We start from the raw sequence: 144,179 nt of genomic DNA, 5'->3' as shown, positions 1-144,179 counted from the left end.
TCTTGGATCTCCTCTTCGGTGCTGTCTTCTCGAGCTTGTCGGCATAAGGATTGTCTGGTGTTCTGGGAGAGGCGTTCCTCGCAATCTTCATAGGAAGGAGCCTTGACCGAGTAATTGAAGAAGTCTTCTGGGAAGAGGTCGCACATTGTGATGGGGATGGACGATCTTTGTGTCGAAATTTCATTATCTCCAACACTTTCACATTGTTCTGGAGGTTGACAGGAGCTGTTTTGCCCTCTTTTCGACTGATAAACTTGTGGACAAGATGGTTGCTGCTTGTCCAATTTCTTCGAAGCGATCTTCGGAATGCATTCCTCACAATTTTCATAACAAGGAGCCTTGATCGAGGAATTGAAGACGTCTTCGAGGAAGAAAAGATCCCGCATGAACGATCTTTGTGTTGTAATTTCATCATCCTCAACATTTTCATGTAGCTTTGAAGGTTGACGGTAGCTGCTTTGCCCTTTTTCCGATTGGTGAACTTGTGGACAAGACATATGTTTCTCGTGCAGTTTCTTCGGAGTGACATGAATCCATCCTTCATCTTCACTTGACTTTACTGACATGGTCCCAGCGGTTGAGGTGAAGACTTTGAGTCGAAAGAGCCAGAAGTGACATCTTTCTTAGGGATTTCATCTTCAGTGCCGTTCTCTTGGGTTTGTTGGCATGAAGATTTGCCAGTGTGGACGATGATGCGCCTCCTTACCTTTAGTGGTCCTTTTGTGTCAACCTCTAGGATTGCTTGGCGCTTCATCTTTGAAGGAATCAAGCTTCGAACGTCGTCCTTTTCTCCTAACCCATTGAGCTTTTCTTCCTTTGGTGTTGTCTTCCTCTTTCCAAAAGGCTTCCCATTATCTTCAAACCTTTCTGAAGCTGATCGTCGCAGAGGAGAGATAACTGTGTTGCTTTGTTTCTTAGGCTTTAACAACCTTTCAAAAACAGAGCTTTGGGATGTCGGCGCGTTAAGCCTCTTGAAGACAGAGGTTCGGTCTTGACCACCAATGCGATTAAGCACTGAAGTTCTGGAGCTTGACTGGCTCATCCTATCGAAGACCGACGTCCGAGGGGAGGGTTTAGGCTCTTCTTGGTCTTGTTCAATGCTCATGCTGACATATTGAGTGCTAGTGTTTTTCGCTTGGCTTGAAATCATCACAGGTGCATTTGGTGTGAAACCAAGTCCGGCTTTGTTGTTGTCAACTCCGTAACCATGCTCCTTCAACTTCTTTTGAGTTTTGGTTAGGTTACGTTCTTCGTCATTGACAATGTTTGAAACCTTCTTTCCAGCCACCGCAGAAGAAGCGAAGTCGTACCCGGCCTTTGACATGAGTTTGTAGGCGTTAGGGTCGAAACCTTCCTCGGTCCTCTTGGTTGGAAGAAAGCTTGATTCCACCTTCTTTGGTAGAGCTTTTATGAAGCCTTGTGGTAGTCTTGCGGCCTTAGCACCCCCTAGCTGTGTCAGAGGCAAAACTGCATTCGTCTTGAGCAACTTCACGTTATCCGTGTGCCACTGTGTGTCGGCTTTTCTAGTTTCGAATGGAGATTGACCATTCTTTCTTCTTGACATCGGGATATACCGGAATATGGGTGCGTTCGGTCCTTCTGACGGCATCCTACTCCCTTTGGTTGTTGCAGGTTTAGCAAACTCGTCATCATCTTTGCTTGAAGATGGCACGGCCTGCTCTTTTTGCTTTTTAGGCATGGCTTGCCACTCCTGCTTTTTAGGTGCTGCTCTGCCCGTGGATTTGATCTCTTCCGGAAGGGCTTCGGGTACCGTCTCTTCATCCATGTAGAACTTGGCATCTGCAAAGTGTGATTCGGCTTCGGTGAATGGCTTGGTATCACCTTGGATCACCTTCACTCCTTCTCGGTAAAATTTTAGGCATTGGTGAAGGGTGGACGGCACTACCCCATTTGCGTGGATCCAAGGTCTTCCTAAGAGCAAGCTGTAGGAAGTTCTTGCATCATTCACGTGGAATATCGTGCTTGATTTGAGCTCACCCATGGTCATCTCTACTCGGATCATGCCCATCGCCCTTTGTCCTCCTTGGTTAAAACCCTGGATCAGCAGACGGCTCAGGGATAGTTCATTCACCTTGATGTCGATTATGGTCATTGTTGATTTTGGCATGATGTTTATGGCCGACCCACCATCCACAAACATGCGGTTAACTTTGTATTCCCTTATGTACCCGGAGACGAAGAGAGGACGGTTGTGAGGCTTTGATCCCAACAGTAGGTCTTCGTCAGTGAAGTTAATTACGTCATGGGTGGCACAACATGTGGCACATTCATGTGGCTGAAGCTTCGAGCCTTCGTCGTTACTTTCTTGCACTTCGTGGTCGTCGGGACCTGCCAAGACTGCTGCTAGTGCTCTTCGCATCTTTTTTGGCAATGGTAACGCTTCCTCGATGCTAAAGTGTGTTGGCAGACCTTCTCCAGGTGTAAGGGTCTTTTCTACCTCAGTGGCGATAGCTTTGCCTTTTGAGGGCTTTTCTATTTCTACTTCAACCATTTGACAGGCCACAGTAGTGCACTGTTGGAAAAAGTCACTCGGGAAGTATTCATGCAAGGAAACAGGAATGCGTGGCTCCTGCTCCGTAGGTTCCCCAGCATATGTTGTCTTATCATGCTTTATGTTTCTTTTAGGCTTCGCATGGTTGCGGCCGTGGTGATTTCTTCTTTGTTCCACCTTTGGTTGTACGACTCGTGGTCTTGGTTTCCTTGTCTTTTTGTAGGTTACCAACATCCATCCTTCTTCGTCATCAGCATATGCATCTTGGTCGCTTCTCTCCAGTGATGGTTGTGTAGGAGGTGCCGTGCAACTTGAGCATTCACGGGAATGGCCAGGTGTCGTTTGGAGAGGCACAGGATTAAACGATCCAAACGCAATTGTAGTGGTATGCGTTGCGGCCGTGTCCTCAAGGTCGAGCTCAATTTGCCCTTGTTGTGCTAGCTTCATGATGAGTTCTTTGAGAACGAAGCACTTGCCAACAGGATGGCTCACAATACGATGGTACTTGCAGTACCTAGGATCGTTTGTGCGATTCATTTCTTCAGGACGCTTGCATTCGGGTAGCTCAATCACCTTTTTTTCCAGCAAGTCATCTAACATGGCAGCCATGTCAGAGTCAGGAAAAGGGTACGTTTTCTGTTCCAACTCTCTCAAGGTGCTCTTGTATCTGTCTTGGGTGCGAGAAGGCTCACTTGTCTTTATCTCCTTCGCTTTCTTCTTGGAGGAGATCTTGATGGGCACTGAGGAGGTCTTGATGGGCGCTGAGGGGGTCTTGATGGGCGCTGAGGAGGTCTTGACAGGGGTAGTGTTGACGGTGAAAGCTTCCTTAGCGGGCATCTTCCCGGTCTTGTCTACATTTGGGGCGAATACTTTTTCCTTATTGAAGTTAGTAATCGGCTCCTTTTTCCCGTGATTAGCGATACTCAGCTCCATGTCGTGGGAACGAGTTGCTAGTTCTTCAAATGTTCTTGGTTTTATGCCTTGGAGGATGTAATGTAACCCCCAGTGCATGCCTTGAACGCACATCTCAATGGCAGAGGTTTCAGAAAGCCGATCTTTGCAATCCAGACTTAAGGAGCGCCATCTATTTATGTAGTCGACGACAGGTTCATCTCTCCACTGTTTCGTACTGGTCAGCTCTAGCATGCTTACAGTACGACGAGTGCTGTAGAAACGGTTGAGGAATTCCCTTTCTAGCTGGTCCCAACTGTTGATAGACTCAGGTTCGAGGTCAGTGTACCAGTCAAAAGCGTTACTTTTCAGTGAATGCATGAACTGTTTGACGAGGTAGTCTCCTTCTGTCCCAGCATTGTTGCAAGTTTCAATGAAATGGGCGACATGTTGCTTCGGGTTGCCTTTTCCATCGAACTGCATGAATTTTGGGGGCTGATAACCCCTTGGCATCTTCAAAGCATCAATCTTCTTGGAGTAAGGCTTTGAGTACAGTGCGGAGTCATGCGAGCTTCCTTCGTACTGTGTCTTGACAGTGCTTGCGATCATCTCCTGTAGCTGCTGGATAGAGAGAGATCCCATGAATGTCGTTGCTTGGTCTAGCTTCGGCTTCTCTTCAACTTTCTCCACTGGTGGCTCCTCTTCTTCGTCGTCTTCTTTCTTTAATAGGCCAATATGTGGGTCGACTTTGACGTCGGGCAGCGCATCTAGTTGGTTGACAAGTGCGGCAATCTGCAAGTCCTTCTCTTCCACAGTCCGTGTGAGCCTTGCGATTGCTTCATTCATCTGAGCTAGCTGCTCCTCGATTGAAGTTGCTCCAGTGGTCATGACTTGCATGGTTGTACTGCCGCTCGAATCAGCGTCGGAGAGTAGGGACTCTGAGTATTTCTTCGGGCTTTCCCCCCTTGATGCCCTTAGCGAGGCTAGGGTGATCACAGGCTCGTAGCTCAGGTGCTCTTGTTCCTTTGACAGAGTCAATGCAGGGGCGGAAGCTGCGGCAAAAAGAGCTCTTGCCTTACTTCGGGTTATGATGCCTGAAATATCACCACTTGCGGCGATGATGTTCTTGTTCTTTGCTTTGATTGCAGGAACAGCTTGATCCTTTCTTGATGCCATTTGCGTTTTTCGATGATTTGAGGATAGAGATGAGAGGTAGAGAGGTCCCACTGGGCGTGCCAAATTTGTAAACACGAAAAGTTCTTGAAACAAGAAACAAGAATACCGTGTACAAAATATATTTTTCGTGTTAATGATTTTGGGGTTACAATCTCTTTGTAATTTGATCCTCTGATTCTATCTTCGTAGGGTGTGGGTTTGTGGATGAGCTGTTGATCCAAAAGGCCGTCGGGGCTTGATCTAAGGATGAACAGTTGATGAATGGATCTTCAAGGGGCGTTGGGCTTGATCTTGAAGAATAGGTGTATGAGTTTGTTGAGGTTGTTGATCCAAAGGGCAGTTGGGGCTTGATCTTAAGATGAACGATGAACACTTTCTTCAAGGGCCGTCGGGGCTTGATCTTGAATAATGGTTGTGTGGATTTCTTCAAGGGCTTTTGGGCTTGATCTTGAATGAACGGATGATGAACGATGAACACTTTCTTCAAGGGCCGTCGGGGCTTGATCTTGAATTGGTGGAAGTTCTTCAAGGGCCGTTGGGGCTTGACCTTGATGGAGGGTTTGACGAAGAACGAAGAGTGTTTTCTTGATCCTTCGGGATTTGCTTGAGAGCTTTAGAGTTTCGAGGCTTCAAGGTTTTGGTGTGATGTAAATTCCCTTCTTTCTTTCTTTCTTCCTTCTTTTTTTTTTTTTCAAATGAATGTCTTGGCTTCCTATTTATAGAATTCCAAAACTTGATTTTTGGATTTAAATAATCAGATGAAATAAATCATTTCTGCCACGTATTGACACGTGTCCTATTTGATGACTTTTCCAATTTATTTCGATTTTTCGTTGAGTCACACGCTACATGTAAAATTTATGTGACACGTGAGCGCTGAAATTTTAATTATTGGTCAACATTCATTTCACCGAAATTTTGATGTCTACATCTATACTTGTGACAATATTTTCAAGGAAGTTTTGTGCTGCGGGAATGAATAAAGAATTGCAAGCTGGTTTGATTGGTAAAGTGGTGAAGACATCAATATGGCACAAAAGGCTTCGACATCCATCTAAGGAAGTTTTGTAAGCAATGTTAAAAGCTTCTAATGTCTCTATTAGTATAGATCCATCTAAATTTATCTGTTCTTCTTATGTTCAGAGTAAAATGTGTAGACAGTCCTTTGATGTTAGACAAAGTAGTGCAAGTTGTATGTTCCAAAAAGTACACTCAGATGTATGAGGGCCTTCTCCAAAGATATCAATAGAAGGATACATATATTATATCAGTTTCATTGATGAATATTCAAGATTCTTATAGATATTTCCCTTAGTCAATAAATTTGATGCCTTTGTTGCCTTTGTGAAATTTAGTGCATTTGTTTCAACTCAGTTCAATACTTTAATTAAATGTCTCCAAACAGATGGAGGAGGTGAATACATGAGTAAATTGTTTACTAGTTTTCTGGAGTCAAAAGGCATTGTACACATGATTTCTTGTCCTTATACACCCCAACAAAATGGCCTAGCTGAGAGGAAGAATAGGCATTTAATTGAGATTGCACTTACTCTAATGTCAGAAGCATCTTTACCATCTACATTTTGGTATCACTCTTGTTCATATGCAGAATATTTAATAAATAGGATGCCTTGTAAGATTTTGGGAATGCAATCACCATATCAGAAGTTACATAATGATGTTCCAGATATTCAATACTTGAAAATCTTTGGGACAACAGTGTATCTTCTTCTCAGACCATATAATGATCACAAGTTACAACCAAGATCAGTTCCATGTGTTTTCTTGGGATATGCTATGGGATACAAGGGGGTTATCTATTACAATATTACAACTGGTAAATTCAAAATCTCCAGACACATTATCCATGATGAGTCTCAATTTCCATATAAGTTAAAGACAGTGTTGCAGAATAAAGATATTCAAGGCTCTCATATCCAGTCTCATACACCAATAGTAATTCAAGTTCCAATACCAGAACTACCAAGGCATCTGAATTCACAAGTACAAAATCCTTCTCCAGTTGAAAATGATTTGTTAGTTTCTATGTCTCATAACAGTATTATGTCAGAAAATGGATCAAGGTCACATGTATCTTCATCAACCAATGATTCCCATCACTCTTTCACTCCAATTCCTGGTGCATCACCAATGTTACCTATCCATAATGAAGCACAATTAGAGGTAGTTCTCCCTATTTCTTCTACTTCATTATCATCACAAAGTAATGATTTAGACATTATTACTTATGTCCATCCAATGGTTACAAGACTCAAAAGTGGGGCAATCACACAGAAAAGCTATAAAGCTTACATTACTTCATCGCCTAAGCTACAAAGCTTGCAGATTACAGAAGAATAACCTCTTGTTGGTGGATATTCCTTTGTTGCTTCTATTAATGATGTTGTAGAACCATCATCTTTCAGAAAAGCAACAACTATACCTCATTGGCAATTAGCAATACAAGAGGAATATGATTCTTTTAAGAGCCCAAGGTACACGGCAGTTGGTTCCACCACCTAAAAATAGGTCCATAATTGGTGGCAAATGGGTTTATAAAGTCAAGAAAAACCCCAATGGATCAATCTCCAGGTACAAGGCAAGATTAGTTGCTCAAGGGTTTTCTCAAGAATAAAGAGTTGACTTTTCTGAAACATTTAGTCCAATGGTTCGACATACAACAGTAAGGATATTATTTGCATTAGCTGCAATCAACCATTGGGAGTTAAGACAATTGGATATAAAGAATGCTTTCCTACATGGAGATTTACAAGAGGAAGTGTATACGAAACAACTTGAGGGGTTTGTCGATCCAAGTCATCCAACACATGTATGTCAATTGATTAAGTCACTATATGGCTTAAAACAAGCTCCAAGGGCTTGGAATTCGAAATTCACTAGTTACTTGCCCGTACTGGGATTCAAAGCTTCATCCTTATATTCTAGTTTGTTTGTTCAACAAGATGGTGTAGACGTTATCATTCTACTCCTTTATGTAGATGATATAATATTGACTGGTTTTAACTCACAGAAGGTACAAGCAGTGATAACTGAATTAGCTGCAGTGTTTGAATTAGAAGACATGGGCAGATTGACTTACTTTCTTGGTTTGCAAGTTCAATACAAGGCTAATGGGGATATTTTTGTCAATCAGTCCAAATATATTAAAGATTTGTTGCATAAGGCTGGGATGGACTTGTGTAAACCTGCAGACACTCCATGCAAACCTCATTTATTACTAAATTAAGGAAAATCGTTGACTGATCCAAGTTTGTATCTAAGTTTAGTGGGGTCACTACAATATCTCACTTTTAGAAGGCCTGATATAGCCTTTGCAGTGAATACAGTATGTCAATTTTTGGCATCACCTATTGAAGTACACTTTGGAGCTGTCAAACGTATATTAAGATTTCTACGAGGTACAATGAGTCGTGGCATTACATTCTCAGCGAACACAGAGTTACGCATCACAATTTTTAGTGACTCGGATTGGGCTGCAAATTTAAACACCAGAAGATCTGTGACTGGCTATGTTGTTTACATTGGGTGTAATCCAGTGTCATGGCAATCCAAGAAACAACACCTCCAGTGATTTACTGTGATAACAAATTTGCTATTGCACTAAGTGCTAATCTTGTTTTTCACTCGCGGATTAAGCATCTGGATACGGACTATCATTTTGTAAGGGAGCGTGTACAACAAGGATATCTCATAGTTCAGTACTTGCCAACTGAAGATTAAACTGCTGATATATTGACTAAAGGTATTCACAGTTCACTATTTCTTAAACACACATACAATCTTAAATTAGGAAACCTAGTTGAGATTGAGGGGGGATGTTGGCTGAAAGGAAATGAGGACTCAGCTACCAAGTCAACAAAGGACAGCTCAGCTGCCAAGTCAGCACAAATTTGAGAGATAAAAGGAAGTTAGTTAAGAGCAACTCCAGCGGGCACTCGTGCTCGAGGGACAGGCTGCGGAACAGGGCTTGATTGCCCGAGGGAGTGGCCCATGGATTCGTGCCTGCCCGAGCACCTGAAGGCAGTCTGACATGGGGCTGATGTCAAGGCGACATCAGCCGCCTTTTTCATATTTTTTTTGTCAGTCTATCCTCCCCATCTTCTCTAGCTACCTGCTCCAACAACAAAAAATTATGCAAAATCTTCAGATCCGCCCCAAAATGCAGTATTTAATCGAGCAAAAGCCAAACAGCAATCCAAATGGATTTGTGGAGGCACTGGGTTTGGAGACCTAGGTCTGGGGAATTTAGATTTGAACAAATCCCACTCCCAAATTCACCGAATCCCACCCCCAAATTTACCTCCACATCTAGGAGTTGCAGGCAGCGGGTGGGGGAAACGTCATTGAGGTTGCTGTAGTAGCACGAGAAGAGAGGCAGAGGGACACCGACTTCGGCCCTGCAACCTGAACCTGGGTTTGGGTGAATTTCGGATTTAGACGAAGATAACCCCCAAAATCACCAAATCCAACCCCCAAAATCACTAAATCCAACCCCCAATTATTTTGTATTATTTTATAAATAGAAAAATAGTAATATTTTATTGCCAATTACCAGGGCTATTCATTGTAGGGGTGGAGATGCAAAAGGCAATTACTGTTTATTAAGGGCAGTTACTGTTCACTGGGTGGATAGCATAGTGGATAACCCTAGGAGGCCTCCACCACGCTGGAAGTGCTCTAAGGTGGTTGAAAGTGCAGTGAGTAAGGTGTAGTAGCCTATAAATACAAGGCTAACAAAATACAATTGCATCGATCAATCTTACTAAATACAATTTACTTCTCTCTCTCTCTCATTTCCTTCTTGCTATTCTTCTTCAATACATGTTCTTTCTGCATTTTTGTGCTTCTCTGCATTACTGTTAATATAATCTAGTACAACAAAAAATAGACTTTCAAGAAAATTAGACAATAAGGATAATTTGTTCACCTCTTGCATGTGTTCGAATCTTACATCATCATATTAATAGATGTCAAGAGAGTTAGACAATAAAATGAACAATTCAACCAAAAAAACAATAAACAAAAAGAAAGTATTTTTACCCATTAAAGGCGGCAAAACTAATTTTTAACGGAACAAAAGTAGCGAAACCGTATTTTTGCCAATTAAAGAAAACTATATAAATTGGCAGATATAGAGATTGAGAGAAGGAGATAAAGGCAGACAATAGCACGACACCCAGGTACGACTACGGATTATCCAACTATTTTACTTTTTTTACTTTTTATGATTTATTTTTCTCTTAATTTATTATTATTGTTGATCATTCATGCGCTACTACAAAAGGGCCTTATAGTGTCAGTAGGTGGTGTCGATTTAATATTATATAATGACGGATAAGATATTTGCGACACCTACTGAACATGACGTCGGATTTACTGTCGCTTGTAAACGTCAAAAACCGTCTATGTCGTTTTTAACTGACATAAACATTTAATGTCGCTTATAACCGACATACATTTTAATAATTTTTAAATATTGGTGTTGCTTTAAATTAATTAGTGTCACTTTTAAGTGACATAACCTATGGGTGTCGCTTCTAGCCGACACTAATTATTGTTTTTAAATATTTTAAAGCCTGTGTCGGTTCTGAGTGACATAGATTTTAGTTTTTTTTTTTAATATTTTGAAACCGACACTAGTAATATTTTAAAACCCGGTGTCGTTTTGTTATCTACCAAATTCATATATTTTAAAAAGGCGGGTCACTAAACTTTTGCAAAATTTCAAACATTTTGAAATTTGAAATTTTCACACCACTCCAGTAGACTCCGGCACAAAATTCTAAATATAAAGGAAGAGAACACAGCCCCTTCAGCAAAGCAGCTCCTTCTTCGCAGCCACAACAGCAGCAGCAGCAATTGCCATTTCAAATTCAACAGAGCCCAAATTGTGCTCCTACCCATCACGACGGAGGTCATCGATCCCAAGTTTCAGAATTTGCACGAGGCCGTCGAGTTGAGGCAGATGACTGTCATTGGGAGCGCCGAGGGAGTCGTGGAAGAGACGGAAACGGCATCATCTCGTATTGAAGGCGAGGCCAGGAGGAAAATGTGGTGGAGGGTGGTTCGGCGAGTATGCAAAGAAGCGAGCCCAATGGGAACATGACCCTGAAATTGCAGACCGTCGAGTCATTGGATTAGAAACGGTTCATGGCCGAAGATCCAAATTGTGAGTCCTTTTGCTTTTCCCTCGTGCAATTTCTATTTACAAATTCTTCAAATTTTGATATTTATTTTGGCTTCTTCTCTCAGATGTATTTTCAATGGACAAGTCACTAATGCAGTACTTCATGGAAGAGATGTCGATTGGAAATTCATTGAAAATGAATTAATTGAAAACCAAAGCAAAGACAGATTTTGAAATATTTTTATTAGTATTAACAAAGGTGGTGTCGGTTAAGGCCGTCACTAGTTTGCATATTTTATTTATTTAATTGTTATCTGACGTCGCTTTAAACCGACATCAGCATCAGTGTCGCTCTTAACCGACGCTGCTTAGTGGCGGATTAAGCGAACAAATCGACACTGAAGCCCTTTAGTGGCGCTAGCAATGGTGTCGTTATTCTAATCCGACATTACATTGTTGTAGACATCGAAATTTCTGTGAAATAAATGTTAACCAATGCGTTAAAATTACAATCTTTATTCATTTCACCTACAACTTCCACTTACTTCACCAACATCATACATTCATTTCACCTACATCACACACTCATTTTACCTACAAACTCCACTCATTTCACCTACAACTTCCACTTACTTCACCAACATCACACACTTACTTCACTTACAAACTCCACTCATTTCACCTACAACATCCACTCACTTCACCAAAAAAAATGGATGGTGGTGATTCATTCTCAAAGCCTATAAATAGGCTTCTCCATCAAGGGATAAAAAGGAGGAGAAGACCAATTGACATCACACCAAAATCTTGAAGCTTTGAAACTCTAAAGTTCTCAAGAAAATCCTGAAGGATCAAGAAAGCCCTCTTAGTTCTTCGTCAAATCCTCCTTCAGGATCAAGCCCAAAAGCCCTTGAAGATCCGTTCATCCTAAGATCAAGCCCCAACGGCCCTTTGGATCAACAACATCAACAAATCCACACACCTATTCTTCAAGATCGAGCCCAAAAGCCCTTGAAGATCCGTTCATCTTAAGATCAAGCCCTGACGGCCCTTTGGACCAACAACATCAACAAATCCGCACAACTATTCATCCCTAGACCAAGCTCTGATGGCCCTTTGGATCAACAACTTATTCACAAATCTACACCTTACGAAGACAAAATCAGATGATCAAATTATAAAAGAGATTGTAACCCTAAAATCAATACAAAATATTATTTTGTACACGTGTTCTTGTTTTAGGAAAATTCATGTTACAAATTTGGCACGCCCAGTGGGACCATTTCTACCTCTCATTTCTATCCTCAAATCAGCAAAAATCGCAAATGGCATCAAGAAAGGATCAAGCTGTTCCTGCAATCAAAGCGAAGAATAAGAACATCCTCTTTGCAAGTGGTGATGTTTTGGGCATCACAACCCAAAGCAAGGCAAGAGTCCTTTCTGCTGCGACTTCCGCCCCTGCATTAACTCTGTTGAAGGAACAAAAGCACATGAGGCACGAGCATGTGATCACCCTAGCCTCGCTAAGGGCACCACGAGAGGAAAGTCCGAGGAAGTACTCAGAGTCCCTACTCTCCGATGCCGACTCAAGCGGCAACACAACCATGCAGGTTATGACCGCCAGAGCAACTTCAATCGAGGAGCAGCTAGCTCAAATGAAAGAAGCAATTGCAAAACTCACATGGACTGTGGAGGAGAAAGACTTACAAATCACCATACTCGTCAACCAACTAGATGCGCAGCTCGACGTGAAAGTCGACCCAAAGGTTGGTCCATTAAAGAAAGAAGTCGACGAAGAAGATGAGCCTCTAGCTGAGAAAGTTAAAGAAAAGCTGAAGCTAGACCAAGCAACGGCGTTCATAGGATCTCTCTCTATCCAGCAGCTACAGGAGATGATCGCAAGCACCATCAAGACACAATACGAAGGAAGCTCATATGACTCCGTATTGTACTCAAAGCCCTACTCCAAGAAGATTGATGCTTTGAAGATGCCAAGGGGCTGCTAGCCCCCAAAATTCATGTAATTCAATGGAAAATGAAACCCAAAGCAACATGTCGCCCATTTCATTGAAACTTGCAACAATGTTGGTACAGAGGGAGACTACCTCGTCAAACAGTTCATGCGTTTGCTGAAAAGTAACGCTTTTGACTAGTACCTCGACCTCGAGCCGGAGTCTATCAACAGTTGGGATCAGCTAGAAAGGGAATTCCTCAACCGTTTCTAGAGCACTCGCCACACTGTAAGCATGCTGGAGCTAACTAGTACGAAATAGTGGAAGGATGAACCTGTCGTCGACTACATCAATAGATGGCGTTCCTTAAGTCTGGATTGCAAAGATCGGCTTTCTGAAACCTCCGTCATTGAGATGTGTGTTCAAGGCATGCACTGGGGTTTACATTACATCCTCCAAGGCATAAAACTGAGAACATTTGAGGAGCTGGCAACTCAATCCCACGACATAGAGCTGAGTATCACCAATCACGGAAAGAAAAAGCCGATCACTAACTTCAAGAAGGATAAAGTGTTCGCCCCAAATGTAGACAGGACTGGGAAGAAGCCCGCCAATGAAGCTTTCATCGTCAACATAACCCCCATCAAGACCCCTTCAACGCCCATTAAGTTCTCCTCCAAGAAGAAAGCAAATGAGATAAAGAAAGGTGAGTCTTCTCACACCCAAAACAGGTACAAAAGCACCTTGAGGGAACTGGAGCAGAAGACGTACCTTTTTCATGACTCTGACATGGCTGCAATGTTAGACGACTTGTTAGAAAAAAAAGGTGATCGAGCTACCCGAATGCAAGCGTCCTGAAGACATGAATCGCATAAATGATCCTAGGTACTGTAAGTACCATCGTATTGTGAGCCATCCTGTTGGCAAGTGCTTCGTTCTCAAAGAACTCATCATGAAGCTAGCACAACAAGGGCAAATTGAGCTCGACCTTGAAGACACGGCCGCAACGCATACTACTACAATTGCGTTTGGATCATTCGATCCCATGCCTCTCCAAGCGATACCTAACCATTCTCGTGAATAATCAAGCTGCACAGCACCTTCTGCACGACCATCGCCGGGGGCAAGCGACCAAGATGTACATACCAATGATGAAGAATGATGGACACTGGTAACCTACAAAAAACAAGGAAGCCAAAACCACGAGTCATACAGCTAAAGGTGGAACAAAAAGGAAATCACCACCGCTGCAACAATAAGAAACCTAAAAGAAACATAAGGGCTGATAAGACAACATATGTTGGGGAACCTATGGAGCAGGAGCCACGCATTCCCGTTTCCTTGCATGAGTATTTCCCGAATGACTTTTTCCAACAGTGCACTACTGTTGCCTGTCACATGGTTGAAGTAGAAATGGAAGAGCCTTTAAAAGGCAAAGCTATTGCCACTGAGGTAGAAAATACCCTCACACCCGAAGAAGGTCTGCCAACACACTTTAGCATGGAGGAAGCACTACAATTGCCAAAAAGGATGCGAAGAGCACTAGCAGCAGTCTTGGCAAGTCCCGGCGACCACAAAGTGTAAGAAAGCAACGATGAAGGATTGAAGCTTCAGTCATATGAATGTGCCACATGTTGCCATGACGCAATCAACTTCACTGACGAAGAATTACTGCTGGGATCAAACCCTCACAACTATCATCTCTTCGTCTCGGGGTACGTAAACGAACACAAAGTCAACCACATGCTTGTAGATGGTGGGTCGGCCATAAACATCATGCCAAAATCAACAATGACCACAATCGGCATCAAGGTAGATGAATTATCCTTGAGTCGTCTGCTGATCCAGGGTTTTAACCAAGGGGGACAAAGGACGATAGGTATGATTCGAGTGGAGATGACCATTGGTGAGCTCAAATCAAGCACGATATTCCACGTGAGTGATGTAAGAACTTCCTACAGCTTGCTCTTAGGAAGACCTTGGATCCACGCAAATGCGGTAGTACCGTCCACCCTTCACCAATGCTTAAAATTTTACCGAGAAGGAGTAAAGGTGATCCAAGGCGACACCAAGCCATTCACCAAAGCCAAATCACACTTTGTAGACGCCAAGTTCTACATGGACGAAGACATGGTGCCCAAAGCTCTTCCAAAAGAGATCAAATCCATGGGGAAAACAACACCTAAAAAGCAGGAATGGCAAGCCATGCCTAAAAAGCAAAAAGGGCAAGTCGTACCATCTTCAAGCAAAGACGCTGACGAGCCTGCTACACCTGTAACAACTAAAAGAAGTACGACGCCTTCAAAAGGACCGAACACACCCATATTCCTATACATCCCGATGTCAAGAAGAAAGAATGGAAAATCTCAGCTGATTGGAAAATCTCAGACGACTTACCTGACGAAAAGGTGTTCTACATCGACATCTTCCCAACATGACGATGTTCTTCAACGGATCTGCACGAGCAGATGGAGCAAGAGCAAAAGTAGTATTTATGTCGCCACAAAGGCAAATACTACCTTAATCCTTCCAACTAAGTGAGTTATGCTCTAACAACGTCGCTGAGTACCAAGCACTGATCATCGGGCTCCAAATGGCGATCAACATGGAAATCACAACTCTCGAAGTATATGGCGACTCCAAGCTCATAATCAATAAACTCTTAACGAAATATAAGGTGAGGAAAGAAGATCTCGTCCCATACTTCCGACTAGCAACTCAACTGCTACGAAAGTTCGAGGCCGTGACACTAGAACATGTGCCAAGAAAGGAAAATCAAATGGCAGACGCTTTCGCCAATCTAGCCTCGAGTATGACACTAGGAAAAGATGAAAATGCAAACGTGCCAGTTTGCCAAAGATGGGTGATCCCGCTTGTTACTGAAATGCTACTAGATGACACAAATGTCATCTCAGTACTTCCAGTCGACATTGAAGAATGGAGACAACCGCTGATCGACTACTTGGAGCATGGAAAGCTTCCAAATGATCCTAGACACTGCTCCGAAATATGTCGACGAGAACCTCGCTTCCTTTACTACAAAGGAACACTCTATCGACTCTCTTTTGAAGGAGTGCTCCTGAGATGCCTATGTGAAGAAAAAGTCAATCAAGCTATGAAAGAAGCACATTCAGGTGTATGCGGGGCGCATCAGTCTAGACCAAAGCTACATTTCCAGCTCAAAAGAATGGGTTACTACTAGCCAAGCATGGTGAAGGACTGCCTGGAACACGCCAAAAGGTGCCAAGCCTACCAATTCCACACCAACTTCATACATCAACCGCCTGAACCATTACACCTTACATCTGCTTCATGGCCATTCGACACATGGGGATTGGACGTTGTAGGACCAATTACGCGAAAGTTATATGCAGGAGAAGCTTACATCCTAGCTGCAACAGATTATTTCTCCAAGTAGGCTGAAGCCATACCCTTAAGGGAAGTCAAGAAGGAAACTATCGTTCGTTTCATCAAGGAGCATATCAACTACCGATATGGTGTGCCTCGCTACATTATCATTGACAACGGAAAACAGTTCTCCAACCGACTCGTGGACGGGCTCTGCGACAAGTACAAGTTCAAGCAGCACAAGTCTTCCATGTATCATGCTCCGGCCAACGGCCTCACGAAAGCATTCAACAAGACGATGTGCAACCTCTTGAAAAAGGTAATCGGCTGAACAAAAAGAGACTGGCATGAAAGAATAAGTGAAACACTTTGGGCATATAGGACTACACATAGGACTCCCACCCAAGCTATGCCTTATTCTCTTGTATATGGCGTGGAAGCTGTTTTACCGCTTGAAAGTCAAATCCCCCTCACTAAGGATGGCTATACAAGAAGGCTTAACTGAAGAGGAAAATGCAAAGCTACGACTTCAAGAGTTGGAAGCACTCGACGAAAGAAGGCTTGAAGCTCAACAACACTTGGAATGCTACCAAGCACAGCTATCCAAGGCATTCAACAAGAAGGTCCGCCCAAGGTCTTTCCAAACTGGAGATCTTGTCCTTGCATTGTGTAGGCCTATCATCACAACTCACAAGACAAAAAGCAAGTTCACATCAAAGTGGGATGAACCTTATGTAACACAAGAAGTCTACACCAACGGCGCTTACTTAATCATGGCGAAAGACGGACTGAAGATCGGCCCCATCAATGGCAGATTCTTGAAGCGTTACTACCCCTAAAACAAACACACAAAGCTGCTCGCCTGCATGAGCCTAAACAGCACACAGTACAACGCTCCTGGCCCACAAGAGCATAAATTGTGTATGGCAAAATAAAGATAAAAATAAAAAAGAAAACCATCACTCATTTGAACTACGTTGTGACTTGATCTCTTCTTTGGAAGGGTATGTAGGCAGCTTGAACATTCAACTTTGAGTTCAGTCACATCAAAATAAAGAAATAAGGTTTTATTAAAGACGACTAATGAAAGTCAATTTCATTACAAAAAAAAAAAAAATTACAGTTTCTCAAAAAAAAAAAAAAAAAAAAAAAAAAACATATACATATATATATATATATGTAAATGTTTTACTTCTCGGCCCAAACAACTGGGATGGCCTCTTGGACCCTTTAGACCTCAATCTTCTAACTTGCGGTGCACATTTCTGGATGCCTTGGTCCACATCCTCAATCGCACCATATTCAGTCTGTAGAGCCCAACAAGAAGATTTGCAGGCCCACTATGCGGTCACCAATCTACGAGCCCAAAACCAGCCTCCTTGTCAACTCTGAAATCGATTTCAAAATGCTCTAGCACCAGCTTCGCGAATCAATTTGGATAATCGACGATTGCTCCCTCAAGGGCTCCGACGTCCACTGATGGGCAGCTGCTGGCCCCGGTTTTACTAATTTGACCATCGGCTTCGTCGTCTTCATTAGAAGCTTAACGAGACGTACAAAAGCAACAACTTTATCGTGCGCTTGAAGGACAGTGTCACTCAGGATCAGATCCAAGTCCTCGTCGTGTGGGACCTCACCACCGCCTCTATTTACTCTTTCTCTAAAGCTCGAGAATCGAAAAATTGGCGCGTTTCTCTCTGCTGGGTATGAGCTTCTGCCTTGTTGCTGGGTACGACGATGGGAGAAGAAGAGAACACCTCGCACGTGAGGGAGCTCAACCGTACACCCACCTAGGCCCATTGTTGCTTAAGGTTTGAATAATGGTTTTAACTTGGAGGACTTCCTTCTTTGCAATGTGGGAGTTGGAATGCTCTTATACAATCTGCAGTAGCATTGATGATGACATCCGCTTCTCTGTGCCTGATCGACCCCAACGATCGAGCCAGCGACGGCGACTTCGCGCTGCTCCGCTCCTGGAATATCTCCGATTTGTTTATCTTCGGCTTCGAAGGCGATGCGTTCTTGTTTACCCTCACACAGCTTTTGCCATACTTACATTCGCCATGATCCCTTCGATGGCTCCGATCAGTTTGGCACAAGCTTAAGCAACGACGCCGACTTCTTCGACCGCTCATGGAAATGCGACAAGGATTTCTGATCCATCAACGACAAATCCACCAAACCCCGTGCCGTCTTCGTCCTCCTCTGCAAGACATTTCCTTTTGCCTATCACCTTCAGCAGCACGTGCAGCTCCTCCTCCTTCGTCTTCTCTCAGACTCAGCCTGGATTTCCACCCACAAACCCAGCCTTGCAGAGCACAAAATAAAAAAAAAGGTAGAATCTTGGTGGACAGTACCATGCAAAAAAAAATAAAAAAAATAAAAAAAATGTTATAAAGGTTTCGGTGCATCAGACACCATCTAAAAGAAATAATAAAGAAAAAAAAAAAGGAAAACGATAGCCATCATTTGTTAAAGGATGGTGGCGTGCAGAAAGCAAAAGGGACAGACAGCAAAATGCAGTGCAGTAGCTGGCAGAAGCACAGCGAGGGAGCACGGCAAAGAGGGCAGCTACAAGATGGTCCTTCAAGGCACGCTACAGTTGTAAAGGAAACTAAAATGCTACGTAATTGCACTACACATCCTCGCAGCGATTATGCAAGCAGCTTCTTGCACCGCACAGCGACATCACCACCAAAGGAAAATTATGATCAAAAGGCATTACACAGCAAAATTCCGCTGCAGTCTTTTCACAGCACCACACGGTAGCGCACCACCGAGGAAAAACTATGACCAAAAGGTACTACACAATGAAACCCTGCTTCAGTCTTTTGCAAAACACCACATGGTAAAAAGTGACACACTGCAACAAGCAACAAACTCCCGGCTCCAAGCTCAACTCCAGCTCTCCGTCCATCTTGGTCCTTCTCTGAAAACTTTCATTGCATCCCCTATACATATACATATATTATGTGTATATTGAAAAAAAAAAAGAATGGGAGTGCGTCAGTGGTGCCTCAGGCACCAAGTTAATATATATATATAATGGTGGAATCTTGGTGGACGACACCATGACAAAAAAGGGTTATAAAGGTTATAGTGCATGCTACTATTAGCAAGTCAAAAGAAAAGAAAAGAAAAGAAAAAAGAAAAGGAGTTGTGGTGACAGAATAATTGAAGAGTAGAAAGTAGGGCGAGCATGGTGCATCAAGCACCCAAAAAAAAAAAAAAAAAAGAAAAAAGAAAAGAAAAAAGAAGTAACATATCTTAGTAAAATACATGCTCTATTGTATTAGCACAATACGCTGAATGAAATAAGGCCTGTTTATTGATATCGCCGAGAAATTACAAATACACATAAAAAAAAATTAAAAAAATAAAATAAAAAAAAAGGAAAAAAGGGAAAGAAAGGGAAGCCTTCACAAAGGTTGCTCACGTGCCGCCACAGTACTTGGCGGAACTCCAGGGAGAAGAGGCACCAAAGGTTAATTATTCAGAGCCTCAATACTTGGTTAAGCTCTAGATGACGAAGAAAAAAAGTGCCTCTGGAGTACAGCAACAAACGTCTGATGGTCACTTTGAATCCGACCTTCGGAGTCCTGCAGCTGATCAAGCTTCCTCTTCATGCTCGTCGAATAATTATTTGCAAGCAGGTAACAATCTCTATTCTCGCGCTTGAGCTGTTTGATCTTTTGTTTAAGATTAGCCACCTCGGCCATCAACGTTTCAACTTGGCAAGTTCGAGCAAGTAGACGTTGGCCCATATTAGACACAGAGCCCGCACAATGAACATTGAAAGCCAGGGAGTCTTGGACAACCAACTCATCGGTCCGTCTTGAAAGTAGCCTATTATCTCTAGGAGTAAGGAGTTGTTGTTGCATCCCTCATCACGGAGTCTTCAACTGTAAGAGGGGCATTCGAAGATAATAAGGATGGACGCCATATATTTCCCTAACGCGGCACGCTCGTATCACACTCGAGACTCAAATCTAAGCAGATGTTAGACGGGTAGGCCATTTTCAAAAAAAACAAAAATGGTAAAAGAAAAGGGTTAGATGGAGTAAAATCTTAGAAAGACACCGAAGACAATTTTCACAAGCGGGCAATCTTCAAAGTGTGTATGTTGGATGTGATTGATACCTCTATAAAAAGAGAGGCAATGCAACCACCAATCCAAAAAATTGAAGAGACACCACTCTTCGAACTTCAAAAGCCGGATTTTCCTGCGTAAAATCTATCGACACTTTTCAGACGCAACCTCAGCTTGTCAAATAACACGTGCAACTTTGTCAAAGATCTCTAACAAAGATGAAAACATGTGGAGTCCATTATTCCAACTACCACACGTTTACCGACAAACGTAGGTGACAAAGCCGCACCACTACCTACTATTAAAATCCCTATATATGTCAACATTCATCCTCCATGGCAAGGCACACTTCCAAAATGCTTAGCTCTTCTTTCTTGCCAGGAATGCATCTACAACCAAATGTCTCAACATACTCAGTTCTCTTCCCCCCTGAAAACACCTTTTCAACTAGATCACACCAGAGCAAAAATATCTCATATCATCAAGGTCGAAAGCAAAAGTATCTCATAGCATGCCTTCTCCATGTCTTTTCCTTTGTTCTTGTTCTTCCTTGCAAAACAAGGAGAAAAAAAGCAATCAATTGGCATTTGGAATCAAGTTTCCCGTCAAGAACCGACTGCCTGGAACCCCTTCCCTGATTGCTTGCCCAGCACTGCTCTCAAGTACTCATCTTAAACTGTTGATGTACTTCCAAAGAAAATACCAGATGCCTGGAGAACAGATGAGGCAAGTGGAAATGGTAGATCGAAACATGTAGAGACAAGTGCAACAAATACATGTGCTAATTTATTCGCTACTTCTTCAAAAGCAAAAGTATTTCATATCATCAGGGGTGAAAGCAAAGGTATCTCATATCATGTTTTTTCCCTGTCTTTTCTTTTGCCCTTGCTCTTACCTGCAAGACAAGGAGAAAAAAAGCAATCAATCGGAACCCGAAATCAAACTTCCGATCTGGAACTGATTGCTCGAAATCTTTGCCTGGTTGCTTACCTAGCATTGCTCTCGAGTGCTCGTCTTCAACTATTGGTGGGTCTCGAATTTCCTCAACAAATACTTCAAGACAGTTGATATGATGTTGGCTCTTTACACTGAAGCTACCAAGCATGGGCGAGTCGCTAAGAAGTGATGCTCTGAAGGACCATTTAAATGCAAAAGGTTGTGTACCACTTCTGCTATGCAAAAGAAACAAGCAGAGAAGAATGCAGCACAATGAGCTAGAACAAATCACTGTAGCACGACGCCCTTCCCTGCAGAACTGCATAATCCAGATGGAGGAGTTTAAGTCAAATCCAAGCTCGACATCATGTTTTAGTCAAAGAGCTCGAGAAGCCTCAACAACTTTCCGTTGGCACCATCGCCAAAAAGCAAAGCCTCATCGCAGGACGCCGTCAAATCGCCAGTACTTCTTCAAAAGCAAAAGTATCTCATATCATCAAGGTTGAAAGTAAGAGTATCTCATATCATACTTTCTCCATGTCATTTCCTTGGTCTTTGTTCTTACCTGCAGAACAAGGAGAAAGAGAGCAATCAGCCAGCACTTGGAATCAGCCTTCCGATCTGGAACCGACTGCCTGGAATCTCTTCCCTAATTGTTTACCTAGCGTTGCTCTCGAGTAGTCGTCCTCAATGGTTGATACACTTTCAGAAAAGATAGCACATTTGCCTGGAGAACAGATAAGATGAGTGACAATGAAACATCAATCTTGTGGATCGTCAACAAATGTAACAACAGCATGTGTTGATTCATCCCCTAACCCTCTTCAATATGAATTGGAAAGATTGAACAAAGAAACAGGCCATCACCTCCACCTCGTACTTGCCTGCCATGTGTCCGAATCCTAAAACCGCTTGTGGTCCTATTTTCATTCAAGATCAAGCCTCGATGGCCCTTGAAGAAATCACAAGTCCGATTCAAAATTCAGCTCCAGATAAAAAGAGTAAGTTCAGACCTTTGGAGGAGACTAGAAAACCCTCCAACCCAGTTCAAGTTTAAGCCTCTGGAAAATCAACGATTGGAGGAAACCAGAAAATCTTCCAGTCGAATTCAAGATCAAGCCCCGACGGCCCTTGAAGAAATTTCCAGCACAATTCAAGATCAAGCCTCGACGGCCCTTAGATCGACATCTACATTAAGGGAATTCAAAACGCATCTTCTACACGTGACAAGCACATGTATACAACGCGCCTTGAAGTGGGGGCATTTGTAGACATCAAAATTTCTGTGAAATAAATGTTGACCAATGCATTAAAATTACAACCTTTATTCATTTCACCTACAACTTCCACTTACTTCACCAACATCACACACTCATTTCACCTACAACTTCCACTTACTTCACCAACATCACAAACTTACTTCACCTACAAACTCCACTCATTTCACCTACAAAATCCACTCACTTCACCAAAAAAAATGGATGGTGGTGATTCATTCTCAAAGCCTATAAATAGGCTTCTCCATCAAGGGATAAAAAGGAGGAGAAGACCAATTGACATCACACCAAAATCTTGAGGCTTTGAAACTCTAAAGCTCTCAAGCAAATCCCGAAGGATCAAGAAAGCCCTCTTCGTTCTTCGTTAAATCCTCCTTCAAGATCAAGCCCAAAAACCCTTGAAGATCCGTTCATCAATCGTTCATCCTAAGATCAAGCCCCAACGGCCCTTTGGATCAACAACATCAACAAATCCATTCTTCATGATCAAGCCCAAAAGCCCTTGAAGATCCGTTCATCAACCGTTCATCCTAAGATCAAGCCCCGACGGCCCTTTAGACCAACAACATCAACAAATCCGCACAACTGTCCATCCCTAGACCAAGCCCCGATGGCCCTTTGGATGAACAGCTCATTCGTAAATCTACACCTTACGAAGACAGAATCAGATGATCAAATTGTAAAAGAGATTGTAACCCTAAAATCAATACAAAATATTATTTTGTACACATGTTCTTGTTTCAGGAAAATTCGTGTTTACAATTGTTTATGTCGGACTTTTGCCAAATTTCCAACATAAATCGGATTTCTTGTCGGTTTTTGGTCCACCAGTGACAGCCTATATTGTAGTAGTGATGGTAGGCCTTAGCTTTTATTTGGCTCGTAAGAAAAGAAAATTTGATCATTCCCATGTTCGAGACGGAGACTCAAACTTTCTTTTTTATGTAATATGTAAATATTTATTTATGGGGGTTTGTAGATCTATAATTTTTTAACAATACTATAACAATTACAGTAGTAAATAATCTGGGATATATGAAATTGGCGTCCATATCTGAGCATAATTGGTGAAAATTTTATCCTCATTCATGTGGAACTGAATTTTAATATCTCATATTGATATTAATTTAGCTTTTTCACACATGAACTTTTGATGAAATTCTTAATGGTAATTTGAAAAGAGAAATAACTTTTAGGCTGTGTTCAGCAAATGAAAATGATTTTCTTCTTTTTTGGGGTGTGATCAAACATTCTTAAAGTTGCTAAACAAAGTTAGATTTCAGGCTATATTTGGGTGAAGGATTTCCAAATCCAAAGGGATTGAGGTCAAGTTAGTAGCGAACTATGAGCATTAAACTGACAATGCAACTTAAAAGGAGCCATTTAAAAATTCCTCCTACGTGCAGTTGTATAGCTTATATTATGTAGTTCTAATCTCTCCAATCTAACGTTTTACCACAGTTGGATTTGGATAGTTAAAAGGTCCAAAATCATGATAATTGTAACAAATATTTCTCTTAAGTGTGCACCTTAACGGGTGTTGTCTGTAGTGTCATATGTAAATGGACGTTCAAACTTGATTTATGCACAGCAGCTGGATAACTTTGGAACAGCTTTTGGCTGGACATAGTGGAGCAGGTCATGGAAAAAAAGTAGCAAAAATTGGCGTTCGCCGAAGCTTATCACAACTTGATAACATTTGGGTTTTTGAAATGCAAGATTCGAAATTTTATGCATAGCAGAGTACTCTGCAAGAAGGTTTCTGATGAGCTGGCCAGGGAGTTGCTTATCGCAATATCTTACGCTGTACCAGATCAGGTTCTCGACCTGAGTTTTCGGCCTGTGGTGGACAGGGTTGTGGTGGCTAATGGGGATGGACATGAGAAGTATGTCTATGAAGTGATGTCTATTTCTAATGTGCAATACCCCTATATCAAAACATGAGCGTTTGCAATGTGAAAACCGCGAGGATTAGCAGCAACGCTAGCGTTATCAGTCATGGAATTACGCTTTCTTCAGAAATTGTAAATATATTTGTTGTGTTTCCGAACTAATACGTGTGTGAATAACTACTGTACAAGGAGTCTAAGGCTGGTTTGGTATTGTTATGCTTTGAAAAAAAACTGCTTCTGTTGTGCTATGAGAATAAGCAGCTGTAAAATAAAGCAGCAGAGTGTTTGGTAAACTTTTTTGTAAAAGTGCTTTTGAAAAAAAAAAAAAAAAAACAGTATTATAGTGTTTGATAAACTTTTATGTAAAACAGATGTGAAAAAAAACCGGTTTTTCAAAGCTGAGTTTTGCAGCCTTTTGTTTTTTGTTTTTTTTCACCCAAAACTATGAAAAAAAGTTGAAGTTGAATGTTTACCAAACACAAAAACAGCTCCCAGCTTTTTTTTATACCAATTTTTTTCAGAATCACCTCAGTACCAAACCAGGCCTAATTACAATGATAGACTCCTGGTGTCATTATTGCGATAAACCTTCATTAGTACAAGGATGATGAATGCAAATGAACGTAATGGTTCTTGGCATTTTTACATAGCAATTATTAATAAACATATCCTTGTCGTAAGAGGTGGAACTGCTTTATTCCTCATATAGTTTTTTTATTTTTGTTTTTTCATTCATGCGATTTTCTAGTCAAATCTAAACTGAGAGTTGCAATTGCTAACGGGTTTTTAGACTGATTTATGCTCTCTCATAGACCTACTGATCTTATAAGAACTCGACAGCTCGTATTCCTTTCACATACCAACTACTGATGCTGTAGTCATAACGCAGTATATGAAGATTTGATTTTTCTAATCCATTTTACTTAAATAATCAAGGGTTGTTTACAAATGGATAAATTTATCCTCTCATTCAACTAACACTAAGGGCGAACGAATATAATCTCCCTTTTAACTTTTCTAACCTCAATCACATGGTCAAGATTATGATATAGTATGCTTTTGTCTGTACCAGAAACAAAAATTCTAGGGTTATCAAGAGTATGAAATACTCTGTGTGTTTTAATTGTTAAATCTTGATTTTTGTATCTTTAACCAAAGATCTTGGTTTTCGGATATTTAACGCGTAAAACACTTGGAGTATCTCATATTGTCTAGGATACCATCGAAAATCTCTATCGTGAAAGAGAGGAATTGAACTCTAAATCGAGTGAAGGGGTTGAACGCTATTAACAAACTGAGCTACAAACCCTTACATATGTATGATCCCTTTCGTTTTATTCATCAAATTAATTATGTCATCAGTGCCAACAATTACTAGCCAGAAAGATTCTGTTGAGAGATGCTTGGTATATTGTGAAACATAAAGGGAAAATATTACTAGCCAAAATTCAAACATAAGTCCAAAATTTCTACGTAAAAAGTGGGTTTGTGTCATTACTACAATATTAGCTTTAGGGTCTGGATGATGGCGGCGGTTTAATAAGCCATTATATCGGATAAAAGATATCTGACACATCATTCAGTTAGTGTCGGATAATAATGAAATAATGTCGGTTATATCCGACATAAATTCCTGGCGGATATTTAGTGTCGGATGCAACTACCATAAAATTATTATAACCACCAGTATTTTTGAATTCTTTTTTTTTTTTTTAACATATAAAAATAAATAAATAAACACATGATTTAAATGTTTTTTTTTTCACTCATGGACCTGTGGGATACTGATCTGCAGGACCTATAGTTCTTTTCGTCATTTCCCTTCAAACGATAATCATACACAGTTTTTTCTTTTTTCTTTTTGTTCTTGATTGGCTTCTCCTCCCTGACCATTTCTCATTTACATCCCCAAACCTTCCAATTTCCTAAACTACTATATAAACTCAAGATCAATTTTGCCGATCTTGATATATTTTTCATACATCATATAAATTAAACAACATTGAGACATATCGAATTGGAGATCATACACAATTTGATATGTAAAGTATTAAATATTTTTCTTAAAGGGAAGTGTTATTGGCACTCCAAAAATCTCATTCTACACTCCTCACAAGTATATTTTTCTTTCTAAATATAGAAAGTTTGGAGTGTAAAATGAGAATTTTGGAGTGCCAATAACAATTCCCTTCTTAAATTTATCTTAAATAACCGCATTTTCACAAAATTTTTTTCTTTTCAATCTCCTTTTCAATATGTAATCCAAACTTGAAAGTATAAAAATCTTTTTCTGTGTAAATCCTTCGTATAATTTTACTTTATTACTCACTAAATCAGAGAACTTATAGTTTATAATTATGTGGTATCTAGTGTAAATATTTTAAATTGAAGATCGAATTCGTTCAATGCATTCTTATAGGGTTAAGGAGTGTAGCTGTAAAAAATCATCAAAATTGGAGCTAAAATAACTATTAAATTGTGATTTTTTTTAATAACTGTCGAAAACTTTTGTTTCATTAGGTAATCTCTGAATATTTGTTGCTTACGATTTTTTACGTATGCAATCTTGGAGTGTGTACAAATAAGTTTGACGGTTGGATTGTTGAAAAAAATTTCGTAGTGTAAATATTATACTTCCATCAAGTATAAAATAAGATTTGTGGTATCTACTAGTTTAAATATTTTAAATTGAACATCAAATTTATTCATTGCATTCTTATAGGGTCAAGGAGTGTAGCTGTAAAAAATCATTAAAATCAGAGCTAAAATAACTGTTAAATTGTGATTTTTCGTTTGTAACCGTCAAAAACTTTTGTTCCATTACGTAATCTCTGAATGTTTGTTTTTTATGATTTTTTACGTATGCAATCTCGGAGTGTGTACAAACAAGTTTGATGGTTGGATCGTTGAAAAAAGTTTCATAGAACGCATATCGCGTCAAAACGGTAGATTAAACAAACACTTAGAGTTAATATTATACTTCCATCAAGTATAAAATAAGATTTTGTGGTATCCACTAGTGTAAATATTTTAAAGTGAAGATCGAATTCATTAATTGCATTCTTATAGGGTTGAGGAGTGTAGCTCTAAAAAAAATCATCAAAACCGGACCTAAAATAACTATTAAATTGTGATTTTTCATTTATAACCATCGAAAACTTTTGTTCCGTTACCTAATCTTTGAATGTTTTTTTTTTTTTTTTTTGTGATTTTTTACATATGCGATCTTGTAGTATCTACAAACAAGTCTGACGGTTAGATCATTGAAACTAGTTTCGTAGAATGCATATCTCCATTAAATTTGCCTAAATTTTTAAGTGGGAAAAGTAATTTGTGCTAAATTTTTATTTATGTTTTTCAACTATTGATTGGACAATATTTAGTTTGTGTGATGACATTTTCATTGTACAATTATCTTTTTATTTCTTTATTGCATATTTTGCATGTTATTATCTATTAAACCAAACAATTATTTATTTAATTTTTAAAAACGTATTCTATTTAAATACGTATTATTTATTTATTTATTAAACCAAAAATTATTATTTTATTTTTTAAAATCGTAACAAAATTTAGGGAGGGAATTTTGCCATGATTTTTTTTCTACCGGTTATAACCTATAGTAATGAAAATTTTCTGTCGGTTTATATTTTAAAAAATGTTTCTGTCGGTTTTAACCGATAGTAATGAAATTTTCCAGAATAAAACCCCTCCATCTCTTCCTTGCGTCGGTGCCTTCTCTCTTCCCCCTTCCTTCCCCCTTTTCTCCTCTCCTCATTCCCTTCTCCTTCTCTTCTCTCCTCATTTACTTCCAGTTCAACACTTGCAACTGAGAGCCCTTGGGAAAGGACAAATGGCAAGACGTATACGTTCAAAGACTAAAGGAGTCAGCACGCTGGATATTTGGCCATGGAAATATTTGGTTCCATGGATGAGGGAAGACCTTTTTGCCCGGGTATGTTATTTTGGTTATGTACTGCTTGGACCTAGTTGACCTTTTTGGTTCCGCAGCTCTCATGCACTTTTGGTATATTTCTGTTAAAGTGCTGTATTTCTCCTTCGCACATTATTTGTAATTGTATTGAATTTTTCCGGACAGAGAGATGGTCAAGAGCAGAGAGGCACAGATGATATTCAAAGCAATGACCCGTACAACATGGAGGAAGTTGTGATGCCATTACACGAGTACATCAATGACCCGTACAACAAGGAGGAAGTTGAGATATCAGCCAATATTTTGACCTTGGTGGTACCAACACAGAATCTAGTGTGGAAAGGATATCCTTCCACTTTGTTGTCGAAACTTCAGCAATCTTTGGTTGAAATTTTGGGCATTAGGCAAGCTGGTGAATGCTCCGGTAGCTTAGGAAGAATCGATGCAAAAGTTATTGGCTCGGAGGATTCAAGTGCTCCGACAAGGAAATCTATTAGATTGAATTCTAGTAACCGTGACAGTTTTGGTGTGCCCATACAAATTCTTCCCGTCAAACATGTTGTCATCAGAGAGAAAGGATTTGAAACATAGGTTGAATATGGAAAATGCAGTGAATACAAGGGATATGGAAAATGCAGAAAGTGCAGTGAATATGGAAAATGCAGAAAGTGGTTTATATTTTTTATTTATTATTAATATATTTTCTGTCGGTTTTATCTGACAAGAATGCTTTTATTTATTTTTATTAATAAATTCTTTGTTAGTTATATCTGACACAAGTTCTGTCGGTTTTAGTATTTTTTGTCAGTTTTAGCCAACAAAAATTCTTTTATTTATTCATTATTAATATATTCTCTATCGGTTATATCCGACACAATTTCTGTCGATTTTAGAGTATATCCGTCACTGCATCCATTTTCTGACCATGAGCAAACCCAAGAATCACACATTGAATTGATCTTGACTCCAATTTGTTATTGTTAAATGCTCTTAGTAGTCGATATATTGTAGTACCAAAAACTTTAAGATTCCTAATATCAGGAATATCACCAAATACAACTTGATAAGGAGACTTCATGTTTAGACTTCTACATGGCATCCTATCGATCAAAAATGCAGCATAAGAACAGTCATGATACCAAAATACTGAGGACTGCAGAGCCACACCCAATTTTCTTCCCGGTCCTCAAACTCCTTCAGGGAACCTTCCTCAAGAGCAACCTACAGATCATCAAACGTCTCAAAATATTGGTACAGGTCGCTCTTTCATTACTTGTACCATTCAGCGAATAACATGTTGACGTACGCCAACATATTGTCGTTGATGTCGTCAAAATTGTAGTTCGTCTGCAATGTAACAAATTAATAAAATACATTAATTAATATAAATATATAAACTTTAAAGGAAAAACAATAAAAAGTCAAGATATTTACCGACAAATAATCGCGCACCTTCGTCCTCACCTCGTCCGGCATCGCCTTCCAAGACTTCCATTGCATAGGGCAATAGGTCCGAACTACAAGACCAATGTCGTGGGCCAATGCGCTATGCTACTCCGCTGTTGGTGCAGCCTGATGCTAGTCGTCATATCCGATCGTGATACGTTCGTTGGTTACTCGGGTGACCTTCGCCGTCTTCAACTAGCGACAAAGTTCCCAGGTATTTTTCTTTGCTGAAAAAAAAAATAAAACAAGTCAAACAAACACTACAAATTATACCAAAATTTCAGCAGAACCTCCCTAAAATTATAGCATTTCCCAAACCCTGGACATTGTAATGAATAATATATGATATTCAACAACAATCACAACAGTTGAATAAGCCATAAAAGCATCTTGAGCTCTGAGTCTTCCCAACAACGGTTGCTTCCAATTGGAATAACTTGTTTTCTTATATTATGGGATTATGCTTAGTGTTTGGTGCTTGCACTTAATGATTGTATGCTTCATTTCTTGGTGTTTGGGTTAAGGCATTGGCTTTGGTTGCCACTTTCGTTGTACTAGTAAAAATTAGTAATAAGTGGGAGTTCTTAGCTTCGGAAACTAATATAAATCAAAAGTTATTGGCTATGGCAAAACGCAACACGTTTAAACCCTTCTTTGATTTCACAATCTTTATTCAAGTAATCGAAAAGACTACTTGATACACAACTAATATCATCATATGTTTTTTTATTTCTCAGTTATATAAAAACTAGGAATATTGACTTAAGTCATAAAAAATCAGTCCACTGACCTATATGCATTTCATTAAGGGAGAAACAAAAAACCAATCCACTAACCTATATGCATTTCCCGATTCAATTAAACAAAAATAAATTAAGTTTGTTTCTCAATTAAATATATGCATTTCATTAAGAAAGACACAAACATCCATATAATCTGGCAACAGATGGAAGAAATTATAACATAAAACTCCAAACAATGATTTAAAAAGATAAATTAATCAAAATAAACATAAGCAGATCCATTAGCAAATAAACTGAATAAAGAACTAATGGGGGTGAAGTGAACTTACAAATTCCTAAAATTTTGATCACGTACGGAAACATACAAAGTAGTTACAATAGGATCAAGCAAATTACAAATTCCTAAAATTTTCTAGAACCCTAATTCCTAACTTTACTAAATCCTAAATTTACAAATTCCTATCCCTAATTTGAAATTAAGAAATAATCCTACAATTACTACTTCCTAGAACCCTAATTACAAGTATAACACTAGAATTAAGTAAATTGAAAAATTACCTCAGAGAGAGTGTGACAGACATTGAGTGAGAGAGAGGGCTGTCGGAGGAGGAAGAGAGACTGCGAGTGGGTCTGATGGTGAGAGGGCGAGAGGGTGAGAGGGTGACAGAGATTAAGTGAGAGAGAGAGTTGTCGGAGGAAGAAAGGAGACAAAGGTTGAGTGAGAGAGAGTTTCCAGTGTCGAGAAAAATAAAGAGGAAGAACTGAGGGGAAAAAGTGTTTGGCATTTTAATTAAATCCTGAGATTCTTGAGCGACGAAGAGAATGGTATTTGTCACGCAAAAAATTCAAATATTCACGAAATTATTTTGGTGCCAGCCCAAAAAGTCAAATTTTTAGCTCCTTGTGCAACAAACAGGAAGATAGTCGTCGTGCAAAGAACATTTGCGCAATGAATACCTTCATGCTCGTCACGCAATGAGCTGAAAATTTAATTTAGTCGGGTCAAATTTTTTTGAATTTAAAATTATTCAAATAAAAATAATTTATTTATAACATAAGATAAATAAATTACAAAAAATATCATTAATATGTTTTACAAAGCAAGTCATAGATAAATTGCATTATTCATCATCCGAACTATAATAACTTTCACTATCGTCGCTATCATCATTTTCAGTCTCGCATTCCTCCTCGTCAATAGGTATACCGTCGCCGTTCAGGTCCACTGCAGCATCGTATCGTGAAAGATTACCAAAGTCAATTTCAATTGACTAAATCGGTAATTCGATTAAAGCCACTCCTTGTATTTGAAACGATTCTTGGATAAGATTTGTATCTTGGAGTGTTTCTGCATCATTTTCCATTGAAGATTCTAAACGTTGGTCAGCAACGTTGTCGACGTCATCGTCAGTAGGATCTGGTTTTGGTATAGCATACACATTCCTCTAATCCATCTTCTAAACAACTTTCCAACCTATCCCGGCTTTAGGGTCATCTAGATACAAAATCTGTTTTGCCATGTTGACCAAAATGTAAGGGTCGCCATAGTACCAACTTCTGTTAGTGTTCACTGATAGTAAGCCATGGTGGATTTTAACACTTCCCTACATATTTGGGTTTGTATCAAACCATCGACACTTAAACATGAACACTTGGCATCGGTCTTTGCAAAGCAATTGCACGACACTTGTTAGTTTGCCATAGAAATCAATGTATGTACTTTCGCCTCAACCTGGGACATGGCACCGCTATTTTGCGTACACAACTTGTCATCTTGTGCAACCCCCAAAAACTTGACACGTTAACATGGCAACCCAAGAACAATTCAGCACGAATCGATTCGAAAGCCAGGTTGTATAACTCTTCACTGTAAGTGGGGGAATTCGATGCTTTCATTTGATTCACCTAACATTATACAAAAACATAAGCATGTTAGTTTGAGAAAATTAAATACTACAATATATATGTCAAATACAAAACACTTATAGCTTACGTATTTGATAAACCACTGTGGAAACAATTCACGATGTTTCTTGGCACACAAATGTGAATGATGTTCTTGCTTCATCATCTCTCCATGCTCATCTATGTATTCCATTGTCTCGTCACAATTGTTCAGTACAAACCAATGCACTACCTTCATGTCATTTTTGGAAAACGACTCACCTCGTACAGGATCTCCAAAGGGTCTTGCACTTTGGGCAAAAACAGAAAGTTTCTCCTTTCTCACAAACCCATCATTATTGCGTTGAGGATGATTGAAAATCATCTCCACATCTTTTAAATACATTCCACAAAATGTAAACGATTCATATGCCACCCAAGCCTCTATAATTGATCATTCGGGCTTCGCCTTGTTGCGTATACTTTTTTTCAACTCCCCAAGAAGCCTGCCAAAATAAAATGATACGATACAAATTAGTAAGTGTCAATTAATGATGAATAAACAAATGATGAGGATTGTATACCTTTCTATTGGATGCTTCTAGTGATAGTTGACAAGACCAGCAAGCAATGCCTTTTCCGACAAGTGAACCATCACGTGGATCATACTTGTGAGGTAAGTTAAAGAAAATATCATCTCAAACTTGCATAGGACTTGGACAATGTCATGGCGTAACTGATTAACGTCCATCTTTCGCAACGTTCTTGACGTTAGTTGGGAAAAAAATCTAGACAACAACATCATTAGCTTCACTACATCCTCTGGCAATAGGTGTCGAATACCCACAGGAAGTAGGCGTTGCATAACCACATGGCAGTCATGGCTCTTTAGTCCAACAAATTTACCCTTGTCAAAATTCACGCAACGCACCATATTAGAAGCATACCCATCAGGAAACTTTACAAATGATAAAAAATTTAAAAACTCTTTTTTGTCATTCGGTTTCATGGAAAAAAAAAAGCAAGACCTCTTCTGGCTTTATCACTATACTTATTCATCCATAAACCCCTCCGTATTCCCATTCATTCCAAATCAAGACAAGCTTTGATCGTGTCTTTTGTCTTACCCTCGATATCTAGAATGGTGCCCACTAATGTGTCAAATACATTTTTCTCAAAATGCATAACGTCGAGGTTATGTCTCAATTTTAATTTCAACCAATACGGGAGCTCAAAAAACATAGACTTGTGTGTCCAGTTCATATGTGTAGAAGGTTTGGTCCTACTCACTGTTTTCTCGAACGGAGCAAAATCCAAACGGTTTAGCTATTTCAAAATCTAATCACTGGACCATTCCCTAGGTCTGAGGCGAGGCTCTGTTTTCCCATCAAACTTTTTATCCTTTTCCTACCACTTGTGGTCCCATGGCAACCATCTCCAATGACCAAGGTAACAAACTTCTCCAGTGTGCCAACCAGATGGTACATCATCCTTGCATACAGGGCATGCCATATAACTCCTAGTGCTCCACCAACAAACCATTGCATATGTGGGAAAATTGTTCAAAGTCCACATAACTACTGCCTGCAAAGTGAACATCTTCCCAATACACTTATCGTATGTGCACACACCGTTTGTCCATAAATCATTTAGCTCAACCAATGGCATTAAGTAAACATCGATTGACCTACCAGGATCCTCAGTTATCAAAAGAGTCATCATTACTTTTTTCATGCATTTTCAAGGCACCAAATTATATGGAAATAAGAAAATCGGTCAAGTGTTGTGGTGTTGTTTTAGAACCCCGAACGAATTTAATCCATCAGTGGCAAGTCCTAATCTAACATTCCGGGGATTAGCAGCAAACTCAGGGAATGTTCGATCGAACTTTTTCCATGCCTCCCCATCTGCATGATGCCTCATCACATCATTGTCTACCCATTTTTCCTTATGCCATCTCATGTCGGTGGCAGCAAGTGTCGACATATACAATCGCTACAACCTAGGTTTCTAAGGCAGATAACGCATAACTTTTTATGAGATCTTAGTCGTTCTATTATGAGATGTCATTTTGAACCTCAACTCATTGCATATAGGACATTTATCCAATGCTTTATTCTCTTTATAGAATAAAATACAATTGTTTTTGCAAGCGCGAATTTTTTCATAACCTAATCCTTGACCATTCAGCACCTTCTGCATGTTTCTATGGTCTTTCGACAAACAATTGTCCTTTGGTAGCATTCTCTTGAAAAGCCCCAAAAAGTAATCGAAACATTGGTTCGACATATGATACTTTATTTTTCCATGCATTAGTTCCACAATGGCCATGAGAACCAAAAAGTCCTCGCACCCTAGGTATAACTCTTGGTTAACACCTTTTAATAGTTTTTCATATTGTTCGAATTCTGCACTGTCCATTGTTGTAGGCACATCATTTTTTCCTTCATGATTGGTGTTTGTTGATGCAAATGGAAAAACATCATTTAAAATATCCATGACTTGTTGATTAGGATCCACATTAGGTTCAACATTGCCCACTCTTGTGGCGTTTAAAGACGAAGCATTGTCTAATTGTTCCCCATGATGGTTCCAAGTATTATAGGTATCTACCATTCCATTCCTTACTAAATGAAATCAAACATTTTCAATTGTGTCCCTTAACGTGTTGTTACACCTTCTACAAGGACACTGGATTATGGTTGCACTATGGTTGTGTTTACGTACAAAGTCAATAAAATCCTCGATTCCATCCAAGTATCCGTCCATGCATCTATTTGGGTTCTGTATCCACGTTCTATCCATAATTCCTACAACCACAATAACAGTACAACAATCACAACAACTTCATCATGATATTGTCACCTTAAACCTCCAGTAAAGGCCCTATCCCATTCAAGAATGCAAAGTTATGTCACATAATTTATGGCTACATCAGATTAGATTTCAATGTAGAGGAATTTCGGCAACATCTCTGTACAGTTCTTCAGACGACATAGATATGAAATACCTATATGCCACCCAAAGAACGTACAAAGATGACACCGAAATCCCCACAACTGAAACCTAATCCTTGAACCATAAACTACACGCCATAACTGTGTATTCCCAAACTATCCAAATAATGGGACAATTCAAGAATCAATTGGACCGCAATCATGCTTTCGCATCCATGCGCGAAATCCAACTAATCCTTGAACGGGAAACTATGTTTTACAATAAAATAAAAAATAAAAATAAAAACAGGTACGAAGTTAATTACAATTAACTCTATCCTTACAACACATATTTGTACATCACGTACAAATTTAACAACATAATATAAATATAATTTCATAGCATAATATAAACATAACAACATAATGAATTAATTTTATATTTTTTTAAAATAAAACGAAGAAAATACCTTCCAAATCGTTCTCCGCCAATCGCTAATCACACAATATCCCTATAAACAACGAATTTCATGGCGTTAGTATGAATTGACATTAATACTTTTACCCTAAAAAAACGCTTACTAGACACACCGAGATAGCTCAATCATCCTAGAGAAGAAGATAGAGGGAGTATTAGATGATGAAATTGAGAGAAAATGGAAGTGACGAATGCTGAAGTCACATTATAAAGATTACTTTTGTACGAATCATTTTCCGAGACGAATATAGTGTTCGTCATGCAAAGTACATTTGTGCGACAAACCTATATATTCGTCGTGCAAATCTAAAATTTTTTTTTTCGCTTTCTTTATAATTAATTAATGTTAACAAGTGCTCGAAGAGTACTTTGTTGGTCGCGCAACACGCATATTTTTTAATTTTTTTTTTTTTCCTTTTTTTAAACTAATGTAAATTTTTTTTAATCTAAATAAAAAAACTCAAACCTAATTAAACATTACCAAAATAATTAATAAAACTAATTTACTAACCCAAATACATATTATAACTAATGTAAATATTAATGGTCATCCATATAACATAAATTTGTTAAATAAAGTCAAACATGACGTCCAAATATATCTTATTTCATAAAAAATAAATAAATAAATAAACTTCAATCCTCCTCATCTATCGCATCAACAGGGGCATCGAGAACTCCCCCATGCTCCGCATCTCGCTGCACATCGAACTTCCACTGCCAGAAATGCATCTTAAAAAGGTCATCCAGATACTTCTGCTGCTTCTCATCAGTTTCATCAACATCCCAATGAACTTGTATTAATGCCAATAAAAATATATTAGTAATTTAAAAAATGCTACCTTTTTAACAAAAATAATTATATATTCCTTAATACAAACTTACCGATAACTCCCCCACCATGGACTTCAACTCCTCAGGCACCATTTTCCAAGACTTCAACTCGGTAGAACATTGGTTCCCCACCAAACCCCCCAATATCAAACTGAAGTTCGGCGTACGCATCAGCCTTACTTTTGTCTTCAAATGAAGGCAAACGTTTATGACGGTACCTCTCTATTCGCAACATAGCTTTCCTCATTTCTTTTTCTACCACAAAATTTTAAAAGTAATAGACTATTGAAAAATAATAATTTCAACCATATCAAATATGAGACAACTAATTCAACAATAAATTTCTTTTTTCCCTTTCCCATCGCGAGAGCCTTTTCCCTCGCAACTTTTCATTGAATCGGGAACTGAATTGGGCATCGCCTTTGAAACAAAACCTTTGAAAACTAGGGTTCTGAAATGTGTTTATATAGAACCCGTAACACTTTGCGTGACGAACCCCTTGATCGTGCAAAATGCGTTATAAATGCACACTAAATGGGAGCGTTTAAAGGGCATCTGACCGTTTTCAGTGAAACATTGCCCGATGAATGTGTGGAAATATTAGTTGCGCAAACATTTGGCAGCAAAAAAAAATTTCCTGCTTTTTCTTGCGGACGAATATTTTCGTCGCATAAAGTTCTTTTTTTTTTTTTTTTTTGCATCCTGCCATTTTTGCACAATGAATCTATATTTTCGTCACGCAAGTGCCACTTAGGCGACAAAATTTTTTTCGTCGCAAAAGCTGTTTTTTCTACTAGTGTAATTAACATTGGTGACGTGGCAAATGATGTGACAGTATCCTATATTCAACACAATAGATATCTTAGTCCTAAGGCAATGATTGACCTTAGATTCGACTATAGGGCTAGTGGCTTTATTCGAGGCTTCCGTCTTTAATATATTATTTGGTTATAAAAAATAAAAAAAAATAGATATCTTAGTCCTACGACTATTAATTTATAGAGGTTTAGCTGCAAAAAGCTTTATCAAGAAAATTAGACAATAAAAATGTGTTCACCTCTTGCACATGTGTTCGAATCTTACAGATGTTTGTGTAGACATCGAAATTTCGGTGAAATGAATGTTAACCAATAATTAAAATTTCAACGCTCACGTGTCACATAAATTTTACATGTAGCGTGTGACTCAACAAAAAATCGAAATAAATTGGAAAGGTCATCAAATAGGACACGTGTCAATACCTGGCAAAAATGATTTATTTCATCTGATTATTTAAATCCAAAAATCAAGTTTTGGAATTCTATAAATAGGAAGCCAAGGCATTCATTTTGGAGGAAGAAAGGAAGAAAGGAAGGAAGAAAGGAAGAAAGGAAGAAAGGAAGGAAGAAAGGAAGAAGGGAGGAAAGAAAGAAGAGGAAAAAAGAAGGAAAGGAATTTACATCACACCAAAACCTTGAAGCCTCGAAACTCTAAAGCTCTCAAGCAAATCCCGAAGGATCAAGAAAACACTCTTCGTTCTTCGTCAAATCCTCCTTCAAGGTCAAGCCCCGACGGCCCTTGAAGAACTTTCACCGACTCAAGATCAAGCCCCGACGGCCCTTGAAGAAAGTGTTCATCGTTCATCATCCGTTCATTCAAGATCAAGCCCCGACGGCCCTTGAAGAACTTTCACCGATTCAAGATCAAGCCCCGACGGCCCTTGAAGAAAGTGTTCATCATCCGTTCATCCCAAGATCAAGCCCCAACGGCCCTTTGGATCAACAACCTCAACAAATTCACACATCCAATCGTTCTTCAAGATTAAGCCCAAAAGCCTTGAAGATCCGTTCATCCATCAACCTTCAAGGTCAAGCCCCGACGGCCCTTGAAGAACTTCCACCGACTCAAGATCAAGCCCCGACGGCCCTTGAAGAAAGTGTTCATCGTTCATCATCCGTTCATTCAAGATCAAGCCCAAAAGCCCTTGAAGAAATCCACACAACCATTATTCAAGATCAAGCCCCGAAGGCCCCTTGAAGAAAGTGTTCATCATCCGTTCATCCTTAGATCAAGCCCCAACGGCCCTTTGGATCAACAGCTCATCCACAAACCTACACCCTACGAAGATAGAATCAGAGGATCAAATTACAAAGAGATTGTAACCCCAAAATCATTAACACAAAAAATATACTTTGTACACGTATTCTTGTTTCTTGTTTCAGGAATTTTTCGTGTTTACAAATTTGGCACGCCCAGTGGGACAATCTCTACCTCTCATCTCTGTCTCCGTTCAAGATATTCAAGCACAGTCCATGGCTTCAAACAAAGAACAAGTCATGACTATCGGCACTACCTCCATTGAAAAACAGCTGGTTCAGATGAAGGAAACAATTGCAAGGCTGATAAAGACTGCAGAGGAGAAAAACTTGCAAACCGCCGGACTCATCAACCGTCTGGAGGCGCAACATGGTGTCATAGTGAAACCAAGCTCTCTTCCAACTAAGAGGACCGAAGAAGGCTTCAACCCAAATGCCTACGAACTCATGTCAAAGGCTGGGCATGACTTTGCTTCCTCTTCAAATCTTGGAAAGAAGGTTTCAAACACCGTCAACGACAAAGATCGCGACCTCACCGAGACTCAAAAGAAGTTGAAGGGGCATGATTATGGAGTTGACAACAACAAAGCTGGACTTGGCTTCACACCAAATGCACCCGTGAAGATTTCAAGCAAAGTGAAGAAAGCTAGCGCTCAACACATCAGCGTGAGCATTGAACGAGACCAAGAAGAGCCTAAACCCTCCCCTCGGACGTCGGTCTTCAATAGGATGAGCCATTCAAGCTCCAGAACTTCAGTGCTTAATCGCATTGGTGGTCAAGACCGAACCTCTGTCTTCAAGAGGCTTAACGCGCCGACATCCCAAAGCTCTGTTTTTGAAAGGTTGTTAAAGCCTAAGAAACAAAGCAACACAGCTATCCCTCCTCTGCGACGATCAGCTTCAGAAATATTTGAAGATAATGGTAAGCCTTTTGGAAAGAGGAGGACAACCCCAAAGGGAGAAAAGCTCGATGGGTTAGGAGAAAAAGACGACGCTCGAAGCTTGATTCCTTCAAGGATGAAGCGCCAAGCAATCCTAGAGGTTGACACAAAAGGACCACTGAAGGTAAAGAGGCGCATCATCGTCCACACTGGCAAATCTTCACGCCAACAAACTCAAGAGAACGGCACTGAAGAGGAGATCCAAGATGTTTTCTACATCACGGTTCAAGAAGGTAAAGAAGACGAAAGCCCGAGGAAATACTCAGAGTCCCTACTCTCCGACCCTGATCCAAGCGGCAGTACAACCATGCAAGTCATGACCACTGGAGCAACTTCAATCGAGGAGCAGCTAGCTCAGATGAATGAAGCAATCGCAAAGCTCACACGGACTGTGGAAGAGAAGGACTTGCAGATTGCCGCACTTGTCAACCAACTAGATGCGCTGCCCGACGTGAAAGTCGACCCAAATGTTGGCCTATTAAAGAAAGAAGACGACGAAGAAGAGGAGCCACCAGCGGAAAAAGTTGAAGAGAAGCCGAAGCTAGACCAAGCAACGGCATTCATGGGATCTCTCTCTATCCAGCAGCTACAGGAGATGATCGCAAGCACTGTCAAGACACAGTACGAAGGAAGCTCGCATGACTCCGTACTGTACTCAAAGCCTTACTCCAAGAAGATTGATGCTTTGAAGATGCCAAGGGGTTATCAGCCCCCAAAATTCATGCAGTTCGATGGAAAAGGCAACCCGAAGCAACATGTCGCCCATTTCATTGAAACTTGCAACAATGCTGGGACAGAGGGAGACTACCTCGTCAAACAGTTCGTGCGTTCGCTAAAAAGTAACGCTTTTGACTGGTACACTGACCTCGAACCTGAGTCTATCAACAGTTGGGACCAGCTAGAAAGGGAATTCCTCAACCGTTTCTACAGCACTCGTCGTACTGTAAGCATGCTAGAGCTGACCAGTACGAAACAGTGGAAAGATGAACCTGTCATCGACTACATAAATAGATGGCGTTCTTTAAGTCTGGATTGCAAAGATCGGCTTTCTGAAACCTCTGCCATTGAGATGTGCGTTCAAGGCATGCAGTGGGGACTACACTACATCCTTCAAGGCATCAAACCACGAACATTTGAGGAGTTAGCCACCCGCGCCCATGATATGGAGTTAAGCATCACCCGTCATGGGAAGAAAGAACAGATCGCCGACTACAAGAATGACAAAGTTTTGGGGCCAAAGGTGGATAAGGCTACGTGGAAACCCACCAAGGAAGCAATGACGGTCAACACAACTCCAGTCAAAACCCATACACGAGGCAAGGCGATTCAAACCGAAGCTTTTCGTGATCAAGAGATACGTAGACGCACTTTGAAGGAGCTTGAGGAGAAGACTTATCCATTCCCCGACTCTGACGTGGTTGCCATGTTAGATGACTTGCTGGAAAAAAAGGTGATCAACCTACCTGAGTGTAAACGGCCGGAAGAGATGAACCGTACTGACAGTCCAAGGTACTGTAAATTCCACCGCTTCATTGGTCATCCGACGGAAAAGTGCTTTGTGCTAAAAGATCTCATCATGAAGTTGGCTCAGAAAGGGATCATCGAGTTAGATCTTAATGATGTGGTGAAATCAAACTATACCTCCGTCACTTCTGGCTCTTTGAACTCAAAATCTTCGCCTCAACCGCTGGGGGCATGCTCCAAAACCATGTCAGTCAAGTCAAGTGAAGATGAAGGATGGACTTATGTCACTCCAAAGAAAATGCACAAGAAACATAGGTCTCCTCCACAAGTTCACCAATCGGAAAGGGGGCAAAGCAGCTACCGTCAACCTTCAAAGCTACATGAAAGTGTTGAGGATGATGAAGTTATGACACAAAGATCGTCCGTTGCCATCACGACGCGCGATTTCTTCCCCAAAGACTTCTTCAATCACTCAGTCAAGACTCCTTGCTATGAAGATTGCAAGGAATGCCTCTCTAAGATCGCTTGACAACAACAATCAAAAGCTCCTCGTTCGCATGAGCCTAAAAGGCGATAACCACAAGCTCCTCGTTCGCACGAGCCTAAAAGGCGGATAACCACAAGCTCCTCGTTCGCACGAGCCTAAAAGGCGATAATCACAAGCTCCTCGTTCACACGAGCCTAAAAGGTGACAACCAAACGCTCCTTGTCCGCACGAGCATAAAAGGCGACACCAAAAGCTCCTTGCCTGCATGAGCTGAAACTGCAAACGGCACCAAAAGCTCCTTGTCTGCATGAGCTGAAACTGCAAACGGCACCAAACGCTCCTGGCCCGCAAGAGCATAAACTGTGTACGGCAAAATCATCATCAAAACCATCACTCATTTGAACTACGTTATGACTTGATCTCTTCGTTGGAAGAGTACGTAGGCAACTTGAAACTTCAAAACTTCAAGTACAGTCACATCAAAATAAATAAATAAATGTTTCATTAAAGAAAGTCAATTTTATTACAAAAGAAAAGGAAAAAAAAATACATATGTTACTATGTAAAAAAAATATATATATATATATATATATTCTCTACTCAACAAAGCAAAAAAAAAAAAAAAAAAAAAGGAAGAGAAAGCAAAATGTCGACAAGCCCAAAATGGTGGGCTGGTTTGTTGTGTTGAGGACGAAGGCCCATATGCCCAAAAGAACCGGGCCCTACTCACTCTCAAAGCCGCATGCGATGCCCTCAATGGGCCTTGGGAACTTACTTTCACGTGACTCTGGCTTTGCAGTCCCTCTTTCGGAGATCACCAAACACACAAAATCAAATATCCCAGAGGAAGAAAAGGAACCCAGCAGCAACCCCTGCCAATTTCATTGCCCAAGAAGCAGCAAAGCTTCATCCAAGAGTCGCTGGTCAACCTAGCCAGATCGCGGGGCATCGATCTCGTTCGGATCGACACTGAGCGCTCGCTGGCAGATCAGGGGCCGTTCGACTGCGTGCTGCACAAGCTCTACGGAGACGATTAGAAGCTGGAGAAGCAAGCTGAGTTGCAGCAAGCACTTGAAATTCAAAGTCGAAGACTGATGGGCCTGCAGCTACTTGATGTCAAGAAGCATCACCACTGTGCGCTTTCTGCCAGCAGTCCGATTCACCCCCTCCCCCCGCGAAGAGAACGTTTACATGGCCAAACTCGCCGGGCAACCCGAGCGCTACGAGGAGATGGTCGAGTTCGTCGAGAAGGTCTCCACCATGATCAAAATGGGCTTCATCTTCGATCGAACTTTCTCTTTCTTGCCGTCAAGATTTCTCTCCAAGCACTCATTCCCCTGCTCGCTGATCCTCTACTTCAACAACTCCATCTTCTTCGTCTCTGCCGTTGACGTCGACAAGTTTCTCCAGTGCGGCAATTCGTTGAAAGCTAGCAACTATAGATCTGCTAGCAGCATCCACGAGCTCAATCTCATCTCATTTGCCTCTGATCGTAACTAGCACCGATGACTGCAATCTCCTCGGAAAATTGGCCGAGGACCACAAAGGCAGCCGGGAAAAACAGATGGTTCTCGGCCGGAACGTGCACACCACGTGCCTCGCCGTGATGGAGCCTGAATCCAATGGCGGTTTCACTGACGATAAGGAGATGTACATGGCCAGCGTCCTCGCCCGCTTTCGCAAAACCCTCATCGAGAGGACCGAGCACCATCTGGGTTATCTGTACAATTTGGACTTCAACTATGGTCCTCTAACACAGCTTCAGCATTTCTCCATCAACAATTTGGGCGATCCGTTTATCGAGAACAACTACGGTGCCCATTCAAGGCAGTTCGAGGTTGGTGTTCTCGATTGGTTTGCTCGGTTGTGGGAGATTGAAAAGAATGAGTATTGGGATACATCACCAATTGCGGCATCAAAAACAGAAAACCCAATTGAATTCAAGGTCCTTTCTCTCTCTCCGGCCCTTCAGTTTTTTCTTTGGGTTCTTGTTTTTTGGTGGTTTTGGTGGGATTTGGATGATTTTGTTCATGGGAGTATGTTGAGAAGGGTTGTTGGTGATCTCAGTGGAGAGATGTCTCTGATCGGAACTCGGTGCCTCCACCGATCAAGATCAGAAATTGATATTCAAAGACAAGGAAAGGGCTTCGAAGTCCATCTCCGAAATCAGCTTGGAAGTAGACAGGCTTGCTGGCCAGGTGTCGGCTCTTGAATCAATTATCAGTAAAGGTAAAAATGTTGCAGAGCAAGATGTGCTTGTTCTGATTGAGCAATTGATGAACCAGTTGCTTAAATTAGACGGGATCATGGGAGACGGAGAAGGCGATGTGCAATGGTTGTTGTTAGTGGCTGTGCTCAGTGATGGTAATGGTGGAGCTTTGGATTCCAGAGGTTCATCTTCCATGGTAGAACAAGAAGAATAGCTTCTTCCTCTGTCTCCTAGCCGCTACCAATAACCTCAAGCTCGTCACCCTCGTGATCAAAATCAACGAAGAGCTTCATTGACCGCTGTCAAACGACTAGCCGGTCTTCAAACTCGACGCCTTACACTCTGCCTCAAGATCTGGCTGCTTCTGCACCTCCGCCATGGCTGCTGCCTTTGAATGTGATCGACAAAATCAAAGTTTGTCAACTCACACCCAAAGATCTCATCCGTCTGCTTGCCTCTGCTGCTGCCTTTGAATGTGATCGACAAAATCAAAGTTTGTCAACTCACACCCAAAGATCTCCTCCGTCTTCTCTCGAACTCGGCCTGGGTTTTCACCCACGAACTCAGCCTTGCAGATGGCCATTTAAAGAAGAAAAAAAAAAAAAAAAAAAAAAAAAATAGCAATGATGATGCTGGGAAGCATCTTTCAAAAGAATAATAAAAAAAAAAATTAAAAAGAAAAAATATATATATAATAAAAAGAAAGAGAAAAACAATGATGGTGCTTCTGGCACCATCTGAAATATATATATATATATAAATCTTGGTGGATCATAACCACCGAAAGCAAAGAAAAGAAAAAAATAATAATAATAAAAAAAAAAAAGAGGATCTTGGTGCACCGGCACCATGTGGAAAAAAAAAATATATATATATATATGCGCTCTATTTAGCACATTACGTTAAATAAAATAAAGTTTATTTATTGATATCTCTGATAAATTACAGATATGTGCTTACATATGTGAAAAAAAAAAAAAAAAAAAAGATACAAGATTGGAGCTTTCACAAAGGTTGTTCACGTGAAGCCCCATTACTTGGCAAAACTCTCGGAGCGAGAGGCATCGGAGCAGGAGGCATCGGAGCGGAAGACATCGGAGCTAGAGCATTCCAGGCCTCAAATATGGGTGGAACGCTAGATGACGCAGGAAAAAGGTGCCTCTGGAAGAAAGTCGCAAGCCTGTGACGGTCACTTTGACGGTCACTTTGCATTCGACCATTGGATTCTTGCAGCTCATCAAGCTTCCTCTTCATGCCCGACGAATAGTTATTTGCAAGCACATGCAAACTTCTATTCTCGTACTTAAGCAGTTTGATCTCTTGCTTAAGACTTTCCACCTCCGCCATCAAGGATTCAACTTGGCGGGAGCGAGCAAGTAGGCGTTGGCCCATGTTGGACACAGAGCCTGCACACTGAACACTGAGAGCGAGGGACTCTTGAACGGCCAACTCATCGGACCGTCCTGAAAGCAGCCGACTATCTTCAGGAGTGAGGAGGTTCCTAGCTACTATCGTAGTTGTTGTTGCGTCCTTCATCACAGAGTCTTCACCTGTAAGAGGACCGTTAGAAGATAAAAAAGAAGGGCGCCATACATTACCTTGACGGGGCACAACCGGATCGCTGCTGAGACTCAAATCTAAGCAAAGGTTCGATGAGTTAGTCATTTTTTCAAAGGTGTTTAAAGAGAAGGGATAAAAAAAAAAAATTTCAAAGGGTCGGAGACAATTTTTCAAGAATGGGCAATCTTCAGAGTGTGAATGTTGGGGTGATCAATACCGCTATAAAAAGCCAAGGCGACACGATCACCGATTCAAAAATCCGGATTTTCCTGCGTGAAGTTTGGCGACGCGTTCGCGGCTTTTCAGAAAACGCGTTCAACTTTGTCAAAAGATATCTGACAAAGTCGAGAACACGTGGAGGCCATCATCGCAACTACACGTCTTTAGCCGACAAGCGCAAAGTTCGGCGACGCTTTCTCTGCTTTTCAGAAAACGCGTGCAACTTTATCAAAAGTGGCGCTCGTTCAGAAATCGAAGAGGCGCTCGTTCAGAAATCGAAGAGGCGTCGTTCAGAAATCGAAGGGGCGTCGTTCAGATATCGAAGAGACGTTTGTCGACGAGGGTAAAAGAACGGTACCACCACTTGCTATTAAGAAATCCCTATATGTGTCGACCTTCGTCTCTTATGGCAAGGCAGACCTGAAGAAAATGCCCAAATCTTCCTCACCTCTGAGGGCGCACTCCCAGCAAAGCCTCTCGAAATACTCAATTCTTCTTCTTCCCTTGAGAAAACCTATTCAACCTTTGAAGACACCAGATGCCTGGAGTACAGATGACCCAGGAGGAAACGATAGATTGAAGCATGTGCTGATTCATTCACCGCTTCTTCAAAAGCAAAGGTATCTCATATCATCAAGGGCGAAAGCATAGGTATCTCATATCATGCTTTTTCCCTATCTTTTCCTTTGCCCTTGTTCTCACCTGCCAAGACAAGGACAGAGGAAGCAATATGTCGGAACCTCCACTCAAACCAGTTGCCACCAAGGAGTGAAGCACCATTTAAATGCAAAGGTTGCATTCAACTCCTGCATCGGAGGACAAATACTACAAGAGAAGATGCTAAACCTGCATAAGGAAATACCACTTCTGCAAAGGGGAGCAAGTAAGGCAAGCGAAAATGATACATCGAAGCATGTGGAGACAAGCACAACAAATATATGTGCTGATTCATTCGCTGCTTCTTCGAAAGCAAAGGTATCTCATATCATGCTTTTTCCCTGTCTTTTCCTTAGTCCCTGTTATTACTCGCATGGCAAAGTGAAAGAGAGCAGTCAGCGGCACTTGGAGTCAGTCTTCCGATCTGGAACCGACTACCTGGAATCTATTCCTGATTGCTTACCTAGTATTGCTCTCGAGTAGTCATCTTCAACGGTTGATACACTGCCAGAGAAGGGACAAGGAAACTTCAATCTTTCCAACCCTCTTCAATACGAATTGGAAAGATTGAACAAAGAAACAGGTCAGCACCTCCACCTTGTACTTGCCTGCCATATCCTGAAACCGCTCGTAGACCTTCGGGGGGAGACCAAAAGAATCCTGCAATCCAGTTCAAGAGTAGCACAAAGGAAAATCAACGATTGGAGGAAACCAGAAAATCTTCCAGTCGAACTCAAGATCAAACCTCAATGGCCCTTGAAGAAATCACAAGTCCGATTCAAAATCAAGTGATTCACCACCCTTGAATCAAATTCAACTCCAGATAAAAGGAGTAAGTTCAGACCTTCGGGGGAGACCAAAAGAATCCTGCAATCCAGTTCAAGAGTAGCACAAAGGAAAATCAACGATTGGAGGAAACCAGAAAATCTTCCAGTCGAACTCAAGATCAAGCCTCAATGGCCCTTGAAGAAATCACAAGTCCGATTCAAAATCAAGTGTTCACCACCCTTGAATCAAATTCAACTCCAGATAAAAGGAGTAAGTTCAGACCTTCGGAGGAGACCAAAAGAATCTTCCAGCCCAGTTCAAGATTAAGCTTGTGGGAAATCAACGATTGGAGAAAACCAGAAAATCTTCCAGTCGAACTCAAGATCAAGCCTCAATGGCCCTTGAAGAAATTTCCAGCTCAATTCAAGATCAAGCCTCGACGGCCCTTGGGTTGACATCTACATTAAGGGACTTCAAAACGCATCTTCTACACTTGACAAGCACATGTCAACGACGCGCCTTGAAGTGGGGGCATTTGTAGACATCGAAATTTCGGTGAAATGAATGTTAACCAATAATTAAAATTTCAACGCTCACGTGTCACATAAATTTTACATGTAGCGTGTGACTCAACAAAAAATCGAAATAAATTGGAAAGGTCATCAAATAGGACACGTGTCAATACCTGGCAAAAATGATTTATTTCATCTGATTATTTAAATCCAAAAATCAAGTTTTGGAATTCTATAAATAGGAAGCCAAGGCATTCATTTTGGAGGAAGAAAGGAAGAAAGGAAGGAAGAAAGGAAGAAAGGAAGAAAGGAAGGAAGAAAGGAAGAAGGGAGGAAAGAAAGAAGAGGAAAAAAGAAGGAAAGGAATTTACATCACACCAAAACCTTGAAGCCTCGAAACTCTAAAGCTCTCAAGCAAATCCCGAAGGATCAAGAAAACACTCTTCGTTCTTCGTCAAATCCTCCTTCAAGGTCAAGCCCCGACGGCCCTTGAAGAACTTTCACCGACTCAAGATCAAGCCCCGACGGCCCTTGAAGAAAGTGTTCATCGTTCATCATCCGTTCATTCAAGATCAAGCCCCGACGGCCATTGAAGAACTTTCACCGATTCAAGATCAAGCCCCGACGGCCCTTGAAGAAAGTGTTCATCATCCGTTCATCCCAAGATCAAGCCCCAACGGCCCTTTGGATCAACAACCTCAACAAATTCACACATCCAATCGTTCTTCAAGATTAAGCCCAAAAGCCTTGAAGATCCGTTCATCCATCAACCTTCAAGGTCAAGCCCCGACGGCCCTTGAAGAACTTCCACCGACTCAAGATCAAGCCCCGACGACCCTTGAAGAAAGTGTTCATCGTTCATCATCCGTTCATTCAAGATCAAGCCCAAAAGCCCTTGAAGAAATCCACACAACCATTATTCAAGATCAAGCCCCGAATGCCCCTTGAAGAAAGTGTTCATCATCCGTTCATCCTTAGATCAAGCCCCAACGGCCCTTTGGATCAACAGCTCATCCACAAACCTACACCCTACGAAGATAGAATCAGAGGATCAAATTACAAAGAGATTGTAACCCCAAAATCATTAACACAAAAAATATACTTTGTACACGTATTCTTGTTTCTTGTTTCAGGAATTTTTCGTGTTTACAGTTTGTACTCAAAATTATTGGGTTGGGCCGAGTGTGGAATTGTTCTCGGCCTAGAAGCTATGTTCGAGGATTTCTACAAACTAGCCGGTTCATGGGCCGCCCAACTACAAGTCGGCCAAGCCCTGTTTGGAAAAAAATGTTCCAGATGAATAGGAAGTAGGTAGGCCCTATTGCGAAGCAGATGAATGAAGTGGTTAAGTCCTGATGCAGTAAGGATTCTCGGCCAGATAAGGATACCAGAAAGTGGAAGTGAATGTGGCCTAGTAAGAGGTTGAATTCAAAATCTTAATAGAAATGGGATTGGCCGAGATAAGATGGATTGGGGTAAGGAGTCCTAGTTCGAGTATGGTTAGGATTGGGTTTTCCTGCTATAAATAGAGAAATGAGGGTGCAATTCAGGGACCTCCGATTCAACACACAACTACCCTGCGCAAAACCTCTCAAACATCTTGAGATTTTTTATTTTCCTTTTTCCACCGACACATCTTTAGTTTGGATAAACAGCACTGTGAAGGCAACCGGCGAACACCTTCAGTTTGGATAAACAATATTGTTGCTATAGAATCAGCCGACCGAGGAACACCTTGAGTTTGGATAAACAGCACTGCATTGAGGCCGACTGGTTACTTATCCAAGTCTCAGTTGAGAAAGGTTTCCGAATCCTTATTGGCAGAGGTCATCTTATTAGCCTTCTCGGCGAAGTAAGGTGTTACAGGTTACGATATTCGGCGCATTGAACGTCGAGTGATTTTATGATTGGATACTCACAAGTGAGTTTCAGAGTTCGGCATTCTGACAGTCGAACCACATTCACCATCAAGACATACATCACCTTTAAATACTTGTGTCCGTACAGTCTAGTGTCGATTAAACGTGTTTATACTCTCACGAATATAATCACCGTGACTTAATCCGGCGCCGACGATTTGTGAACTTCGCAGAACTAGCAGCCTTGTCTTCAAGCTCGAGAATCCAAAGGCCGAGATTTGTTTCTTCATCGGCCGCAGTCGCAAGATAAAGAAGTCAGCAACACTTTCAATGCAACATCAACAAATTTTACTCCTCGGCCGACGAGTTGGCACGCCCCGCATTTAGCCAAAAGACGTAGTTAGCTTATTAGTTACTCGGCCTACGCGCCACGTAGACTTGATAGTTTTTAGGGTCAACATTTTGGCATGCCCGGTGGGACATTGTGCTAGACCTTCGGAGTTCATGACCATTGAGACACGGTCCGTAAAGAAGAAAACAATCATGGAAAAGTCAACAACCAACTTACCAGTGCAAGGCCCTGGACAAGATTTATCTCAAGCGCAAAATCCCCTCATTGTTATGCCACCTGAGGCTACAAGTACGACACACCGAGAGAAGAAAATTTGTCTCGACGGACAACCTCGCAACCCAGAAATTCCCAACCAAACGGCAAGCATTTTCATCGAATGAATAATGGAAGATTACGACGAAGATGGTGAGGAGGGTTCTAATACGCCAACTAGGTCATTTCTTCGAAGACGACTTGATGAACAATCTCGGCAAATCGAACAATCGATTGGCCAGAAAATGAATGATTTGCTTGACACAATACGAAGCAATAGTGATACACAGACCAGGATGCTTGAATTATTGGTCAATAAAGCCTTCGAAGATGGCCACGTCAGCCAACCTCGACAGCCTCCCTTTAAGAATGTTCCATTAGAAGCCGAGAAAGGATCCGCTCGGATACAACCAATTAACTTGGAAAAAATAGGCGAATCAAGCAGTAGATCTGATGGGCCTGACCAGGAAGTAGAAGTAGCATCCGTCAATATGACCGAGGTCCAAAGAATGATCGACTCGGCCTTAAAAAAAAGGCCGAAGTTCCCAAAGTTCATCCATCTGTACCCGGCTTATGTGGAAAAGTTCGAATACCCTAAAAGCTTCAAGATCCCCGACTTCATTCTTTTCGCCGAAGAATCGTCCTTATCTTCGTTAGAACATGTAGCTCGGTTCACTGCGCAATGTGGAGACGTTAATAGCGACTTCCATAAACTATGGCTATTCAACTTTTCACTAACAGGTTCAGTTTTTGCTTGGTACATCAATCTCCCACCGAACTTCGTCCAGAGTTGGGAGGAATTGGTCGAGAAATTCCATGAACAATTCTATCGACCAGGAATGGAATTGTCTGTTTCATCGTTAGCTAGGATAGCTCAAGCTTCAAACGAATCGCCAATGGAATACTTAAAGTTGAATTTGTCAGAATTGCCCTAAACGGCCTGGACGTGGAATACAAAAAGAAATTCCTGGGGGCAAATATTCGAGATATGTACGAACTTGCTCAGCACATTGAGCAGTATGATTATTTGCTCCGAGAGGAAAAAATATCAAAAGTCCCCATCCCGGGGAACAATATACAAGAATCCCACAGTCAGCTACACATTGGCCAAAAGCGAGGACCCCCAATACGCCAGTGTGGACGCGGCTGAAATAGTGATAGAGAAACCATACGTTTGCAAGGCATTAGCTCAAATCAGTCCCAAAGATGCCAAGACCCGCTCGGCCTCTGAAGAGATGATTAAAACATCAAAAGTTTACACTTTCGATATCACCAAGGCCAATGCAATTCTCGACCAGTTGTTGGTAGCAAAGATCATCAAACTTCGGCCAGGACACAACATCCCTAAGGCCGAAAAATTGAAAGCCAAAACATATTGCAAGTACCATAATTCAAACAAGCATGCTACCAATAATTGCGTCGTGTTCCGTGATGCAATTCAAAGTTGGATTGAGAAGGGTAAGTTAAAATTCCCTGAGAAACAGATGGCGGTTGACGTCAATCCCTTCCCCTCGATGACAATTGGTATGATGGATGCTCATCTCCCTAAAAACAAAGGAAAAGGGAAGGTCGAATCTGTCCCGATACAGCATGTCTGTAAGTAGGGTGGTCAGCCGAGACTTAAGATTGATTTATTTTCAAATACACCACCCACGGAGCCTTCAGGTCCGGCCATCCTTGAACCCATGTCAGGTTTTAGTTCTGAAAACACTAATGAATCAATGGTTTTGTGCAACCACTGTAAAACATGAATTAAACCTAAAAAGAGAGCATCTCTAGCACCAACTTCATGTTTGCCGTCCACGGCCGCAGCAAAACCGCTGAAAGAACTCGGTGCCGGCCAACGACGGCAAATGTTTAAGAGACTCGGCCCACAAGTACAAGCAAAAGACCTAACGCCAGTCAGACGACGTCTTGACTTTGACACGCCATTCTATAATGAGGATTATTACTAGCGCAACTCCGACAGCTCGAGTTCATCTGTAGGTCGAAAAACCTTCAAGTCGCCTAAGCCACGTGACCAACGTTGGTACAGTTACAATTCTCCAACTGGCCTATATACGGCATTATCTAAGTCTCAAAAACGTCATCGCCAGCAGACAGATTGCATAGCTCGATGACAAGAAGCACAAGACAATTCGACTACCCGGTGGCAGCCAAAAGAGGCAATAGGAAGCGGCGACGACCGGCCTACCCCAACCATTATGGCCGAATTACTTCAAGAGAAAAAAGATATTGATCACGACTTTGAAACCACCATTGAAGAGTTTGAGAAACGCATCAAGCTCCTTCTTCGGCCTGGAAAGATGAGAGCTCGTTTCGTGCATTTCAGATAAGAAGCTAAAAGTAAACTTCCCCCGTTACCACCGCAGGAACCATTAATAAAAGTACGGCGTAATCTGCACCCTCCATTCCTCAGTGAATCCTTTGAGTATATGCGGGAATTTCATAAGAAATATTCCGCCAATGACTTGTACGGACTGCCCAAGGCATGTTAGGAAGCCTTCGACCTCGCACTAACTTGCCCTGATGCTGAACAAATTATCCAGAAAACCACTGATCCAGCAATAAAAGCTAGGTTCTAGCATATACGTGAGGCTCGAGTCCTCGGCTTTAAGGTCTACCCATACACAGATGTAAACCCTGCCGAGTTACCTTTTTCACTCGAAGACCTTCAGCATCTGCGATATCATTTCGAGGTCTTCTCAACCGTGTTTCTTTTCGGCCTTACGGCCGATAAGGAAAATCATGTGGCGCGTTTAGATGCATACCTGGACATAAGGAACGCCCGAATCGCCTACGAAGAACAAGCTTGTAAAGCACTACAAGAACGAAATCACTCTTCGGCAATAAACAGGCTCAAGGAAGATGACCAAAATGGAATAGATTCAGTCCACGCGCCCCAGGAGCAGGTATATACCGAGGCACTAAATAATCCAATTGAATCCACTCCAAAGACTGATATTACATCTACTAATCTGGAAATTAGCATGGTCTATGTCCTACCGGCTGAATTTCAACCGAGAACCCATCAGTCAAATTTTTTGGATTGGGAAGTGGTTGCCGAAGAAGCAACACAAGTGGATTTCATCACTACTAAGGAAGATAGGGAAATCAGTAAAGGCGACAAACTTAAGGCAGCCATGGCCGAATTGTTTCCCTGCTCTTCTTCTGTTAATCTCCAACATCTAAAGTCGTTATATGTCACTGCTCATATTGAAGGATACCCCATTTCCAAGGTGTTTGTCGATTGTGGAGCCACAGTCAACATCATGCCAATTTCCATCATGAAGGCATTACGCCGTTCCAATGACAAGCTTATACTATCAGGGATAATGATGAGCAGCTTCATCGATGACAAGTCTCAAACCAAAGGAGTGCTCCCGTTAAAAGTCAACGTTGCCGGTTACAACCACATGACGGCATTCTTTATAATTGACTCAAAGACTGATTATAATGCATTGCTCGATCGCGATTGGATCCATCAAACAAGTTGCATTCCTTCATCGCTATACCAAGTTCTCATCTTTTGGAACGGCAAATCGGTCATAGTTCATCCAGCCGTTTGAAACCAACATGATCCAAGCTCGCTATTATGATGATCACGTCGACTACATCACCCTCCAGGGTTTTAACGAGGACGGACAGCCGACTCGAATTTCAGTTCAGAAAGCCATCAAGGTAGGCGCCTAGACTGTATAACATGATTCGGTGAAACTCGACTTGGCAGATCTAATTACCAACACCGATGACTGATGTCGCTAAACAAGAAAGGCGTCGGGCTGCGGTTTCATCCACCATGGAACGTCTGCTGGCTCATTGGTATGCCATTGCCAAGCAACCACACTCGGGCATAAACTTAACCAAATTTTTGGCCGAAGCAGATAACGACCCCATTTTATCGTTCGACAAAGTTCAGGCCACACCAGCTGAACTCGAAGACAATCGGCCCCAAGTCAAGGACCCATTAGAAGAAATAAATAATGGCACAGCCGATGAGCATCGACTGTTGTTCATTAGTGCATTGTTGCCACCCCCATGAAGGTCGAGCTTTGTAAACTGCTCCATGAATTTAAAGATTGTTTCACGTGGAATTATCATGAGATGTCAGGCCTTGACCGAAACCTCGTCGAACATGAGTTACGCATCAAAGTGAGGTGTAAGTCTTTTTGACAACCCCCACGCCGGTTCTCGACCGAAGTACAGCTCAGCATAAAGGACTAATTAGTTCGGCTTCTGAAAGCCTGGTTTATTGGGATCGCTCGGTACGTCGAATGGTTGGCTAATATAGTCCTAGTACTAAAGAAAAATGGGGCCCTCTGCATCTGCGTCGACTTCCGTAATTTGAATCTGGCAACTCCCAAGGATGAATACACGATGCCAATCTCAGATTTACTAATTGATGCCGCAGCCAATCATGAAATGTTGTCCTTCATGGACGGCCATGCAAGCTACAACCAGATCTTTATCGCTGAGGCCAATGTTCACAAGACCGTCTTCCGTTGCCCGGGGGCACTTGGCATATACGAATGGGTCGTCATGCTATTCGGCCTCAAGAACGCCGGAGCCACATACCAACGAGTTATAAATACGATATTCCATTATTTGATCAGAACGGTCGTGGAAGTCTATATCGATGATGTGGTTGTAAAATCGAAAAGCCGCTGAACACATCTAGATGATCTTCGGCAAGCATTCCTTCGCATGCGTTAGCATAATCTAAAAATGAACCCGGCCAAATGCGCTTTTGGTGTATCGGTCGGTAATTTCTTGGGTTTTCTTGTGCACCATCGTGGCATCGAGGTCGATGAAAATAAACTCCATCCCCGACGACCAAGAAACAACTCCAGTCGTTACTCGGGAAGATAAATTCAACTCCAGTCATTACTCGGGAAGATAAATTTTCTCCGTCATTTCATAGCTAATTTGGTATGAAAAATGAAAGCTTTCTCTACGCTCCTGAAACTTAAGGACTTCGATAAGTTTGAGTGGCGCGAAGAACATCAAGCGGCTTTCACAAAAATCAAGGTCTCCCTTACCACGCCATCAATGCTAATACCACTTCGTCGCGGTAGGCCTCTCAAACTATACATTTCGGCAACTGACGAGTCCATCGGTTGTCTCATCGCACAAGATAACGATGATGGGCGTGAACAATCTATCTTTTATCTCAGCCGAAATCTGAATTCGCTGAAGATCGATTATTCACCCGTCGAGAAACTTTGCTTAGCTTTGTTTTTTGCCGCATCAAAACTTCAGCATTACATGGTCCCATCAGTTACACAGGTCATTGCCTAAATAAATGTTATTCGTTGCATGCTTACTCGGCCTATCGTCGAAGGTCGAATTGGGAAATGGACAATGGCATTATCAGAGTTCAGTTTGTAATACGTACCCCAAAAAGCCATCAAAGAACAAGCCCTCACCGATTTTTTTGGCCTAGCACCCCTCTCCTTATGGTTTTGGGGGCAGCGAAGTTGACATCGGTTTAGTCTAAACACGCGACAATTATTGGACGATGCACTTTGATGAATCTAGCACCGCTACCTCGGCTGGTGTTGGTATCGCCATTCAATCCCCCGACCACTACCGCTGGTATTTCTCTCTCAAGTTAGATTTCGGCTATACGAATAATCAGGCCGAGTATGAAGCTCTCATCGTCGGCCTTTACGTCCTGCATGATTTAAGAGCAACCCGTGTCCTCGTCCTCGGTGATTCTGAACTGGTGATTAACCAACTCAACGACGTTTTTTGTTGCATGGGTTGTACTTTGGCGCCCTATCACATGGTTGCCACCTATTTGGCCGAGTCATTTGAAAGAATTACATTTGAGCACATTTCGCGTGTTTGAAACACTGACGCCGACAAACTCACCCAAATCGCCTCCGGAGCACAACTCACGGGGGGCAAGCTAGGCTGGGTAACACCCACAGTCCTGTGATTTTACCTAGCCTTGGTCAATCAGCAAGTTCTCCAGCGCAATCACGTGATACACACGAGAGTGATGTCGTTACCATCGTTACTAGAGTAAGGAGACCCCGTAAAAGTATGTGCTATCGAGACACTACCAGACGATTGGAGAAGGGCGATTTTACGATATCGCGAAAACCCCAATGATAAACACGAATGGAGAACGAGGGTTCACGCCACGAATTACATGTCATACCAGAATGAATTATATCGAAAGGGTAAGGATGGGTTACTATTACTGTGCCTCGGCCCATAAGAGGTTGTCCAAGGACTAGCCGAAGTACATGAAGGAATTTGTGGAGCTCACCAATCCGAACGCAAAATGCGTTGGTTGCTCCGACAACACGGTTACTTCTGGCCGAGTATATTAAAGGATTGCATCGAATACGCACGGGGATGCATACAGTGTCAGATTCACGGACCTATACAAAGAGCCCCAGCCGAATTACTCCACTCTGTTACCAAACCATAGCCATTCAGAGGATGGACAATGGACGTAATCGGCAAAATCACGCCATCTTCTGGAGCGGCAAAACACGCATGGATATTAATGGCAACCGACTATTTCACTAAGTGGGTGAGGCAAAATCATACGCCGAATTAACAACCAAAGAAGTTTTCAATTTTGTAGAAGAAAATATTGTGACCAGATTCGGCGTGCCAGAAACGATCATAACCGACAATGGCACAATCTTCACAGCTGACAGGTTTAAGGAATACACGGCGAATCTGAATATTCGACTTGAGTAGTCTACGCCGTATTACCCACAAGAAAATGGGCAGGCCGAAGCAAGCAATAAGGTATTAATCGGCATTCTTCAAAAAACGGTAAGAGAGAGGCCTAGGATGTGGCATTTAAAGCTAAATGAAGCATTATAGGCCTACCGAACTTCACCCCGATCCGCCACCGGAACAACTCCTTACACGTTAACTTACGGACATGACGCTATGTTACCAGTCGAGCTAAGTATAAACTCATTACGAGTGATCGCGCAAAGTAGTTTGTTCAGTGCTGAATACAGTCAAGCCATGAGACAAGAGTTAGAAGACTTGGAAGAAATTTGGCTCGACGCGTGTAATTTATTAATAGCATAGAAGAAAATTACCGAGCGATCTTATAATCAACGCATCAGACAAAAAACGTTTGGCGAGGGAGAGTTGGTTTGGCAAACTATGTTGCCCGCAGGGATTAAAGACCCAGGTTCGGTAAATGGTTGCCGAATTGGGAAGGACCGTTCATCATCTACAAAGTTCTCGGCAAGGGGGCATACCACCTTAAAGATCGAACTGGTTTAGTTCATAAACTACCAATCAACGGAAAATTCTTAAAGAAATACTATCCAGTCACATGGGAAATGCAAGAATGAATATCATTGTATTGAATTCATAAAAGGACGTACAGATACATTTATAAAAGGGTCCTAAAAATTCTAAGGGGTCGAAGGGAGAAAGATCTCAAGAGCGGCCTTTAACTCCAGCCACCTTACTTCGCTCAAAATGATCTCAGCCTGCCTCGTTTTCTTATTAAGTTGCAGTTGCTGGATGTGCTTTACGCCGGCAGCGAAAGTCGTCAGCCGAGCCTTATTCGCCTCAAAGTCCCTCTCAAGCTCTGAAGCAACAACTGACCTTTATTGTTGAAGCTCAGCGATTTGACGCTGAAGCTCATAAATCTGGCGATCAAACCCGATCAGCTGTGCATTCTTCATTTTATGGCCTCCACCTCTGACCGACTGGCTTCATGCGCAATCTTTACCGTCTTCAGGTCGTCATCGGCCCGTAGAGCTTGTTTAAAAATGGTGAAGTGTTACCGAGTCCGCTCCAGAAGATCAAATAAATAGGCGATATTCTCCGTGCTCAAGAAACTGCCGTTTGCAAGGTCGTTCAGGCATTCCCCTACGAAGACAAGACCATTGCATTGGAGGACCTGAGAGGCAGAAAGGGACAGAAGCTCCTACAGCCTAACAAAAGCTTAGGCCTCGACCACGGTCTCCGCTAGTTCGACGGAGGCTGCAGAAGAACCAGCCGTGCCAGTGGTGCTCTACAGAAGAGTGTCAAGCTCGACCTCCCACGAAGGCTGCACAGAAAAAGAAAATTTGTAAATAGAAGGAAAATTATATGGAATGCATAACAAAGGGAATTTGTTTCTAACCTGCCGAGAGGAGACTTCAGCCATGCCTTCTGGTTCATTACTCGAACCTAGAGAACTTAATGGCCAAGCCCAGTGTCTAAGACTGCTTCTCAATTCACGCGGCCGATGGAGTTTATCCACATTTGATGGCCACTGAGGTGGCCAGGAAATATAGATAACACCCTTCGGCGCATAGAATTGTCGGTGAAATGAACATTCGGGCACCTGACATTTAATATTTTCCTGGGTTCAGACGCGTCATAATAAAATTAATGAAGAAAAGGGGAGCGAGCCTTACAAAAGCCGAGGTAACTTCTTGTGGAGGAATGTTGAGGTTTTCATCTTATGGATGGAGCGGCATTTCTGCCGTCGCCTCAGGCTCGACCAAGGGTCTTTTCCCGCGAACGACCGCGGAATGATGCTGTTGAACAACCACCTCAACCACGGGGGGAGGATTGGCGGAAGTAGGTATGGTTGGTCGAGGGCGACTCGTCCGCGAAATCTCGTTACCCTTGTCGCTCTCATCGTCCTAAAATAAAAAGCTATTAAGATTTGTAAATTTGATAAAATCTAATTTGTAACAGAACAAAAGTGGCAAACCCGTAATTTTGCAATTTAAAAATATATATATATAAATTTGCAGAGATGGAGATTGAGAGAAGGGGAAAATAGAGATTGAGAGAAGGAAAAAAAGGCAGACAAACGCATGGCACCCAGGTACGACTACCGATTATCCATTTATTTTATTTTATTTACTTTTTATGAATTCTTTTTCTCTTAATTTATTATTATTGTTGATAATTCATGGTAGGCCTTAGCTTTTGTTTGGCTCCCAAGAAAAGAAAATTTGATCATTCCCATGTTCGAGGTGGAGGCTCAAAACTTTTTTTTTTTTTTTTGTATGTAATATATAAAATATTTATTTATGGGGGTTTATAGATCTATGGTTTTTTTTAATAAAACTAGAAGAATTAGAGTAACAATATGTGTTAAGGAAAGGGGATATTAAGTTGACGTGCAGATCTAAGTAAAAATCCGCATTCATGTGGAGCAGAATTTAAGTATCTCATCGTTTGATAATAATTTAGTTCTTTCACACCCCGAACTTTTGATGAAATTCTTAATGGTAATTTGAAAAGAGAAATAATTTTTAGGCTGTGTTGAGCAAATGAAAATGGTTGCCTTCTTTTTTGGGGTGTGATCAAACATTCTTAAAGTTGCTAAACAAAGTCAGATTTCAGGCTATATTTGGCTGAAGGATTTCAAAATCCAAACAGATTGAGGTCAAGTTGATAAACAAATTATGAGCATTAAACTGGCAATGTGAGTCAAAAGGACCCATTACAAATTCCTTCAACGTGCCGTTGTATAGCTTATATGATGCATTTCTAATCTCTCCTATCTAACGTTTTACCACAGTTGGATTTGGATAGTTAAAAGGTCCAAAATCATGATGATTGTAACAAATATTTCTCTTAAGTGTGAATCTTAACCGGTGGTGTCTGTAATGTCATATGCAAACGGACGTTCAAAGTTGGTTTATGCACAGCAGCTGGATAACTATGGAACAGCTTTTGGGTGGACACAGTAGAGCAGGTCATAGAAAAAGAATAGCAAAAATTTTGGTGTTTGCCGAAGCTTATCACAGCTTGATAACAGTTGGGTTTTTGAAATGCAGGAAGATTCGGAATTTTATGGATAATGGAGTACTCTGCAAGGAGGTTTCTGATGAGCTGGCCAGGGAGTTGCTTATCGCAATATCTTACCCTGTACCAGATCAGGTTCTCGACTTTAGGGGTGGGCACAGTGCGGTTCGGTGCGGTTCCACTCCTAAATTGGAACCGGAACCGAAATATATTAACAGTTCGATTCGGTGCGGTTCCACTTAAATTTATGACTAGAACATTACGGTTCGGTCTACACCGGTTCCGATTCGGTTATTGCCGGTTTACGGTTCCTAATAATAAATTATTTGAACACCAAATCATTATGCATTCAAATACATCTTCTAAAACTGATTACATAAAGTTGCATACAACACATCTTTTTTAATGCAAATGTCTTTGGTAGTGGCACCAAGTCAACAAAAAGAGACAACTAAAATACATATGCACTGGTCAATCAGTCAACAAACAAAAAAATGATGAAACAAATTGCAAGTTTTCAGACTTCAGAGAGCAAGCAAGAAGCAGCAGCTCCTGTACACAATTTTTCAACCTATTTTTCAACCTATTATACCATGACATGTGTGTGTGTATAATTTATTTATTTATTATTAATAAAACGGTTCGGTTCGATTCGGCCGGTTCTTGGTCATTCGAAACCGGAACCGGAACCGATTTGAACGGTTCGGTTCGGTTTTTCACTCAAAGTTGACTTTTCCGGTCAACACGGTTTTTTTCGGTTTTTTTTCTTACGGTTCGATGCGGTTTTGCGGTTTGGCGGTTTTTATGCCCACCCCTACTCGACCTGAGTTTTCTGGCTGTGGTGGACAGGGTTATGGTGGCACACGGGAATGGGCATGAGAAGAATGTCTCTGAACTGATGCCTATTTCTAATGTGCAATCCCCCGATATCAAAACTTGAGCGTTTGCGATTTGAAAACCCCAAGGATTAGCAGCAACGCTGGCGTTATCAGTCGTGGAATTACTCTTTTTTCAGAAATTGTAAATATATTTGTTGTGTTTCCGAACTAATACGCGTGTGAATAACAACTGTACAAGGAGTCTAGTTACATTGATAGACTCCTGGTGTCATTAGTGCGATAAACCTTCATATTACAAGGATGATGAATCCAAATGGACGTGATGGTTCTTGGCATTTTTATATAGAAATAATTAATAAAAAAAATGCTTGTCTTACGACCACCAGCTCACCACCACTCTCTCCCTCATCCTTGCCCCGAACCCAAAATTTTGAACGAGGAAGATCCCGCACTCGCCATCCTCGATTCAATACCGCCGTGGAGTTCTGAAGGTTAATTCTTTCATTTCCAGTCTTCGTTTTTTTTCTTTAATTTTTGGATGGTAGGAAAGCTAAGAAAAGATTGAATCTTTTGCGTTTGTTATGTGCTTGTAGTTTGTGATAAAACAAATTTGGCAATTTTTGGTAAAGAAAATGGATTTTGGTTCCATTGCAAACCTAGAAATTGGAAACTATTGATTTTGGTTAAAGTTTGAGATTTTGGTCTCTATCATTTGCTCAAGTACTGCAAGTAGAAAAATATTATAGGAAAACCAATTAAATTGCTTGAAAACTTTGAGTTTTAATCAAAAAGACAAAAATATGGTGTAAGTGAAGAGTACTGGAAGTGACTTTTTAGAGTAAAAATGATTTTTTTGTTAAAAGTGAACAGTACCGGAAGTGTTTCATTAAAACTCCCAAATACTATCTATATCCACTCTTTCATCATGTAAGCTCATTTAGTATCCCCAACTTTTGTCGAAAGTGAATCGTGGTTTTACTTAGAGCAAAGTGCGCAGTACGCACCAATACATAGAAATCTTAAGAAATTCATGAAAATTTTAAAAATCTTAAGAAATTCATTAAAGAAGTTCATACAAATTTATAGAAATCTATAATAGGAATCCATATAAATCTATCAAAATCCATATATAATTATAAGTCTATTAAATGCCGATAATATCGTTTTTTTAAGAGGGCGATATTTTCACACATATCCACTTAATTATCGTCAATATATTTTCAGCATTTTAATGCATATATTTGGGTAATATATCGATAATATCGCGAGATGAAACCCAAAAATACTTGAAAAATGCTGAAAAGTCTCAATCTTGAGCATAGAGGGATTCAAACCCCTCCCTTTGTCAACCACGCACCTGGGCCTTATCCAACTCGCTACAGATGTGTTTGTGATTACATATTCAGTCTGTAATATTTATATGGTCATTAAGATGTCTGCAAGGCTTGCAAGCTAATATTTATTATCTAGGATAAATTTCTATATTTAAAAAAACACCAAGGGACTTCGAACCCCTCCCATTTTACTTCTTCAACACCTTGACCACCATATCACTTATTTTTTGTGAAAATATGCTAAAATATTTATATATATGGCTTTGTTTTGAATTCTTTTTGCAAGAAACAAATTTGCACATGACAATGAATGTTTGACAATTTCTTTTCAAGCATCTACTTTTGAACTACTCATCATTTCACTCACCTAACTAATTAGTTGTAGTCATGTTTCTATATATATGGTTAGGTAGTTCTATTTCTATATATACAAATAAAATCAAATGGTCTCATGCCGTCCCTTATTCTCAACATCTCTCCAAAACAAAACATAATGCTCATGTTATTCTCAACATCTATCAACCTCAATTTCCCCCCAAGTTAAAAAAAACTGAACTATAGTAAGTTATTCTCATTCATTATTGTTATTTAATTTGCATGTTTGTTATTATCTATTCCAAATTTTTGGTGGTATTATATTTTAATTTGTGTCAATTAATTACTTAGTCAATGGCATGTGGTTTTTAATTTTTCTATTTTTTATTTGGTCACTTACATGTGTGTGTATTGCCTCTTAATTCATTATTAAAGACTTTATATGTTTTCATCACATTTGTGTAATTATTATTTTATTGTTGGTCCACGCAGATTCTATTTGGCCTTTACACAAAGGGTTCCATATTTAAGGTAAGTTTACAAACTTATATTTATATTATTGTAATTTATACAACAACAAAAAAATTTGTGTGGACTTGTGCATGTGATCTAAGAACCAAATAATACTTGCATGTTAATTTTTTTGAAGTAATTAAGTAATGTTGTATAATTATTCCCTACGATAATTTTAATATGTTTAATGTTATTTATTATTTTATTATCAAATTGGATTATTATTCATTAATATTAGGTTTTATTATTCCATATTATTTTTATAATTACTTAAATTCTTACAATCATTTTCTTTACTTCCTATTTAATTCTTCTGTAGAATAACTTTATTATTTAGGTTCTCTTATATAACCGTCACTACTATATTTTTTGGCCAAAAAACAATTGCCTAATTTCCATGAAAAATAAATATAGGTATGTTTAAGATGTCTAGTGGAGTTACTAAATGTGATCCAGCTTGGGAACATGGAGACCCAATAGACGGAAACAAACATGGCACAATTTGCAAATATTGTGGTCGGGTAATGAAGAGTGGCGGAGTGACACAACTTAAGTACCATCTTAGTGGATTAGATTCAGGAAATAATGTCCAACGATGCGATAATGTCCCCCCATAAGTGAAGGCATTCATCACCACATTATTAAAAAATAAAAAACACCAAAAGGAAAAGAAAACACATGGAATGGAAAATATTCGAGCTGGGCTACGAGGAGAAGTCATTGGCCAAGCAGTTGACAGTGATGATGATGACGATGAGGGCGAATGTGATGATGACATGGGACTTGAAGAACGACGCAATTTCAAACAAGCATTACGTGTCTCCAAACAGTCAGCATGGGAAAGAGAACACCTTCATAAAATTTCTAATAGAGCACAAGGTTTCGGGACAAGTGGTGGTGCACAAATGAGACGGGGAGCAAGTGTTAGAGAATCACAACCAACACCACCAATAGCCGCAAGTTTATATAAGTCATCCAAAGCACGTCAAAATAGTGTTTGGAGTTATTTCACAGGAGGTAATGTGAAGGAGGGAATGGGGCGTCTAATTAGCAAGTTCTTTATCTATGAAAATGTCCCTGCTGAGAAGGCATCAACACATTATTTCAAAAATATGGTATTGGGATGTCAACAGGCCGATGTTGGAGTACAACCTCCCACTCCCTATGAGGTAAAAAACAAATATTTGGAAATGAAGTATAAAGACATTGGCAAGTATGTTAACAAGTTGAGGTCAAAGTGGGAAACTAATGGTTGCACAATCATGTGTGACGGATGGATTGGCCTGACCAGATTGTCTATCATAAACTTCATGGTATACTCTAAGGGAAAGACAATTTTTTTGAAGTCCGTTGATACTTCAGACCATATAAAGAACTACAAGTATATTTACAAATTATTAAGGGATGTAATCATGGAGGTGGGAGAGCATAATGTTGTCCAAGTCATGACCGACAACGATTCTGCATTTGTCAAAGCTAGAAAAAAGTTAATGAAGCATCATAATGTGTTTTAGAGATCATGTGCAGCACATTGTATTTATCTCATGTTTGAGGCAATGGGGAAGAGAGAGAATATTGCTAATGTCGTAAAAAGAGCTAGAATGATCACAAATTATATTTACAATCACGATTGGTTGTTGGCAAAGATGCGTGAATTTTGCAAAGGAGAAATTATTCGTCCAGCTACCACTCGATTCGCCACCAACTATATTGCATTAAACAACCTACTTAAGAAGAAAGCAGGGTTGAAGCAACTATTCACTAGTGACGATTGGGCCAACCACGATTTCAGCCGCTCAAATGCAGGTTGTATGGTGGAAAGTATAGTGCTTGATCATGCTTTTTGAACTCAATCAGAACATGTGTGCCAAGTGTTTGAACCTCTTTACAAAGTTTTACGGATCATTGACACAGAAGTGTATCCTACTATGAGGGCAATATATGAGTTGATGCGTGTAGTGAAGGAGGACTTGGAAAGAAAACATGGTGCAAGCTGGGTCATAAAGATAATTGATGACCGATGGTATAAAATATTATACCACAATTTGCATGCAGCAGGTATAAATTATGTTATAATTTGCAATTCATTTCTTTAGTTGCATAAGTATTATTTCTCTTATTAGAGTATGTGTTTCTTTGAATAGCATATTATTTGAATCCTCGATACCAATACAGACCCAGTGTTGGAGATGATGGTACCCTTATACGTGTTGTACATAATGTATACTCTAAATTAGACCCTGCATCACCAGCAGTTGGCCAATATGGAAATGAGGTACACAATTACTTAAATTATAATAATTACATTGTTGGATTAAACTAACACGATTTATTGAATTCAGCTAACATGGTTTAAAGATGCAAGAAGAACTTTTGGAGAACCAACATCAGTTATTGCTCGAACAAAAATGTCTCCTAGTGAGTGTAAACATATTTCACTATCAGTTTATAATAGAATTTGTTGGAGTTATTAGGCTTATCAACATTGTTTTTCATTATAGTTGAATGGTGGATCATGTATGGGACTGATGCACCAACTGTGAGAAAGTTAGCAATCAAAGTATTATCACAAACAACTTCCTCATCTGCTTGTGAAAGAAATTGGAGTACATTTGCACTCATACACACAAAGCAAAGAAATAGTTTGGCTCATAGTACGTTGGAAAAATTAGTTTATTGCTACTACAACATGAAGCTTCAAATTCGAGATAAGGAAGCAGAAATAGATGATGTTGACCGTGGTGACCCACTAGATGTGTTTGATATTGTTGCTGAAGATGATGATACAGAGGGTAACCAACTTTATCAATGGATTAGACCTCTTTATTTAGATGATGATGAAGGTAACCCAGCTCTAAGAGTTGTTGAAGAAGCACGTAATGAAGGGATAAATGTAGAAAGAGTATTAAAGGAGGAGGTGGGATCTAGCAGCGCTAACTCTTTGGAAGAACTTTTGCACCCAAGACCAAGAAACACTGGAATTCCACCTTTTTCCAATCCTACACAACCACAAGATCCTGTTGATACTAATGATAGCTCTAGTACAAGATCAGGAGACTCACCTACCACCGGAGGTGGGAATGATGAATGATATAGTGGAGCTGGAGGTAGTGGTGGATATGGAAACTATGTTGGACCACTTCCCGGATTTATGAGCCCCTTCACTGGTGAGGCAAACTTCACGCATGCAACACAGAATGAGGACCATGGCAGTAGGCAGGCAGGACCAAGAATTGGTGCCATAGGGAAGGACTATACTTGTAGAGAAAGAGGCAAGGGGACTTTGTCAAGTCAAGAAGATGACTCGTTAACTATAACTTCGGACTCTATTGGAGTGGGAAGTAGTAACTATGGTTATACTTATAACCAACCATTTCCCTACCCTTCATATCTTATTCTTGTTGGGATGGAATTGAGTGACTCATGGAAAGAATCTGAGACTCAATCTTCAAATGATTTTGCTTATGGACAACGTCAACCAATCTCGGATCCATATGGGTGGCATGTTAACAATTACATGCAAAACTATTTTGGGGATTTATCATTTGATGACTACTCTTCACAATACACTTACTCTACACATAGAGATGATGAAGATAGTGAAAATTTTGAACCTCGTAGGAACTCTATGTGGTACTAAGCCACTCATGTATCTTACCATGCAATGTATAAAGCGTAAAATATTTTACTAATTCATTATATATAAATGATTATGGTGTGTTTAAACTTCTTTCATTACTTACTATATATTTTCTACACTCACAATGTTTGCCAGCTCGCTATATAATCAACTTAAATCAGTTAAATCCATCATGCAATGCATTTCCTTCCAATTTTTTGTGATAAACTAATAGATAATTGACTAAATAAACATCCTGCAAAGTTTCAATAAAAATTTCCAAGTTTTTCTTACAATTTCCGTGGTTTTTATTCAATTTTTATCGATATCGATAATATCTCAATATTTCCATCGAAATTTCCGATATCATCGATATTTTAGACCTTGATTTCAATAGTTTGTGTTCTCGTTTTTTGTATCATTGCGGAGCAAGGTGTATGCTTATTTTGAGAGGAAAATTAATAAAAAATACTTGAAAACTTCGAATTCTAACGATAAAGATAAAATAAAGGATAAAGTGAACAGTACCAGAATTGACTTTTTAATATAAAAATATGGTTTTTCGTTAAAATGAACAGTGCCGAGTTCGCATGGACTTGCTTTCATATTCTTAGAAAATGAAAATGCTTTTATGTAACGCTCATCCCTTCCTGTGCTTAAAGCTCTGAGAGAGAGAGAGAGAGAGAGAGAGAGAGAGATCCCTCCCACTGTGAGTCTGTGTCCTTCCCATATCCCTTTATCCTAGCTAGCCCACCTTAGGAATCTCTCTTCCTCTTCTCTCTGTTTCTTCATTATCCTGAACAGAGAGAATTTCACCCAGAAAATTAGAAGCCCATTTAATTTTCAATCTCCATTTGGGATTTGTGGGATTCAGTTCATGAAACAACGTTATGTGTATTTTTGCAATCGAAATTTTTCGCCTGGCCAAATTGGAATTACAGGTAAAATGCTTGTTGGCTCCCGATGCTTGCCAAACATTCAAGAGTCCCAAATTTCTGAAGGACCTTTGGTTGTTCCTCTTGATTGTGAATGGATTTGGCATTGTCACAGACTAAATCCAGTACCCTCATTTGACTGAACTGTTGTAGTTTTGATAATCTTTAATCGACATATTGAGTTGCTAAGCTTTGTGTTTTGGATCTGTTATTCTTGTTCAGTACAAGATCGACTGTGAGAAACTTTATGGAAAGATTCTTTACAATTCTAATGTTTTATCCTCTGTTCAGGCCTTCAAGGCTCTTGTATAAGGCAAACCAAATAAATTTGGAATAGTCTGTATCCAGTTGAATGTGTGATTTGCAATCGAAAATTTATGTTTCTTAATTTCCTGTTGTCCTAATAACAAAAATATTAGGTTTAAAATATTCTAGTCAGAAACTTAGTTCGGCACTGCACCAAACACTTCACTATTTTTATCCTGCTTAGTCCAAACCAATACAATTCAGATTGGTCCCTAAAACTAATCTAGTCCTAGAAAATCTGGTGCGACAAACGCACCCTAATTGCATTTAATTTTATATTTTTTTGTGGTATGAAAACGATTCCATGAACCTTTTGGGGTTTTGATTGAACGAGTACTTTTATTCACATGAAATGTAGGCAGAAGGTTGAAACTTGATGTATGGGACAGTAGAAAGGGAAATAAATAAAGCACATTTGATTTAGATGTTGCAGTACTTTGATAATAATAACAACTTAATCAAACATTAATTGAACCTTAAACAGCTGAACATCAGTTAGTTCAAGATTGTAGGGTCTTCACTGCATGCTTATATCTAATGGGCTGCATCTTCTTCCTCGCAAAATTTCGTGTATTCTTTAGGTCCCAACAAGGATTCTAGCTCTGATGGACTGCTGGGCTTGATCTTGATCATCCATCCATCTTCATAGGGGCTGGAATTGATCTAAATAAACCCAAAATCGATTAACGGTTTAGCAACATAACATGTCAAACTGTTTCAACAAAAGTACAGTACTTTATCAAAACGTGCATGCGGAGTATATATAATGAATATTTGAAGAATATTGAAAGAAGGCTAACCATTGCTTAAGGAAAAATAATACGTATAGGCAAAAAGGAAGATGAATTACCAAACCAGGAGATTCAGTAAGCTTTGAGTTAACCTCGACGACTTCGCCGGAGATTGGGGAATTTATATCACTGGTTGCTTTGACACTTTCAACAGCTCCAAAACTGCCTCCTTGAGAGACTGAACGACCAGATTCTGGCAGCTCAACAAACACTACTTCTCCAAGATGGTCCTGAAACAAAGCTTCACCTACATCACCCATTCCATGGTCTATACACTTGCGTGCAACTTTTGAGATGATTATTTTATATTTTGTTATGTCGATGTAACATTATGGAAACGAAATAATTACACAACACAATTCAGAAAAACAAATAGTTCTTCAATCCAGTTGCAAGAGACATCGAAGATAAAGAAATGGAGATATGCATATTAATATTAACCTGAGCATGATCAGTGATACCAATTGTTGCCACTGAGCCTTCATGTTTCACCCACTCATGTGAAGATGCATACTTCAATCCATCCAAAACTGCAATATCCAAACCTTTTCAACTTAATTACCCAAAAACAACAAACTTTAAAATACCCCAAATACATAGCACTCCTAAAATTCACCATCTTCTTTGACAAACGATGACATTTACACTAAATTTATTTAAACTACGAGGTGGGGGATTCAAACTTGAGTGCAAATTACTGCAGATGATGGAGCACACTGCTCTAGCCAACTTCGCTAAAACCAAATCTGCATAGCACTCATAAATTCTAGTTGAACAAAATCATGCATGAATTGGCAGCATCCTTCGATATTAGTAGCATCAAACAGATGTAAAGAAATTGACTTATTAAACCATATAATATGAAGTTGAGAGAGGAGTGTGTAGTGTACGTACCAGTAGAAAAGCATCTGGAGAGAGAAACTGCAGGAGAGAGGTGGGATTTGGAGGCAGTGGAGATTCTGAGTGCATTGGCTGTAGAAGAAGCCCACAATCTCAGTGCCATATTTCTTCTCTCTGTCTGCCGAACGCTATCTCTTTGGGCGTCTGGTTATCTCAAACTTCCAAAGGCTAATATCAAAGAAAGGACCAAGGAGGGAAGGACACACTTCGGTTGGGATATGTCGTTTTATCTTGGATGAATGGTTGGCAACAAAAGCTTCATCCCAAGTCTGAAATACGAAGCCCCAGTTTATTTTTTTTATTTTTATTTTTTTTAGTTATTATTTTATGAATCTCAACTCAAGCTCAACTTGTCCTTAACTTTTAACTTTTACTCATCGTCACTGTGAAAAATGAAATTTAAGGTGATGTGAGAGTAAGAATATCACGTCATGGTAAAAACGTACGTTGCAATATGGAGAGTAACACAAACTTTTACAAGCACACAAAGGTTCAATAGACCTCCAATAATCACAAATAGTGGTGAAAATCAGCACTTTTATCCTCACAAACTTCTTACAAGCACAAACGCAATTTCGTACCTGAACCAAGCTAGTCACATAAATGCAAATTAAACAAAGCCCATTTTACGGGAAATTCTTGACTAGCTTGGTTTAATTTGGTTTAATTTCCCAAAACACACGAGAGAAATTATGCATTCGGGTTTACCCAAATGAGTTCATAAGTGACCCGAATGCAAGGACCCCCTTGTGAATGCCTTACGAATAACTTTCAAATCACAAGTGCACCATCACATAAAGGTTTTGTGCTATGAAATAAAATGGGAAGGGGGGGTAATTTTTTTTTCAAGTTACAGGAGAAGCCTGCAATGAGGAATATTCCTAACCAACCAAAGGTTTCTTTTCCTGCAAGAATACACTGATCCCTTCCATCCAAATTCAAATCCTGAGGCCGGACCAGAGTGAATTTTGAAATTCGAAAAATCAAATCCAAAAGGATAATCGATTAAATAACTCATTTGGTTGGTGCAATTCACTTAAACATGCCAAAAAGTGAACCTTTTTCATTCCGCAAGCAAAAGAAACAGCAGTTTCAACGTCTCACAGTACGTCAAACTACAAATTACGAAAGCGAAAGGGAACAGAAACAAACAATTCTGTGTAAATTCAAAACCAAAAACACAAATATTAAATACGGAAACTATAAAGTCTGGTTACATGATCTTTCATGCTGCAATCCCCTGCCGAGACGAACCACAAGTTTAAAGAACTAAGTGCTTTCTCATCAGCAAGTACACTTCCCGGTGCATGCTGCAAAGGCACAAACCAACCATCCTGCAAGAAGAAAAGGTCTATTGATTACTACCGGGAACATCAAAAAGTTGGGCACCTGACAAATCTATTTCTTCGGTCTTAATACCTCAAATATTATTAAGTGAAAATCTAAACTCCACTGGACTGAAAACTTCTATCTGCTAGTTACACGAAAGTATTCTCGTACATCCGCATCAAATACATGGGTGCTTCAAGTATGTAATAGACAAAAAAAAGGAATGCAACTGGTCCGAAAAACATGTAATATGCAGAAAACATACACCTGCCTAAAGCCAAGGCTCATAATAACGAAATCATTATAATAAATTTTGGGGTGTGATATCCACACCCCATTTTACTTCTCACACACCATTTTAATTTTTGGCCGTCGGATCAGATGAATTGAAGAACATCAACAAACATAAATTATCAAGGGGTGTGTGAGAAGTAAAATGGGGTGTGTGGATAGCACACCACTAAATTTTTCCCAATAAGTGGTCAAAAGAAAGACAAGCTGAACTGAAAGTGATGCAATGTGTCTGAGGTACCTCAAATATTTCAACGCCTTTGGGTTTTTCCTATTGAGCGCTTTCCAGAGAACAAGTGCTTTGGTTTTAGAGTGGGAATGACCCTATCTGCCTCTCCACGACGAGCATCCTTGTTTCTATTCTTATTAGATTTCCTGGCCTTCTGTAGTGCCTTAGCCTTTTGATTAGAGTCCTTGAAGCCCTCTCCAGGGGCAACTTCAGTCGGAGGCCTTGACCTAGACCTTGAATGGGATCTAGATAACATACGCTGCTTCTTGTTGGGTGTATCCACATCCATAGCATCACCATCATCATTATCACCCCTGTCAACTGATCTCTCTCTCTTCCGCCCCCTAGAGACAGATCTGCTTCGGGCCCGTTCAATTGCCCTACTAGGATCAATTCCTAATTTTGATAGCTGCCTCCCCATTCTCTTTGTTGTGAATTCCCTATCCTTGTCAAATTTCCTTGGTACAATGGGTCGACTCTCTGCTGTGCTTTTCTTGATTCTATGTTCTTGAATGAGCAAGCTTTTCTTTTTCCTGATCGCAGCCAATGTCTTTTTCTCTTCTGGAGTCAATTCCAATCCATCCATCTCAAAATCATCACCGTCCTCTTCCTGACGGAGTCCTTCTTCTCGTTCCAACTCCTCAAGCCTATGTAAAATATCAGGATCAACAAAGTCAGACACATTGTGCCCATCAAGAATTTCTGGCATGACATCCTCTTTCCATTCATCATTAGCTAAGATATAATGCTTCTTCAAGCTGGCAGAGTATACACCTGCACCACCATTCTCATTCTCCAAATCCCTTTCTGTCTGTCTCTTTTCCTTCTCCGCTGCTTGCTTAATCTTAGCTTCTATAACTGCCTGAGGTATGCATGGGGGCCTTTCCTTGTTGTCACGAGGCTTTGGCATGGCAACATGAAAACGATTTAAGCAATCATTTATCTTTTTGGATTTCATCTTCAGCTCAACTCTCTGATTCAACAACCTCTCACAAGCTGCATTCTTTACGGCAATTACCCCCTCCTCAGTCAAAGTACTCATGGTCAAGAGTACCCCATCATCATTTGTAGCCTCACCTCCCTGACCAATCACTGTCTTCATAGCTTCAGATTTCATCTCTGCGACCAACTTCTTGTCTTCCTCGGATATACCATCCAATGGCTGCAAATCAGTCTTGTTGCAGACTATAATCAATGGTTTGTTCATAAACAGAGACTTGATGCTATGAAAAAGAGCTGCTTGTTGGGCAATGCTGTACCCACAAGACCCTGAGATGTCCAAGAAGAACAAAACCGCAGCTCTCAAGTGGGCCAAAGCTGTGATGCTGCACATCTCAATAATGTTACGGTCTTCAAATGGTCGGTCCAAGATCCCTGGTGTATCAATTACCTGGTACCTCAGGTATTTATAATCTGTATGCCCCACAAAGAGTGACTTGGTGGTAAAAGCATAGGGCTGGACATCCACATCAGCCCTTGTGATCTTGTTAATGAACGAGCTCTTTCCAACATTCGGATACCCACAAATCAATACTGTCCTGGTATTAGGGTCAATTGAAGGTAGCCTTGCCATGTGCTGCCTAATTTGTTCCAGGTAAGCTAAACTAGGACCGATCCTCTTTATAACCGTGCACATGCGGCCAAGAGCAGCGACCTTGAGACATTTGCATCGGTAAAGTGAATCACCATACTTCAACAACTTCACATAATCCTTAGAAATCTTTCCAATAAGATTTCTTGCAGTATTGATTTGGCCAAGTGCAAGCTTGTAGTGGTCTTTGTTGTAGAGAACATGAAGGAGGTCGCCATAAAAAGGATGGATGTCATCCAGCCTAGGAAACTCATCAACTATCGTGGAGAGCTTTTCATGAAAATTCTGTTGGGTATATTTGACTTTGCGCATATAGAACTGACGAAGGCGGGAAATGGCATAACCCTTGTGGACTACAGTTGGGGTCTGCCTCTGAGTGCGAGACAGGATAATGTCAATGAAGTCCTTCCCATTTGGTACAACAGTCATCTTCTTGAAGTTATATTGAACCATGTTTACTTACTGATCTGCTTAAAAAAATATAAAAAAACAAGTTAATACCCAGGTTAGGTTTACCATACACTGAAAGTCAAAAATATGAGTATCCTAATTCCTAAGTTCCTAACCAATGCAATAATAATTAAAACCTGATTCTCACAGCACATCCTCTGATTTAAAACGTCTAGTTTATATTCACATTAGTTTGTTATACTAAAAGAACACACAAGAGTACTTCTCAACACAAAAATTAACAAGAAACATGCCAACACCTTAACAAAAGCCACTGGAAAGATGCATATAACCCAGAGATGTATCAATACGTATCAGCAACCATTAACACAAATTTTATAGACAGAAACAACTATATACATAATGAACCTAAATGACTAATTTCATCACTAAAATCATAAGTTCATAACTGTCATTTATGTACTTGTCAACACAAAAATTAATAAGAACCCCACCAACACCTTAACAACAGCCACAAGAAAATGCATATAACCCGGAGATGCATCAATACGTATGAACAACCATTAACATAAACTTTATAGACAGAAACAACTATATACATAATGAACCTAAATGACTAATTTCATCACTAAAATCATAAGTTCATAACTGTCATTTATGTACTTGTCAACACAAAAATTAATAAGAACCCCACCAACACCTTAACAACAGCCACAAGAAAATGCATATAACCCGGAGATGCATCAATACGTATCAACAACCATTAACATAAATTTTATAGACAAAAACAACTAAATAGATAATGAACCTAAATGACTAATTTCATCACTAAAATCATAAGTTCATGGCCGTCATTATGAGAGTGAAATTCCTCACTAAACCGCACATAACCAAGCTTAAAATTCAAAAATCTCTCAGCATGAACAAGTATGAAACCATTCAAGGGCAGTTGTTACTTGTTACTAATCCAAGAATAACAAAAGACTCACACAACTTGAGAAAATTTAGCTAAAAACATTATGCTTCATTTTTTTTTCCCAGGAGAATTTAACAAATAGTAACATACAAATGAATACATGGTCTGCAACAAAACAACATCAAAAATCCTGATACATGCGTAATAAGATGCAAGCTTGGATTAATCACACTAATGACTCGTTGAGCCGCTTGAGAAAAGAGATTAACCAACGAATATTGTGATTTTTGTCAGTAATAAATTACAGATATTGCTCAAGCAACTTTCTGATAAGAAATGGTGTAATTTTAACTTTAAAAATATGAAAAAATCTGAACAAGTAAAGAAAACAAGCTGCAAATAAATTAAAAGAAATACAAAACCCCAATTAGAAGAAGAAGAGTATGCGAAATGCGGTGACGGAGATCGGTGAGGACTTACTTTACGACAGAGTGCGAGAGGGGACGACGAAGATTTCAGAGTTCGAAGGTTTCAGAGTTTGAGGGTTTGAGAGAAGCGGCGGCGGCGCCTCTAGCAACTGGAGTTTTACACACAACGAAGAAAACTATATAAGGAAAGGGTTAGGCTTTTCTACCGCAAACCCAACTAAACAGGCCCAACAGGCCCAATTGATGTGATTTTTTGTGTTGGTTTTTCTAGGGTTCTTGGGCGAAGAGGCCACTCTCAAAAAGGAAAAATGTCGATTAAATTTTTCTTTTTCTAATGTGCGTGCTAGTATATGCCTACATGTTTTGTGTATGAACATTTTTTTTTTATTGGGAAAGAACAAACAACGTGGAAGTAGGGTAGAGAGAGACTTATTTTTTATTTTTTATTCTTTAAATCAAAGATATGTTAGTATCACAGCTAGGGTTGCAGACTTGCAATAGAGTCGAATGGATGGGAATTCATGGTCTGGTGGTTTTGTTATTTTTAATATTTAATTTATTTATTTGATATTTTCTTTTTCTGTATATAATTATAACCGATTTTTTTGTTGTTGTTTAAGTAATTAGTTATAACGAAATCTCCGAGATAGTACATCCTTACATCTCATTTAACCTCATGAAACTCAAAATTTGATACTTAACCAACTCAACATGTGTCTCACTTTGCCTATGTCATCATAATACAGTATCGATTCAGTGACACATGACATGCCTCGATCCCAATATCCTCTACACACCAGGATGGGCACGTGCTAGGCAACACCCAAGGGTGACGAAGCCATTTTAAACATGCATACAAATAAAATATGTAATTAGAAATAAATATGTCAATATGAAAACGTGTTCAGAGCATACAACTAATCAAAAATAATGTGAAAGAATTACTATAAGAAGGTACGAACAAAGGAATGGGTCCTCCACTGAGAAGACTCAAAGATATCTATCTGGAAATGCCCTGACACCGGAATTGTATGCCTTGATTCTAAATCCTGAAGGGGGCGCATAACAAAGGGTGAGTGGACCAAAGTTTATAATAATAATAAAAACCGATTTCTTTCTGAACATATCCTATTTTGAAAACATATATAATACTACATAATAGGTTTTTCTAAAATCTCTAACATGCCATGAAAAACATTCGTAAAATATGTACGTGTAAACCAGTGCTCAGTAATGGTAATATAGTCACTCGAAGGTTAATCCGTAAATCACATCAATGATGTACTCAACTAGGGGTATCACAGTCGCCTGAAGGCATAACCATCACCCGAAGGTGAAGCTATACGACACTGGGTTACGCTAGTGAAGAAATATAATGGGTCCATTACCCAAAGGTGAAATTGTATACGCCAGTGAAGAAATATAATAGGTCCATCACCCGAAGATGAAGTTGTACGATATTGGGTTACACCAATGAAGAAATATAATGGGTCTATCACCCGAAGGTGAAGCTATACGACTCTGGGTTACGCCAGTGAAGAAATATATACATATAACATAACACACCGACATTGGCCGCGGCTAATGAAGCTGTCCGACACTAGTTTCACCAGTGAAGCTGGGAATATGTCATAACTATCATCAATTGTGTCCTATGGCCATAGACGTATACATACTCGTGTTGTGTGTATGTGTTGTATGATAACCCACCAGATAAGCACAGAAAACGTAATTCAAAATCTCATGTCAAATCACCAGAGCTCAAAAACTCAAAGCATCAATTCTTAAACCATAATAAATCATACTCGTAAATCCGTAATATATCATACGCGCAAATCCAATAATTCATAACGTTTCGTAAAACATAATTTGATAAATCATAAATAATGCAGAAAACATAAAATCATGAAATCAAGCTTTTCGTGAATGCAAGCCTAATATTTTATAAAAACATACAATTTAAGAAGGGGTCCACTCATAGATATTCCGTTGTCGGTGAGCCACTCGAATTAGGGAGAATAAGGTCACTTCCCACCGACGCACCTAAACACAAATAGAGACCATTTAATAAAACTCCACTAAAACGATAGAATTTAGGAAAATAGACAGCGGATTCGGATTTGGCACGTCGAAAAACCTAAAGAGGGACCTTGGGTTCCTCCACGCGCTGCCACGGGGCAGCAGCCCGGGTTACCACACGCTGCCACACGTCGAGATGGGTCCCCAAAAAAGTCGCCACAGTTGCCGTGGACAGCGGCGAAGCATAATACCTCCGACGGAGGAGTGTGTGCTCTATGCGTCGGCCATGACGTGCACCTACGCACCAACCATGGAAACTAGGAATTAGGTCCTGGTTGGGTCGAATCTAGGTTTTGGGTTGCTGTGTTGGGCTGGGTTATTGGATTAGGCTTGGTTATTAGGTTGGGCCTGGTTGTTGGTTTTGGATCATGTTTGGGTTACAAGTCGGGTCAACCCGGTCCTAGTCACTGGCGAAAGGGAAGGCCAGAATAATTTGCGACTCCGATCAATCCTAAATCTTCACTAAACCTAGTCATCCAATATATCAAAATGAAGCCCAACAAGCAAGGAGTCGGAATATACCTTTAGTTTCCTCAGTCGTGGTCGGAGTTAGTTGGAAAATGGCTCGAAAGCCACCGAAAAACTAGGGGAGTTTTCCACCTCCGTTGCTTCTTGATCGAAGAACTGGAAATCTGTCTGGAGTTCACAAGATTGAGTGGCAATGGCGCTATGCATCAGTGAACAGAGAGGGAAAAGGACGAAATAGTGAGTTTGTGAGGGAAGATGGCGAGGTGAATGACGAGATGGTGTGATATGGCTCGCCATAATGGCCATCGTTGTGAGTGACTGGCGGTGGTGTTTGTGTACGTCCATGCTCGAAGATAATGAGAGACTGACAGAAAGAACTGAGAAAGAGAGTGAAGATGAGAGAAAAAAGTGACGGGGAGAGGATTCGAGAGTCTCCAAGAGTTAGGGAGGAAAAATGAGACGGGGAAAGAGGATAAGTGGGGTGTTGGCCCCACGGGCCACAAAAACCCACCAAAAAATGATTAAAATAAAACAATTATCCAACCCTAATATCTAGAATAATAAACTGACTATTTTGCCCCTCAACTTCAAAATTCCTTAAAACGTTTATCATAACTCTGAATTCGATTCCGCTTGTGCCCACACGTTCATAGCGACGAGTGCTACGTGAATAAATTAAAAGAAAAGTTCCTACATGTCACACCCCAATCGGAAAATTAACTTAAAACTCTAATTAAAGCATGATTCACAATTTAATATGGAATAAAATCTTTAAGAACAGATTAATCCATAGTTAAAAAATGAAGAAAGAAAAATAAATACAAATTAGAAGATATAAACCTATTCAAACATAATTCAGATTCATTCACCAAGAGGTAATTCTCAAGTTTTACAAAGCACACTTTAAACAAATTTACATAAAGCTTCTTGTTCCTTATTCAAACAAAAGAGCAAACACCACCAAGCTCTTTATTTTATTTCTATTTACACATATCATACAGTAACATCTCTAGCACAAGATTTAGTTCTCTGGTTCCGAACCTGCACAAATTTAATTAGGTGAGCATGAAGCTCAGTAGGAACATTATACCTCTATATATATGATATGTATGAATGCAAAAATATATATATATATATATATATATATATATATATATATAACCATGAATATATTATTTTATTTTATTTTTTAGTTAAAACACATTAGAAAAATGATATGTATGAATGCACAAAGTTTCTCACTTCAAACCCATTAACCTGAACTCAAACACCATATTTCCCTTTTGTTAGTGCTCTTGCCTAATTCCCTTTCGACAGTTCCATATTACCCTTAAATTATTGTGCACTTTGGGGCTAGCCTAAAACATGGTACCTACCAAGAATTAGGCTCAACTACACAAAAGCCTTCCTCATTGCCCATTTACCTATCTCCTTCACAAGAATCTCAACTCAAGGTAATCAGTTCATTGTTTAACAAATGAATGAAAAACATGTATATCAATCCATCCAAGTAATTGTATAGGCAATGAGTTTATGAATCCAACCAAATAGTTAAATATCAATCAATATGTATCAATCAGATAATAAATGAATAAATAATTATAAGGTTTCCCAAGCATCCTCTATCTGGTTCCAAAGCTACAACGTAAGTCCACATAACTGCCAAACTAATCATGTGACAACCCGTTCTAAATTTTATTATTTTATAAATTTTAAAAGCATGAATTTACGAAAATGCCCTTGAGGCGAGGGTATTGACTTTCGTTGATCAACGTATAGTGAGACATACGAGATATTCTTTTTGAGTATTCCTGTAGTACTCGACGATATGGACACGTCGGCATAAGCAGAAGTGCATTTGGAGTTACGGTTAAAGTTTTATGGAACTGTAAACCCGAGAAGTACTTTGTTTTAGTTACTATTTATATTTTTATAATCTTTTTATTATTATTATTATTTTTTTTTAGTTTTTAAGAGGGAAGAAGAAAAAAAGAAAAAAAGAAAAGGGGGAGTGGCTGCCCAATGGCAGAGAAGGAGAAGAGAGGAAGAGAGCAGGAGGAACGTGGAAAGAGTGGCCGAATGGGGAGATGAGAGTGGAAGGTGAGTGACCAACCAGAAGAGGGAAACAGGAGGGGAAAGGAGGGAGAAGGATACACCGGATCCCTTTACCTGGTTTTTCATTTCGGGTTGACTTGGCGGCACCATTAATTCCGATGCATTTTCCAGTGGTTCTCCGGCAAATTAGAACCCCTCATCACTTGGAATCATCTTAGAATTCTTCCCTCTACCTACTTCACCCCAAATGGGAGAGAATTTAGCCTTGAAACTAGGAAATCCGCACCGTGGGTGCCATAAGAATCCTTGCTCGTGATCTACCAATTGTGAAACCACCTCCTTCAATTACCACTACCAAAACACTCCCTTAGAACCCAGGAACAAAGCCCAGGCAATGGTGGAGGCGTTAGAGCAAGTTTGGAGGTCGAATTGAAAACACCCAAGTATAGGGTTTCCAACAGGTTTTAACAAAATTGAAGCTTTTCCCCTCCTAATTGGCCTTGGTCACAGGCACCAATCGTTCGGGACTTTTTGATGTGCATGCTAGTGAATCTTAGCGTGGACTCCAGGGGAGTGGATCTTTTCCTTCTTATCATATGTATATAATTGATTTATGCATGTCACATGCAAATAATTAATGTGAGCTACGAATGGCCTAATCCTTGTTTAAGGTACGTAGGCAGTCTAACGAGACGTTAGATGCAGCCATATAATAAACGAGACTAAATAATTGAGACAATAGCCTTGTTTGAGGAATTGAGTAGTGTGAGGGAGATTGGTGAAAAATGTGAGATCTAACCTTAGGTTTTGGTAGTTAAATGTTGGTCATAAATTAAGATGTAAATAATCAAGAAATTGAAGTAAGGAAAGGTAAGTAGTGATAGTTAATTTAATTAGTGTCTATTTGGACTTATCACTGATGATTACTCTCGAAAGTAAATAGTTCAGGAGTGGGGTATTATAGTTATGCATTTCATGCCATTTGTATATATGCTTATATATCTGGAAATATTATAATATGGTTGAATTTTAGATTTACATCATGGCATATTCATATGTATAGTACCTGAACCTAATTATTGTGAATAGTTTGAAGTACCAAATGATGTTGCGGACGTCCAGGTAAGCTTCAGGTGAGTACATGTTGATGATAGTGATAGTAGTGAGTATGATTATGTTAAGATATATTAGAGCTCATAAACCTGCACCCCGATGTTAGTGCTCCCGCCCGTGGCCAGGGCCTAGCCTTCACGTGATCGTTCACCTCTCACACCACACGCTCACCTTGAATCCAAGGTAAGTGACAGCCTGTTGTACATACCACATTAGGTGGTTTTGACTCGTAGATGACCTGCAATTCGTCGCACAGCCTTCATGTGATCGTAGCACTTGAGCGTACTTATTTACACCCAGCCTGTTGTACATACAACTTTAGGTGTTCCGACTCGTCTGCAGGTATACTTATTGATGAGCTATTGGCTAGCATGTTACTGAGCTATTGGCTAGCATATTGATGAGCTATTGGCTAGTATGTTATTGAGCTATTGGCTAGCATGTTATTGAGCTATTGGCTAGCATTGATTGATGAGAGATGAATAAGTAGTATAGGTCACTATAGGTGACTCCGACTTATGTCCTAGCATTGATTGATGAGATATGGGTGCAATCGTACATGTCACCATAGGTGACTTCCGACTTGCGTGCTAGTATGGATTATCAAACACATGATTATTTATGTTGCTAATGAGATGCTATGTTGTGGTATACTTTTGGATTTACTATTGTTATACATTTGATTTCATACTTATACGTAGTATGATTTTCTAGAAACTATTCGAGTTTTACAACGAGGGGTTACTACCTTTGATAATGGAAATGATTTTGAAAATCCTGGTTTCGATCACTCACTCACACTTTCTATTTATGTACCCCTCCAGTTACTAGCAGCAGAGTTTCCATATTGACGAGGATTTGTGGCACTTCCCAGTACAGATGGATTCTTTTGATGGTATAATCATTATCTTACCTTACTATACTATATCTATGCTCTGTATCACGTGTGAAATGGGTTCAGACCCGCTCATCGCGCACTCGTGTACTTAGGCACTTTTAGATTTTAATTTATTCACATTTTATACATTATCACACTTTATGGCTTCATCACCTTCCTGGTGTCGGCTAGCATGCCTCGATTTGGGGTCATAATGGATATTCCGGGTCGGGATGTGTCAAATCAAGTACCTTGGTCCAACTCGTGAGTTCCTATTCAAAGTATAAACTATCACTATTTAAGCACACAATTTAAAATATAACTCATATTATAGATAGACTTTGTAGAATACATACTTTAATAATAAGTATGTATAATAATAACCCAAACAAAACATACTTCAGTCTTCTAGTAAAATAGTTTTAAAACTAAAATTTTTTGTATGGTGAAAATTTGTTATGCAAAATTAATATTGGATATATGTACGAACCCACCAATAATATCTAAATATATTATTACAATTAGAACTTGTTTCCAACACCAAAATTTGTTTATCGAAATAGATCACTAGTTCAAAAGTTTCATGTGTCAAAATTTCACCTTGAAATCCCTTCCTTCCTACCAATGCATAACTAAAACCTCAACATAACAGACTCTTTCTTTTTGAGTTTATGAAAGCTCTTTGTTTTAAACAGTAACAAAACATAAGTATATTTTGAAATCAAAGGGGAAAGTGAACATTTTATAATATAAAATTATGGGGTTTTTGGCTGAAAGAGATTGACTATTGATTAACCAACCTCTTCAAAGCCCACTAAAATAGAAAGATGAAACAAATAAAAGGAATGAGAAGTATAACCAAAAGAAAATTACTTCAACTCTTAGCGCCCTTTCTCCTTCACTAGCCTTTTGAAACTATAAAGCTTTTTGTCTGGCATTTCTGTTACTGTTGATTATCAAGAGAACTGCTGATGCGAGAATTACTTGACACTCAAATTAAACCCTCGTTTGACAATTGTAGTAGAATGGATAAGTGAGGGATCGTTCTAGACCGGGGATTAGGAGGGCTTGCTAAAACCTTCTAAATTGACTTAAAAACATAAAAACACAATATAAAACACTATTTAATGCTCGAAGAAAGCAAAACTAAAAATAAGAAAGATTAAGACTAAGACTTCAACGAAATAGGGGGGGGAATTGGATTTGGACGAATTTAAACTAAAATGAATACTTGGAAACAAAACAAATTGTAAATATGGATTTGACGGAAATGAATGGATGGGAAGCTAGCTAAGGGTTCTTTCTCTACACATGATATTTATGCATATGAATCAATTTCCAGTTATTCCTTCATTGAATTATGAACGACAATGCCCCAAATTAACCGTGACATCACTAGTTAACCCTTAGATTTTCCTTATATTATTGGATTGGATGGCATCATTCGACAACCCAAAACATTCTCAAAAGTTCCCTACATGTCATCATAATAGAGATACAATCGAAGATCATTAAGAATAATGAAAACCATAAGCATTGACAAAGCATTTGTAACTATGACATCATGTTACTCATGCTAAGAATTAAACTTAACGCGATCGTGACAAGCGACCTTCACTACTTTCAAGTATAAGTTAGTAACGATTATGTGAAACCTTCTTAAACTTTAGCCACATATTCATGCATGCTAATTAAGTGTCGACCCTCAATCAACAAACACAAATAAGTTAATCATCAAATAGTTAAGCCAATTGCATTCACGAATCAAGAGTTCATAACCGGAATTCATCAATTCATATCACATAAATAAACATGGTATTGAAATCACCCCTAGCCAAAAAGGGTTTAGTTCCTCATAACTTTGAAATCAAAGAAACACCTAAACATTCCAACAACTCAAACTTGAATTGTATGAACGTTTAGGCACTCTTCTCTTCCATTACAAAACAAAGAGAATTGAATTTAAACATTGAAATCAAAGAAACGCGTAAACATTCCAACAACTCAAACGTGAATTGTATGAACGTTTAGGCCTTCTTCTCTTCGTCTTCGTTGTAGCACAAGGACTAAGGGATGTTGTTGGTGTGTTGAATGGATTGGGGGATTATGGAAATGGAAGAAATGGAGGAGAAAGGGAAGGGAATGGTGCAGAAAATGGAGAGACTCACGGCTAGGGAGAAGATGGAAGTGTTTGTGGTGTGTTGTGTATGAAAAATGAGATGTCCATGAATGAATGAATGCAAGGGTATTTATAGGAGTAGTGGAGGGAACATATGGCTATGTCATTTGTAGGTGAAGTAGGTGGATGTTGTAGGTGAAGTGGATGTTGTAGGTGAAGTAGGTGGATGTTGTAGGTGAAGTAGGTGGATGATATGTTAAGTGATAAGTGCATGTGATATGATATGTGGTTATGATATGATAAGTGGTTAAGTGGTGATGATAAGTGATAAGTGATTAAGTGATATGATATGTGGTGATGATAAGTGATAAGTGCATGTGGGTTAACTAATGAAGGAAATGCATGTGCAATGACAATGTGTTAGAATGGATGTGTGTTATGCATGGCATGATTGGGATTAGGAAAGGTTTAAATGTCCTAAAACTAAAGAGAACAAGGTTCCAACACTTTGGCTCCAATTAGGTCTTCAATTTCGTCCAACACTTTGGCTTCAAGCATAAGCTATCCGTCCTTAGCCCAAAAGTGCTCCAAAAGTCTCCAAAATGCATCTTTTTGCTCCTTTAGCCCTTTCGACCTACAAACACACGAAAATAGCTTAAAGTACTAAAATAACTAAAGAAACATAACGTAAATGCACGAGAACAAGCCATTTAAGTCGCATGAAAATGCTCCTATCAAATACCCCCACACTTATCTTTGCTAGTCCTCGAGCAAAACAAAACAAAAGAAACCAGAAACAAAACAAAACGAACAAGTAAAACACAACCTAAACCTTCCAACAAACGTCTCAGGGATTTCCAAAGCACATGACAAGTTAAAAATCATTATTCCCACAGATTTTAGCCATTTTTACACTTAAGTACATTCTTACTCATAGTCACCACATACTAGTTCACAATTAAGCATTTAAAACCATGTTTTGAATGTAGTAACATGCCTTAGAGAATTCCCTCAATTCCTTACTAGAATGCACTCTATTTTCACATAGATTTTCTGACTACACACCCTACACTAGTTATATGTGAGAAGATTGATGTAAACATGTAGACGAACACTCACATATGTTATAACAAGGAAAGCATTTTCTGAATTTACGATAACGACATGAATATGATCTCATGAATGGAATGCTACTACTTAGAATGAGAACCAGTGATTCCATAAGCTCATATCAATTCCAAACTCCACATTATTAAACACATAACGATCAAGATAGAAGTCAAAGGGGTGTAACGGGGCTAAAGGTGTTTGGCTAAAGAAGGTATATGGAAAACAAAGGTTCTCAAAGAAATAGCGAGCAAAGCATTTGAATTAACGTAGAAATCACTTTTGAATGAAAACTCAACTTTTGATCAAGGGGGAACAAGTTCTTTTTCCTTTCTTTCTTTTCTTTTCTGTTTTTCTTTTACATATATTTTTCACAATTTATTTTTTTTATTTTTATTTTTTTTTTTTTTTTTTTCAAAACATACATAAACGCTTAAGAACAAAACATTCTCTCCCCCACACTCATTTTCTTTCATAATGTACTCAAAAGGAATTCATTTAAGTCATGCTCACTATCTTTTAAGAACAAGGGTACGGATGGTCCTAATCTAGGCTAGGTAAGGGTTGATGTGGTTAGCAAAGAAAATAGGTTAAACGAGGCTCAACGGGGTTAAGACTTACAATATATACGAAATATGGGAAGTAAGGCTATTTGGCTATGGTGGCAACTACACAACTTCATCTTGATATATGTTATGCAATCAATATCATGCTTTGAATGAAACGGATATAAGTTCTAGCATTTAGTTCTATCATGATACAATTGCATTCTAAGTAGCAACCAAGCAAGGAATAATGAGATCATGCAACAACTTTAGAAAACAAAGAATCACAGAAAATAACTCTCCAAAGAAAGTAATGGCTCGAGTCTCACAGGGTTGTAGCGTTTGTTTGAGTTCCTTCCTTCAAGCATGTTACAAAAACGAATTTTTCTTTTATGATTGCATGTGAAGTCATACATTATAACCATAACCAAACATATACCAAGAGTAAATCAAACTTTCATCCATGTTTATAATTCTCTTTAACAGTCATGCAATTACAAACCAAATCCTCATCATTGTGTTGGAAGGTACCCTAAGACACAAACACACAAAAACGACTCAAAACACTCTTTTTAAAACACTCTTTTTGTAACGACTCAAAACACTATTTTTAGGTTTTTCAAAACATGTTTTTCAAATTTTTATGTGATTTTCGGATTTATAAAAACAAAACATACTAAAACACTCTAAAACATCTTAAAAACACCTTAAAACAGTAAGGAACAACCTTTAAAGTTATGGGCGATAAAATCCCACGAATTTGCATTAACAACATTAGTTACCCCCACACTTAAATCAAACATTGTCCTCAATGTTTTAAGCTTAAAATCATACAAAGCATAAGTAAACACACAAAAAGCATTTAAACATACTAAACATGGCAGAATGTAAATAACAAAGAGAAAAGTTTAGAGACGCAAATCTGGTTGTGGAATGTAAATTCCATCTTCTCCTTATTGATTTCATTGAGGCTTGATGTTGTTGATTCCACAGGGGCTCCTCCCATCGTTGATTTTCCTTTGTGCTACTCTTGAACTGGGCAGCAGGATTCTTTTGGTCTCCCCCGAAGGTCTGAGCTTACTCCTTTGGTCTGTTTCTTTGTTCAATCTTTCCAATTCGTATTGAAAAGGGTTGGAGGATAACTCAGCCTATGTTTGTCTCCACATGCTTCAATGTATCATTTTCACTTGCCTTACTCGCTCCTCTTTGCAGAAGTGGTCCCTTCTCTGGAAGTTTATCAACCGTTGAAGATGACTACTCGAGAGCAACGCTAGGTAAGCAATCAGGAATAGATTCCAGGCAGTTGGCTCCAGAACGGAAGACTGACTCCAAGTGCCGGCTGATTGCTTCTTTTACTTTGCCATGCGAGTAAGAACAAGGACAAAGAAAAAGACAGGGAAAGAGCATGATATGAGATACTTTTGCTTTTGACCTTGATGATATGAGATACCTTTGCTTTTGAAGAAGCGGTGAATGAATCAGCACATGTATTTGTTGTGCTGCTTCCTCCTGGGTCATATGTACTCCAGGCATCTGGTATCATCTTTGGGGAAGAAGAAAGAATTGAGTATTTCGAAAGGCTTTGCTGGGAGTGCGCCCTCAGAGGTGAGAGAGAGTTGGGCATTTTCTTCAGGTTTGCCCTGCCATAAAAGACGAAGGTCGACATATATAGAGATAATATCAAGTGGTGGTACTTTTTACCTTTGTCGACAAACGTTTTGATCCCGCAAATCCGGCTTTTTGAAATAATGGCGCCTCTTCGATCTCTGAACACGCCTCTTCGATTTCTGAGCAGGCGCCCCTTCGATTTCAGAACGACGCCCCTTCGCTTTCTGAACGACACGTGGTAGTGCAGATGCGGCTCCTTTTGACAAAGCTGCACGCGTCTTCTGAAAAGCTGAGAAAGCGTCGCCGAACTTTGCGCTTGTCGGCTAAAGATGTGTAGTTGCTTTGATGGCCTCCACGTGTTGTCTGAAAAGAAGAACTCTTTTGACAAAGTTGAACACGTCTTCTGAAAAGCTGAGAAAGCGTCGCCTAAATTACGCCGGAAATTCCGGCTTTTTGAATCGGTGGACGCGTCGCCTTGGCTTCTTATTGAGGTATCGATCACCACAACAAACACACTCTGAAGATTTCCCATTCTTGAAAATTGACTCCGGCCAATTTTAACTTCATCCTCCCCTTCTCTTTGAACACTTTTGAAAATGGCAAACTCATCGAACCTTAGCTTGGAATTGAGCCTTAGCAGTGATACGGGCGCGCCGCGTCAAGGTAACGTATGGCGCCCTTCTTTCTTTTCTTCTAACGGTCCTCTCACAGGTGAAGACTCCGTGATGCAGGACGCCACAACAGCTACAATAGTAGCTAGGAACCTCCTCACTCCAAAAGATAGTAGGCTGCTGTCAGGACGGTCCGATGAGTTGGCCGTTCAAGAATCCCTCGCACTTAGTGTTCAGTGTGCGAGCTCTGTGTCCAATATGGGCCAACGCCTGCTTGCCCGCTCCCGTCAGGTGGAATCATTGATGGCAGAGGTGGAAAGTCTCAAGCAGGAGATCAAACTGCTTAAGTACGAGAATAGAAGTTTGCACGTGCTTGCCAACAACTATTCGACGGGTATGAAGAGGAAGCTTGATGAGCTACAAGAATCCAATGGTCGGATGCAAAGTGACCGTCAAACTGACCGTCAAAGGCTTGCGGCTTACTTCCAGAGGCACATTTTTCCGGGCTCATCCAGCGTTTGGCCAAGTATTGAGGCCTCTTCTTTGATGCCTCCCGCTCCGATACCTTCCGCCCCGATGCCTTCCGCTCCGATGCCTTCCGCTCCTAGAGTTTTGCCCAGTAGTGGGGCTTCAAGTAAACGCCCTTTGTGAAGGCTCCATCTTTCTTTGTTTAGCAGTGCCTATCAATAAACCAATCATTTTCTCAATGTTACAATCATAGACTCCCACAATTAATAAACAAACAAACAATAACAACTAAACAACCTAACAAGGCAGAAACGAAATATCAACAAAGAGAAGAGTTTTTAGGAATCTGGAATTTGAGTGCTTTCTAAGTCTTCCTTTGTTGAATGCATGGGTTGCCTCCCAAGTAGCGCTAAGACACAAACAAACACCAAAATGACTCAAATGACTCTAAAAACACATATTTTTGGGTTTTTCAAAAGAATTTTTTTTTTTTTTTTTTAATTTTTATCAAATTTTCGGAGTTTTATACCAAGACACTATAAAACATACCAAGACACTATAAAAACGCTTAAAACAGCAAGAAACAACATTCTAAGTGATAGGTGAATAAATCCCACGAAATTCATGCAAATACGAATTGTTTACCCCCCCACACTTAAATCAAACTTTGTCCTCAATGTTTTAAACAGAAAGTCACAACAGAGCAAGCAAATAAACAAATACGAGAAAGAAAGCAAAGTAAAGGCAGTAAAGAAAAAGAAAGGAATAAAAATAAGTCTCTTAAAGGGGTTTCCAAGTTCTTCTCTATTCGGATGCATGGGTTGCCTCCCAAGTAGCGCTTTCTTTTACGTCTTTCAGCCGGACGAGTACCCTCTTTTAATCTTCATTTGAGCCCACGGAATGGAAAGGAATGTCTTCCACCACTTGCCCCACACCATGCTCATAATATGGCTTCAACCGATGCCCGTTCACCTTGAATTCTACGCCATTCCTTAAGCTTTTTATGTGGACTGCACCATAAGGTAAAACGTTAGTAACAACAAACGGGCCAATCCATTTAGAACGCAACTTACCAGGAAACAAACGTAGGCGAGAGTTGAAAAGTAACACTTTCTGCCCAACTGTGAAGGTCTTGGTTCGAATCATTTTATCATGGAATGCTTTGGTCTTGGCTTTGTACATCCGGGCATTCTCATAGGCTTCATTCCGAATCTCCTCAAGTTCATTCAATTGGAGCTTCCTATGAACTCCCGCTGCATCTTTGTCCATGTTGAAAGTCTTCACGGCCCAATGTGCCTTGTGCTCTAACTCTACGGGCAAATGACATGGCTTACCATAGACGAGCCGAAAAGGTGACATCCCAATGGGTGTTTTGTATGCCGTACGATATGCCCATAGTGCATCATCTAAACGTAAGCTCCAATCCCTCCTTGTTGGTCCAACGGTCTTCTCCAAAATTTGTTTGATTTCTCGGTTAGACACCTCGGCTTGGCCATTTGTTTGAGGATGGTAAGGTGTGGAGACCTTATGGTTGACATGGTACTTTCTTAGCAACGCCTCAATGGTCCGATTGCAAAAGTGAGACCCTCCATCACTTATGATTACTCTCGGCATTCCAAACCTAGCAAAAATGTTAGTTTTCACGAAATCTGCAACCACCTTAGAATCGTTAGTACGGGTGGCTTTTGCTTCCACCCATTTAGAAACATAATCAACGGCTAGCAAGATATAAGTGAAACCATAAGATGGAGGGAAAGGGCCCATGAAATCAATGCCCCAAACATCAAAAATTTCAACATTAAAGACAGGGGTTTGCGGCATTTGGTCCTTGGTACCTATGTTACCCATTCGTTGGCAACGATCACAAGACATACAAAAGGTTCTAGCATCCCTAAATATAGTCGGCCAATAAAAACCACACTCTAGAACCTTGAGGGCAGTGCGTTGTGTGCCAAAATGACCACCACATGCATATGTGTGACAAAAGCTTAGAATTGAGTGAAATTCAGAATCATGCACACATCTACGTACAATTTGATCTGGGCAATACTTCCACAAATAAGGGTCATCCCAAACATAGAAACGTGCATCATTTTTAAGCTTATCACGTTGGTGCTTGTTTAGTTCATTTGGAAATTGTTTAGCCACCAAGTAATTCACTAAATCTGCATACCATGGTTCACTTACCTCAATGGATAGCAGCTGCTCATCGGGAAAAGTTTCAGGGATAGGTACGGCATGTTCATGCTCCTCGTGGATCATTCGGCTTAAATGGTCAGCCACTACATTCTCGCTTCCTTTCTTATCCCGGATTTCAATATCAAATTCTTGAAGAAGAAGAATCCAACGGATAAGCCTCGGCTTTGCTTCCTTTTTCGTGAGCAAGTACCTCAAAGCTGCATGATCAGAATAAACGATTACTTTAGTACCAATTAAATATGAACGGAATTTATCTAAAGCAAAAACCACAGCTAGAAGTTCTTTTTCCGTCGTGGAGTAGTTCAATTGGGCATCATTGAGAGTCCGAGAGGCATAGTATATGACATGCGGCCGCTTGTCTCTTCTTTGTCCTAGAACAGCTCCTAATGCATAGTCGGATGCATCGCACATGAGCTCGAACGGAAGGCTCCAATCTGGAGGTACAATAATGGGGGCCGAGACTAGCTTCTCCTTGAGTTGGTTAAATGCCGAATTACACTCTTCATCAAACTTGAATGGCACATCTTTTTGAAGCAATCGGCAAAGAGGGTTGGACATCTTGGAGAAGTCCTTGATAAAACGCCTATAGAACCCTGCATGGCCAAGAAACGAACGTACCTCTCTAACCGAAGTAGGAGAGGGTAAGTGACGTACAAGGTCTATTTTCGATTTATCTACTTCAATTCCTTTTTCTGAAACAATATGTCCTAAAACTATACCTTGTTTCACCATAAAGTGACATTTCTCCCAATTCAAGACAAGGTTAGTTTCAACACATCGTTTCAAAATTAAGATCAGATTATCCAAGCAATTATCAAATGAACTCCCAAATACACTGAAATCATCCATGAAAACCTCAATGATCTTTTCAACAAAATCGGAAAATATACTTACCATACACCTTTGGAAAGTGGCCGGTGCGTTGCATAAGCCAAATGGCATGCGACGATAAGCAAATGTTCCAAAGGGACATGTGAATGTGGTCTTCTCTTGATCATCCGGGGCTATCACAATTTGGTTATATCCAGAGTATCCATCAAGAAAACAGTAAAAAGCATGACCGGCTAACCTTTCGAGCATCTGGTCGATGAATGGCAAAGGAAAGTGATCTTTCCTAGTCATGGCATTTAGCTTCCGGTAATCGATACATACTCGCCATCCAGTCTGAATGCGTGTAGGCACGAGCTCATTCTCATCATTCTTGATAACAGTTACTCCGGACTTCTTGGGAACGACTTGAACTGGAGAGACCCAACGGCTATCGGAGATAGGGTAGACCACTCCGCAATCCAAAAGCTTGATTATTTCCTTCTTCACCACTTCCATCATCGGAGGGTTGAGACGGCGTTGAGCCTCTCGGGATGGCTTAGTCCCCTCCTCAAGAAGTATACGGTGCATGCATGTGGTAGGGCTTATTCCTTTAATGTCGGCCAAAGTCCACCCTATGGCCGTTTTGTGCTCTCGCAGCACCCTCACAAGCTTCTCCTCCTCCATTACCGTGAGACTTGATGAAATGATGACGGGCAATGTTTCGCCTTCTCCCAAAAACACATACTTCAAATGGTCCGGCAACGGCTTAAGTTCAAGCGATGGTGCCTGAACAACAGAAGGTAGCATCTTAGTGGAAACTGAATTTGAAAGTGAGAGTGGAACCTTACCATATTGTTGTGGCAATGACTCAAGGGCTGCCACAACCTCAATTATTTCTTCACTAGAACCCATTGCAAAGAATTCCTCCTCCTTGCCGTGGCCTTGCATTGGCCCAAATCCTTCATTTTTGCGCTCTATGGCCTTAGTGATGGTTGTTTCCAGGGCGTCCTCGTTCAATTCTTCAAGGTATACCTGCGCCAAAGAATCGATAACATCAATGGAAAAACAAGAATGGTCATCAACGGGATATCTCATAGTTTCAGAAATATTAAAATCAATCACTTCCCCATCGAATTCCATTGTCAAGGTGCCTTTGTATACATCAATCTTCGTTCGGGCCGTCTTCATGAATGGCCTACCAAGGAGAATCGGCAAAGATGTAGAATGGGCTGAATCCTCCATGTCTAGGATGTAGAAATCAGCCGGAAAAATTAAATGGTTCACCTGCACAAGCACATCTTCCAAAACTCCTTTTGGATACGCGTTAGAACGATCAGCCAATTGTATAATTACACCATCTTGTTTTAATTCACCCAAATTCATAGATGCATAAATAGAATAAGGCATGACATTTATGGATGCACCTAAATCAAGCATGGCATGTTCAAAACGATTATGTCCAATCACACAAGGAATCGTGAAACTACCGGGGTCTTTGCACTTGGTAGGCAGTTTATGTTGCAAAACAGCGGACACATTCTCGCTTACCTTCACTACCTCTTTGTTTGCCCTTCTTCTCTTTGTATTGCATAGGTCCTTGAGGAATTTAGCATACTTTGGAACCTGTTTGATTGCATCGAGAAGCGGTATGTTCACTTGCACCTTCCGGAACGTTTCAAGAATGTCCTTCTCGCTTTCTTCCTTTTTTTCTTGCATGAACCTGCGAGGAAAAGGTACATTGGGCAGATTAGGACGTGAAGTACATGAATTTGAACTTAAATTACCTGATTTGGCCGAGTTAGGGTGATCTGCCTCAGGTTGTGTCGTCTCTTCATCTACTTTCTGGGTAGATTTGGGATTGTTTGGCTTGGTCCCAACTTCTTTTCCACCCCTTAGGGTGATGGCCTTGGCGGATTCGAATCCTCCCTTTGGATTGACTGTGGTTGAGCTAGGAAGCTTTCCTTGCTCTCTAATCTGTCCAAGGAACTCAGAAATCTGCCCTATTTGTTTCTTCATATCCATCATCTCCTTTTCGTTATTTTCTATCCGGTTGTTTTGATTTTGCAACCCCTGCGAAATAGAGGTTAGTAATTGCATAGCTTGATTACTTTCCAAAGACGTACCTGAATGAGATGATGCTGAAGGTTGTTGGGATTGTTGGGGTGCATACGGCTTGGAATAAAAACCAGGGGGGTTTGGCCTAAATCCTCCTTGTTGGGCAGCTTGTTGTGGCTCCCTCCATTTGAAGTTTGGATGGTCCCTCCATCCTGGATTATATGTGTTAGAATATGGATCGTTCCTTGGTTGGTTTTGATTCCCATAGCCCATGGCATTGGCAGATTCCCACCCACCATTCTCGATTAGTTGAGGGCACTTGTCGGATGGATGCCCTTGAATTGAGCACACGCCACAAACTTGGTGTTCTTGTGCTTTTGGACCAATCACAACCTGAGAAACAAGAGAAGTAAGATTAGCAAGTTGTGATTGAATTTCAGAAATAGCACTCACCTCATTTACACTTTGTTGCCGTGGTGCTTCCCTTTGGCCCACTCCTTCATATTGTTGGGCGTTGAGCGCTCGGTTGGCTATGAGATTCTTGGCATCCCTTGGTGTTTTGTCCACCAATGCTCCTCCCGCTGATGCATCAAGCATTTGACGTTCGATAGGAAGGAGGCCCTCATAGAAATATTGAAGGAGAAGTTCCTCCTTCATTTGATGTTGAGGACATGAAGCTACAAGGCCCTTGAAACGCTCATAATAAGCCGGGAATGTCTCACCATGATTCTGTTGAATACCACTAATTTTCTTCCGTAGGAGAATCACTCTCGAAGTAGGGAAGAATTTCTCCAAGAAAGCACACTTCATACTCTCCCACGAAGTCACAGTTCCCGGGGCTAGTTCGTAGAGCCAATCTTTGGCCTTGTCCATAAGTGAAAATGGAAAGGCCTTCATCTTCAATATACTCCCATCCACATTGACGGGGGTCATGCTCGAACAAACCACCTCGAACTCCTTCAAGTGTTTGTTGGGGTCTTCCATAGACAAGCCATGGAACTTCAGAATATGGTGTAACAAACTGGATTTGAGTTCAAATTCATCGGTCTTGCCTTGGGCAGCCGCGGGGTATTGAATGCAAAGAGGGTCTGCATTGGCCAAACCCGAGGCCGAAAGCTCTTTGATGGTTCTATTATCTGCTGCCATGGCTTGTTCTTCTTCAAAAATCTGATCCGTGGGCTTTTCTTCTACACCTACCGCGTCTTCTTCAAGCCCAGGTTGTGGTGGAGGTTGTGGTGGCTCTTGTTGACTCCTCGTTCTCCTCAAAGTGCGTTCAAAATCACCGTCAAAGTCGGAGATGTTCTCTATAATAGGCCGAGAGCTACGAGTCATACACAGTACCTAAAAAAAACAAGGAAACAAACAAACTAAGAATCTGACATAAGAATGCACGAAAAACAAAAAAATTATAAAAATAAAGACAAGGGATTAGCAAAGTTGCTAATCCCCGGCAACGGCGCCAAAATTTGATGCGAGAATTACTTGACACTCAAATTAAACCCTCGTTTGACAATTGTAGTAGAATGGATAAGTGAGGGATCGTTCTAGACCGGGGATTAGGAGGGCTTGCTAAAACCTTCTAAATTGACTTAAAAACATAAAAACACAATATAAAACACTATTTAATGCTCGAAGAAAGCAAAACTAAAAATAAGAAAGATTAAGACTAAGACTTCAACGAAATAGGGGGGGGAATTGGATTTGGACGAATTTAAACTAAAATGAATACTTGGAAACAAAACAAATTGTAAATATGGATTTGACGGAAATGAATGGATGGGAAGCTAGCTAAGGGTTCTTTCTCTACACATGATATTTATGCATATGAATCAATTTCCAGTTATTCCTTCATTGAATTATGAACGACAATGCCCCAAATTAACCGTGACATCACTAGTTAACCCTTAGATTTTCCTTATATTATTGGATTGGATGGCATCATTCGACAACCCAAAACATTCTCAAAAGTTCCCTACATGTCATCATAATAGAGATACAATCGAAGATCATTAAGAATAATGAAAACCATAAGCATTGACAAAGCATTTGTAACTATGACATCATGTTACTCATGCTAAGAATTAAACTTAACGCGATCGTGACAAGCGACCTTCACTACTTTCAAGTATAAGTTAGTAACGATTATGTGAAACCTTCTTAAACTTTAGCCACATATTCATGCATGCTAATTAAGTGTCGACCCTCAATCAACAAACACAAATAAGTTAATCATCAAATAGTTAAGCCAATTGCATTCACGAATCAAGAGTTCATAACCGGAATTCATCAATTCATATCACATAAATAAACATGGTATTGAAATCACCCCTAGCCAAAAAGGGTTTAGTTCCTCATAACTTTGAAATCAAAGAAACACCTAAACATTCCAACAACTCAAACTTGAATTGTATGAACGTTTAGGCACTCTTCTCTTCCATTACAAAACAAAGAGAATTGAATTTAAACATTGAAATCAAAGAAACGCGTAAACATTCCAACAACTCAAACGTGAATTGTATGAACGTTTAGGCCTTCTTCTCTTCGTCTTCGTTGTAGCACAAGGACTAAGGGATGTTGTTGGTGTGTTGAATGGATTGGGGGATTATGGAAATGGAAGAAATGGAGGAGAAAGGGAAGGGAATGGTGCAGAAAATGGAGAGACTCACGGCTAGGGAGAAGATGGAAGTGTTTGTGGTGTGTTGTGTATGAAAAATGAGATGTCCATGAATGAATGAATGCAAGGGTATTTATAGGAGTAGTGGAGGGAACATATGGCTATGTCATTTGTAGGTGAAGTAGGTGGATGTTGTAGGTGAAGTGGATGTTGTAGGTGAAGTAGGTGGATGTTGTAGGTGAAGTAGGTGGATGATATGTTAAGTGATAAGTGCATGTGATATGATATGTGGTTATGATATGATAAGTGGTTAAGTGGTGATGATAAGTGATAAGTGATTAAGTGATATGATATGTGGTGATGATAAGTGATAAGTGCATGTGGGTTAACTAATGAAGGAAATGCATGTGCAATGACAATGTGTTAGAATGGATGTGTGTTATGCATGGCATGATTGGGATTAGGAAAGGTTTAAATGTCCTAAAACTAAAGAGAACAAGGTTCCAACACTTTGGCTCCAATTAGGTCTTCAATTTCGTCCAACACTTTGGCTTCAAGCATAAGCTATCCGTCCTTAGCCCAAAAGTGCTCCAAAAGTCTCCAAAATGCATCTTTTTGCTCCTTTAGCCCTTTCGACCTACAAACACACGAAAATAGCTTAAAGTACTAAAATAACTAAAGAAACATAACGTAAATGCACGAGAACAAGCCATTTAAGTCGCATGAAAATGCTCCTATCAACTGCTAACTTCCTATTTATACAGGTTTTTATTTCTTTTTAACTTGCTAAACAAAAAAAATCTTACTTATCCTAACAATCATGATGCCTAACTCTAGACTCTTCATCATCTACTTCTTAGACCTCCACCTCCTGCTTCCATAGACTCCACAAGTTCTCCTGGAACTAGCACTCAGGTGACACAAGCCACCAAGCCACATAAATTGAACACCTCCTGCTTGCTAGCAGTAAGAGGAGGATTCACCTGACTACCACATGGCAACTAGATTGAGATGAAAATCCTAGCAAATGAAAATAACACACCTCCTGATTTTAAATTCTTACGTGGTGGTAAGAGAGAAAGAGGCATGGAAATCACAAGCTCAATTGTACAGTCATAAGGAAATAAAAACAAACTTATCTCATGAATTACTTGGTGGCTACTCCAATTTGACTCTAGATAAGTATGGAATTGAAGACCCAAAGACAAAACTTATTTCTTGCTTCTGAAATTTGAAGAGAGAAAAAGCTAGGGCATTTTCCCCCTTTTCAGACTACGGTGGATTTGAGAAAAGGAGATTGGACTCCTTATTGGAGTCATCGTCCAGAAGAAAGAAACAAATATAAAAAATATAAATTAATAACAACAAAATATTGTATTTGTCCTTTTTGTCAAAAGTATATAGTATATATTATATATAATGAATCTCAAACATATAGACCAATTTACATATTAGTCTAACTATATAAATTTGAGAGTTAAATTATACACTTGCACCACTAACTAATTAAAAAAATTTCGGGTTCTCACACTACATTTCATAGAACGAGAGTCAACAGAAGTCAACGCTTTCCTCGTTAGGGGTATTTTTGTAAATTCAAGTTAAAATTATAAAAACCATAATATTTAAGGACGGGTCGTTACAACACAAGTAAGTCTCATTGTTGCTAAAGGATTGGTTTTATCAGTTTATCAGTCACAGACACTTATGTGACACATATCTCAACAATCGGTTCATTTGTTCCACGTAAATAGTTTTGACAAACTTGTTACCAAACTTTAAGAGTAATTCCACCCCTAACAAGCCCCTGCACAATAGGCAATTCAATTCCCCCAAGTGAACAGTAACCGTCTTTAGTGGATCTCCACACCTAAACTGAATTGCTCAGGCAATTCGTATTAAAATATTATTATTATTTAAATAATAAAAGATAACTTTATTTTTAATTTCAGATAATAATAAAAGATTGGTCGAAAGTATTTGAAAATATTGAAATGTAGTGTAAGGTTGGAAGAACATGGTTAGGTATTTATAGAAAATAAATTATGGAGTGAAGAGCAGTGGAACTGCTATAACCGTTCGTTAGTTAAGCGAGACTTGATCGAGTTTTATGGAGTGAACAATGTTTGGCTACGTAAGGATGAGTAGGAATTCCTACTCAAAATTCTTCATGCCCGACTCACATAATTTTGTGCTTATATTCGAAACTATTTATATTATAAATCACTATGTAGAGATCATCTTTGCAAAAAATGAATTACAACTAAGGTTGTTTTTTTTTTTGTTTTGTCAAGAACTAAAGTCGTTTAGTCAGTTAACTGTAGCAAATAGATAGAGCTGTAATGATTTTACTATTTTTGTCCATCTATTTTTATGTTGTTCAATAATTAAACGACATTTATGTTAATTGAATTTTTCTAAGATAATCTTTATAGAAATTTATTATATGAACAATTCTGATTATAAACATGAAAATTTATAAATTAGAAACAAATAATTTTTTGTAAGAGCTGCTGGATATCGTTTGGTTATCAAAGTATCTCTTATAGAGTGGCCCCACAAACATCAGGAGTTTAGGTGCCGAAAATGTCAAATGCCCAGCTTGTGACAACCATGGTTTTTGGACACTTGTCCCATCACTTAACAGCAAGTTAAGGGAGTTAACTTACAAAAAATTTAAAAATTAAAAAAAAAATTCTCTCACGTGACAACCCCCTCTGCAACAAACAAAGCATATCACCATAAATTCACAACTCAATAACTCAACAATGCACACAACTCCTCCAGCTCCGCCGCTCCCTCCACTACAAACGCCACACCAATGTCTTTGTCATCGGCACCGGAAGCATCAGAATGGCAATCACCAAGGTCATCCTCAACCAAGACCTCGCCGACAAGCTCCGTCGTTATTGACGCCAAGCCCAACAAGTTGCGCGGTAAGATGCTCTACTCAAAGCTCACCGCCCTCTTCCTCCTCTACACCAAGACCACCGTCGATGTTGAGTACTCTGTCACTCCCAGATCCAGTGAATACTTCAGTTTAGTGTAGGTGTTGTCGCCGTCTTCTATTTGATGGCGCTCACAACTTGGCGATTTCAAGAGTTCAATTTGCAATCAATTGCATTGATAATCTAGAGAACTGATCTCTATTGGTGGGAGACGATTTGAGGTTTGCCGACGGGATAAGCCGGTGGGTTTTTTTTTTTCAAAGGTAACGAAGTTAAGTTCTTGTTAAGTGATAAGATAGGTGTCAAAAAATGAAAAATGTACGATTGTCACAGGCTGGGTATTGAAATATTTTTCGTGGCATGAAAGGATAAGGATAACAAGGGAGGAATTGGAGTAGTAATCAAAAGTGAGGAGGGAAGATTTTTGGCGGCATTAGCGATGCATCTGCACCATATAGCTTGACCATGGTTGGCAGAATTGGAGGCAGCGCTTGCGGTCAATCACGATGGTGAAAGATATGCAAAAGGAGCAGTTGGAATTAGAGGGTGATGCTGCTTTAAACTTGCAGGCAGAGGATGATACTTCATTGTGGGGCAATGTAGTTAATGAGGCAAGATTTTTCTTAAGGTCTACTCCACAGGTCAGAGCAAGACATGCTCCTAGAGGGGCAAACAAGGTTATACTCACAGATTGGCGCAATGGGGTATTGCCTTCGATCACAAACGAATTTGGTTTGAGAAACCTCCGGATGTAATTTTGGACCTCTTGATAGAGGATAATTAACTATGTAATTTTACTGGTGCGAGACGTTTTTCTCTTTGACCGGATTAAAATCTCCGGCAAGATTTTTATCGAAGCCCCTTAAATGTGCACCTTATCCTACTATCTTGTACGTATTCTATATCAAGCTTAATATTATCGTACTTTTTTTCAAAACATTTTTCGTGGCAAAATTGATATAGGTTTTGCTAGCTAAGCTTTTAAACTCTTACTTTCTTTGAAAATGAGTTTTACAAAGAGAAACCACAATTGAAGTGGTTAATGGTAATATAATAATAGTTGGTATTAGTTTCCAAAATAATAATAATAATAATAATAATAGTTGGTATTTGACATTGTCTTGAAAATTCTTTCTTCAAGTTTTGAAGTCTTCGAATCATTTTAATTTAATGCCATATTCAATGAACTAGTTAATTGTTATTAATTGGCTATCATTTTAAAATCAATTTCATGGATGTGTGATATCATGTGTGTTGAGTAACTAGTTAAGTTTATGTTCTACTGTAAGACGTAGGGTCATTCTAAATTTTTTATTGACTTGAGCATTAACAGTGATCATTGATGATGTATATTGATCCACCTTAAGAAATACTAGTACATATATACCCTTATGTTTTAGAGACAACTAAAACCAAAATAAGTGAAGGAATATGTCTAAAATTACAAGAAAGTTGAATTTTGACTTGTTGGGAAGTCATTTTAAAATGACCGAAAGCTTTTCATAGAAAATATTTTTGAATTCTAAAAGCAACTAAAATGCTTTTTGCACGAAGCATTGATTATGTCTTTTTTTGTAGGAAGCACTTCAAGTACTTTTTACAATATTCGCTTGAAAAAACATTTTCACCAAAATTACCTTTAATCATTTTAAAAGCACTTTCAAATCAGAATTTGATTGAAATGAAGTTAAATATGGATGTAGATTTGACCATTGACTACAAGTTGAAGATATAGATAGGACCAGTGGTGTTTGATAAAAAAAAAAAAAAAAAAAAAAACAAAGAGATAGTTGTGATGACCCGTTCCGGAATTTACGGAATGAAAGGGCATTTTGGTAATTTCATTGGGATTAGGCTAGATATTTTGAATTGGTGCTTTTTGGATCTTAAATTGTGTGCCACTTGGCCCATTTCCTTTTTGGTCCCCTCAGCCCTCTCTCAAGATACCTCATTTTCCTTCCCCCTCACAGAACCGTGTCACTTGAACTGTTCAAATCGAACTCTGACAAGCTTCGACGTAGTTCGTGGTATCTCTGACCATGGTAAGCTCCTAAAACCCCTTTGATCGTGCTTAGAAGTGAGTTTGAGACATTTTTTAGTAGTTTTGTGGTTTTTGGATGAAGAACACCTCGGGAATACCTTCCCCCGTTTCCGACGAGATTGCCGTGCCTTGCAATCTGTTTTTTGGCCAACTCTGTCCACCTATCAACCTCTCACTGGTATGAATCTCTTCCTTATTCCTTGGGCTTCATTTTGGTATATTGCATGACGTGTTTTGGTTAAGTTTTGGGGTTGAACGAATCTTGGGAAGCTTCGGCTTTCTTCTCCGTTGAAACCCGCCTGAAATTGGGTCAACTTGACTCGATAGCCCAAAACCGTACCCCAATTTGAGCTCAAACCCTTGGGCCAGGCTACAGGCTCTAACCCAAAGCCCAACCCAAATGTGAAACCCAGCCTAGAACCTAGGCCCAAACCCAATTACCCTAAGCCCAACCTTGCGATCCAATTACCCTCGGGCCAACCCAGCTGAACCGGCCCATCTTAGAACCCTGGTTAGCGCGCGTGGTCCGTGTGTGAGCCTGTCTTGGCCGTTACGTGGAGCACACATGCCTCTACCGGAGGTATTGTGATGGTGGCGCCAACGACTTTTCCGACCAACTGTCCTGCGGCCCAAATCGGTGCGTACCCTAGGTCCCCCCTTTATGTTTTTCAACGTCCTGAATCTGTTTATGGCGTTCGTTTCCCGAAATTCAATCTTTATGATATAGTTTTATTAATTGGTACCTTTATGTGCTTAGGTGCATTTGTGTATGGCGTTTCCGTCCTCTCTTGTTTGCATGGCTCTTTGACGGAAAAATATCGGTGAGTGGACCCCTTCTAAAATGCATATTTTACTATTAGAAATGTATACATGAAAAGTATGATTTAATGGCTATGTTTTATGAAACGTTTATGAGTAAATTAGATTTACACTTTAGGTTATATTATCATGCTTTATTGACTTTACATTCTTTGTGGTATATATGATTGATGACTATATACCTACTTATGAATGTGGTTTTGCGATATGGCATTTTAGTTACTGAGCTCCGATTTTACAAATATATATATATATATATATATATATATATATATATTAGAAATATTATGTTTATGTCTTTATGTGCTTACTTAGTGGTTATTAAACGATACTGCCTACGGGCGAATGATATATATATATATATATATATATATATATATATATATATATGGCTTCGCTAGGCATAGGTTGGTGGCTTCGGCTGGAAGATATTTATATTTGGCTTCGGTCAGGCGTTTGTAGATGACTTCGGCCAGAAGATACTTATATATAGCTTCAGCTGGAAGATATTTATGTTTGGCTTCGGCCGAAAGATACTTATATATGGCTTCGGCCGAAAGATATTTATATTTAGCTGTGGTCAGGTGATGTAGCGGCTTTGGTCGATTATGATAACACTGCTAGCATATTATATACGATATATGTTTTACGCAAGGGTTTTATGACATGCTAGGGTTTTCGGAAACCTGTTACATATTATACTATTGAGCTTTCCTAAACTTTGGGGGTTATTACATTGATGAATAACTGTTTCAATATTACTTATATATAAATTTGGTCCACTCATGTTTTGTTTTGCACCCCACTTCGGACTTAGATTTGAGGCATACAATCCCAGTGTCAAGGCACTCCCGCATCGGCATCTTCGAGTCCTCTAGGTGTAGGATCCATCTCCTTGTTCATTCAATTTTATGTTATTCATTTTTAGTGTCTCGGTTTAGTTATATGCTCTGAACACATTCCACAAATGCATATTCATTATAATCAATTTTACAAGTTTTATTTATGTTTATTGTTCTTAGTTCTCATGCATCCTAATATTGCTTTGTCATCTTCGGGTGTTGGCCAGCAAGTGCCTACCCTGGTGTTTGGAGAATATCAGGGTTGGGCATGTCAATAGTACTAGTGGTGGAGCTAGAAAACTAGATTATGAAGGGCCTTTAAGCCATACGAAAGATTGCAATATCACTAATGGGGGAAAAAATTAAAAGTTTTTTTTTTTTTTTTTTTTTTTTTTTTTGTATTGGCATGGAAAATTTTAATCTAACAAGAAGGGTGGAGCTTTAAATTTTGTATGAAAACCTAGTATTGAAATGATTATATTATAAATCAAAACTTGTTTACGAGCTTTGATTAAAAAAGATTTAACACATTAGATTCGAACAAAAATTTAAAGTCGTTGTTTAAAATAAGATCCTGCTCTAGATTGTATGAGCATTTGTTTTATATCAACTAGCTAAAAAAGGAGTGTATGATTTCATATGTTAAAACATAAGGCTAATTATAGCGGAAAAAAAAAAAAGAGCTTAGTTTTTTTTTTTTTTTTTAAAAGAGTTTAGTTTTATTATGGTAAAAATTAAGAAAAACTAACGAAAAACTAAAAAAAACTTTAGTTTTAATGAAAAATGACAAATAAAGGTGTAGTAAATAGTACTAAGGAAAGGTAAAAATGTGATTTTTCGTTAAAAGTGAACAGTACCAGGAGTATTTCGTTAAAATTCTCTAAAAACTAAGGCAAATTATAAGGGTAGTGTTATTTTTTCAATTTTAAAAAAATCTAAATAATGTTATCATAGCAAGTCTCGAACCATGGACACGCAGAATTGAAAAACCACACCAGCCAATAAGTCACATGCTCGATTGTTAAAATGCTTGCACAAAGTAGAAAAAAGGACTAAAGTTCCAGAATTTGTAGGGACGTAGCTCCGTCACTTGATAGGACCATATCAATTTAATTAATAATTTAATAGGCTCATCAGTTGCAGCTATACACGAACATTAACATACCCCTTCTGAAACTGAAAATGTTTCTCACATCATTAATTGCATCGCGATTCCCCAACAACACAAAACAGGTTTGCTCGTCTGTATTAAGAATAACAAATAAAGAGAATACCAGGGGCAGAATGGTAATTTAAGATAAAAACAGAAAAGTAGTGGTCAACCGAGATTGGGCCTTGGGCTGGGGGGTGTCCGAAAATCCAAACCGAGAAAAGGACAAAAGCACCCCCGCAAGATAACCCTTTTAATCCAACCTCGGTTTTCCACATTGACCCTGCGGTGAGTGAACAGTCCTACTCCCACCACCGCTTTCTGTCTGACTCCTCCCGCTTGCTTTCCCTAATCGCTATTGCCAATCACAGCAGTTCCACGTGTCTTCCGACGTGGCAGGTACTCCAAACCAGCACTCGCCGTTTCTGCTTTGCTAGGCGCCAGGTGTAACCGTCAAACAAGAGCCAACAACTGCACCCAACAACAAAAAATTAAAATTCAAATATCACCAATTTAAAAATATTTAAAAATTAATAAAATTATTTTTAGAGAGACAAAGTCTTCCTCTCTCTACAAAATCGAGGCCAGTCAGTCTACTCAACTACTATATAAAATCACTGCCACTCTCTCTCTCTCTCTCTCTCAGCTTCTTTCTTTTTTGTTTATTTTCGTTTTTTTTAATGGTGTTATTTGGGTTGTTGAGCTTTGCCGGAAAATCGTGTAGGGGACAATTTTCTCGGTAGCCAAACAGCGGACGCGACTCAAATGTGATGGGAAGTGGAGTCTCCACCCTCTCCGCCTGCTTCCGGCCGGTTCACCGGACCAACCACCACCACCCGGACCATAACGACGTTGTCTTCGCGGCGTCCGAGCCCCTGGACGAAACCCTAGGCCACTCTTTCTGCTACGTCCGCTCCTCAGCTCGCTTTCTCTCTCCTACTCAGTCGGATCGCTTCATTTCCCCTTCCAACTCCCTCCGCTTCTCGCCCCCTCACGAATCCGGCTCCAGAACCCGACCCGGATTGCACGAAACCGGGTTCAAAGCCATCTCCGGGGCTTCCGTCAGTGCCAATAGCGCCACTCCTAGGACTGTCCTCCAGCTTGACAATATTTACGACGATGCAACTGAGAGTGTTCTCGGCGGATGCGGCGGTGGCGTCCGGGGGAGTATAGTCAATGGTTTCGAGAGTACGTCGTCGTTTAGCGCCTTGCCTCTTCAGCCCGTGCCACGTGGCGGTGAGCGAGATCCCTCGGGTCCAATGGAGCGGGCGGGCTTCTTCCTCTCTGGCCCGATAGAACGCGGCGCCCTCTCCGGTCCCCTCGACCCAAACCCGAACGCCAACCCGGCCGGGCCAGACGGGCGGGTTCACTTCTCGGCGCCACTCGGTGGCCCTTACGTGAAGAAGAGGCGGAAGAAGGGCATTTCGGGGATTGGGAAGGCGCTGTATCGGAATTTCTCGGAGAAGAAGCAGCGCCCCTGGGTTGTTCCGGTGCTCAATTTCGTTGGTCGGAAGGAGGGTCCACCGTCAATCGGAGAGGAGCCTGAGCCCAAGAGCGAGAGCAATGTCCAGTGGGCTCTTGGCAAAGCTGGGGAGGATCGTGTACATGTGGTTGTATCGGAAGAGCAGGGGTGGCTGTTTGTTGGGATTTACGATGGGTTTAATGGCCCTGATGCTCCGGAATTTCTGATGGGTAATCTTTACCGTGCATTTTACAATGAGCTTCAGGGTTTGTTTTGGGAGGTTGGTGACGATGATCAAGCCCCAGAAGCCGCTGAAGAAGCCAATAACAGTAACCCACCACCAAATGTAGCTTCAGAGACTGATGTAGTTGTAGAGGGCAAAACTGAAAACGAGTCGAATTCAGATTCGAAACCCTTGCCGGAAGCTGATCGGGAAAAGAGAGTGACTTTTCAATCCGACGGTGTTAGAAGGCGGCGGCTTTGGGAATTGCTGGCTGAGGCTGAGGCTGAAGAGGGGCTTGACCTTTCGGGTTCCGAGAGGTTTGCATTTTCTGTTGATGACGCAGTTACAGTGAGCAATGAGGGTTCGGGTTCTGCTGTTAGTAGGCGGTGGCTTTTGCTGTCAAAATTGAAACAAGGCTTGACTAAGCACAAGGAGGGTCAGGGTCATAGTAGGACGTTGTTTCCATGGCGGTTTGGTTTGGAGGAGAAAGAGAAGGTTGAGGTTGAGAATAGAGTGGAGGAGAGGTCTGCTCCAACTGGCAGGAAGAGGAAGGAGGGACCGGTGGATCATGAGTTGGTGTTGAGTGCATTGTCAAGGGCTTTACATGCGACGGAGGAAGCGTATTTGGAGATGACCGATAAGGTTCATGATACGAATCCGGAACTTGCATTGATGGGGTCGTGCTTGTTGGTTGTGCTAATGAGGGATGAGGATGTGTATGTGATGAATTTGGGGGATAGTCGGGCCATTGTAGCACATTATGAGCCGGAGGAAGGTGATTCAAGCAGTGCTTTGACAGGGTACAAGGACAATGGGTTGAACACTGAGGATATAACTGAGTCGTCCTCAGCTGTGGCCAATGAGGCTCCTACTCAAGCAATGCAATTGACTGCATTGCAACTGTCCACTGATCACAGCACGAGCATTGAAGAAGTAAGTTCTCTGCTTCTCATGTATGTATCTGTAGCTTTAGTTCTCATGCTAATATTGTTTAACCAGTCATTAATGAATTCCTACTTGATTGTTTTGTATTTTCCTGGATGGATGAGGTTGGTGTGTTTAAGTTTTCATTTTACTAAAGAATCCTATATCAAAAACTTTTTTATGCGCAAACGCCAAATAACTTGGTTGTTTTCCATGGTCTCTTGGTTCTTGAGTTGCTATCTTTAATAATTTTGAAGCAGCATGCTTCACAATTTTATCTCCTGGTAATGCATCTTGGTCATAGAATTTCTCTTTTTTTATTTTTATTTTTTTTTTATGAAAAGTTGGTGAGAGAAATCGGTTCTAGTTGAAGCACACTTCTCGTTCATGTAATTCATGCTAGATATATAGTCTTCCGACACTGGAGCTAGATTTTTCCCTTAGATTGTGTGATACTTTGCTAAATATGTATTCGAGTTTTTCTTTTAGAAAACGCCACACCGGCTCTGATGCTTCCTACCAAGGCAAACTTAAGGTTCTTGTTGTTTCTTAAACTTCTGGTGTTTGTTTAAGTGTTGGAAAAATGTACTGGCAAACTTGAGGTATTAATCTATAAGAAATCTAACCAATGTGTAAAATATCATCAGTAATTCTTTGAAAGAAATTTATTATGAAATAAAATTAAATGAAGTTAATTGTAGGGGAGGTGCGTTCTAAATTTGCTTTTTGTCACTATTTATGACGTGGTCTAGACTCTAAAGAAAAGCTATCTAGGAATTGCAATTATCAAATCATGTTTCAACTGTTTAAATAAGCCTACTAAAGTATCATCCATTGGTTGTACTGAACCTGATTTTGTACAATTGCCCTAAGCAATGTGTCCTTTCTGGGGACGGGGACAGCAGACTTAAAGAATTGAAGAAGCTTCCTTTTCCCGTCCTGGCTTTTTCGGTTGTCTCATTTGCCTTTATGTTCAATTCCTTTATGGATGGGGACAATATGTGGAAGCTTCCGTGCATGTATCTTTTCTTGTGCCAGTCCTTCAATGTTTAATAACCTTGTGGATGTGCCGCTGATGTGCGCATGTTGATAAGTATGAAGTGTTTTCTGTCAATGCCTTGGTGGATCTTTTCACCTCCGTTCCAAAAAGTTACTTCTCACCATAATAATGCGCTCAGACACTCATTTTTGTCTTCTTATTGGTGCGGATGTTTGGTTGTTGTTCTTTGTACTATTCCCTCTCTCTTTCCCATCCATAGTGTCATCTGGTAACAATTATAGGCATTTCCTCGTTTAGTTTCTGAGTCATGTTGTTTGATGCATCTTAGCTCGTATTCGTTTGTGTTTTGTTTTTCAACAATTTTTCTTTTCGTTCTGCAGGAAGTAACAAGAATAAAAAATGAACATCCAGATGACAAACATTGTATTGTCAATGATAGAGTGAAAGGTCGGCTTAAAGTTACCAGAGCGTTTGGGGCTGGATTTCTGAAACAGGTTTAAGTACATTATTGTTAACTATCCTGTTGAAGTTCACTTTTTGCATGGTTTGGTGTGGAGATACTTATTTCATATACATTTTGAGAATCTGAAGTAAAATTGCATTTTACACATCTATTGAAAAGTTACGGCTTGACATTACTTGTATAATAAGGGAACGACCTAACGAGGTTTCGTAATTATTGACATAGAGTTTCAACAGTCCCAAGTTGTGAATGGTCAATTTCAATCTGTACATATGTTTTTTCTTTTTTGTTACAAGAAATCATGTACATATGTTTATTACCTCTGTATGTATAATTGTGTCTGTATGTTTCAAGATTATTATTTTTTTCGCTCTAATCAAACAAAACCAGAATCCTCAGCAAATTTGTTAAAAGTTAATTATGATTTTGTGTTTTTGTTGCTGCATGAACTCACCATGTTCAAGTGCATTGGACGCACGGTCCAGTGTCCTCAGTAGGTAACAATGTGATTTGTTTTTGTTGTGCAGCCCAAGTGGAATGACACGTTATTGGAAATGTTTCGAAATGAGTACATTGGCACTGCACCATACATATCATGTTTGCCTTCTCTTCGCCACCATAGACTCTGCCCTAGTGATCAGTTCTTAATCCTGTCATCAGACGGTTTGTATCAGTATTTTAGCAATCAGGAAGTAGTTTCCCATGTTGAGAATTTTATGGAGAAGTTTCCAGATGGAGACCCTGCACAACACCTGATAGAGGAGCTTCTTTTCCGTGCTGCAAAAAAAGCTGGTAATTTCCTCCATTTCTTTTGCCTCTTATATTGTGAAAATTGTATATACGTACTTTTGGTGTTCTTTTTTCGTTGTAATTTGAAGTATTCGTAGCAAGAACAATGCAAGGCTTAGTAGGACGGTGTTAGAATGGTGGGTGCAGGCACTATATTTTAGGATTGGAAATAGTTACGTATGCAAGTGACCTTTACCACAGTGGTGGAAAGATGTGGAGCTTTTGCATGATGGCGTGGGTTCAAACCCCGTCGTTAGCTAATCTAACAAAATTTATTATTTGACAAAAAAAAAAAAAAAAGAAAAAAAAGAAAAAAAAGAAAAAAAAAAAATAGTTATGTATCAAATTGATTAGATAATTTGCAAAAGAACGGCAGTGGCTTCATAGGTTTTTAGTCTTGCCTAATTCAAGGATAAAATTATCAGCAGTTGTAGATATTTTGGTAGTCCAGATTTACTGAAATATCAATCAAAAAAAAGAAAGAGCAAAGTCTACCTTTAAACATGGGGAATTTTAAGTGATAAGGGGCTGCATTTGAAACATGGTTTTCACTATTAACCAAATCCCATCTAGCTAATTTCTTTGCCCAAGCGTTTATCTAATTGATCAAAGAGCAGTAACTGTCTAGCATGTGGGTTCTAGAGCCGTCGCCAGTCAAACCTTTAACAGATAATGATTAAAAAGTATAGAGAAGGGGCCTTCTTCTTTGTTCTTCTTGTTCATCTTTAACTTCTACTTGAAACTTTTCAGATCACATGTACAAAGTTGCATAGAAATTTCAGTACCCAAACCAGAATTTCACTGACATTTGACCAGATTCCCCACAAGAAAACAACAGATGAAATTGATCAGATAATTACTATGAAACTATTGATGTTACAAAAACTTCTGTGATTCTTTCAAAAAAATTGGATAAAGGGTGGAAATAAACACCTTCCTTCCTATCAAGTGTCGGCACTCTGAATGACTGTAATTTTGACTTAATTGTTGACAATTTCTATAAAATATAGTACATTGACCTTATTAATTTGATCGGTATCATATGTGCATTCTACTACTATCTACTACTATGAGCATGTGTGCATTCTCCCTCCCCTTCCAGAGCCAAGCTCGAGCATATGTTTACGTGACAATATCAATTGGGCTGAGCTTGAGCATGCATAATATCAACTAAGTTGAGCTTGAGCACCTTGGTACTTGGCTCGGCCCATTTACACTCCTGGTAGGCATCAGACTTAGCTAGGATTTAGGTTTACCCATCTAAGGTTTTAGGTTTTTGGCCTCCTGAAAGCATAGACTTTAATCCCTTAATCTGATACTTGTCTTTCTAGTTTGGACAAAAAGCTTTATTATTAGTCTACATATTTTGTTAGGGTTTTATAGCTTTGAACCTGAAGTGTTTTGGTATGCAGGAATGGATTTCCATGAATTACTGGACATCCCGCAAGGAGCTCGCAGGAAGTATCATGACGACGTGACCGTTATGGTTATATCACTTGAAGGAAGAATCTGGAAGTCATCGGGAAAGTACCTTTGAAACTTTATACGCAAGCAATATTCTCTCTAAAACAGGTGATATTGCAATTTCGGTTTTCGGCTAGGGATGTTGTGCAAGCAGTAGGGAAAAGCTTTGCTGCTGACAGTTGCATGGGTCCATTAGGGTTTTCTATTCGCTCACAGCGTAAGCATACAACTAGTTAGGGATGGGAAAAGGCTGATGTTAGATATCACCAAATACTTAATAGGGGGGAAAGTCAGATGGAGTTGTTGGGAACTGCTCTTTTGTTGGGGGGGGGGGGGGGGGGGGGGGGGTGGTGGGTTGGGTTGGGAAAGAAAAATCTATTCCTTTCGTTTCGTTTTTCTTTTAGATTTACATTTTTGTTTAAAGAAAAACAAAAATAGAAAAAATTGCATAGGCGGAGGCTCTTTCGATTTCATCTGTGCCTTGTTCATCTCGTTTCTTCTTTCCCGGACCGGAAATGGTGTTTGTAAATTGGTGGGGGTACACATTTACTTACTGGACTTTGAGCATTCCCTTGTCAAAACTGAGCATCTCTAATTTTGGAAGGTGGGTTTTCCACCGTTGCGGATAACAAGAGTTGGATTGTCTAGAATTTGTGTTGGCGTTTCAATTCTTTGTAGTATCAACAAGTCACAGTCGACTTATGTTACCGGTACGGTGGTACCTATAGACGAAACAACAGGGAAGAGAAAATAAAGGTAATACAAGTTTAAGCATCGATCTATTAAGACGGTTTTTTCACAAGTGCTGCTTTAGAAAGCACTATTTGATGTACAAGTACTTTTAAGGATTCTTTCCGGCAAATCTTTTAACCCTTCCAAATCTGATTAACACTAGGAAGTTGAGTTAAAAGTGACAACTACACTAAAACCTATTGATACAACGGCGCTTAACTTTGCTCACAAATCACATGTGTTTATTCTAACAGTACAGCAAAAGGAACTTCAACTCCGAACCAGCTCTTGGTCTAACAGCGCGCGCGGGAAAGCGGACATAAAGTGAACTATGTCCAAGCGCGGAGTTTGGTTGTTTTGTCTTTCACGAAGATCCAACCCTTTGTTTTCAAAATGATAAACGTAGCTAAATTACTTGGTTCTAGTTAGTTTCAAAAACAAAAAATTGGACGAAAAACAAGTAGGATACCAAACAACTCCCTAAACGTTTAGGTTGCCTGAAAACTGTATAACTACTCTGGTACAAAAAGTTATTCTGAAAGTGAAACATACAACGATCCAAATGAGATAATCCATTTCCCATTTGACATTACATAGTATAAACATATAAAGCACTTAAGCTGTCATGACGGCCGACGACGGAGCCTGTGACTCTGCCCACGACACTAGATCCTCCCTGGTTGCCACAAAACTACCAGCTTTCTCTTCACTCTGTCTAAACGGCGCAGCCAATTTCTTCACATGAGAACCAAAGGAATGCGACAGCCCTTGCGAGAATTTGTGACTTCCGCTACCAGTTTGAGCGGAGAACATCTCCGGCAACGCCTCTTCCCGCTGTACTATTTTGTAGAGCGTTCCCATCCACTCTTCAAGTGCAGTGTGAGCTGCACCTATGGATAGTGACCTAACGTCCAAACACCACTCCCTTGCAGTCTTGGTGTGCAGACCCGGATACAACCCGTATAGGGTTCCCAAATAGAGCAGCTCATGAGCTCTCTCATGGTTGTTTTTGTTTCGGCATATATCAATCAAGCAATTACAGAAGGGTCTCCGGGATTCAACCGCGGTACTACCAATAACGTCCCTGAACTCATCTTTAATAGTCTCAAACCCGATTTTCTTATCTTGCAGCACTTCGACAAGAGTCACCAACTTCGGATTTGCCTGCTGCAAACAAGAAAGCACCCTATCCTCATCCTCAGTTTCTTCACACAACGATACAACAGAGAGTAAGCACCCACAAAGCCTATCATCTGGTTTAACCCCTTTTTCAACTGCAACGTCAAAAACTCGAACCATATCACCGAATCTTCTAGCTTTCCCCAAGCCCTGAATCAAACAAGTGCACCCCATGACATTGAGCTCGATACCCAACTCGGACATTTCTTCAAACAATTTCATTGCCTCATCAACATTCCCTCCGCTCCCATAGATGTTCAGCATTGCAGTGTAACTCCAACTGTCTGGCCTACAATGCTCCGACTGCTTCATATCCTCAAAAAGCGTCTTAGCTTCCTCCTCCAAACCAAGGTCCGCACACATATTCAACAATGTGTTATACAAAATGAAGTCCATAGGCCACTTATTCGACCTCATTCGCTCCCACAATTCCAAAGCATCTCGAGCCCACCTTGCCTTGCCATAGATCTTAACAAGCGCCGTCAATGTTTTCTCATTCGGGGTTAGCCCTGATTCCACCATTTCTTTGAATAAGCTCCTTGCCAAACCAGGCTTTCCGGCCTTCCCCATTGCCTCTAACAAAGTATTGTACACAACCAAATTAGGCTCTACACCAAGAGCAGCCATTTCTTGCAACACATACCTAATACCATCATAATCCCCAGCCTCCCCAAACATCTTACCCAAAACCGAAAATGCAATCGGGTCCGGTTTCCACCCACTAGCTCTTCCCCTCTCATACAAACTAAGAACCTCCTCAACCTTGCCCAATTTAGCATAAACATCTAAAATGGCAGAGTAAGTCACCTCATCCGGCATCAAACCGGTCTTATACATCCTCTCAAACCACTCGACCGCCTTGTCGAAAAGCTTGGACCTCTTGGCACAAGTGATTATAGTAGAATACGTAATGTTATCGAGCTCAATCTCGTCCCTTATCATCTCCTCCGCGAGCTCTTCGATGAGCTGAAACTGCCTCCCGAACCTCAGAGACTTCATAGTGACATTGTAGAATATGGTTTCCATTGGAAACAAATTCTGGGACTTCACCCAATTGAAGAACATGTGGGTTTTCTGCCATGGCTTCAAGCTATTCAGAATCAAAAGCGCATTTTCTCGTGTGGGCGGGTGGGGGATTTCTTCAAGGGCAGCCAAGAAGGCAACTTTGGTGGCATCACAGTCGTTGAGCTTGTGGGCAAACCCCCTCAGATCTCTCACCTGAGGATTGTAAGAGTAGAGAGACCGCTTCTGCCGCTGCAGAGAGAGCACGGAGCGTTTCGGCTTGGCCGGGTTGACCCAGATGGATTTGGGCTTGGATATCAACTGGGATTGGTCTTGGGGCGGAGGAGGGTCGGAGAGAGTGGTTGTGGTCAGAGGCTGGAGCTGCTCGGACAAAGATAAAGATGGGTTTTGGTTCTTCTTCTTGTTGGTGGTGGGTTCGGCTAAATCCGGCGGGGATTTGGGAGGAGACTTGGCGGAGCGGCAAGAAATGTTGAATTTTTTGGTTGGGATTTGTCGAAAAGGTGAAGAGAAGAAGATGGGTCGCTTTGTATCCGAGGAATTCAGAGTCCAGTGGACAGCACTGGTAGCCATTAAAAATTGAGAGTTGTTCGGTAAACGAAGATGTTGTGGATATTTTGACACCTTATCTAAAACGGAAGCAAAATTCTGGCTTTACGACGAACCCTAAATGAATTTAACGGTTGAATTATTTTGGAAAAATGCCAAAAAAAAAAAAGAAGAAAGTATAAAAATTTGGTTATAGATCCACCACAAGGGTGGGTAGCCTTAACCGGATGTGTGGTAACAGGTAAGCTCGCAAGCTGTTCCCGTCCCTGTCAGGGGAGATGCCAACCATCTCTCCTTTCTACGAACACGGGCCTGTCTGGGAGTTGGAAGTATATAAACTAGAAAAGATTTTGTGTTTGGTCGATGTGGGATACAGGCCCTCTCTTGTTTTGGGCTTGGTGCTATAGTTGGCACTAGATCATTCAAAGAAGTCTAAACAAATAGCAAGATGCTATAAATAGACAAAGCATTGTTTATGTTCGTAATTATATCACACAAAGGATGCAGGTAAAGACAAGGGAGATATATTTGTATTATTGCTTTGTGTTGTTTAATCATACACCGCATGCTCTTTATATAAAGTCATTTACACGCAGAAATCTGCAAGGGCAATTAATGCATATTGAAAAACCGTGTCATACAAGTTGAAAGTTGAAGACCATGCTACACCACAACAGCAAAATTTGACAATACCATTATTTTTAATCCTCACTTTTTCACCTTTGACTAAACCATGTGGGCCAATTCCCACAGCTTTTTTTTTTGAACACCTTTTTCCCACAGCTTTTACAACACAAGATAGCATAGTTTTACACAAAAATGTTCTCCTTGTGACTTGGAACCAAGGAACACATGGTTGTTCATAAATTTGATATTGATGGTGATGAACAAATGAAATATAGAAGCTAGCCTACTATTTATCTAATAGGAAGTGCCGATTTGTTGCTAGAGGAGGAGTGAATTTTTCACTCTCAATCTTGAACTTCTCTACAACGCCCTTTTTTTTTTTTCTTTTCTCTCCAGTTGTTTTCTTTCCTCTAAAAAACCTAGCACTATTATGAAGTTGAGCATCTTCAAGAGATTATTATTTTTTTAAATAACGACATATTTATATTAAGGGGTGAGGTGAATAAATTGGTTTTAAACTCGTTATTTACGAGATTCAAACCTATGTGTGAATAGGAATATCATTATACTGTAATACTAAGTGACACTCCAAGAGACACTAAAACCACACTATGCTAAATATTTTAGTAAGAAATCAACAAAACATTGCCCTAAGAGTCTTTAAAAAGACTTGCTAGTTTAACTTAACGAAATAGTACTCTATAGATTTGAAAAGGTATCCTAGTGGATAGGGTGTTGATTTCTACCTTGCTTCTCGAGTTCGAAACTCCACACTCTCCTAATTATTGTAATTATTTCGAACTCTTCTCCCTTTCCTTAATAATAATAAACTTTTTTTTTTTTTTTTTTTTTTTTTTTTTGGTTTTTTGTTTTAAGCTAAACTTTAAAAATAATATTAAAACTCTCCTACTATTGAAGTTTCTCTCTCTACCCAATCCTCATGTAAATCGGTGAATATCTAAGAGTGTTATAAAAGTGGATGATCTGCATGAAGAAATATGCACCATCCACCGCGTCTTGTTAGCCAACAAATGTTGAAGGTGTGCTATCTACTTTCACATCTCTTGGCCTTAATAGAGAAGATATAGTTTTCCTATATAAATGCCTATTTGCTCACAAATATGTAGAGACGATAGAGAAGATACAATCTCTTGTTTCCATTGCTTTGTAATTTCAGTTTGATAATGAGAGAAACTATTGCTATTGACACACCTTGATCCCGATATCCTCCAAACACCAGGATGGGCACGTGTAGGCTGACACCCGAGGGTGATGAAAGCCATTAACATGCATGCAAGTTATGAAGAAAAGAACGAACGTAAATAAAATATGTAAATTTAAATATAATGAAATATGAAAATGCGGGAACGTATTCAAAGCAGACAACTAATCAAGAATACTGCAAAAGGAATATTATAAAAAGGTAAGATTATAGAGAAAGGGGTCCTACACCGAGATGAGGACTCGAAGCTACTGATATGGAAATGCCTTGATGCCGGGATCGGGGCATGTCAGATTGGTATCAGAGCATGGTTTGTTTAGAGCATACTTTGGATCTTCTTCTACTCTAGTAGTGCGTTGGCCTTGATATCATTTGGATGTCACGGCTTTCGTTTATAGATGTCTTTCGGCACAGTTGTGCAATTCTTATTCAGTCTGAACTGTCACATCCTTATTTGATGTATGAAAATTCGTGTCAGGATTGTGCCTTATTGGTGACATAATGGAATGATGGATGACTTTCAACAACAGACTGATACTCTGCGACATGCGTTCCTTAGGAATGGCGTTAGATTTACATAGAAATGATGCGAAATAAGGATGAAATTTGGTCAAGACCAACTGAAGATCTGAAACGATGATGATGCTCTGCAACTTGCGTTCCCTAGGAATGATGGGCATAGTCATACCTATATGGAGATTACTTGAAACATCCGAAGTTTGTGTTGGAGAAATTAAGGAAGCACCAGCTGTAAGCGAAGTTAGCAAGTGTCAGTTTGGTTAGACCAGATCAATTTTCTCGGGCTTGTTGTTTTCGTCGAGGGAATTCGTGTGGACCTCATAAGATTTTTGGTGATTGCATTTCCTCTTAACAAGTTGACGAATGCTTAAACGATGTGTATAAATCTAACTAACCGGGTAATCCATACATTTTCTGATGGATTCGTGATTGCCTTAACAACAACTTTCTTGTCTACTCCAACAATGAGGGAAAATTTACTAAACATCAACAGTCAACTTTATACCACATTCCTCAAATGTTAACTTTGTTTAGAGTATATACCTTTCTTGGGAGATGTTAGTGTAGTAGATGATATTCTTACAATTTCCAAAGCAATTGCAGTTGCAGAAAATAAAAAATCCTCATAAAGTGTTGTGATCATTAGTCTTGTTGATTTCTATGGGCAATTGTCAACGATTCTTTGAGCATAGCCATATTCCTATTTTTGGCTAGGAAACAAGTTAGTTTTTTTTGAGATGTTGAATTTGAACAATGTTTCTGGCAACTGGAGTGTTGTCTCACCCGACCATTGTTCTTACACTCTTTGATGACGTCGATCAATTTCAAATCCTACGGTGATGTTTTATTGAATGTTTAGTTGCGTGCTGATGCATATGGTCGAGTAATGCTTATGCCTTTTGACGGTTGGGACCACATGATGTGAACCATCCTATCTGTGACCTAGAGTCAACGATTGCCGTTTTTACTTGAAAACCTGCTGACACCTTATTCGTAGAGAAACGTGTCAAATCTTTATCAACCTCATAAACTTCTCAAAGTATATATTCACTCAAAATGAGCTAAATCTCAAATAGCGATGATGGATATGATATATCAATGTCTACGATTGCACCATCGTCTACTACCCTAATCGTGCAAATGTGGTTGCTGACGACTTCAGTGGAAAAACACATAGATACCTGAACGCTCTTCAACCTTTTCTATTTCCACCTTGTGCAGAACTCATGAATACTGATTTGACATTTTTTTTTTCAAATCATCAAGAAACCTTGTTAGCCTATTTCCAAGTTCTACCTTTCTATGTTTGATGTGAGATGAAAAAGGAATTGCTTAGTCGTTAGGCAAATACCTTACTACCTGGGGGTCAAAATAGGAAGAAAAGAACCATTCGAGTTGTTGAGAGCGATTCCCATTTCTTGCACAAACTATTTGGTATACGTGGAGACTATGGTGATGTTTTGGTGTTTGTCGACTAACTCACTCAGCGCTTTATCTATCAGTCCGTGAGGACTACTTTGAATTGTTTGGCAGAATTCCTCATTCTCGAATTTGTCAGACACTTTGACGTTTTGGTCTGCTTCGACTCTATTCGTAATCCCAGATTCACCTCCTGGCACTAAAATATATTTTAGTCAATCTTGGGTTATCTACTGCACTTTGTGTCATTTTTTAAGTAGACAGACCGTCCAAGAGAACCACTCAGACATTGAAGTTTTTAGTTAAGATCATCAGTCCTGCAAGCACCCATTAACACCTTATCGAACAAATCCTTACCATCGGTGATTGAATATCTCTGAAGTTACTGTTGTAGCGAGATGTTGTGAATATTGATTTAGGGGAAATCTAAGTTCAATACTACAAAACCATTTATTAGTGTCGCTATGATAACCGACAAGAAATGTATATTACTGTCGAATATTAAGCAAAATCCAACAGAAAATGGATGTAATGGTGGATATAATAAACGATAGAATTGCCAGCGTCAGGAAATGAATTTTCTGACAGAAAGTACTCTAAAACCGACAAAAATTGTGTCGGATATAACAAACAGAGAATATATTAATAATGAATAAATAAGAGCATTCTTTGTCGGATAAAACCGACAGAAAATACTCTAAAACCGCCAGAACTTGTGTCAGATATAACCGATAGAGAATTTATTAATAATGAATAAATAAAAGCATTCTCTGTTGGATAAAACCGACAGAAGATATATTAATAAAAAAAAAGTACAAATGTATGTCTCATCTCTATTAAAGAGACAATACAAATGATGGTACAAAAAAAGAGTAAGAATAACAATTTTTATTGTCATTACATACGCATGTTATAGGTACTCTTCTTCCTCATAATGCATTTCATGGAACAATCTTGTAAGCCTTCATCTTCTTAATCCGTGAAATGAAGGACTTTTTGGAATTCTTGAACCCCAAAAAGCCATGCTTTTTGCTCTTATTCATACTGTCCAACAAAGCCTCCCCACCCAACACAAAGTCAGCAAACCACCACACCGCCACCTCCTCCAACTTCGTCGTCTGTAGCTCATTCTCCCTCACAATCTCCTCCCACACACGACTTTCCCTTCCATCATCTCGACCAACCTCAGCCTGCCACTCTCCTCCTCAACAAACCCATACTCCTCGATCCCAAAATGCTCAGCCAACGCCTCCCAAAAATGCTTCCACTTAAACACATCTCCATTGTTCACATTAAATGCTTCGTTTTTCGCATACGGAAGGCCCATATATGCTGTTTTACTATCAAATTTGCATCCGAAGCCACGCATAACTCTCCCAAGCCACTTTGCTACCGAGAAACTTCAATGGTCTTCCTTCCTTTTTACATATAGGAGCATAAACACAAAACGCACCGATTATGTTCATCAAGCTATAAGGAGAAAACCCAAAAATATTATTAGGCCAATGTACCGACCAAGTTAAACCTTTTTTTTTCTCAACCTCTTCGAACAATATGTCTTCAAGAGTGTAGTAAAAATTGGGCACGTCAAGCCTAGGTAAGCCCTCCAACCAAGTTAAACCCCTTTTTTTTTTCTCAACCTCTTCGATTTAATAACAAAATCAAAATTTAGAACACAAACTGAACGTAATACAAATAATTTAAAACGTACTGATTTTGGAATGTTGCTTCTCGAATTGTTCATCCATGGTGATTGAAGCGAGAAGGAGAAGGAGAGAGGAGAAGGAGCATGAGAAGGAAATGAGGAGAGGAGAAAAGGGGCAAGGAAGGGGAAAGGGAGAAGGCAACGGCGCAAGGAAGAGATGGAGGGTTTTATTTTGGAAAATTTTCATTACTGTCAGTTAAAACCGACAAAAACATTTTTTTAAAATAAAAACCGACAGAAAAAAATGGCGACAAAAATTCCCCCAAAATTCCCTCCCAAAATTTTAAATTCCCCCCAAAAATTTGTTACGATTTTAAAAAATATAATAATAATTGTTTGGTTTAATAAATAAATAATATGTATTTAAATAGAATACGTTTTTAAAAATTAAATAAATAATTGTTTGGTTTAATAGATAATAACCCATGTTGTACAACGAAAATGTCATCACACAAACTAAATATTGTCTAATCAATACTTGAAAAACATAAATAAAAATTTAGCACAAATTACTTTTCTCACTTCAAAATTTAGGCAAATTTAACGGAGATATGCATTCTACGAAACTAGTTTCAATGATCGAACCGTCAAACTTGCTTGTAGATACTACAAGGTCACATACGTAAAAGATCGCAAAAAAAAAAAAAAAACATTTAGAGATTAGGTAACGGAACAAAAGTTTTGGACGGTTATAAACGAAAAATCACAATTTAACGATTATTTTAGCTCTGGTTTTGATGATTTTTGTACAGCTACACGCCTCAACCCTATAATAATGCAATGAACGAATTCGATCTTCAATTTAAAATATTTACAATAGTGGATACCACAAAATCTTATACTTAATGGAAGTATAATATTAACTCTAAGTGTTTGTTTAATCCATTGTTTTGACGCGATATGCATTCTACGAAACATTTTTCAATGATCTAACAATCAAAATTATTTGTACACACTCCGAGATTGCATACGTAAAAAATTGTAAAAAACAAACATTCAGAGATTACGTAACGTAACAAAAGTTTTCGACGGTTATAAACGAAAAATCACAGTTTAACGGTTATTTTAGCTCCGCTTTTAATGATTTTTTATAGCTACACTCCTCGACTCTATATGTAACATCCCACATCACCCAGGGGTGTGATCCTTATATGTATATTCTCATCCCTACCTAGCACGAGGCCTTTTGGGAGCTCACTGGCTTCAGATTTCGTTGGAACTCCGAAGTTAAGCGAGAAGGGGGCTAGAGCAATCCCATGATGGGTGACCCACTGGGAAGTTGCTCGTGAGTTCCCAAAAACAAAACCGTGAGGGAACGGTAAGCCCAAAGCGGACAATATCATGCTACGGTGGTGGAGCGGGCCCGGGAAGTGATTCGCCCCGGGCCGGGATATGACACTATAAGAATGCAATGAATAAATTCAATCTTCAATTTAAAATATTTACACTAGTGGATACCACAAAATCTTATTTTATACTTAATGGAAGGATAATATTAACTCTTAAATGTTTGTGTTTGTTTAATCTACCGTTTTGACACGATACAAATTCTACGAAACTTTTTTCAACGATTCAACTGTCAAACTTATTTGTACACACTCCGAGATTGCATATGTCAAAAAACGTAAAAAACAAACATTCAGAGATTACATAACGGAACAAAATTTTTCAACAGTTATAAACAAAAAATCATAATTTAACGGTTATTTGAGCTCTGATTTTAAAGATTTTTTACAATTACACTCCTCAACCCTATAAGAATGTAACGAATAAATTTGATCTTCAATTTAAAATATTTAAACTAGTGGATACCACAAAATCTTATTTTATACTTACTGGAAGTACAACATTAACTCTTAAGTGTTTATTTAATCTACCGTTTTGACACGATACACATTCTACGAAACTTTTTTCAATGATCTAACCATCAAACTTGTTTGTAGACACTCCGAGATTGCATACTAAAAAATCACAAAAAAAAAAAAAACATTTAGAGATTAGGTAACAGAACAAAAGTTTTCAACGGTTATAAACGAAAAATCACAATTTAACGGTTATTTTAGCTCCGATTTTGATAATTTTTTACAGCTACACTCCTTGATCCTATAAGAATGCATTGAACGAATTCGATCTTGAATTTAAAATATTTAAACTAGTGGATACCACAAAATCTTATTTTATACTTGATGGGGAAGTATAATATTAACTCTAAATGTTTGTTTAATCTACCGTTTTGATGCGATACGCATTCTACGAAACGTTTTTCAATGATCCAACCGTCAAACTTATTTGTACACACTTCGAGATTGCATACGTAAAAAATCACAAAATACAAACATTCATAGATTAGGTAACGGAACAAAAGTTTTCGATGATTATAAATGAAAAATCACAATTTAACGGTTATTTTAGCTTTGATTTTGATGATTTTTTTTACAGTTACACTCCTCGTCCCTATAGGAATGCAATGAATGAATTCGATTTTCAATTTAAAATATTTACACTAGTGGATAAATCCTATTTTATACTTAATGAAAGTATAACATTAAGTCTTAAGTGTTTGTTAAATCTATCAATTTGATAGGATATGAATTCTAGGAAACTAGTTTCAAAGATCAAACCGTCAAATATGTTTTTATGTACTCTGAGATAGCATGTATAGGAAATCGCAAAAAAAAAAAGAAACATTCAGAGATTAGGTAACGGGACCATGAGTGAAAAAAAAACATTCAGAGATTATTCTGGCGGCAGCCCAAAATTTTTCTTTGTTCGTGTCGGTTATATCCGACAGGGCCATGAGTGAAAAAAATAATATTTAAATCATGTGTTTATTTATTTATTTATAATCAATATAATATTTTAATATAATAAAATAGTCAATTTCTGTTGGTTATAACCGCCAGAAACTAAAATAATAAAGTAGTCAATTTCTGTCGGTTATAACCGCCACCATTAACTTAAAAACCTTCGGAATATGTTAAAAATATTTAAAAAAAGAATTCAAAAATACTGGCGGTTATAATAATTTTATGGCGGTTGCATCTGACACTAACTGAATGATATGTCAGATATCTTTTATCTGACATAATGACTTATTAAACTGCCACCATCATCCGACACCTAAAGCTAATATTGTAGTAGTGGTTCCTGTTCGTCAGTTTTCATCAGACTACTGATCAAGTCGAGTCAATGTTAAACCATTTCAACTTGCCACCACAGAATCAAGTTAAGCACTTACACGTGTTCGTGCATCAGAGTTATGTATTCAATCCAGTTATCTTGTACCTTAGATTTGATGAACTTATTTTGACCCTTAAATTCTTGAGTGTTCTTTTAGCTTTTAGCTTTTTTGGCATGGTCTCTCGCTAAATTCGGGAGGAAATTCCTAATAGGCTAGCTCGCTAAGGCATGTATGAACTATATTGTTCAATTACGTGGTGTGCCATCACATTGTATCTCATCGTGATGCACGTTTCATTTCCAAGTCTTGGGAAGCTTTTTTGAAGGCCATGTACTAAGTTGTTAACTTGTACCACAACTCACCCTTAGACTAATAGCCAGTTTGAACGAACTTTCCGGGCCTTGAAGGACATATTACATTCATATGTTCTGCAATTTTAGTGAGGTTGGGATGGACACCTATCTCCATTGAAAGTTTTTCTATAATGACATTTATCATTCTAGTTTGGGTATGGCACCACAGGGGGCGTTACGTTGTATGGAGAATTCTATGGACAACACTTGATAAACAAAAGAGTATTGCGATCATGTATTTGAGGGACCGAAATTACGATGTGGGAAACTATGTATTTCTATCAATGTCGCCCTGGAAGGTAGTGCGTGAGTGCGATCGAGGCGTAAATCGGACGATTTATGCATATTCTTTTAGTGAGGGGCAAAGTGGTAATTTTGCATTCTCAGGATGTAGTTGCTTGCTTATTGAGACAACAGTGAGTTGTTGGTATTGCGGGTTGCAGATTGTAATATCGATGGCTTATTCTTTGGGTTCGTTAAGCAAGTAGGCAAGTAGGCTGTATACGTTAGTATCTCGATTAATTAGGTTTTGTACCTAACTAGTTATTATATGGGCTTGATCCAAAGAGACACATACACATATTTTCGAAGTACGCGACGTTACGAATGTTTGGATGAGAGTCATCATTTTCGGTTTTAATTTTAGTGCTAGTATTTTAACTTATATTATTATATATATATTCTTGACGTTATGTTATTTTGTGTGTGTGTGTATATATATATGTTTTTGACTTTATGTTGTTACATAGATATTATATTATACTATTATACTAAAGGAGAATGAAAGTATGAGATTGGAGGCATGAAAGAGGAATCCTTCGAATCCGATCGCGACGGAATGACATTCTCATTTATACAACCGTTCTGACTTGATTTCTTCCTTATATATATATATATATATATATTTTTTTTTTTTTCAAGTATGTTAGGTATAGCAACTTATTTCAAATTTTAGAGACGAATTTTTTTTAAGGTGAGTAGATTGTAATAACCTGTCCCTGATTTTACAGATTTATTAATTTTAAAGGTGTGATTTTACGAAAAATGCCCCTCGGGTAAAAATGTTGACTTCCGTTGGCCCTCGTATCTGGAGATGTATGACCTATTCTTTTAGCATATTCTTATCGTACTCTTTGCCACGAACTTGTGGGCATGTTGTGCAGATTAAATTTGGAGTTTGAACGAGGTTTTTACGAAATTTTAAACGTTAGGGGTATTTTGGTAATTTTATATTTCAGGAAGATATTTCTATTTTCATCCTTTGTGGACCTTATTATGTCAGCCAGTAGGGCCCAATTGTGTCCCCTTGTCCCCGGCTTCTTCTTTTTCCCTCGTGACCCTCTTTTCTTCCCTCATTCGTCTCTATCTTAGAACTCTTATTCTCTCTCTCATTTCTCTCTACACTTTCTTTCACTCCAAGCACTACACACACGCACAGCTAACAACAACAAGGACTGCAATAGCCTCCTCATGACATATGGGAGCCCCACGAACCAGGAACAATGGAGAAAACCCCTCAAATATCTCTCCCTGCGCTGTATAGTAGCATCCATTGTGCTTGTGTTTCTCAGGCTAGTTCTCACCATCTCTGGCAAAGGTGAACCCCATATAATCCCTTAGATTGTGTTTTGGCATTGGATTAGGGTAGTTTTAAGTGTTGATCACATGTGGATGCAGAGAATTCCCAAGGGAGGGCATTGTGCATTTTTTTGGAATTTGAAACCGTAGCCATTAGGCCACTTTCAAACCTCTTTTTCGACCATTTCCTGCCTCCATTGAGCCTCGATTTTAGTATAAACATGTTCCTTATGTTCCTAGCTTCACTTTGGCTTTTGAATCATTGAATTTGGTTGAAAGTCGAGCTTGAAATGAGATCTGAAAGTTGGGGGAAAAACTTGCAAAACTGTAGTAACTCGCGAGGAAGGCGAGTACTAGCTTACTAGCGGATGCGTGGGGGTTCTTCTACGCTCGGTGTGTACAGCGCGTGGTTGCCTGCACAACCACCTTGTTGTAACGACTTGTCCCCAAATATTACGATTTTTATAATTTTAAAACGTGAAATTACGAAAATGCCCTTCGAGGCAAAAATGTTGACTTTTGTTGACCATCGTGTTGTGTCACGTAAGATTCATTTCCTTGGTGTATTCTTGAAGTACTCATCATTAAGAATGCGTGGGTGCAAGCAGAATCGAATTTTGAGTTATAATGAAGAAATTATAAACGAACAAAGTTAAGGGCATAATGGTCATTTGACCATCATCTGGAAGGCTCCAGATTGCTGGAGCAAAGATCTGTGAAGATACATGTTTGGCTGTAATGGAAAGAAAAGGAAAGAAAAGGAAGGGTGTGGACCAATCAAAGAGGAAGGTGGGGAGTGAACTAATAAGAGTGGAGATAAATGAGGGAAAAGAGAAAAGGGGAGAAACAGCCAACCATGGTTGGATCCATTTGACTCGATTTCTGGTGGCTCATTCCGTCGTTTTTTACATCCATTTTCCGATGAGTTGGAGTCACCTACCACCACCACTAGACTCATCGACCATCCCTCTTTAATTTCCATACAAACTTGACGGCTGTTAGTGGTAATTTCACGATGAACAAACTTCGTCTTCTCCGGAGCTCCACAGTGGCGATCCACTGTTTCTGTGAGTTATGCCGTCGATCATCACCATCCAACAATATCTTTCAACCCCAGGAACAAAACTCAAGCCAAGAGCAAGGCGTTGAAGGTTGTGTTGCCGTCGAATCGAAGTGCACCATTTGTAGGGTTTCCGACGGATCACGGCATTTCCAAGCCACTTCTCGGGCGAATTAGACTTTGACCAAAGTATGAAAGTTGTTCCTCTCATTGAGATCTTCATACCTGTAAAATTTGGTGATTTTTGGAGTTGGTCAGCATTTGTGGGTTCCGTTCGCGGGAAACCGCTGTGTGGGGAAAACCCGAGGCCCTTCCTTAAGTTATTTGACGTGTTAAATTCGAATCTGCTATTAGTTTTTCGAAATTCCATCGTTTTAATAGAGTTTTATTAAATGGTCTTCATTTGCGTTTAGGTGCGTCGGTTGGAAGATGACACCATCCTCCTTCGTTCGAGTGGCTCTCGGGCAACAAAATATCTGTGAGTGGACCCCTTCTAAATTTACATATTTTTATAAAACATTAGCCTAGCATGCATTTCACACTTCATGAATTGAATATGTTTTATATTATGTTTTATGGATTTCTATAATTATAGTTTAAGAAATATTTATGATTTATCTAATTTACATTTTATTAAAAGTTGTGAATTATTGGATTCTCGTATATACAATTTTATGGCTTTCGAATATGCTTTATTTTACGGATTTATGAATATGTGAATTATCATGATTTATGAGATGGAGTTTAAGCCTTTGAGCTTTGGTACTATACTATATGAGATTTTTAGAAATGTTTTCGGTGCTTATCTAGTGGGTTATCATATGGCACATACACACAACATAGTGGAGGAGTAGTGAGATATATATACCCTTAGCTTCATCGCCGAAAGTGGTGTCGGACAGCTTCACTAGCCACAGCTAGTGTCGGTGTGTATGTATGCTATTTTATTTAGCTTCACCTTCAGGTGATGGACAGGTTGTATAGCTTCACCTTTGGGTGATGGATAGGTTATTTAGCTTCACTTTTGAGTGATGGACAGGTACTGCCTTTGAGCGACTATGATACCCTTAGAGAGTATAGTATGGATGAGATTTATGGATTTGCCTGCGGGCGATTTTACTACCATCTCTGAGCATTGTTTTAAGCATACATGTTTTACGAACGTTTTCATGGCATGCTAGAGTTTTCAGAAAACCTATTATGTAGTGCTATATTTATGTTTTCAAAATAAGGGGTTAGTATGTTCATAAAGAAAATGGTTTTTGTATTATTAGTATTATTACAAACTTGGGTCCACTCACCTTTTCGGTTTTGCACCCCCTTAGGTGTTAGAATCGAGGCACGCGGTCTAGGCGTCAAGACACTTTTGCTTAGGTATCTTCAAGTCTGCTCTATGTAGGTCCCATTCCTCGGTTTGTAGGCCTATCATAATTATTTCACTTAATTTTTGATTAGTTGTATGCTTTGAACATGATTTTGCACTAGTGTACGTCTTTCTAATTACATATTTTATCGGTATGTATGCTTTAAAATGGCTTTGTCACCGTCGGATGTTGGCCAGCACATGCCTACCTTGATATTTGGGGATGTTGGGGTTGAGGCATGTCATTGTGGTGGTGTGTAGAGGAACCCGAGGTTCCTCGTTTAGTTCCTCAACATGCCGAACCCGAATTCACCTTCCGTTTTCTGAAATTCGATCACTTTAATATAGCTATTTTATTAACCATACTTTGTATGAATACGCGAATTTAGGATAGTAGGTTACGTATTTATGTAAACTGTTTCGTTTCTAGGTGAAATGCATATCAAAGATTTCCAGAGCCCGCATGGCGGATTATGACTCGACTAAAAAATGGCTATGAGTGGACCCCTTCCTAAATGCATGATTGTAAATTCTAGGATTGCATTCATGAAAAGCAGGATTTCCTGATTTTACGTTTCATGAGATATATTTATGATTTATTGAATTTACGTCTTATTAAATGTTTATGATTTATTGAATTACATCTTACGAAAGATTTACGAACTATTGCTTTTACACCTTTTGAGACATTATGGATTTGTGAATATGGTTTATGACGATGATTTGAGCTAGAACACTTTTATAAATTTATGATATGATGCTTTGAGCTTTTGAGTTCTGATGATTTGATACAAGAGATGTGATTTATATTTTCTGTGCTTATTTAGTGGGTAATCATACAAGACTTGCACACAACACGAGTATGTATCTATCTATGACCATATGACAAATTAATGAGTAGTGAGATATTTATGACATACTCTCAGCTTCACTAGTGAAACTAGTGTCGGACGGCTTCGCAAGCCACGACTAATGTCGATGTGTTATGTACCTTTTCTTCTTTGGCGTAACCTAGAGTCGTACAACTTCACCTTCAGGTGATGGGGCCTACCATGTTTCTTCACTGGCATAACCCAATGTCGTACAGCTTCACCCTCAGGTGATGGATATGCCTTCGGGCGATTATGATACCACTACCGAGCGCTACTATTACACACACACACACACACACACACACACACATTTTTACAAAGGTTTTATGGCATGTTAGGTTTTTGGGAAAACCTAGTATATATGTATGCTATATGAGTTTTCCAAAATAGGGGGTTAGTACATTAAAGAAAAAAAGGTTCTTGCTTATTATTATAAACTTTGGTCCACTCACCCTTTGTTTTGCACCCCTTTTAGGATTTAAAAATGAGGCGTACGATCCTGGCGTCGAGACATTCTCATATTAATAGCTTTGAGTCTTCATCTCGCTATAGGACCCATTTCTCTGTAATCTTACCTTTTTATAATATTCCTTTTGCAGTATTCTTGACTAGTTGTATGATCTGAACACGTTCCCGCATTTATATATTTCATTTTATTTAAATTTACATATTTTATTTACGTTCGTTCTTTTCTTCATAACTCGCATGCATGTTAAAATGGCTTTTGTCACCCTTGGTTTTCCCATCCTAGTGTTTGGAGTATATCGGGATCGAGGCGTGTCAGCTATTGCCCTGAGGACGTATGCACACTTGCTGAACCTCGTAAATGCTGTGTCTTATTTACTTTATGTTCCACTACACACATATCCTCAATTTTTTAACAAAGAGTATTATTTGTTAAAAAAAAGTATATTAAGCTAGTCAAAATAGTTCAGAATAAAGAGTGTTATTGGAGATGTTAAGTTTTCTTTTTTTTATTGAACAAACGATATTATTTATACTAAGAGAGTGGGGTGGGCTAAACCTTACAATGGACTAGAAATAATGTGGTTTGGATTCACCTTTGGTGAGAATAAACCTAGGATCCTTTGCTTACAAGTAAAGAGGAGTACCACTAGACCTTAGTACTAAATGGCGTTGGAGATGTTAAGTTAAAATTGCTAGCCAAAACAAATTTGGGGAACTATTCACGAGATAAAGAGAAGAGTGCACTAGTGAATTGAGCTTTATTAAGCTACTAAGGGTGCCTTTGTTTGCTCTCACTAGCCTTTACTAACTGGAGTGCACTAAAGGTTAGTGTAGCTCCGTGGTCGTTACCACATGGACTAGCTTTAATAGGATTACGAGGAACCCGCGTCGATTAAGTCCCTTGCTAGAAGGTCTTAGCGAGTCCCCCTCGAAAAGCAGAGGACTGCTAAGACCTCATGTCGTCTCCTTCGCTTTGTCTGCCTTGTTAGAACCTACAAGGTCTTCAATCCCACGCCACCAACTCCGGCCGAGGAGGCACAGCATCCACTTCACAATTGGTATCTGGCTCAACCACGTTCTTGGTCGGAGGGTTTGATGAAGAACGGTCTTTTGCTATGTAGGTCTGTAAATTTGACAAAGGAGAGGGGTCTTCTGGTATCTGACGTGAAGGGGAAGAAGGGTTTGTGGATTTGGACTGGAGTATGAGATATATGTCATATTAAGGACTTGCTTTTATGTGCAGGAACAAATAAATGGGTGCCAACCTGACCGTATTAATTTCTGGAAGCTAACACTAACACACTCGAAAATCATTGCAAGTAACTAAACAGCCTTAGCAAATGTTGAGAATTTGCTCTCTTTGGAATTGTTGTTGAACAAGTAAAAGTTTAATAATATGGTAATCAAATATTTATGTACATCTAGAAAGAATAATTTAACACAAAGCTGAAAGAGTATGAGGATAGGAATGAAGAAGTAAATGATGAGGCACTCCACCTTGTATACTCTTCTGTTATAGGACCGGAGAAGAGAAACCGAGTTAGAGGTTTTGGTTGAGGAGTTAATTGGTCTAATGTGCCAGGCATTGTTACTGAGGAGAGGGCTTGTTTAGGGTGGTCTAGGCAGTTCAAGCGGCATGTGAGGAGCAACGAGGGGCAGCAAATCAAGCTCATAATGAAATTGAGAGGCTTAGGATGGAGGTCACACAGAAAGAGGAAAGGCAGATGCTTGAGGCGGCAAATATGGTACAACATTAGAGGAAGTAGCGGGCAGAATAAATAAGATGGACATGGAAGTGGCAACCATGAAGTGCGGAATGATGGTTGATTGCATGGAAGCGATGAAGAAAAGCACGGGAAATGTCGTGGAAGTGTGTTTGTTGTAAGCCACTGTTTCAATAGCAGCATGTGAGAATGGTGTTGAACGCATCAAGCAGGGATACCAAAGAAGAAATAATATTTTGGTGAGCATTGTAAGCTGAAGTGATGGTTCACTATTGAAAGAGGGACACCAAGACACATGCAGTGGGCAATGGAGCAATAGAAACTTTGATAGAGGACATTGATCATACATTAGTGGCTGCATGGTGGCTAATGTCCTTAGACACCAAAACCAGTGTGTGAATGACCTTGAAGGTACTTACAAAAACAGTGTGTATAAACATCTGTGGGTCTTTGAGTTGGTGGATGCAGCTAAATCAAATCTTAGCCCACTAATTTGAGAATTGGGGCAGCAAATTGTCACATTTTTCTACCCCGGTGCAAACTTAGTGCCAAGTTTACCAATATACTGACCCCTTCATAATTCTTGGCACCAGCAGACAAAGGGGCCGAAAGCAGTAGACAAACAAGGACCAGGATAAACAAGACAAGGTCGTCTTCTCGTTTGCCAATTTCCCATATAAAGACACAGAAATGTACTTCTGCATTGCCCTTATTTCTTCGATTAGTATCTTCGTTCACAATTAGAGAGAGAGAGAGAGAGAGAGAGAGAGAGAGAGAGAGAGTCCTGACCTTGGTCAAGCACTATTATCTTTAAAACCTTTCCAAAAATGTATTTAAGGAAAAATTTGACAACTACTAGTTAATTAATCATAAAGCTCTAGAGGGAAGAGAGTGTACTGGAAGAGTCTGGTTGAGTATATATAATAATACCATATATAGTTGAAGAATTTGAATCATGTTCACATTACTTATCTCAACTGAACATGTAGAAAGTGTTAGTTGCTACAGTACTGCAGTTGGCACTACCAGAAATTACCATTTACCCTATGAAGTTTTGTCCCACGAACTACATGTCGTCAGGCAAGCAACTTTTACCCGACGGAAAACCTATGTTTGTTGGGCGAAAGGGTTAACGTTTTGGTTTCTTCATAAGCTTTTGCCCGACAAAAATGATTCGGTCAAAGCTTTGGTCTTTGGGTAAAGGTTTCGCACCAACGGAAACCTTGGCTCGTAAAATGGCAACCTTTACCCGTGAAACATCTAGGTTTTGTCGCGTAAAGGTTGTAATTTAGGGTATAGGGTTTTAATTTCGTCGGGAAAAAGTGAGAGACATGGTTGGTATATTTAATTTGTTCGATAATTTTCGCAGTTTTCAAAATTAATTTTAGCAATCTAACCGTCAAGCTTATTTGTATATACTCCAAGACCACGTACGCCAAAAATTACCAAAAACAAACTTTCAAGGATTAGGTTACAAATGAAATCTTTTGACAGTTAGAAACAAAAAATCATGCAACAGTCATTTGAGCTCCGATTTTGATGATTTTTCAAAATTGCACTCCTTGACCCTATAAGAATAGAATGAACGAACCTGATCATTAATTTAAAATACTTACATTAGTGGATACCACAAAATCTTACGTTCTACTTAATGGAAGCATAGAATAAAGTCTAAGTGTTTGTTAAATCTATTGTTTTGACGTGATACGAATTCGATCTATGAAACTAGTTACAATGATCCAACTATCAAACTTGTTTGCATATACTCCGAGATCTCAAATGCCAAAAATCACCAAAAACAAATGTTCAGAAGTTAGGCATCGGGATGAAATCGTTTGACAACTACAAATGAAAAATCACTAATGGCTATATGACCTTTGATTTTTTTTTTGTTTTTGAAGGACGGTAATTGAGAGTAAAACCACGCAATGAATCGACCAAATCATCAAATTTGATGATCTTTTAACCGTTTGAAATTAAATTAAAAATTAACATTTGCCCAGCGAATTAGGTAGGTTCAAGTCGTCGGTAAATATAAATAGATTTGTCTGGCAACACTTCTAAATTCTTTCTCTCGGCCACAACTCACATCCCCCACCACTGTCACAACTGGCATCTCACTGCAAGTCCTCTCTCTCTTTTGGTTTGTTTGTTTGTTTGTTTTTTAATATTAATTTGTAAGATTTGTTAGGAATGTGGTTTTTTTTTTTTTTTTTGTGAATTATTAAGAATATTGTGAATATGACGAATATTTTGAATATTATGATTTAAGTGAAAATGATGAATTTTGTGAAAATATTGAATATTGCGAAAATAGTGAATATTGTGGGTTTTTTTGTTTGGCTTTGTTTTTGTTTTTTTTTTTGGTGAATATTGTGAAAATAGTGGAAATAGGGAATAGGTAATATTGTGAAAATAGTGAATATTGTAATTTTTGTGAACATAGTGAATATTGTGAAAATCGGGAATAGGTAATAATGTGTAAATATTCTAGTGGATATGGTGTTGAGTTTCCACCCATGCGTCCCGAGTTTGAAACTTTCCCTCTCCTAAATTATTGTAAATCTTCTATAGAATTCCCGTCGAGACATAGGTCTCCTCTTTGGTGCTTGGGTTGCTTGCGGCGATGGTTGCAAGGAGATAGAACAAGTTGCTAGCGTTTCTATGATTTTTTTTTCTTTCTTTCTTTTGGGCTCCAATTTCTGTATTAGGCTCAAACTTTGTTTGTATATATTTGTATATGGATGGTCTTTTTCTTTGTTTTGTGCTTACTTTTATTTTTGGACCTTCTTTTTCGAAATCTTATTCTATTGATAATGAAGTTATCTTTGACAAAACAAAAGCTAAGCACACCAAGCAAGATCTTAACTTAAAAAAATAAAAAAGCAAAAACCCAGTTCAAGTAAAAAATTGAGAAGAGCATTACATTCAATTTTACATTTTTAAAGTAAAAATAGAGAGTTCAATTCAATCAAACCAACACACTGATTTGAGTTCAAGTGAAAAATTGAGAAGAGCATTTCATTTAATTTTACATTTTTTAAAGTAAAAGTAGAGAGTGCAATTCAATCAAATCAAAACACTTATTTGTAAGCACTACATCAGTTGGTCCCACTGCAAGCAGATCGTCAAGTGACATTTTCATTCACAAATATGTGCATAGGTAAATTCAAAAAGAGTCTTCATGTACATCTTCAACCTTCAGCTCCCACCAAGGCTTTGTTTTTCTCTTCTAATTCCAAAAAAGCTGGAAATCTGAGTAAGCAAATCACATACTTTTACTACGAGTCCTTTTTGTACCGTGTGAGACCAAAAAAGAAGATGACACAATCACTTCTGTATAATAAGGAAAAAAGTGCTTTTCTCCTACTCATGATGATGTGGAAGGAGCTTGGCCTCTACTGCAACTATATGTAAACCCAAATTCTTCAAATTCAATTATTCTTCTTAACATATTCCTATAAGTCTCCACACAAAAGAAAAGAGATGCAAGGAGACAGACATAAATTCGGTTACGCCTAAGTTTTTCTCACATGATGTCAATAAAATTTGAGATTCATCTACATATATGTGTATGGCAAAGATTAATTTACATTTTTGTCAAGTAAATTATACCTCAATACCAGAAAAAGTGATCCCACACTCTCTTTTTTGTAAGTTGTTTATGTCACCTACATGGATTGAAATTGAATTAAAAATTTCATTAGCGTATTTAACAGAATTCAATGTTATGTTCTTTTTGTTAATGTTAGTATACAGTTTAAGGTTTAAATATAGATGGTCCACTCCTAATTGCATTGAGTTCTTTTAAGATCAAATCTCATACGTGACGTCCATTAAGCTTGATATTTTTGTAGTATTGATTTTTTAAGATGTTAAGTTGAGAATAATATTGATGCATATTTGACTTAAAAGTGGATACTTATGGAGCTGGTAACACAACAGATGACATAATTGAATGATGATATTCCTCTAGACGATGTTAACCGAAGATTTTCAAAATTAACATCTTTCTTCTTCCAGTGATAGAGTTAAAAAAAAAAAGTTGTGCAAATGTACAATGAAAATACGAATGGGCAATGGTATAAAAATAATGGGTTTGGAGAAAACCATGCCAATTAATCAAGAGAGCATTTTTATTCACTTCCATAAACTATGGTGTATGCACCTTATTTATCATTGTTAAGTGAGTTTAAATTTTGATATTCGTGTAATGGATAAACACAAATCTCAAATTCAAAGTCATCTAATGGTGATAGATAAAATAAAAAACATTATTATCGCTTGAAGATGGTGAGCAAAAATGCTCTTTTTAATCAAAGGATGAAAAATGACCCGTTATCCATCAAATTCATTTACATGTTTAATGGGCACATCCATACCCATAGAATAGCTTGATCAAACACGACCCACTAGATTATAGGTACCCAGGCCTATCCATTGAGGTTATAGAAAAGCTAATGAAAATGACATAAAAGTTTTGAGTTTTAATGATAAGGACAAAATAAAGGATAAAGTGAATAGTACCAGGATTGATTTTTTAGTGTAAAAATATGGTTTTTCTGTAAAGTGTACAGTACTGGAAACTTTTCGTTAAAGTTCTCTTGAGTTATTTGTTGCTGGTGTTGGTTTTTTTTTTTTTTTTTTTTTTTTTTTTTCCCCGCATTTTAAGTTCTTTTAATTTATTAAAAAAAATTGAAAAACCTGAAAGTACCACAACCTAATAAGTCAAAAGATATAAAATAAAGGGTAATTTACATAATACCTCCTCAGGTTTGAGGTTTATTACAACCTCATACAACATCTTTAAAATATTTCATTTTCATACCTTACGTACTATTTTATTTCAAAATAATATCTCTGTTACATTTTCCATCCATTGATTCGTTAAGCGCTAACATGGCTACCAAATATGTGCCACGTGTCAAATTTTTTTTTTTTAAAAAAAAACCTGAATCTTCTGAAAAAAACTTAGAAAACGCAGAACCCACCCCCGCAACCTCTCCCCACCCCTCTTCTCCCTCCCAAGCCTCCCAACCACCTCCCTCTCCTCCACTTTCTTCACCTCCCCTCCCATCCAAAAACCCACCCCATCCCACCCCACCCCAACCTTCCCCTAGCCCTTTCTCCTCTTCACCCCCACCTCCCTTCCCCCCACACCCACCCTCCCTCTGCACCCACCCTCGTACCCACCCTCTTCCCTCCTCTACACACCCCATTCCTTAAATCCATACCCATTCCTCCCATTTTCACCTCACGAACCCGGTGATGGCGGCATAGACGGGATTTGGGTTTTTTTTTTTTTTTTTTTTTTTTTTTTTAATTTTTTTATCTTTTCTGGGTTGCAGGGGAAAGAAGATGAAGATTTGGGGGGGGGGGGGCCGGAAGATGAACTGAAGGGCTTTTTTTTTTTTTCCTGGGTTGAAGGGGGAAGAAGATGAAGATGAGGGAAAAGAGAGGAGAAGGAGGGGGGAGGGAGGTGCGTCTGTGTGGGTCGGGGGGGGGGGATAAGGTTTCTGGATTTGGGGGTTGTGGGAGGTGTGTTTCAGCTTTTGTTTTTGTTTTTTGTTTTTTTATTTTTATTTTTATTTAGAAGATACAGGTTTTAAAAAAAAATATTTTTTTTGCCACGTGGCACGCATGTGGTAGCTATGTCAGCACTTAACGGATCAATGGATGGAAAATGTAACGGAGGTATTATTTTGAAATAAAATAGTATGTGAGGTATGAAAGTGAAATGTTTTAAAGATGTTGTATGAGGTTGTAATAGACCTCAAACCTGAGTGGGTATTATGTAATTTACCCAAAATAAAATGTTCTAAATAGTATTTTGTAATTAGTGTGATTGTGTAAATTAGAAGTAGGAATCATAGGATCTAGAAGATCTTTCCTTGACTTGTATTACTTGTAGGGCTAGTAAAGTTCATCACGATTAACATAAATAATGACACTATGTATGAGGAATTATGCACATAATTCCTCAATCCCTTATCCTTCTCTCTCGTCTCTAGCCACCACCTCTTTGTACTCTCTCCCAATAATTAAATTTCACAACATAAAATACATTCATTGTTGCGTACTAAATCAATTAAGAGTGTGATTGCATGATGAATGCCACGTTTAGTGAAGTGGTTTGTGGTCTGTTCACAACGTCAAGGGTGAAACCGTCATAAAGAGCATATAATCCACGTGTTCTTCTCCTATTAGACGTGGTTAATTTATATCTCCATAACACATTTATAAAAGGGAAAAATGGTATACCATAATGTACGATTTTGGTATGTATTTGAATGATCACGCACACAAATTTTTTTACAAACTAGTACACACACACACACCTGTGGTGCGCCTAGGTGGCTTCAGAGGCGGGCGGCCATGAAATCGCCTCTGCCCAGCGGGAGTGAGCGAAAACACACCTAGACATGGTTGAGGCGCGTCTAGGCTGCTAAGGTGCGCCTCTAGGCGTTTTAATGGCGTCCTTTTTTCTTTTTTGAAGTTGCAGAATCCGTAATATTTTGAGTTGCAGAGCTGGGGTGCCCAGCGAAGTTGAAGTTGCAGAGAAGAAGAAGACGACGACGAGGGTTTTATTTGTACTTTTGGTTTTTATTTTATTTTATTTATTTTTTATTTATAATTTTTTCTCTTTAAAATATAAACGGACCCACTTTACTAACATTTATTATCCTACTATGTTTTTCTGTTCTTCTTTTAATTTTTACATTATTTTTTCCTCAAATGCAAGATAGATGGATAAGCATTTTTTTGTTTTTGCTTTTGTTTTTATTTATTTTGAAAATAGATAAGTATCTTTTATTAGATATTCTTATGACAACCCAAGAAAAAAAAGATATTCATTTTTCTGTTTTTATTATTTTTTACATTAATATTATTCTTTTCTTAAAGGAACATTATATTATTCTAATTTTTTTTTAATCCTACCCAAATATTGCTCAAAACTCTCATATACATATAAATAGGGACTTACTTAAGACTCTAAATGTATGACTATTTGTTTGATTGTTGATTAATTTGATTGCTGGGTTAAATTTATTTTTGAGAGTTCAACTTGTCAGCGACGTGTGCACTTTTGAATGACAATTAATATAACCCATATTATAATATATATATTAAAAAATTTAGGTCTCGAAGCCTCACACCTCAAGGCTTTCGCCTAAGCGGGGCTATCCACGAAATGCGTCGCCCACGCCTTCGCCTTTTAAAACATTGACACACACAAATTAGAATGCAATGACCTTGATGTTTTGGTTGCATGTAAATTTCAAACTTGGCTACAAATACAATACATTCGTATATTTGGTACAATCACCGATTTATATATGATCTAATGACATATTCAACGACTATATCTAACTGTCAATGTATAATTGTATTGAGTTCAATGTACCCTAATTAGTCGTCTCGTGTTTGAGTCATCAAAAGGTCGAAATTCAGTTTGAGAGGGAGATAAGAAGTAACTGTAGGGTGTGAACTGAGTTCGAGTTATGTGGACGTGGGCCAGTTCCATTTGGAATTTTATGTCTGCGTCAACAAGCAATCTTCTTAAACTTTCGGTGTTTTCCTGTGTGCATTTTGGACTGTTGGTTACCCCAGAATACCTATATATAAGCACACCCAACTTCCTACTCTTTTTACTCTACCTTTCTTCCCTCCCACCCTCTCTTATCCCATTTTGTTTTCTTGACACTGACTCTTGTTCTACCAACATCCCTTTCTTGGCCACATTTTTCTAGCTGCCACTGCCAACCATTCACAAAAAAAAATTCAATTTTTAACAAATTTTGAATCGGTGTAACTTTGTGTGTATTGCTATAGGTTCTAGGTTCCGATTTCGGAAGTCGTAACTAGAGTTTCTACTTCTAGAGCAATCTCTCTCTTGGACATTTTCGGTTTCGGTACAAGGATTTGGCACCCTAGTTGTGAAATTTGAGCAATATCAGCTTCTGGTATTGCTTCAAGGGATCAAGTTTCGTTCATTTTCATATGGTTTTGGGAATTTAAAGAAATAAGTTGTGAGGGGGATTGGTGGGGGTGGCACATCGATCATAAGATAACGGTTTTCTAGGACAATGATTCTGCTAGACAACGGGTGCACTCAGTCGAAATTTTACTCACTTCTTGATAATAAATCAATTTTTGATAAAAATTTGTACTTCTTGATTTTCCACATCTTTAATAGATACACTTTGGGAACTTATTAGCTATAACTTTCTAGCCATTCTTCATCATAACATTACATAAATAATCTTCCTGGCTCTCTGTTCTCATTTTTATTATTTTTCATTTAAATTGGGATATTGGAGTTATGGGAGGAGCATCACTGCCACCAGGTTTCAGGTTCCACCCAACTGATGAGGAATTAGTTGGATATTACCTTCATAGAAAGGTGGAGGGGCTCGAATTTGAGCTTGAAGTTATTCCGGTTATCGATTTGTACAAATTCGATCCCTGGGAGTTGCCAGGTAATTAGTAATTCAATGCTGGCAACTCTTTTACTAGTGACAATTTCTGTACATACTTGTCCATTGTTATGCTTTCTGAGAGATTGAATGAATTGCAACCAGTTGGTTTCTGAGAGATTGAATGAATTGCAACCAGTTGGTTCTGCAATGGGAAAGTGAATTATTTTAGTCTAAACTATGAGGAACTTGAACTTGAGTGCACGGGGATAACACTGGCCAACTTGGCTACGCTCACACGTACATGTCACTGTTTTTAATGGCACTAGAGTTATGCATCTTCAATTTTATTGTTAAAATTGTACTTCTGTGACTGTATTGGATTAAGTAATTAATCAATGTTTTGATTGATACTATAAAGCGAGTTATACAATTATGTTTACTTTGGCTTCTTTTCTTGTTCTTTTTATGAATTCAACCTGTGAATCATCTTCCTTTTTTGACAGGGCATGTAGGTTACTTTACTACCAAAAAGCCGAGATAATTGGCTTTATATATTCCCCTATAAGTACAAGAACAATGAAAGTTGTTTTCTTCCTAAATTCCTTTTTTTTTTTTCCTCTGAATTTTGATTGCAGAAAAATCCTTCCTCCCAAGACGTGACATGGAATGGTTCTTCTTCTGTCCTCGGGATCGAAAGTATCCAAACGGTTCAAGAACAAATAGAGCTACTAAGGCAGGCTACTGGAAGGCCACTGGAAAAGACCGCAAGGTTGTTTGCCAATCTGATGTGACTGGGTATCGCAAGACCCTTGTGTTCTATCGTGGACGTGCTCCTCTAGGAGATAGAACAGACTGGATCATGCATGAGTACCGCCTCACCGATGATCTTGCTCCGGGGTTATCAGGTCATCAGGTACATCCATCCTACAATGCCATCAAATGCTAATTATAACTGGAGTTGTTCATTTTAGAGAGCTTTTGATGCTACTATATACATTTCGGAAACCTTAAGTTAAATTCAGGAATTTGATCATGTCTGCAGGGAGTTTTTGCTTTGTGCCGTGTTGTTAAAAAGAATGAGCATGCACAGAAGACGCATGATTCCCATGAAGGGCCAAAGGCCAAGGGGTTTGGAAGCGCTTTGAGCAATAAGGAGGATATGACCTCAATAAGAATCTCAACCGACCCCTTAAGCATCTCTGCTGATATATTACATTCGAATTGCCTGAATAACGAAAGTCATTATTCAAGCCGCGCTACTTCTCCATATGAAATTAATCCAATGGCAGAGTTTGAGCCAGCTTTGGGAGAGACCAAATGTGCAGACTTTTGGGTCTCACCTGATTTAATTCTTGATTCTTCTAAGGTATTGATAAGAGAAAAAGAAAACCATGAAATTCTGGAGGACTAATGATATTTGTTCATATTGTTACAACTTTCTCAAACATTTTTCATTGGGTTTACTGTAGGACTACCCACAGTTACAAGAAGCTATGCCTGATTACTTTCAGGAGTACGAGTTTCCAAGCACAATGATGCTGTTGCAGTCATATGAACCCAGAGAATCACCTAGCTCATCATACTCAAATTTCACAGGGGACCTTAAAATGGCCGATGATGTGCATCAAATAGGTGGCATGTCACCATTCTCTGGATACACAGACTACGTGGGTTACTATGGGAATGAGGAAATGCAATTTGAAGGTCTTGACTAAACCAGTTCACCGAGATATCAAAACCCCTTCTGAAAAGATGAACCGAAAGATCATTTTATCGCTCCTTTTTTCTAATGCAGGGTCTGAAACACGGGATAGGCAAGCTCTAATTTGCAGGCAAGTGAGTGCAGATGGAAGTTTGGGGGAATTAGGAGGACTTTGGTTACAGGAAGACAATATGGTCATTGTGATGTAGGGGTCGGCCCGGTGCAGGATTGATCAACCCGGTACAATGTATTGTGTCATCCACAGTCGATATCCAAGACAACGCCTTTTAATGTTGGTTCTTGGTAGTATAAGATAACTATGATCACTCGTCTTTTACATATAACGAGTGGCTTGTTTTCTTTTCAGGAGTAGCATGTGTCCTTCATCTGTTGTTTGGAGTTGTTTTAGAAGTCACTTCTGAACTTCCTACTTTGTTTTACTTTGCAATCTGTTAGTTTCTCCGGGTGAATCACTTTTATCGATTGCACTTGGTGTTGGTTTTTCTATTTACTTGTATGGTTTTAAAAAGTCTTATTGTTAAATATGTATGCTACCTTGTGGTTATTATCTATACAGTGTATTTTCCATGCCTTGTGCATGTATGTGGAAGCATCTTTTATTTATTTGATTCCTTTTATATGATACTAGAACTTATGAACTTGTTATACATAGTGCTTTTACTTCTTATCTTCTAATGTTGATCTCTTTTAACTATCTTCTAATTTTTATATTTTCTTTATTAACAAGGCGATGCAATCCTAATAAACTAGAAGGGGGATTGCAAGTCAAGTGCAAGGGAGTTGACACACTATCTTAACTGCTCTAACTCACGTCTGCCTATAATTTTTACTTTTTATCATTTCTTTAAAAAGGCATTACAACCCTAATCTAATGAGAGGGGAATTGGAGCTCGAGTGCAAGAGGGTAGCACACTACCTTAACCAACTAACCTAATTCACGTCTGCCTATGTTCTAACTTTTTATCATTTCTTTAACAAGGCAGTACAACCCTAATGTATTGAGAGGGGGACTGGAGCTTGTGTGCAAGAGTGTGGGCACACTACCTTAACCAATTGACCTATGTTCAACTTTTTATAAGGCAAAGAATAATTAGTTTGTAAGTACGCCAATTAAATACTAAAGAGAGTAACAAAAAGAGAGATGAGGTTGAGCATGTGAACTGAAGGCAGTAGTACTTGTGTTTTAAACTTTCAACCACCTTCAATCATCATGCTCCTTCAAATTATTGAAATTTTTCCAAAATATTCTCTTGAGATTTAAAGCTAGTGAGAAAGTGAACTTTTTAATGTATTGATAAGCCATCCCATAGTCTCATTAGGGAGTTAGAGTTTAGACACATTTTTTATGCTTTTTGTTGGTTTGTAATCAACTCAATTTGGTGGGTAACTAGCTAAAAGAGTTTCACTTGCTAGAATTCCCACATCTTTTGAAGATTGAAGATTCACTTTTCTGTTAAACTTGATCTTTTATTTTGGCTGCTTCTAATCCAAAAAATTACATTATATAACTTTGAGAGCTTACAGTGGAAAAGCTCTAAGCCTGAGGGCCCCTTGATACTTGATAGACTTCCACCACTTATCTGTTCAAAAGCTATTAGAGTAAATTGCTTTGTTGTTGTTCAGTGGGACAATGGAGTTGAGTGATCATTCAAACTTTTATAGTTAGAACATTGTTCTGAAAATTTGAATTATGCATGCGGTCGTGCGGATTCAAACTTAGAATCTCATCCTCCGATACTCCGAGAAGTTATAGCAGTGTTTAAATTGGAGCTTCCAGTTTTCTACCTAAGTTTGAAGTTGCTCTGATTTAATCATATGGGGCTGAACTGAAGTTACCCATCAGAATTCCATTCATTCTTCAACCTTTGAGGTGTTTTTTTGACAACCCCAAACACAAGAGTTTCTTATGAAAAGTGCAGCCACTACATTTTTGGACAGTTAGTAGTGTGAACATTCCACCAAAAGAAACAAATTGTAACTTTATTTTTGAGACAATTAAAAATAATAGATTTAAATATGGGCATGATGCCTTGAAAAGGCCATAAAATTAAAGGGTGCCACCCACACCCAATAACAATGTACATTTCCCTCAGCTCAAGTTTTCCAGTTGTTCACCTTGTTAAGCATCTTGTTAAAGAGAAGAGACTATACCCATATGTCACTTCACTTTAGGAAAGCTATTGCTTTGCCATCCTAAAAGGCCTATAATTTACTCTTTCCTATCTAAGAGACCAAGACCCACCATTGTTTTTTAAAAAAGATTCTCCCGCCCCCTACTACTATACATTTCGTTTCACTTTCAGTAGATCAGTACCTACTGCTTCGTCTAAAGTATCGAATAAGTGCCTGCGACTTTTCCTTTGTCGTCCAAGAAAAATAATGAGTATTCTCCACTTGTTTTGGTTGAAAATGAAATGAGGAAGTAGCTTCATCAGGAAAGTCATGAAATCAGCCGTGTCAATGAAGAGGGCGCACGTATACTAGAAACACTTATGTATAACCGAGTATACATTGCATAATCCTCTTGACAGCGTCACCGCATTTGTAGAGGAGGATGTATGCACGTGGTTACATGTACATGTATAAGCAGGGAGTATATAGAACTTTGATCAGTATGTGTGTGTGTATAGTAGCAGGCACTTATTCGATACTTTGGAAGTGTTTTGGGTTGAGTCGCGAACAGTGTTGCTTTCTTTAAGACGTTTTGCGGCTCCACCCAAGCTGTGCAAGCAGTCTCAATGCCACGCCGTTCTCAGGATAAAACAACCCAAAAATTCCCTCTGTCTAGAGGCACTTGCAAAAAGAAAGATCGAAAAACAATCACCCTCTTAGTTACGTAGTAAACTCAAGTTTTGGTAGCTTCTGTTTCTCAACTTTCCCTTATCTATTGACTAATGAAAAAACCCTAATATTTATAAAAAAATCTTGGAGTTTAACAATGGAAAGTTGAGGGAAAAGTTGACAACGAATTAGGCCAACAAATGAGGAACTAAATCAACTAGTTGAAGAAAAACTGGTTTCCCACTTGAAAACAAAATTTTTCTGTTGAACAAAAACGACTTCCCTAAAAAATAGGAAGCCAACGTCTTCCTCCAAAACTCAAAATATTAAACTAAGTTTGTGAAATAAACACAATATCCCAACAATCCCCGACTTGATTATTTAAAAACTTGTCATTGAGTAAAACATTATAAAGCTATGCATAAGTAAAGGTGTTGTTACAACTTGAACCATTGCATAGTGATATTGCTTTAGATCAACAAGAGTAACACTTGGTTTTGAACTCTACCTCTGACAACAATGCACATACAACTCTTATTGGGTGATGTTCGAAGCCAACACAATTCGCGCATGTGCTTATATCCCAGTTTAGTGATAGTGGTAGATGTTTGCCCTAAAAACTTCATAGGAGGTGGCCTAACCTTCACCATCACAAAGGTGAAACTATCAAGGATATCCCTATAGCTAGACATCCCACTCTAAAAAAGTATAGTTTTCCTTAAGAGTTTAGTAACTCATCCTTTACCAATGTTATAGGATGTCATGTTTCCATAGAAAATTTAAGGATTACTTCTGTAAGAAGTATAACATGATCTCATATCACTTCATGACTTGTTATTACCTATTAAACATATTTCTCGAGATCTCCGATCCATAGGTTAGGTTACCATCACAAATGACTAAACTCATTAAGGGCTTTAACCTTATTCCCTTAGAGATTTTCCAAACTTTGTCACGAGCTTACCCTTTTGTCAAAAGATCAGCAGTGTTGTTGTAAACACGGAAATTCCTTGAAACAAGAACACGTGTACAAAATATATTTTGTATTAATGATTTTGGGGTTACAATCTCTTTGTAATTTGGTCCTCTGATTCGATCTCCGTGAGATGTTGGTTTGTTGACGTGTTATTGATCTGAGGGTTGTCGAGGCTTGATCTTGGATGAATAGTTGGAAGTTTCTTCAAGGGCCGTCGGGGCTTGATCTTGAAGAACAGGGTTGAACAAATTGTCTAGGGCTTTGGGGCTTGATCTTGAAGTTGTTGATCCAAAGGGCCGTTAAGGCTTGATTTTAGGATGAACATGTGGGAGCTTCTTTAAGGGCCATCGGGCTTGATCTTGAAGGTTGATGGATGAGTGGATCTTCAAGGTCTTTTGGGCTTGATCTTGAAGAACGGTTGGATGTGTGGATTTGTTGATGTTGTTGATCCAAAGGGCCGTTGGGGCTTGATCTTGAGTTGGTGGAAGTTTTTCAAGGGACGTTGGGGCTTGATCTTAAAGGAGGATTTGACGAAGAATGAAGAGAGCTTTCTTGATCCTTCGGGATTTGCTTGAGAGCTTTAGAGTTTCAAAGCTTAAAGGTTTTGGTGTGATATCAATTCCTCTCATTCATGAATGCCTTGGCTTCCTATTTATAGAATTCCAAAACTTGATATTTGGATTTAAATAATCAGATGAAATAAATCATTTCTGCCAGGTATTGACACGTGTCCTATTTGATGACTTTTCCTATTTATTTCAATTTTTCGTTAAGTCACACGCTACGTGTAAAATTTATGTGACACGTGAGCGTTGAAATTTTATTTATTGGTCAACATTCATTCACCAAATTTTCGATGTCTACAAATGTCCCCACTTCAAGGCGCGTCGCATACATGTGCTTAGTCACGTGTTGGAGATGCGTTTTGAAGTCCTTTAATGTAGATTTCAATCCAAGGGCCGTCGAGGCTTGATCTTGAAATGTATTGGAAATTTCTTCAAGGGCTTTTGAAGCTTGATCTTGAATTGGGCTGAAAGGTTTTTTCAAGGGCCGTCGAGGCTTGATCTTGAATGAAATTGGACCACAAGGAGCTTCACGTGGTAGATCTTTGTGCTTGTTGACTTTCCACAACTTTGATCTTGAACGGGGTTGGAGGATTTTCTAGCTTCCTCCAATCGTTGACTTTCCACAGGCTCATTCTTGAATTGGGCTGGGGGGTTTCTTCTGCTAGAGTTGCACCAAATGTCTGAATTTACTCATTTTATCTGGAGCTGAACTTGATTCAATGGTGGTGGACATTTGATCTTGAACAAGACTTGTGATTTCTTCAAGGGCCGTCGAGGCTTAATCTTGAATGAAATTGGACCACGAGCGGTCTCATTATTCGGACACATGGCAAGCAAGCGCGAGGTGGAGATGATGGCTTGTTTCTTTGTTCAATCTTTCCAATTCATATTGAAGAGGTAAGATGAATCGACACGTGTTTTGTTGTGCTTGTCTCCACATGCTTCAATGTATCATTTTTGCTTGCC

General features: G+C 39.3%; 7 protein-coding genes, 1 non-coding gene and 1 pseudogene across 9 annotated transcripts; 4 read left to right on the top strand and 5 right to left on the bottom strand.

The window, feature by feature from the left end:
- The first annotated feature begins 15,272 nt into the window (after positions 1 to 15,272).
- Positions 15,273 to 16,866, top strand: LOC137732918 (uncharacterized). The gene is made up of 3 exons (XM_068472165.1): positions 15,273 to 15,815; positions 16,098 to 16,346; positions 16,468 to 16,866. The coding sequence occupies exons 1-3, from the start codon at positions 15,273 to 15,275 to the stop codon at positions 16,864 to 16,866; spliced, it is 1,191 nt and encodes a 396-aa protein (XP_068328266.1).
- A 47,267-nt stretch (positions 16,867 to 64,133) lies between these two features.
- Positions 64,134 to 65,668, top strand: LOC137732917 (uncharacterized). The gene is made up of 5 exons (XM_068472164.1): positions 64,134 to 64,383; positions 64,492 to 64,635; positions 64,722 to 64,852; positions 64,920 to 64,995; positions 65,079 to 65,668. Exons 1-5 carry the CDS (start codon positions 64,134 to 64,136, stop codon positions 65,666 to 65,668), a joined length of 1,191 nt encoding a protein of 396 aa, XP_068328265.1.
- Positions 65,669 to 67,832: 2,164 nt separating this feature from the next.
- On the bottom strand, positions 67,833 to 69,331 carry LOC137730822 (glycine cleavage system H protein 3, mitochondrial-like). Its single transcript, XM_068469805.1, has 4 exons — positions 69,123 to 69,331; positions 68,670 to 68,758; positions 68,288 to 68,458; positions 67,833 to 68,100 (listed from the first exon to the last, which is right to left on the bottom strand). Exons 1-4 carry the CDS (start codon positions 69,229 to 69,231, stop codon positions 67,972 to 67,974), a joined length of 498 nt encoding a protein of 165 aa, XP_068325906.1. The 5' UTR covers positions 69,232 to 69,331; the 3' UTR covers positions 67,833 to 67,971.
- Positions 69,332 to 70,171: 840 nt separating this feature from the next.
- On the bottom strand, positions 70,172 to 74,484 carry LOC137730844 (nucleolar GTP-binding protein 1-like). Of its 2 annotated transcripts, none has more exons than XM_068469834.1 (3): positions 74,376 to 74,484; positions 70,990 to 73,038; positions 70,172 to 70,462 (listed from the first exon to the last, which is right to left on the bottom strand). In XM_068469834.1, the coding sequence occupies exon 2, from the start codon at positions 73,019 to 73,021 to the stop codon at positions 71,000 to 71,002; it is 2,022 nt and encodes a 673-aa protein (XP_068325935.1). In that variant the 5' UTR covers positions 73,022 to 73,038; positions 74,376 to 74,484; the 3' UTR covers positions 70,172 to 70,462; positions 70,990 to 70,999. The 2 variants fall into 2 exon arrangements, with proteins under 2 accessions (XP_068325935.1, XP_068325934.1); XM_068469833.1 differs by having other exon boundaries at positions 70,990 to 73,035.
- A 28,975-nt stretch (positions 74,485 to 103,459) lies between these two features.
- Positions 103,460 to 109,481, top strand: LOC137731832 (protein phosphatase 2C 29-like). The gene is made up of 4 exons (XM_068471066.1): positions 103,460 to 105,469; positions 106,841 to 106,954; positions 107,451 to 107,715; positions 109,125 to 109,481. Exons 1-4 carry the CDS (start codon positions 103,622 to 103,624, stop codon positions 109,247 to 109,249), a joined length of 2,352 nt encoding a protein of 783 aa, XP_068327167.1. The 5' UTR covers positions 103,460 to 103,621; the 3' UTR covers positions 109,250 to 109,481.
- Positions 109,482 to 110,374: 893 nt separating this feature from the next.
- Positions 110,375 to 112,936, bottom strand: LOC137731173 (pentatricopeptide repeat-containing protein At5g46580, chloroplastic). The gene has a single exon (XM_068470279.1). It carries the CDS (start codon positions 112,678 to 112,680, stop codon positions 110,524 to 110,526), a length of 2,157 nt encoding a protein of 718 aa, XP_068326380.1. The 5' UTR covers positions 112,681 to 112,936; the 3' UTR covers positions 110,375 to 110,523.
- Positions 112,835 to 112,964, bottom strand: LOC137733074 (U6atac minor spliceosomal RNA). Its single transcript, XR_011068392.1, has one exon. It is a non-coding gene; the product is annotated as a U6atac minor spliceosomal RNA (small nuclear RNA).
- A 4,420-nt stretch (positions 112,965 to 117,384) lies between these two features.
- Positions 117,385 to 133,966, bottom strand: LOC137732916 (3-oxo-Delta(4,5)-steroid 5-beta-reductase-like; annotated as a pseudogene).
- Positions 133,967 to 136,420: 2,454 nt separating this feature from the next.
- On the top strand, positions 136,421 to 139,475 carry LOC137732389 (NAC domain-containing protein 71-like). Its single transcript, XM_068471697.1, has 5 exons — positions 136,421 to 137,227; positions 137,803 to 138,080; positions 138,210 to 138,533; positions 138,637 to 138,871; positions 138,963 to 139,475. Exons 1-5 carry the CDS (start codon positions 137,071 to 137,073, stop codon positions 139,076 to 139,078), a joined length of 1,110 nt encoding a protein of 369 aa, XP_068327798.1. The 5' UTR covers positions 136,421 to 137,070; the 3' UTR covers positions 139,079 to 139,475.
- Positions 139,476 to 144,179: the final 4,704 nt, after the last annotated feature.

Source organism: Pyrus communis, chromosome 4, assembly GCF_963583255.1.
Source record: "Pyrus communis chromosome 4, drPyrComm1.1, whole genome shotgun sequence".
Taxonomy (NCBI): domain Eukaryota; kingdom Viridiplantae; phylum Streptophyta; class Magnoliopsida; order Rosales; family Rosaceae; genus Pyrus; species Pyrus communis.
This window is presented reverse-complemented; position numbering and strand designations above follow the sequence as displayed.

Excerpts from the sequence above, each read along its gene's own strand:
- LOC137732918 (XM_068472165.1), top strand. The coding sequence starts at position 15,273 with ATGGCGATCAACATGGAAATCACAACTCTCGAAGTATATGGCGACTCC. Across the intron at positions 15,816-16,097 it reads TGAAAGAAGCACATTCAGGT|GCTGAAGCCATACCCTTAAG; the intron begins GTATGCGGGGCG and ends TTCTCCAAGTAG. Across the intron at positions 16,347-16,467 it reads TGTGCAACCTCTTGAAAAAG|CTGTTTTACCGCTTGAAAGT; the intron begins GTAATCGGCTGA and ends ATGGCGTGGAAG.
- LOC137732917 (XM_068472164.1), top strand. The coding sequence starts at position 64,134 with ATGGGGAAGAGAGAGAATATTGCTAATGTCGTAAAAAGAGCTAGAATG. Across the intron at positions 64,384-64,491 it reads TTTCAGCCGCTCAAATGCAG|AAGTGTATCCTACTATGAGG; the intron begins GTTGTATGGTGG and ends TCATTGACACAG. Across the intron at positions 64,853-64,919 it reads TTGGCCAATATGGAAATGAG|CTAACATGGTTTAAAGATGC; the intron begins GTACACAATTAC and ends TATTGAATTCAG.
- LOC137730822 (XM_068469805.1), bottom strand. The coding sequence starts at position 69,231 with ATGGCACTGAGATTGTGGGCTTCTTCTACAGCCAATGCACTCAGAATC. Across the intron at positions 68,759-69,122 it reads CTCCAGATGCTTTTCTACTG|TTTTGGATGGATTGAAGTAT; the intron begins GTACGTACACTA and ends TGGATATTGCAG. Across the intron at positions 68,459-68,669 it reads GTATCACTGATCATGCTCAG|GACCATCTTGGAGAAGTAGT; the intron begins GTTAATATTAAT and ends GCTTTGTTTCAG.
- LOC137730844 (XM_068469834.1), bottom strand. The coding sequence starts at position 73,021 with ATGGTTCAATATAACTTCAAGAAGATGACTGTTGTACCAAATGGGAAG.
- LOC137731832 (XM_068471066.1), top strand. The coding sequence starts at position 103,622 with ATGGGAAGTGGAGTCTCCACCCTCTCCGCCTGCTTCCGGCCGGTTCAC. Across the intron at positions 105,470-106,840 it reads ACAGCACGAGCATTGAAGAA|GAAGTAACAAGAATAAAAAA; the intron begins GTAAGTTCTCTG and ends TTCGTTCTGCAG. Across the intron at positions 106,955-107,450 it reads GGGCTGGATTTCTGAAACAG|CCCAAGTGGAATGACACGTT; the intron begins GTTTAAGTACAT and ends TTTGTTGTGCAG.
- LOC137731173 (XM_068470279.1), bottom strand. The coding sequence starts at position 112,680 with ATGGCTACCAGTGCTGTCCACTGGACTCTGAATTCCTCGGATACAAAG.
- LOC137732389 (XM_068471697.1), top strand. The coding sequence starts at position 137,071 with ATGGGAGGAGCATCACTGCCACCAGGTTTCAGGTTCCACCCAACTGAT. Across the intron at positions 137,228-137,802 it reads CGATCCCTGGGAGTTGCCAG|AAAAATCCTTCCTCCCAAGA; the intron begins GTAATTAGTAAT and ends TTTTGATTGCAG. Across the intron at positions 138,081-138,209 it reads CGGGGTTATCAGGTCATCAG|GGAGTTTTTGCTTTGTGCCG; the intron begins GTACATCCATCC and ends TCATGTCTGCAG.